Source organism: Ambystoma mexicanum, chromosome 6q (genome assembly GCF_040938575.1).
Source record: "Ambystoma mexicanum isolate Mex_15411 chromosome 6q, UKY_AmexF1_1, whole genome shotgun sequence".
Lineage (NCBI taxonomy): Eukaryota > Metazoa > Chordata > Amphibia > Caudata > Ambystomatidae > Ambystoma > Ambystoma mexicanum.
In genome coordinates, this window is record NC_090937.1 from 1,395,268,035 (window position 1) to 1,395,412,213 (window position 144,179).

Below are 144,179 nucleotides of genomic sequence, written 5' to 3' on the forward strand. Positions count from 1 at the left end.
ATTGCATTCATCTCTGTCGAGATGAATGAGGGGGGAAGGAATGGAACCAACATGGAGCATGGAACCAAAATGGTTAAAGAGGGGGCCTATTTAATATGGGATAGATTTCAGCTTATATGGGGTTGTGATATGGACTCTACCCCTTAACAGCCCCCAAATAACACCAACAACAGGGCAACCACAAGTCGAACTCCCCCTATAATGCCTCAGAATGCAATGTTTATGGTTTAACTGATCATAACCCTTCTGTTATATCATGGTTATATGACACTACTGCTACATTGCACATACCAGAAGTTAACCCATCCGAAGATACTGGACCCCCTGCAAATAGGAAGGAAGAAAATGCATAGATCACAGAAAGGTTTTTGGCCCTATATGATGAATGGGAAAAGGGGGGCGCGGGAAAAGAGGGCGTGATACCACAAGCAGCGAGTGATGCAAAACGCTATCTTAAAAGCAGCAGAAGAAGGAGGGAGGTGAGGAGGAAGAAATATGATGAGCATTCTGGCCTGGTCCTAGACACAATAAAAGACCCTAGGCATCCACATCAGTCAAATAAATGGTATGCAGATATGAGCTCCACTGCGAAACAGACAACTAATGAGAGTTGTTATGTCTGTTCCGGGATTCCTCACGCCTCAGGCACGCCTAAGGTCTTGCTGCCTAAAGAACTACCTCTTACAGATGCCCAGTGTCTCCTTCATCTCACCCTATGCAGAATTAAGAACACATTCCAGGCACACGCAGTATCTTTTGAAATGCTGCAAAATGAGAAAACCTGCTATTTGAGAAACAAAGGAGTGATATGTTTAAAAGAACCTTTCTTCGTGATTAAAGGGACATTGTTTTTGGACAATAAGTGGAAAGATGAAGTAATAACATGCAAAGCTGAAGCGCTACAAGGGCAGTCAGAAGAAAAACTGCAGTGGATCGAGAAAATCTGCACACCAGTTTGGATGGAACACATCACAAAGCTAACATGGGTAACAGCCATAGAAAAACCATTCAAGCTGCAAAAGGAAATTCCATACGAATTGTGCTTTGATGGTGAAGGAAAAAACAATATGTGTGTGAACAAGAACTGTAATCGAACGATCGCAATCCCAGATATGAAGAAAGGGACAGCAGCACTCATGGACGCTTACTGGGTCTGCGGCAAACAGGCATACTTGCGCCTCCCACAATCCTGGAGGTGCACATGTTCCCTGGCAACGCTGCACTCAGCCCTGATGGTGATCCCAGAGAGCCATATCGGCGGAGGGAAAGGAGTGCTGGTCGCCCAACGTCCAGAAAATTCACAACCAACGGAAGAGGCGTCTCTGTATGCACTGTCCTCAGGCAACGCGCAAGATGGGATATCAAAGAAGCAGAGATCGTCGAACTACATATCCAAAGTCTCCTCAGACCTGCTAGCACAGATTCCTGACAAGTACCCGCTGTTTAATTCCACTGAAACATTCTTTGCCTCCCTAGTCCGGAGTATCCAAGCTCGAGCCAATGCAAAATGGCTCCAGATCACGCGCTGGGAGTTTATCCAACTGGCCAACGACACTGAAGAAGGGTTCAACGTGATCAAGGTGGAGTTAAGGGCCCTAAGGCTAATGACCATGCAGAACAGGTACGTCCTAGACCTGTTAACAGCGATGGATGGAGGTGTTTGCTAAAAAATCGGGAGCGCCTGCTGCACATTCGTGCCTTCTGAAGATGCGGACAATGGGACAATATCACATGTCATTGCGGGGGTGCACAATCTGGGGGAACGAATGAAGAACGAAGGTGGAGCGGATGCAAGCACTTGGTTTGACAAAATCTTTTCCTGGGTACCATCCTGGCTGGGGCTGACAATCAAAATGGTGATGCCCATCGTGGTATTTTTACTCCTGGTTTTTTGTGTGTGCCAAATGCAGTACCTAATGGTGTAATGATGATGGTGACAATGGGCAACGCTAGAGGAGCAGCACAGATCATGCAAGAGGCACAAGTACAAACAGGTGAGGAACCTGAACCCAAGTATAGGATGGTGCCATTATACTATGACGGGGACATAGTGGACATATTATATCACACTACAATAAAGGAGCCCCGAGAACTAGAGTGGTACACAGAGGTATGGGTAGCTCTTGAAGGAGATGGGGGATGTATATATATGACTTCCACACCAGACGAATATGCTAGGAATGGGGAAAGTCTCTGAGGGGTGTGTAGAGCTTGGATGCCAATAAAAGGAACACCGGCTTGGGATGAAGCGGTTGCCAATGAGAAAGAACGCCAGAGGTTGGGCGAGTTACATGAACCCCTGCCCAGATCCCCCAGATGAAGTCCTAACTACACATACCAAACCCCTACAGTCTACGGGGTCATTTGCAATGCTAAAATGTGAGTTGAAAGGGGTAAAAACGTATAAGGTTATTGAATCAAGAATGGCCCCGCCCGACGCGAGACACCATGTGCGCTGAAGTTTTAATGTAAGCTCTCGAAAAGTATACCTCGTGCCAACTAATGTTTGTTGCTAATGTACAAAGGACAAAGCGAAAAGCAATAGATAGAACACTTGTGTATGATGTAGTGAAACACGTTTTTAGTAGTATGTAAGTTCCTTAGGGTGTTAAACTAGTTTTTGCTATAAACAAAAATGTTAATTGAACATATTGCTTCTATGCTCCTGAGTACACAACCCAACCTGATACTACATCACGTTTGTTATTCATTTGCCTGTCTTAAAAATTACAAGTAAGTGTTCGGCTAACGTTACGTATCACATGTGCTACTGCCAACCTTCAGTGTTATGAATGTAGAAATATATGTATTTGTAAACAACAGGAATATGTAATCATCTCAATGCTACTAACTTTAGCATCTGTCCCCTCTTATGGTATATTGTGTGGTTTATAGTGATAAAATCGAAAACAAAAAAGTCGAATGTCAAAATATCGAGAAAAAAAAGTTGAAAAAAAAGCCCACTTTTTAATTACTTTTCTTATTTGAAATGGGGGGGTTCCCCCCCAACCCACCTTTTTTTTTTTACCCATTTATTTTTATTCCCGGACCCCAAAATAAATATATAATTAAAAAAAAGGAATTTGACTTTTTGTTCAACTTTTTGTTTTTCGATATTATGACTTTTGACTTTTTTGTTTTCGATTTTTTGACTGCACAACATATTGTGCAGCCCAGTGCATAGAGAATCGCTCGGAGTTACAAGGCCATCGCCCCCTCCTCCCGCCAAGGCCCGCCAGGGCTTGCTGGTGTTCGAACAGCACAGCCTCGCCTCCCCACATTTCTGCTGGACCCGCTTCAAGTATTTACCTCCCCATGTCAGAGGCCGCCATGGCTTGGCCAAGTGAATTATGCGCTACCTGGTCCTAAATCCCACCACCGTTGAGGGGCCAGATATGTGCACTTACTGATCAAAATAGTACTCCAGTTCACCCCAAGTTAACGGGACATAGAGACAGTTATTCACCCCTGCACTAACATATCATAAAACAATCCCTCACCACATCTAACAGACTAGAATGACAAGGCAGTTTACCCCGTGCCCTCTGACAAGACACCTGGACTTAGGAGACCGTGTCATCAGGTTAAGAGTAATTGTACACTGATGTATTGATGAAGCTCCACATTGCAAGCTGTCTTTGCTGTCTCCCACTTGACCTTGGATTAACGTATTGTAGGATTTGCAGGACAACTGGAATTGTATAATGTGATGAGTGTGTGTGTGTGGCCACAAGGGCAAAGTGTTAGTGCAGCCACCAATCATCGATGCAGACTGTGTCCGGCCTGGCACCTCCACCCCGACGAGCCCAGCTGACCCGTCCACCTCACGTTGCACCAGGCAGATGTCCACCAATCGTGGAGCAGCTCTTCGACACATCGTCTATAGTTTAGTCAACGCCACCCAAACCATGAGACTATGTGCCCCCTAAAGCTGACAGGATGCATGACATATTTTTGTAATAAATATGACTGTCTTTGCTATTGTCAGACAGAGTGCTCTCGGAACTTGCAGAGTCCTTTGCATGCCCTATACTGGTTTAAATAAAAACCCTTTTACTTCACCCGCAATTGGTCCTGGTCTCATTCCCTCCTGGGGTGTGTCCTTTATTGCCTCTCACTGAGGGTGGTATCGCCTTATGGGGGACGTTTACTTTCAGTGTGCCACAAGGAAGCATGGGCTGGAGAGAAACAGGCTGGAGAGAAGGGAGCTACAGACCCAGGTGCCGTGAGCCCTGTCAAGCAGAAGAGAGACATGCCAAGAATGAGGGCAGCCACAAGAGGGTCTGAGGTCCTGCTACAATTCTTATAGGGTCTGTGCAGCAGGACAGCGACACTCTCATGAACCCCAGCCACTGCCGGAAACTAGAAGAGCGAGCAGTGCTATCTGTGGCTCCTACGAGGGAAAAGCAAAGCTTGGGGAAGCCGGAAAGCAGAACAAGAAGCGCTGAGAGGCCCATCACAAAGGACAAAAAGCACAAGAGAGCTGTCATTTGTGACCGGTGAGTGGAAACCAGGGAAACACTCAAACCAGGGCACAGTCTTTTGGAATACCGAATGAGCAGAAAGTTATTTCAAATACCTTTGAATGCTGAAACAAATACTTTTGAATATCGAACAAACTCAAAGCTATTGTAGGCACTTTTTGAATGCCACACAGAGTAAAAAGCACTCTTGAGCACTCGTGATTGCAGTGAAAGCAAATTGGTACATGAAGCAGATACCACAGACTATATTGCATGAAATACAAGTATTGGCAAAGTCAAGAATACCAAGAAGGGTATGAAATGAGGAACCAAGTATTGGCCCAAAGCTAAAAGGAGTCCAGGAATTGCAGGTTAAAAGGAAACATGTTTTTGCAAGAGCCTGAGGAATACAAAAAAGTGTAACAAAGTACATGATGGTCAACCACACCACGGTACAGTGTCAGAAGAGATTGACACTGGGGAATCAACTATAAATGACTGTCAAATGGAAGGAGTGGCTAATTGTTTATGGAAGCAGTCAAGTATGGGCATTTGTTGCGTGACCTGTAATAGGTGGACCATGTGGTCCAAGAACTGTGCCTAGACTGAGTGCCCCCTGTATGAAAAGCCAATGAAAGTATACATAAAGCAGCTTGTGTTCTGCAACAACCTTGCATGTGATTTGTAAGTCAAGAAACAGAACTGCCTATGTGAACTGGTGAAATATACTGATCTTAGAGGAACTGCAAAGTGTCTCAAGGAATTGGGTTGTTTTTGAAAGCTAGAAGATTTGAACTCTTGGGGAAGGGACCCCCAATGTATTGTGAAGTGTTTTGAACTTAGGGAAGGGGAAGATGATCATAAACCAAGAGCTGGAAGAAGCTATTCATTTTGTTTCTGACATTCCTCCACATTGTACACAGTTAGCTATGAGGGCAGGTATAGGTTTTGGACACAGACAGACATTTGAATTGGAGGTCCTGACACATACTATCTTTAGTTTTCATTAGGTAGGGAAATCCCACATTAGCATAGGGCAAGTTAGGCCTTACTCCATCCTACCTGTTAAATTAATAACATGTTTGAGAGTCAATTTTTAATCTGTTGTCTGTGTCTACTCCATGATGCCTTCTCAACAAACACACACACACAAATATATATATATATATATATACATATATATATTATTTAACTGAAAGATCTTTAATTAAAAGAGAATTAATATGATACAACTTATTGTGACAAAACCTATAAAATTCTGCGGTTGTGGCCCTTCACCCCAGTCAATAACCTGATCCAGGAATGATCATTACAGCAAAACAAAGCATCACCATGGTGCTCACGGGTATGTTAAAGTGGGAAATGACATGCAGAAACTGTTGTGGGCTCACACTAGAAACACAACAGGCATCCAAGTGCGAAACAAGAAATCACATCAAGCTGCTCTACAGCATCCCCATCAAATGGTCTGACACTTGACAAACTAATGTCCTATTAGAATAAACAAAAAGGACAAATACTTAAAAAGGAACAAACCTGCAAAATATCATTCATCAAATCCATTAACTTTAATCATCCTGGGACAACATGCCATACAAGCTCATGTAATGTCTGTTATCAAATCAAAGTCTTATAAATAAACATAGGCTTCAGCATACAAGATAAACATCCACCTCCAAGCTTCGGTCTCTCACGTGGAGGCTTAATCTGGTTTAGCGAGAAATGAGGTTCCGCCTAGAAACCCCTCCACGTCCCGGCTCCAAGAGCCGGGGCGTAGTGGAGCCTCCAGGGAAAACCCCCGAAGGAGAAAACCCCTGTGGTGAGCTGCTAGAGTGTGTGGACTCCTGAGGGCAGCTAGGATGGTGTTTGTTCTGCTGGTGGTGTCACTATGAAGACGTCTATCGAGGTGAATTCCTAGCTGCCAGAATGATTCTCCTGAATCTTGATGACGAAGAAAGAGGAGGAGCAATACCAGCCTAAACACAAGCGGCGCCTGAGATACCAGACCGAAGGACTCGAGTGAATTATTCCCTTCCGTACTTCCGGAAAAGGATTCCTCATTCTAACTGCCCAATATCTAATGCCCGGTTTCCTAATGATTCTCCCAAAGATGCTAGTAGAGAAGAAGGGTTCCGTGGGAGATGGTAAACGAAGGGCTGAATCACCCAGAACTGGCGATATGCGAAGCGTGACACAACTCTGAAGTAGCGAAGCAACACGGAGTGCACCCGGGCGAAGTGTCCGGATATGCGGTTTGGAAGTCTGGGGGCGTGGCCCATTCCGAACCGGCAGTAAAGCTAGACCGCTACAGTGTGTTCCGGGTTCCGACGTGTTGTAGGAATCCTGGGCAGGCCGAAGGACGTGGGGAGAAGGGTAAGCCGAAAGAAGTATTACAGTATGCCCCCTCTTAAGTCTAACATCTCCTGGTCTTCCAGGGTGTCTTTGATGAAAAAGCTTTACCAATCGTGGTGCATGGATCGCAGATTCAGATTCCCAAGTTCGATCTGATGAAGTTTACCCTTTCCAATCAACTAGGTACTATAGCCTCCCACGATGTATGCGTGAATCACAAATGCGTGAGACTTCGTATTCAGGACCTGTGGGTGTCGTGATGGGTGCAGGCAGTGAGGAGATATAAGGATAGAAAGCACTCCGTCTGTCTGATTTTAGCTGGTAGACATGAAAAACTGGATGTATGCAAGCCCATGTTTTAGGAAGTCTGAGTTTAAACGCAGCTGTTCCCATAGCTGCTATCACCTGGAAAGGATCCATGTATTTAGGGGACAGCTTGGAGGGTTTGAGATGCCTAGGGAGATATCGGGAAGATAACCAAACTTAATTCCCTGGTTTAATTTCCAATTCGAGCAGCTATACACGGAATTGCCTAGGGAAAATGATTGCTACATAACATGCCATCGTAAAAGTAAGTTTTCTCTCCTGGCAGGACCAGCTCATCATATCACATCATTAAAGGCAAACTTCCTTGCTCCTAATGGAAGGTTACAGGTGAAGCAAGGAGCGAATGTGGACTAACATAAACGTGAACGTTCAAGGAAAGGTCAGCGTATTGGCAGCACCTTTACCAACTTGCCTTCATCTATATGGAATCACACATGTGTGTGTTAAATTAGGTCCCCGTGGCCTGCCGCATTTTTAAACCCTTGCATAAGCGTATTCCCAACCTGCATATGGTTCGCCTCCAGTGTTAATAGGAGTACACCAGCAAAATAATAGTGCAAAAAATAATCATGTTCTATTTGACTTTATATGCAAATAAATGGGCTTTGGACCCTGTTCAGAACATTCAAATTAAGATTAAGTAAAACATCTCGCTCCATTCATTCGGGATGCTTTCCTTGTCACATTGTCATAAGCCTGCAATTATAATGTGAGTGGCTTTTCATCACCCCAGCACATGCTTCATTCTTCATTTGTGCCCAGACACTAATTGGTTTATTATCCTAAAGGAACGGCACCATGAATGGGTATACAAATACCCCATTACACTGGTCATCTCGCTGTAATGAACTGCATATTGGCAGGCCCAGCTATGCTCTTATAATGAACACAGGCACTTAGGAGGTTTAGAATACCAAGATCTGCTGATTTCTCCTGAGATGTGGCTGTGGGTGTGATAATCAACTGCTGCAATGCCACTGCACAAACGTGATTATTTCGGAAAATAGTGTTTACATATGTTTATGCGAAAATGATCATTCTTCTTAATGATTATCGATGAAATGTCAGTTTGGGACTGTTTTGTTTCGGTTTTCAGTTTATTGTGCGAAGCTAAAGTATTCGCCGTTTCTAGCTGACAAATTATGTTAAAATGCATTTATTATGTGGCTGGTTACAGCCACGCTTTTGGCAAGCATTTCATCGATTGCATGTTAAATGTAGTCCAAAAAGTAACTTTGTGTCATCCTTTCAACCATGCCATAGGTATTCAAATGGCCTTCCATATTGATCAGTCCACTTAAGGTCACTCTGTATGTAATACATTGGGCCTCATTACGAGCATGGAGGTAATGAAAAAAGGAAGGCGGAATGGTATTACCGGCATCGATTACCAGTCCGGGCCATTACGAGCCGACAACGATGCCGCTATCAGAGGTTTGGGGGGCCTTTAGTGGCATGGTGGTGCAGCCATTACCGGCATGGGGGTTCGCGCGTGGTCGCACACTCGTAATCAGCCGCTATTAGCGGCGTCAAGGGTGCACGGACGTGCTAATACTACCATGCCGGTAATGACTGCGTTTTAGCGCGATTCTCATAATGAGGCCCATTGTGTAGATTGCTGTAGAGAGCCCTAATGACGTCTCGGGAGGATAGCTCAGCGGCAACGTGCTTGCCATGGAAGCAAGACGACATGGAACAACACAGGTTTGATTCCCGGGGCCACGCTCAGAAACGTGTGGGTATTAAGCGCGTTATGAATAACATGACATGCCACATCAATTCTGGCAGGAAATCGTCCCCTATTCGTATTAATCAATATCTACTCAGGTGGGCGGTTTTACATGACAGTGACTGTGCTTTGGCCTAAGTTAGAGTCCCAAACAAAGAAAGGGTGGTAACTCCCCAACCAAGGTACATACAGATATTAGCTCCCTGGCCATGCAAGTCAGGGTGCCAAGGACCTTTCTTTTAAGGGCAATTGGTTTTCGCATGTCTACCTAGGTTAAAAACCTACTACAAAAAAGATGCCATATGCACATAAAAAAGGTGTCCCTTTTCTATGTTCAAGGTGGTGGCAGATATGGCAGGCTGAAATGGAAACTGTAGAGGAAGTAGGTTGGGTGGGAGTGTTAGGTAGATGTGGACATGTGTGATGGCAGGTTGGCATCGGGGCCAGTGCAGGTGACAATGTACATGAAAGAAATGGTGGCTGGAGGAGTAGTGCCAGTGGCCTGTGTGTAACGCAGACTTTACTGTTTAGTAAAGACTGATTATCGTGGACCTCTCTGTAAAGTGCTAAAGCAAAAAAAATAAAGACTAACAGAAACAGGACGACTTTGTGGGCAGAAGTGGTTGCAGTGAGAGACATCAAAACTTCGAAACGCGTAGTGTACACAAACAAGGAGCAGAACTGAATTATACAGATCCATCTCAGTATTTTAGTCCCCTTGAAGGAGAAAGTAGTGTCATACAGATGTATCTTTTAATGTATCCCCAAAGGGCTTATTTGATCTGTAAACTTTCCTTGGATTGGTTTGTAAAAATCTTTTCTCACTTATGTAAATTCGTTTAAATTGAATGTACTAAATGTATTGTCTGTGTATCAAGTCATCATTGATTTTTTTGTTAATGATCATGCTCTATTAAAACCACTTACATGGATAAAAGTTACCATTTGTTCTAAACATATACGCATTGTTAACCCATACGGTGCCCTGTTGTTGGTCCCTATCTAAGGTGGACTGTCTGTTCTTTTCATTTACTATTGATCTTGTAGCCAAGACTTGCTCAGGTGCACCTGAAAAATACTTTAATTCAACCAATTCTTGTTATCTTGATTTAACCTTTGGCTACCCTCTACTCCCAATTTTGCGGAACACAAGAGTAAACCAAAAGACTCCATGAAGAGTAACTCAAGAGTCTCCCTCTGGTAATAGAGAACACAACACACACGTTAATAAGAGGTAAGATCTCAATAAATAGGAGGTAATTCCATTTTATACATGGTCTCATCACACGTGACCCATAAATGGGTGTCTAGTCAAAGGATCGAATATAAAGGGTCGACAGGTCAAAGGATCGACACCAAAGGGTCGACAGGTCAAAGGATCTAATTTTTTTTTTTTTTTTTCAATTTATTTTTTTTTTAGGAAAAAAAATGTTTTTTAGCAAACAACCTGGGTTGGGGGGACCACATAAATTGGAGAACACTCACTATTTATTAGAAGCCAACATAGATAATATACCTGCAGTACTCCCTACACATGTGCTTAGACACAAGACGCCACACAATGCCAAGTACATAGGGATTTCCCGGCCTCATGGTCTAAGAATGAGGGATGGTAAATTTTAATTGGAGGAAGAATGGTCCATGGGCCTCTCTCACCCTACTATATGTCTGACTCATATCCTGACAACCGGACAAGTGTCCAAGGTTGGTAAGCAATGTGCCAACTTATCAAAATCCTGAGAGACATACTGTCCATCAAGTAGTATGCCAACCAACCCCTTGTCCTGAAGATGATGTAGTTTAACCTTTATCAACATGGGGCGGTTCCAGGAGTAGCCATCAGATATGTGTAACCCAAGGAAAATGTTTAATCCCTATAGAAGTTATATGTGGCCAAAGCACTAACCTAGCCCCATTCCCCAAAGGTTTTGTGAACTAAGATTATGTTATCACATCACTGATAACACATCTGTACTATTTAAGCTGTTGTTTTATTTGGTATCTCGAGAGTCACAAGATGTCAATGCTTTTATGCTGTCCCTGCTTTATTTGGTTGATAATGAAGCTGTGGTTTGCTGTGCATATTGTTTACTTCATTATTTGAGTCTGGTTTGGATGGACTACAGTTCCTCTGGGTCTATTAGGGCCTTTTGGTACAATCATAACTAGAGGAAACTAGACTTAGAGGAATCAATGGCACTAAGAACCTCCTGAATTGAGAAGATAAACTCAGTTGGTGCAGCATGATTTACAAGGAGGCTGAGTAAACGTACTATCAGAATCAAATAGAATAGTTCTGTACAACACCCATTCAGAGGGCAATATTGGCCAAGCAGAGTCCTGTGATTCGCCAAACAAAACGCTGGCCACTAGATTCCAAAATCATTTGACATTTTTATCCCTAATTGAGTCTTCCAGATGCTCCCAATGAGTCTGGATAAAGGCATTTTCTTTGCCTTAAGGAGTTTTTTATAGTCATGCTTAAGAATATACAAAACCCCTGCCGGAATAGATGTATTCTTAGTTGCAGACCACAGATAACATTTTGCTCTGCCGGATTCACTTTCGAACCACAAAGCGTTATTCCGCACACCTGGGCGATGGCCAGGAAAGTGAGTGCCAGAGCACAAGCACAATTCCACAGCGGAGGTATTTAGTCCCTCGCATGCCGTTATAATAACATTCGGGTCCTCTGAGACGGCCTGGCCAAAAATGTTCACCCTTCGGTCTCCAAAGCCTCTACCACACTTAATAGTTTGTCCTTAGACAGTTTCATTACAGACAGTACTGCAACTACTTCTTCAGAATTCTCAAAAGAGATTGGATAGGAGTTTCTCTGGTCCATATTCCAGAGAAGAATTAAAGGGTTGTCGTCACTTTCAGGACGTTCGTGTACCTTGAAGTCTGCCACCCTCTGAAAGGAGTAACAATCCACCAGACAGTAGTGAATCAGAGATTGTCTCCAGTGCACCTCCCATTCACCTCGGCAAAAGAGGTACAATGCAAAATAGAATCGAGTAGGGAGCAACATATGTCTCCCCCTGGAAAAAGCTGATTTCTCTTTTGGATGTCGCAAGCCTCTTCCAAGAAACGCCTATTTGGATCATGTTCTGTGGAATTCCGTAATTTAGCATTGAAATCACCCATGATGATTACACTGGAGTAGCTTGCGGCTGTAAGCAGGTCCGCTAGCCACCCATTGGATGTTAAGATATCCTTTAAATCCTCCTTAGAATGCAAGTAAATATTACCGATCAGGAGCCTGTAGGCAGCCTTACTACAGGGGAAAGTGGATATCATTAAAACTTGATCAGAGGAGCTGGTGATGTATACTGGATTCCAATTAAGAGACCTCCGGACTAATGTCACCAGGGCTTTGCGAGACCTACCAAACCCATCCTGAGTAGCTGCACAAATGGTTACCCAGTATTAGAGGATTATTTTAACAAGTTGAGAGTCGTCTGTTAGCCAAGTCTCTTGCATGCATAATATGTGATAATGTTTTAACCAGTTTAGCCAGTCTGGATCGCATAGTTTAGTACGGACCCCAGCCAAATTCCAATTTAGCATTTTCATTGCGGTAATGGGGGAAACAGGCATGACATAGTCCTCAGATCTGTATTGTGCCATGGATATCTAAATTGGTACATATAGAGTTATATTCAGTTAAAGCTAAAGCAACTTTATTGGGGCCCCTTGCTAGACAAAAACATAGACCTTCTCTTGCGCTTATTTTGATATGTTAAAATGTAACAGGGTAAGTGGGCCAGTCTCTGTTCTAACTCTTCTCTAGTCAGATAGATAATTAAGCCATTAGGGTCTACTATTGTTTCTGTAGGCAATTTTGGATTTTCCAAACTGTATGCAGCCTCTACCCAATCACAAGGGATGAGTCATGTATCGTGAAGATGACATAGATGGCACCTTACGTCCTCCTGGAGCTCAATCCCACTGTTTGACAGAGCCTCACAACAGTTTAAGATACAAGAGCGAAAGAATGAGTTAGTTAGAAAAACAAAAATGAACATTACAACCATTGAGAAACATACAGTCAGATAAACAATGGAAACAATTTAAAAGAGATGTCATTAACGTAGCGATCACTTGGAAAGTTTGTTCAATGTACTGACCTTGAATATGATCGCCCATGGTAGTATATTCGGATCCATTCATGGTGGTTGACTCTATGCTGTCATCTTGACGAGCTAGGGTATGAGGAAGGAGGCAGCTGAGGGTTGAGAGTAGTTACTACAAGTACTCACTAATCGTGATTATGTCCAAAAACTGGGAGGCAAGATGATTCAGTGCACCATTCATTACGATAAAAGGAACCCCTGTTACTAAGCAACACAGGGAAATCAGCTGTTATGGTGGTGGCTAATATAGTTCTTATGGGATGCAACCCATGCATCGTGTCTGCCATGGCTGTGCATCAAGGTTTATTCAGCATAGAAGGGGACACTGTGTTGCCATATTGAAGCATGCGGGCAAAGGTTAAGCGACAGGAAGGGAATTGCAGGTATTTGCCTACTATTGCTTTGTCTTGAAATAGGGTGGCTTTAGGAGACTGTTTCTGTGAGGTGTGTTGGAAGAAGTTATTTTTATGTGCTCTCTGGAAGACGTTGATAGATGAGCCAAATTAAATCTCGGGGGGATATACTTGCACATTTTTGGGTCACTATATGAAAATAATTAAGGGTAACTTTGTGTTCTCTTGTATTTTGTATTTTATATTGTTGTTTAGGGTGAGGCAACACATTGGAGATGATATGTTATGTCATTTATAACACGCCTGTCCACAAGTGTTTCCAGGCGTAACAAGACAATGGAGGGAAAACATAGGGAAGACAAGACAAACTATCTTACTAGGCCTTGTATCATTCAGATTGTGCAAGTGCGACAATGCAAAGTGCAGGGGGAAGGGATGAGGGAAATTGCCAGGGTCAGAGAGGGGCAATCAGGGCAGCATTGCTCTGTGTAAGTGCAGCCGGGGTGGCACAGCTCTGGGTAAGTTCAAGGAGGCAGGGGACTGTAGAGGTTACAGTTACGGCCCCTAAGTGCGCAGTAGGCCCAGAGGCATTCAGGGGAGACTGATCATGGAGGAGCCTGATAACCAGTGAGACACTGAGGGTACCAAGCAATCAGTCATCTCAGCAAACAGGTAGGTCAGCAGAGGAGAGAAAGAGAGAAAGCAGATGAGAAAAGGAAGGTCTTGAGCTGCTTCTGGAACTTCAGGTGGTACAGCTCAAGTTTGAGAGGGGCAGGGAGGCCCTTCCAGAGGGAGGCACCTGCAGAGGACAGAGATCTACCCCCCACTCTCTGCCTGGGGAAGCGTCTAACCCTCAGAGAATTAGAGGTAGCTGAGTGAAGGGCTCGGGAAGGAAGGTATTTTGGAAGGCCGAGCTGGATGTAGTGAGTACCCCGGTCCCAGAAAGCCTTGTGGATGATGCAGAGAGTCTTGAATTTGGTCCTTTCAGCCATCGGGAGCCAGTGGAGAGATTTCAGGGCTGGAGCAATACAGTCCCTGGGCTTGAGGGCAAGGATAAATCTTGAAGTTCTGTTCTGGATTAGTTGCAGACGGCAGAGAGTAGAGGAAGGCAGATTGAGAAAGAGGATATTGCAGTAGTCCAGCCGAGAAAAAACCAGGGCTCCGGAGACAGTGAGCTTCTGGGGGAAAGTGAGAAAAGGAAGAATACCTTTGAGGAGGTGCAGCTGGTAGAGGGCTTTCCTGGCAAGGTCTGTGATGTGAGCAGAGAAGGAGAGAGTGGAGTCGAAGATGAAACCAAGGTTTTTTTTTGCCTCACAGGAAGGAGAAGGAAGAGGACTCGAATAGGGCGGCCAGAGTGAGAGAGGGAATGCTGGAGCAGGGGTCCCAATGAGAAGGATCTCCATCTTACTGGCATAAAGGCAGAGATTGTTGGAGGTGGACCAATTCTGAATCATGGATAGACAGTCAGAAATTAGTGAGAGAGGAGAGGAGGCTGAGGTTAGCCTGAAAGAGAGCTGAGTGTAATCCGCATAACACTGAAAGTTAGAGGTGAAGGGAGAGATCTGGTGGGCCAAAGAGGCTAAGTAGACTTTGAAGAGCCAGGGTGAGAGGATAGAGCTGTGGGGAACACCATAAGTGGAGAGAGAGGTGGTGGAGAGAAAGGCCCCAAGTTGGACCTGGGAGGGTCGGTCCAGGAAGAAGGAGGTCAGCCACTCCAGGGCTTGATCCATGATGCACAGGTTCTTACAGAGTCGATTGATCAGAATGGCGTGATTGACCATGTCAAAAGCAGAGGAAAGGTCATGGAGGTTGACTGAGGGACAGCTGGAGTCAAGATGAGAGACACAGAGGATGTCGAGAGTGGTAATACCATCAGACCGGTTAGCGATAGCGATCTTTGCCCGGATGGTATCCCGGTGGTAATACTGCCATGATACCACCCAACTTGTGATGAAGCCCTTTTAGTCCAATATTTTACTGCAGAAGGCTATGGTGCACCGAAGGCCTTGGAAAGTACTGAGATGCTTTGAAATATGTACTGGATATAGCTTTAGGTAAAAGTATGAATTGGGTAATGCATGTTAAGGAAACATTGTATTGCATGAATGAAAATTCACTCTGGGAAGACCCCCTTTCGATTGCAGTGGGCATCAAAGGTAGAATAAAGGACAATTCAATCACCCGAGCCAGGATAAACTTAGTGGAAGCTGCTAAATGTCAGAAAAGTAGGTCCTGATTGTCTGGTGTGTAAGGCAGATTTTGTCCAAGAAGGCTATTCAGATTACTTGAGCCCCCCTGATGTGCAAGCCCTTTTTGTCAGTTTTGGGCTACGGACTTTACAGATTGCTACCTTCACAAGATCTTGGAAAGTTTTAGGGGATGGTATCTGCCCTTTTGTAATCAAGGAGAGGAAACCATCGCCCATTTTCTATTTTGTATTTGTATGTGAAAGGCTGAAATCTGAGAGATCAAGATACTAGGAACCGTTGTTAAAGAGAGAAGGTATTCGATCAATGGCGAATGCTTTGGAATTTTGCAATTTCACTCTTAGCCCTTGTTCTGTGTTGTGCATAGCTTGTTACATCCATCAAGTTTGGTCACAAAGGTGAAAAATTGTGCTTAGGTACCCTGGCACTTTAGACGATGTTAAACCACCTGTGAAGAATTATCACAATGTTATGAACCATGTTTTACTGATAGGGCTGTGAGTATACTCTCCTTACTTTCTAGCCCTTTCTAGCTTTTTATCTGTTAGTAACTGAATTAGGTTGAATAATTTGATAATGCACAAATGAAAGTAACAATGATAATCAGTTTTAATGAATTATGAATTTAAATTGCTTGGCATTTTATTTAATGCATTTTAATATTCTTTTGTCATAACATGATGTTTTTTCAAATAGTCTATGAAGAAATATATTGTACATTTGTATGCCTTTATTAATTTAAAGTGCATTTAATTGCCAAGCAAACTTTTCACACTGTTACAATTTTACACTTATTAAAAGAAAATGATAACACTTAAAATTATAGCAACCATATGTGATAAAAGCACAATACCATCTGATAAACAGTAAAACCATTATAAACAACAAGCATTCACTTGTTTGACCTTGCTGTCAAATAGCAACAGTAAATTCAAATTCTACCTCTATATTTCCATTGTTACCCCTTTACTCTGAGGTTATGGCAGTACATTTTCCCTGGGCTATTTCCCAGACATGCATAGCATCAGCAGATGTCACCAGTGATTCGGCCCCAAATGCAATGCTACAAAACTGATCAGATGCATAATTTTTACATTTTTTCGTATGGATCATATGCGATTTCCATAGCTTGACACTGAGTTAAAATGTGCCGGGCAGATTCAATATCTTTCCTGCACAACCGACAGAGTCTGCTCTTATAAGGTATTCCCCTTCAGGCTCCTGTGTTTTCCAAGACTGATGCTTTTATGGCAATAACCGAAATAAAGCTAAGTTTGACTATGACTATCCTTTTTAGAGGGCACGTGTCCATGGCAGAAACAGGCTTGCGTGTACATTTATTTATTTATTTTTATTTATTTGCATTTGTATAGCGCACTTGCAGCCCAGGGGCATTGGGGCACTGTTACATGAATATTTAGCAGAGCTTTAGTTTAAGTTGATTTACATGCGAACGTGAGGTCTCTTGGTAACAGGTACATAAATATACATACAAAAGGTACAGCGGACAGCATTTGAATAGTAATTATATAAAGAGTTTGGTTTTGATAGCTTTGCAGAAAGCTAGGTGAGTGTCAATCATTCTTAGGTGGGGGGAAGGGCATTCCAGTGAGAGGTGGCCATCGTGGGAAAGCTAGACCCCCCTGCACGGATTCTTTTGGTTTTAGGAATGAGAATCATGTTGGAGTACCCCTCCGTGAGAGGTCTTGTGGCGGTATGCTTCACAATTCTTTGGACAAGGTATGGGGGAGCAAGATCATGGAGGCATTTGAATGTGAGGGAGAGGGTTTTTTAGATGATTCTCTCTTTGACAGGGAGCCAGTGAGCCTGCCTTCTAATTTCAGAGATGTGCTCTTTCCTTGAAATTCCAGTAGCTGCCCTAAGGGTGTTGTTTTGGGCCAATTGAAGATTGGCCAGGTTTTTGCAAGAGGTCCCTGTTAGGAGGGCATTGCAATAGTCAAGTCTGGAACCTATTATAGCCCTAGCAATTGTAAGGCAGTTCTGGCGTGAGAGGAAGGGTCTGGCTGCGTTGATGATTTTAGAGTAGTATGCAGATGAGATGGCAATGGCATTCACTTGTCTGTCCATGGTGAGATCTGAGTCCAGGTAGACACCAAGTGTTTTGATGTTGTTGGGTACCTTGATGGGTGTGTTATCAATAGTGAAGGAGGTGTAATCCTGACCAAGGTTACCCAGGGTGGTGGGTGAGCAGATCAGCAGGAGTTCAGTTTTTTCGCTATTGAGGCATAGCCAGTTGTCCGCCATCCAGGATTGGATAGTCGAATAAATGGAGGTGAGATTGGACATATCTGCCTTGTAATCACCCGTGAGTGGAATTAGCACCTGTGTGTCATCCGCATAATTGGTATATGAGATGCCCAGGGAGTCAATGATGCTGAACAGAGGCCTCGTGAAGAGGTTATATAGCGTGGGGGCTATACATGATCCTTGTGGAACTCCACATTTGATGTGGGTAGGGGTGGCACAGGCTGAGTCGGAGAAGACTTTCATGACCCTTTCTTGGAGAAAGGAGGTAATCCAGTTGCAGGCTTTAGGGGAGAAGTTGGCCGCAGTTGCGAGATGGTGGCAGAGGGTGTTGTGATCGACCAAGTCGAAACAGCAGATAAATCAAGGAGCAGAAGCAGTGCAGGTTTGCCTGCGTCTCTAAGATCGTCCATTTGATTTTTTAGGTCTAGAAGAGCCGTTTCTGTGCCATGTCGTGGGCGGAAGCCAGATTGCTGCAGGCCTAGGAGATGGTTTTCTTCCAAGTATTTTTGGACTTGCAGGTAAGCTGCTTTGTCCAAACTTTTTAGAAGGAAGGGGACAGTAGTGATGGGTCTATAGTTCCTGGGGATAGTAGGGTCAAGGGAATTATTTTTTTAGAAGCGGGCCTACCCATGCTTCCTTGAGTCCAGTAGGGACATGACCTGACCGGAAGGACGAGTTAATGAATGCGGTAAGGAAGGGTGCAAGGGTGGGTGCCGAGTCTTTGATGAGTTGGGCTGGGCAGGCATCTCCCTTGCAGTTAGAAGGTTTGATGGACTTGAGCAAGGTGATGACCTCTGATTCAGTAATATCTTTACATTCAAACGAAGGAGAGGGCTTAGGTTTAGAGTTTATAGGCATTTTGCTGTGCTGCTTGGCTATTAGTAGTTTAAGAGCTTTTTGATGACCAATGATTTTGGTTTGCAAGGTGTTAAGTTTGTCTAGCATGGCTGACTGGATGCTATTACACCAGCTTTCATCCTTGAGGAGCGTGGGTGGAGGGGTGGATGGTTTTTCCAGCTCTGTAAATATGGAGAAGATTTCTTTGGAGCCTGATTTGACATCATTTATTGTAGAGTTCAATGACACAGCTTTAGCCTTGATGACATTGTTTTTGTATGACTTGGAAATGGCCTTGAAGACCTCCCTCGTCATTTCGGAGGGATTGGCTTTCCAGGCAGAGAGGGCAGACCTTTTCTCAGAGCATTGTTTAAGCTGCTCCTTGGAGAACCAAGCGTTAGAGTGTTTGACCTTTTTAGCTTTCTTTAAGGTCAGTGGGGCGATGGCGTCAACAGCTTGGGTGACAATGTGTTTAAAGGTGATGGCTAGAGATTCAGGTTTTTTCGAAGATGGGGCCTGTTTCGTGGGCACCATTAGAAATGGTGCCAGATTTTTGGCGGTCAATATTCGAGAGCTTCTAGCGAGGGCTGCTTGGCAAGGGGTGGAGGGCATCGGGTGCCCTTTTTTCGTGGTGAGTTTGAATTGGATATAATGGTGGTCAGACCACGGGATAGGAGAGTTGGCGGTGATTAGAATGCAGCAGTTATGATGAATGATCCAGTGCAATGTTGGTCCTTTGATGTGGGTGGGTTCAGAGATAGTTTGTGCGAATCCTAGGGTAGATAGAGCTTTGTTGAGGGATTTGGCATGGCAATCCTTCGGGTCGTTCAGACCTAGGTTTAGGTCACCCAGGAGAATGACCCGGGAAGTCTTTTGAATATTGTCGGACAGGGAGAGGATGCGGGAGTCCTGGAAGTCAGCACTAGGACCTGGGGGTCAATACACAATGTGCATTGTAATGGTGCAGTTGTGGGATAGGTTGATTTTGAGTGGGAGGTAGTCACAGTTATGCACAAGCTGTCCTTGGGTTTCCCTGATACTGAGGGTTTCCCTTGCTATAAGGGCCACACCCCCACCTCTCTGTTTGGTACGGTCTTTCCTGAAGATTTTGTATTCTGCAGGGATGGCGCGCGATAGAGCAGGGCCTGAACTTTCGTTAAGCCAGGTTTCAGTAACTATTAGGATGTCGAGGTTGTCCTTGATGGTGCACAGTGGGGTCTAATCGAGGTGTGTTGGCGGATAGTGGTTTGGGAAATGTCGGAGGAGGCACAAGGTTATTGTGTAAAGCAATCATGGCAGGCAATGCAGTAGTACAGGCAACAGGTGTGGGCATACACTTATCAAGTGGAGCAATCATGGCAGGCAATGCAGTAGTACAGGCAACAGGTGTGGGCATACACTTATTAAGTGGAGCAATCATGGCAGGCAATGCAGAAGTACAGGCAACAGGTGTGGGCATACATTTATCCAGTGGAGCAATCATGGCAGGCAATGCAGAAGTACAGGCAACAGGTGTGGGCATACACTTGCAATGTACAGCTGGAATCTGGGCATCATGGTCGCGAGTAGTAAGTCCTGCTCCTTTAATGTGGGTGTCATGCCGGTAGGAGCAGTTCTTATGGGCTTTTTGCATTGTTGACAGTGACATAGATGCTACGGTTTTTGTGGGGCCCCAAAAGCATGATCGCATTGAAGGGTTAGAGGACGCTGTGACACGTGTAAGTCTGCGCTTGGGGTGAGTGCCTTTAGCAGTCGGTCGTTCGCGTCATACGCGTTGTGCTTTGCAGGGGCAGACCGCGTTGGGGGGTCACCTGACTCCGACCCTATGGTTACGAGCACTGTTGCACGCAACATAGGTGAGCAATGGGGAGAGGAGGATACGCGCTCGTAGTCGAGCGTTCCTGGCGAGAGGAGTGGGAGGCGTGCCTGGCTCTTTGGGAACCTGAGACGCGTGCATTGGGACTGACACAGGGGCATGGTGCCTTACCTTGTGGCACGCATCCAGCAGCCTTGTGCACCGTCGAGCAGCGGAGAGCTGCAGAGAGGGACTTTGGCCTTGCCTCCAGGCACTCCCTGCGCGGCTTAGCCTGCCAGCCCGTCTCCCCTCCATTTGGTAATGTGACGCAGATGTATTAACTGGCAGACAGATAAGATGCATGAAAGCATGGTGAATGCTTCTAGTAAACAGGCCTTTAAGTTTGTGGTCTTTCTTTGAACCCGTCCAAGTACACATGCAAAAAGCGAAAGGGAAATATACATCCTGTAACAATTCAATTCTCCCCTTCAGATTTGTGATGTAAAGCATTGTTGTCTACCGCAATGTATGGCATCTTGGTGCCCTCCTTTCGCTTGCATTTGAAGCATCACTTAAGATAAAAGACTAATTGTATTTGCATAAACGTTCTGTGCTACAGAGCATGACTGCAAACGGAGCGCTCACAGTTGGGTCAGTTCACAAGAATATGTAAATTACCTAACCATGCTTTTAATGGTAGAAAACTGCGCAGGCAAGTATCACAAACAAAAGTGTGACGGCAAGTAAAAAGATAGAAAGCATAGTTGTGAAATTCCCCTGCATCCAGGGGGCTCTTTGAGATTGGGGTACCTGCTGCAGAAGAACCTTTAGCTATGTGATTAAACTAGCCCTGCGTGAGAGTGGAATGCACGAGCAGAAGAGAGTAGAGTATTGAATCAAGTCATTTACTGGAGAGACTAGGCGATTAATGGATTTGTAAACATTATACAGAAACTTAAAACCTTTTCCAAAGGGAGCAACATGGCTTGGCGAGAGTTGCCATGGTGGGGGAAGATCAGGGTATAATTTAATGGATGCATGTGGCAAAGTTTACTTTTTTTATTGCGAGGACTGATAAAGTAGAGAGGAGTGCATGATACTAGGCTACAGCAGTAGTCTAGTTTATTGAAAAGGATGGTGGAAGTGAGAATTTTCGCAGGGTAGTGAATGGGGTGCAGAGTGGAGTTCCATCTCAGTTCCAATGGACGTGGCCATGATGAAGGGACATAGTTTGAGTTTGCTTTCAAAGAACACCCCACGTTGGAGAGGATTGGATTATGTTTGCACCTAGAAAAACATGTGTATAGGCGTGTTATAAATGACATACCATATCATATCATGGCATAAGGAGCTTTAAAGGAAAGGAGATAAAGAGTGGAAGTTATCTTCCCTGAGTGGATTCCTGCCACTGTTACTCCTACGCAGACCTACTCCTCTTTCGAATGCCTTGTCTGCCGCCTCTCTCTCTCTCCTAGCCATTCCCTTACCGTGGCCACTATCTATCGACCACCTGGTCAAATCTCCTCCTTCCTCTCTGAGTGGGCTGACCTCTCCTCCTCACTCCTGTCCTCAACCACTCAACTCCTCCTTCTTGGTGACTTCAACATCCACTTGGATGCCTCCTGTCCCCCCACGGGACTCTTTCGTGACCTCTGCGACTCTCTCTCACTCTCTATTCTCCCGTCTGGACCAACGCATTCTGCAGGGCACACTCTTGATGCTCTGATCTCTTCCGACCTTCCCCTCTCCGTCCCTCTCTCCACTCCTCTCTCCTGGAGTGATCACTTTCTGCTATCCTCCCACCTCACCCTCCCTACCCCACAGGCAATGCCACCCTCATCACTGCCACCCACCTTCTCGGTCATCCGACCCATGAAGCGCATGTCAGTTGAGGCTTTCGCTCCCACCTTCTCGCCCCCTCCTCCCACTTCGGCTGACTCCCACCCTGACACAGCCCTCTCCATGCTCCACTCTGCTATATCTGATACTCTTGATATCCTTGCCCCTGTCATGAGAGTCCGCCTGAAGGCCAAAGCCAAATGTAACTCCTGGTATGACTCGGATCTCGTCACCCTTAAACGCAAGTGCAGGGTGGCAGAGAGGAAATGGCGTGCCTCATGTTCATCCTCTGACAAACTGGCCTGCCGCTTGCTCCAAAGGCAATACCGTCTCTCCGTTCTCACCAAGAAGAGAGCCCTTATCCAAGCCCGCATCTCTGCGGCATCTAAAAACTCGGCCGAACTCTTTAAAATATGCAAGGAGCTTGCCAACCCTGCTGCTGTCTCTACCTCTCCTGTCCCCTCCCAGGCCCTCTGCACTGCACTGGACTCTCACTTTATCTCTAAAACTCAGGACATCCTGTCCTCACTCTCCTCCTATCACCTCCCTCCCTCCCTTCCCGCCTCTTCCTCTGGCCCTTCTGCAGCCACCCCTCCTCCCTCCTTCTCTGCCTTTCCCCTTTTTTCTGCTGACGAGGTTTCCAGACAAGTCCGATCTATGAAAGTCTCGTCTAAACAGGTTCACCCCTGTTCCTCCAAAACTATCAAGGACCACATCGACTCCCTGGCTCCGGCCCTGGCTGACTTTTGCAACCACTCCTTCGCCTCTGGAGTCTTCCCATCCCCCCTTAAGCACTCCCTTGTGCACCCTCTTCTTAAGAAACCCTCTTCTGACCCCTCCTGCCCGGCTAACTATCGCCCAATCTCCATCACTCCCTTCCTGGGCAAGCTCCTGGAGAAACTGGGCATCTCCCAGCTTAACCTCCATGCTGAATCTGTTGGAAGTCTTCATGACCATCAATCTGGCTTCAGAGCTGCCAGAAGCACGGAAACTGCTCTCTTGAACATCCGTGAGGACCTGCTCTTGAATCTCGACACCAACAATCCGTGTGTTCTCATCCTGCTCGATCTCTCCTCTGCCTTTGACACTATCAACCATGCCATCCTGCTCAACCGTCTCTGTGATAATCTGGGTATCACTGGTCAGGCTCTGGCGTGGCTGACCTCTTTCCTCTCCAATCGACCCTACCAGGTCCAACTGGGGTCCTTCCTCTCTGACATCTTTTTCTCAACCTGTGGTGTCCCCCAGGGATCTAATCTTTCCCCCTGGCTGTTCAACCAGTATCTGGCACTCCTTGCCCACCGCATCGCTGTTCTCTGCCCCAACTTTCAGTGCAATGCGGACGATACCCAGCTCATTTTCAAGCTACCCTCGGCCTCCTCCTCTCCTTCCCTCATCTCTGACTGTCTGTTTGCTATCCAGGGATGGTGTGCCGCCAATGACCTCTGCCTTAATGCCAGTAAGACTGAGATTCTACTCATCGGCACACCCACCCCCTCCTTCCCTGCAGCTCTCTGGCCGGCCTCTCTTGGCCCTCTTCCTGTTCCTACCTGCAAGGCAAAAAACCTCAGGGTTATCATCGACTCCACACTCTCCTTCTCTCCGCATATATCCGACGTCTCTAAGAAGTCACACTACCAGCTGCACCTCCTCAGAGGTATTCTTCCCTTCCTCTCCTTCCCCCAGAAGCTCACTGTCTCCCGAGCCCTGGTTCTCGCGAAGCTGGACTACTGTAACAGCCTCTATCTTAATCTGCCTGCCTCCACTATCCGCCCTCTGCAACTCATCCAGAACAGAACTGCGAGACTTGTCCTTGGCCTCAAGCCCAGGGACCGTGTCTCTCCAGGACTGAAATCTCTACACTGGCTCCCAGTGGCTGTGAGGATAAAGTTCAAAACCCTCTGCATTGTCCACAAGGCCTTCTGGGGCCTGGGGCCTAAATACCTTCAACTCTCTCTTCCTAAATATCTTCCTTCCCGATCCCTTCGCTCATCCGTCTCCAACTCCCACAGGGTCAGCCGCTTCTCGAAGCAACTTGTTGGGGGTAGATCTCTCTCCGCGGCAGGGGCCTCCCTCTGGAACAGCCTTCCTGCCTCCCTGGAACTTGAGGAGAACCATCTCCGGTTCAGGAAGCACCTCAAAACCTTCCTCTTTGCTTCTGCTTTCTCTCTCCCTCTCCCCTGCTAATTCTTCGCTGAAACTGCACTGAATCTGCAACTGGGCCACTCTCCCCGACCCTGGGCCCAGCCACTCTCCACTTGCACTGCCTCCCTGGCAACCCCTGCACTGCGGGACTGTCTCTATATCCCTCCAGCCCCCCCTTCCCAGCACTTACCTGCACTTACCTTGCACTTGCCACCAGCTGGCCCTCCTTATTTATTTATTTATTATTTATTTTATTCTACTTACCTTGTACTGCACTTCCCCCTCCCCCCCTTGCACTTCTTCCCTTCCCCCTACCCCTGCACTTGCGCGATCTGAATGACACCTGGCCTAGTAGGATCGTTGTCTGTCTTCCCCCTGTTCCCACCTCCCTGCCTCGTCGCGCCTTGAAACACTTGTGTATAGGCGCGTTACATATGCCATATCATATCATATCATATCAAGTTGGGGTTGGCCCTGGAGTCTAGGAGAAAGAGAACTTCTTTGAGAAGTTTAGCATCAGACAGCGCAGTACCATCCAATGACACATGGCATGTCAATAACTGGTGATGTGCTCTGAGATGTCAGGGGTGAAAGGGAGAAAGGGGAAGATTTAGGTATAACCAGCATAGAGGTGATTAGAGATGGGTTTGCACAGGAGTACAGAGTTCAGAGGAATGGAGCCAGAACCAGCCCTGGTGGACTGACAATTGGGGGCAGTATATGGAAGGAGTTTTAAAATTCTGGGAGATCGAAAAAGGTGAAGGCGTAGAAATATCAGGTCACCCATATGAGTGTGCTATCCTTGAAAAAATGGTGGATAGAGATGGAGGGATGTTGCATGTTAGAGAGAAGAGAGAATGGGTATAATGGGGGAAGGAGAGATGTGCGATTGTGAGCAGTAATGAGAAACCTTGAAAAATAAATGAGCATTGTCTCAGCTGAGTGTTTTCTGCACAACCCAGTTGTAAGGTGTTGCACATAGCATTTAACATAAAGTAGTTGACTGTGTGTTGAAGACAACACATTCAAGATTTTGTTTTGGGGTGTAGCAGAAGTAAGACATATCTATAGAAAGAGGGACTCTTAGGGTGGCAGTGGCCACCTTCTAACCGACATGGAAGATGGAAGCAGTTCGAGAGAGGTTAAAGATGGAGGAGTGGTGGGAGCATGTAATTGCTGCAAGTTCGATTGTCGTGAATAAGGCTCAATGGAGGAGGGGTTGAATTGGCGCAGCTGCAATCTTAGCTCATTTGGGCAGGTAGGTAAGAAGTGGGGTAGTGGGGAGAAACAGCGGTGGAGGGAAGTGGAGAGTTCTTTCTCCACTCTCATCTTTTTAAGCAGCACAAAGCTTGTCGTTCTCTACTAAGATGTCTGTTTCTTCCACCAGATATTTGTGAATATTAGATATAGGTCCCTGTAGGATCATCAGGCAATTTCAAGCATGTTTAGAGCTACACTTAGGAGTCATAGTAGGCACATACAGTGTACAGTGATATGATCAAATTGCCTTGTCCCTGATAATAGTGGCTGATTCAGTTTCGCCAATTTTAGCAGGACAAGTGCATTTAGAAAGACATGTCAGGAGCGCATTCCCATAATCTAGTCTTAAAAAGGATCGCTACTGTTATCACCACTTTCATAGATGAACTTTTTCACGCATCTATGGAAGCTTATCTGAAATGGGCTCCGAGTATCACATTATTTATGTGGCGATCAAGGTGCCGCTTTCTGCCCTGTATTAAGGCCAGTCATTTGAAAGTGTAAACTAGTGCTGATACAATTTCCCGGAACATTAAACTCTGGATTTCCTTAAGGTAGTTTGCAAAGTTAACTGCAATGTATTTGCTATTGTGATCTTGAGGTCTAGCTGGTCTGGTACATGAATTGGTGCACGGGTAGGCCCATGATCACTGTTAGTTCCCCAGTGACTAATATTCTATGTTCACAAGCTGTTCTCAGCCTTACAAGAAGGAAGGTACATAGTAAAGGAGTGTCCTATTTTCCCATCAATTTTTTCATGGTGTAAGGGGACAATTTTGGCTGCTGGGCCGTCCTGTTCAAAGCCTTAGAGAGGTTGATGAGCTGATTGGGAATGATTCCTGTCTGTCGACTATGTGCAATGCATCATCAATCATGTAATGTTCCTATTTCAGTATTGCAACCATACCTAGTGCTTGAATGACAGCTAGTAGGATGTTGTCTGCAAGATGATTGTTTAGCTTTGTGTGCATGCAATGGTCAGTAGCTCTTCTGAAGGAAAGGCTAGGGATTGGACAAAAAGTATTTAAATTCTCAAGGTCTACTGAGGGTACCTTTAACAGAGTAGTCACCTGACCTATCTTAATTAAGGCTGTCTGGCAAAACGCCTTGGTTCAGTGAAGTAGAGACGATCTTAAGTGAGGGACTAGGTCTAGGAGCAATGAGGACTGCAGTAGGGAAGGAATTAGTGCCATTCCCAGTGCATATGGGGAGTTTCCTTATATGTTTAACAAATCAAATAATTAAACAGTGACTGATTCAGAGAGCATACCCAAGGCATTCCAACCTGATTTCCCCCAATCTAAATATAACACCTATAGTAAACCTACAGAAAAGAAATGGTATATTAAAACTTAGCAGCAGTAGAGGTGCAGCTGGTAGAGTGACTTCTTAGAGATGTCAGAGATCTGAGGAGAGAAGGAGTGTGTGGAGTCGAAGATGACCCCGAGGATTTTAGCCTTGCAGGTGGGAGCAGGAAGAGGGCCAAGAGAGGCCGGCCAGAGAGCTACAGGGAAGGAGGGAGCGGGTGTGCTGATGAGGAAAATCTCAGTCTTACTGACATTAAGACAGAAGTCATTGGCGGCACACCACTCCTGGATAGCAAACAGACAGTCAGAGTTGAGCGAAGGAGAGGAGGAGGCCCAGGGTAGCCTGAAAATGAGCTTGGTGTCATCTGCATAGCACTGAAAGTTGGGGCATAGAGCAGTGATGCAGTGGGCAAGGAGTGCCAGGTATTGGTTGAACAGCCAGGGAGAGAGATTAGACCCCTGGGGGACACCACAGATAGAGAGAAATATAGCGGAGAGGAAGGACCCAAGTCGGACCTGGGAGGGTCGGTCGGAGAGGAAAGAAGTCAGCCACGCCAGATCCTGACCAGTGATACCCAGGTTATCACGGAGACGGTTGAGCAGGATTGCATGGTTGACAGTGTCAAAAGCAGAAGAGAGATCAAGCATCAATAGATCTCTTCTAAGAGATCAGAGTTAGATGATTTTAAGCACAATGTTGAACACTTTTAAACAATTGTGCAACAAATATAACACCGATAGCAAGGGATGAACACCCAAACAGGCCATCAGGGGTTATGAGTGCAGGCACAAAAGCAGCTGAGCAAGTCCTGGGGGAGAGAGGGAAGTGATAATGGGTGATTTAACAAGATTCAGCAGAGCCGTTCCAGGCCAGAGACAAGCAGGAAAAATATGGCTGTGTCAAGAAGATTCACAGGCGGTGCCTGAGAGAGAACATGTCCATAGGAGATTTTGGCAGATGGAACAGATTTATAGATGATGCCAGGAGTGAGAGTGATTTTATAGGAAGCAGATTGTCACAAAGCTGATTAGTATGAACAGCAGTCAGACACATAGATATATGTTCAAAGTAGAGTGGGTTAGCAGTATTTGCAAGTGTGGTCCATATAAGTCATGAAAATCAACTTAAAAAATGTTCCACAACAGCAAAACAATGATTTCTCCTTAAGTCCACCAGTTGTTGATCTAGTCCCAATATAGGCTCTCTTCCCGGAGAGGACAATGGATTGACAGTCCCACAGCACTTCTTTCTTGTCTTCTGGTTCCTCAAGCTCTGTTCATGTGCTTCTCGTCCTTGATCATGCAAGCACTCCCTCACAATGGTTTCCTGGTCAATGTGCCCTTGCACATTAGGCCTCACAACGGGCTGACACGGTGGTTGGGTAAATACTGGCAAACCCAAAGAGATTTCACAAAGGAATCACTATCCCGACTCACCTAGCTGGATCTCTTTCAGCACCGCCATGTCTGTGATCCTCAATGTTCCCCCAAAATCCTGATCACCTCTTCCTCTCGATGATTTGCAGGGGTCTCATTCTTAAGGGGGGTCTCTATTGTCCTACCACCTCTGTGCAACTCCTATGCTTCTCCTCCCCTACATCTTTGGTTCTAGGTTCAGCCTCTTGAATAACAGTCCTGCTGAACTCCCTATTGCCCCTCTCTTTAGCTTCACAATTATAGTTTCCTACCACTACCTCTGCTGTACTACGCTCCTCTTTCCTCCTGACATTCCATCCAGAACCCTACTTTCGGTCTCTCTGCCTCCCACATTCTGATTCCTTCCAACTTCTTCTTCTGGGCTACTGCCAACTTCATGGCCAGTGTTCTTTCCATCACCCACCTCACAACTCCTTTTCAACTCCTTTATAATGCACCTACCACTTTCTCCTCAAAAATCCCTGTCACTTCCTCCTTCCTACCTTGCCAGTCTCCTACGTTTTGTACCATCCAACCTTCCGACTGGTGTTCTCTTTGCCTCCTTCTCCCTTGACTCCAACCAGCCTTCTTCATCCAAATTCTCCTCTATCCATCAGTTAAAAGGCCTTCTCATCAGATCCTCACAGCGCACTGAAGATGCAAGGCTTTAGGTTGTTATTTGGCCTTTACCCCTCCTCCTTTGTTATGCTCTCCATAAGCGAGTGAACCTGCTGGTGACAAAGTTTACGGGCTGACTTTAGTTTGTTAGAGAACATGGTTCTTGCGCATGTGGCATCAGTGCAGACACAAATGAACTCTCTTCTATCTCTCTACTTGTGGTGTTCCCCAGGGGTCTACCCTCTCTCCCTAGTTCTTTAACCATTACCTGGCACCTCTGTCCTACCACATCCCTACCATCTGCTCTAACTTTCAGAGTTATGCAGATGACACCCAGATCTCCTTCAGGCTCCCCTCAGCCTCTTCTGCTCCTTCTATGATACCAGACTGTTTGTCTGCTATTCAGGAATAGTGATACTCCAACCTAAATGCCAATAAGACGGAGATCCGTCTCATTGGGACACCAGCTCCCACCTTCCCTCTCTCACTCTGGCCGCCCACCTTAAGCCCTCTACCTGATCCTTCCTGTGAGGATAAAAACATTGGTGTCAACTTCGACTCCACCCTCTCCTTCTCTCCTCACACCTCTGACGTCTCTAAGAAGTCACACTATCAGCTGCACCTCCTCAGAGGTATTCTTCCTTTTCTCACTTTCACCCAGAAGTTCGTTGTCTCCAGAGCCCTGGTCCTCTCTAGGCTGGACTACTGTAACCGTCTCTTTCAAAATCTGCCTGCCTATACTCTTCACCTTTTACAACTAATCCAGACCAGGACTGCAAGACTTCTCCTTGGCCTCAAGCCCAGGGATCATATCTCTCCAGCCCTGAAATCTCTCCACTGGCTCCCTCTGGCTGTGGGGATCAAGTTCAAGACCCTCTGTTTCGTCCACAAGGCTTTCTGGGGCAGGGGACCACAATACACACAGCTTTCTCTTCTTAAGCATCTTCCTCTCAAGCCCTTCGCTCATCCACCTCCAACTCTCTGAGGGTCAGACGCTTCTCCAGGAAGAGAGTGGAGGGTAGATCTCTGTGCCCAGCTGGGGCCTCTCTCTGGATCAGCCTCCCTGCCTCTCTCAAACTTCAGCAGCACCATATATGGTTCCGGAGGTAACTCAAAACCTTCCTTTTTGCTTCCACTTTCTCTCTCCCCCTCCCTTGCTGATGTCCCTGACTGCTGCACATACTGGTTACCTGGCGGCCAACTGAATTTACGGGACTGGGCACCTGCATGATCAGTTTCTCTTGCACTGCCTCTGGGCCTACCTGACTCTCTGCACTTTTGAGCCACCTCCCGGCAGCACTTATGAGTTACTTTGCACTCCCCCCTGGCACTTCTTCCCTACCTCCCCCGCACTTGCGCAATCTGAATGACACAAGGCCTAGTAAGATCATTGTTTTGTCCTCCTTCTGTCCTACCTGCCTTGTCTTGTTGTGTCTAGGAACACTTGTGTACAGGCACGTTATAAATGACTTATCATACCATATCATATCACAGACAAATCCCTCAAAAGGGTCATTTGCCGTTTTGGATTAGTTATGAGCAGTGGGTATTCTGCCAGTGGAAGGCCCTTGCACAACACTCTCATGCTCTGTTGCTGCTGCATTTCTGCTCACCTGCAAGTCCAGAACCATGTACCAGAACTCTTTTGAAAACAGTAAGTCTCCAGCAGCTCCCCTCTCATATAGGATGCTCAAGGGATGTAACTACAATGCAACTTGGATCAGAGAGAGCAATCATTCTTCGGACATCCCTTAAATGTGCTGGCACAACATAGGCATAGACCCTCTTCCAAAGAACTGGGGCTGGTAGTCCATGGGAAGCCATGGGCATAGCGCAAGTGATCAGAGACACAGACGTAATAGAGGAACCACGGGCCACAGGGGAGAGTGCTGCAAGACTGCGCACACGTTAAGCTGGCGAAAACAGAATAATACTGTAAAACCATTGTTTAAGAAAAACAGAGAGAACCTGTAGGAACCTGTCGTTTTACAGCAACTTTCAAGTGGAGGGCAGGAATTTGCTGTGTATCTAGCTGCCTTCAAGTGTAGGGTGAGGACCTTCCCAACAGACACTACACAGTCGAGGTGTAGGTGCTAAATAGGAGTAAACTAAATAATTCTGAAGAAGTGGAGAGGCAATTGATCACAGTTCAAAAGTTGAAACTTGTCCTCAAGGTTGAAAGTGAAGTGGGACATGGAAGCCAGAATTTGAGCTACATGGATGATGACATACATACGTCGCAAAGATAGGACATAAAGAAAAGGCATTTCACAGGGAAAATGATGAACATATGTATTTACACTATGCCTTAAAGGAGTCGAAACATACAACAGTATACCCCTGAAGAAATTCCAGAATAGATGTTCTTAAACCGTGAGAGTGAAGGAGTGAAACCTGTTGGGTTATGAAAGTAGAAATGGAGTGACTGTGTGCAATCATAGTAGGATGTGAGTTAAAAGTTTTTATGATAAAATAGAATGATAGTAGAATTGTTAGCTATCATTTGTTAAACACTATTGTTGTTTTTTTCCACAACACAACAATGAGGGCGGGTGTGTTAAGAATGTAAAATGTTTTAAATAATTTAACAGTGATGAAAATAAAAATGTGTTTGTTGTAATAACAGTGTATGAAGATTTAATGAAAATATATACACTCAGTTAGATGCAGTAACAAGTCTGCAGTTGGTTTGATCTGCCTTTAGGGTCTACAATACACAACCTATGGAATACCAGTGTTTTTGCTAGTCCAGGAGGGGATTCCACATATTCTGTCTCAGGGTCCATCATCAGCATTGCAGCGAAAGGCCATTCAATCTGTTGCATCCAGAAGACATACAAGGGCTTCTCAGAGAGGTTTAGAGCTGGACTGGAAAGTGAGGGTATGGAACTAGGTGCTACATGGAGGGGCTGACTGCTTGGCTATGAGCGGCTGGTAGGAAATAATAAGATAAATGAAAACATTCAACCAATATCATAGCCATGTAGACCAATGGAGGGGTCATTATCACATGATAATGACCCACCACAAAGTTATAACATGAGGCAAAGCCAAAGGCTATATTTTGGGGAAGGGTCACTATCCCAAGTGATAATTAACCCTCCTGAGCTCTATATGTTTATGAGCACAAAGTGGTAGTAGCACAGTGGTAGTAGCAATACTTGTTTCGGTGGTGAAGTAAAAATGTTAACTTAATAGTGAGAAAAGTACATAGACAAACTGAGTTAGTAAATTAATGTGTTGTTATTTTGTAGTATTTAAATCACATGTTTGTCTTTATAGGCTCTGCACTCCTCCTTGTTACCCCCCTTTCAATCCCACCAGAGTTGGAGGATCTTCTTTCTCCTCCTAGCTCCCACCCTCTGGTACTCCCTTCCACTCTGCATCCTCTGTGAAGAGGACCACCTCTCCTTCAGGAAGGCCCTCAAAACCTGGCTGTTCCCTCCGGCAACCTGACAAACTATCCCCATTTCATGCTTACCTTAATGACACCTAGGCCATGACACTGTTTGTGCTTCTCCAGTATATTCTCCCGAGCAAGGTAAAGTATAAAATCAGAACAGACCGGACAAACTGATTCCACGGCCACATCAAAAGCAAAATTCCAACAGAGGCTCAAGGTGACACAGCTGCACACCCGCCCGCATTTGCCGGACTAAAACACAACAGAGAATATCTTTGACATGAGAATGCAGCTATGACCCACGACAGAAATGTGGTCTAGATGGACACATAACAAGTCTCTTGCACCCGCGAACTCTCCTGGTGACCTCTCAGAACCCATCCACATACCTGACCATCATCGGTAGCTTACTGTGGCTCGGCCATCACACCTAATTTCCTATTTGGCCAAATACACACACGTAGTCTAACCCTTCTTACAATTATCCCATACCTTGGACTTCGGTCTCCTGAGGGTGTTCCCCCCACAAGTGAGTTGAGGCCATACTAATGGGATAAAGGTGTTTTATAAATGACAAATTACTACTAAATTACTACTAGTACTACTACTACTACTTAAGTACTATAAGTACTATAAGTTAAGTTGTAATTTCAAACTTGGTTAAAATATGAGGATTATCCAGAGCATGCCATAGGTGTCAGTACATGGTTTCTCTGTAACAAAGTGAAAGCATTTTCCCATGTTGTATCTTTCATTTTGGTTGGTGCAATGCAATAAAAAAAGGTCATCCCAGAGATTAGATGCCTTGTTAAAATAAATCTTGGCTAAACATTGCAGCGTTGTTATCCTGCTTGCTTTTGAAGACCAAATGTTCACAATGCAGCCAATACCAGTAGTTATTGCCTTCACTCTGAACATTCTGATTGGCTGAGTGGAGGTCAATATCAATCTCCAAGCGCTAATACACTTTTTTGTTTGCTAATGAATTGACAATGAACATCAATTAAAGAATATGTGAAGGAAATCAGATCACTAATAATCACCTATTTAGATTTAGCCATTTATCTTCACAGATTCAGCCTCCTGGATGTGAAAGAGCATCTCTTGTCTTCATGAGGAAACATCCTGCAGTTCATACCTTTTTTAAGAAACGTTTCCACAATGAGCACTTAGGTCCATCAGAATTTAAAATCAGAAACAGTCTATGGGCCTCATTACGACTTTGGAGGCAGCCATGCCCTTAAGAAGGTCATGGCTGCCTCAAAAACCGTGTCCGGGTTTGGGTTCCCTGAATGGGGAAATACCGGGCCATTCCGAGTATGGAGGGCCCGGTTTTTCCTCCTTGAGGGAACCCAGGCCCAGTCCTTCCCCATTCACATTCGAGCCACCATAGGGCTCAATGGGAATGGGTGCGGGAGCTAACAACGGGCTGATTACGACCGACCCGTTGTTAGCTCCCTGGTCCCCTCGCGGGACACGCTCTGGACGTCTGGTAAAACCCAGCGAGGGAACCTCATAATATGGCAGAATGGGTTTAACGGCCCCGGCACCATTAGCGTTAATAGCACCATGGCTACCTCCAAACTCAGAATGAGGCCCATAGTGACAATACAGACAATACATTAATTACAAGGGGTGAGGGCTGGTGGGAAAATCAGACAGTTAAAGCCCACATGTTAAAGTATCTTGGAATAGCAGGGAAGTAGAGAGACAGGTTGAGATTGGGCAGAGTTGTTGGTATCTGCTGTCAGTTTCTTCAGAAAAGGGAGCACAGTGGCTACACTTTAGCAGACTGCGAAGATTCTGAAAGAGAGGGGAAGATTGGAGAGAAGGCAGAGATGAGAGGTGGTGAGGAGGGCAATCTCCTTAACAATTCGAGGAGTGAAGGGATCAATGAGGGTACACAAGGGTTTGGCTGATTGTTGGATAGGAGACAGTGTGACTGGGGTGGTAGGAGAGAACTAAGTGAAAACAGAAGAGGAGAGTTTAGATGGTGTTGAGGAGAACGAGGGGAGGCAGGAAAGAGAACAGGATGGTAAGGGTATCACAGATATCAGAAATTTCTGAGAAGAAGCAAGCAGAGTCATCAACCCAGATGAATGAAAGAATGGAGAGCATGGCCTGGAAGGTTTTGGCTAGTTTGTGGGGCGAGACCAGAGATAAGTCATAGAGATTATATGAGGGAGGTAGAGTAGGAGGTTCTGGGAGATCCCTGTGCATAGAAGAATAAGAGGCAGGCCTCCTCGAAATAAGTAAGAAAAAACAGTCCTTCGCCAGCATTTAAGGTGTAATAGTATGTTTATCCTTACTTCTGAATGGCAGGGGAGATCCAAGATTGACCATGAGAGCCTCAGGTGGAAAAGGAGTAAGCAGTAGAGAATTGGGAAAGCAAGAGCACTGAGGAAGTCATGATATGCTGTTTGATTGGAGGAGATATCCATAGGCGAGGGAGCATGGATGAAAGAGCTCAGCTGATTTAGAGATGGTAATAGGATTCAGGACGAAATGTTTGTTTGGTGCTCAAGGTGTGCAATGTTGTTAATGAACAGATACCATGAAGTCAAACAAGAAGTTGTCCAAAGGGGAGGTGTCAATGGATGTGGGTGAGGATAGGAGGAGGAGGGGTAAATTAAGTTTAAGTCCAGAGAGCGTCTGTGAACACAGGTAGATTGATTATGGAGGGAGACTAGAGAGTGATCAGTGAGGAAGGAGTCAAGTAGTAGGGGATGAGGCCTGATTAAGTTAGGGAGCTTGAATATGATTATAAATATGATTGAGAATTAGTAGAGTAGGGATTTCCTAAGAAGATTAAGGTGATGTAAAAAAAAGGTTTTGAGTGCCATGGGGTAATATATGAGGATACACAGGGGAGTAGGAGAGACGTCTTCACCTGTCTTGCTGCTTGGTCTCCTGGTGAGTTCATTGTGCATCGTGCAGTTTCACCATCCCTCTCTCTCTCCCCCCTTTCCATCTCTCTCCTCTCTCCCTCCATGGCACTTTCCATCCGCCTATCTACTCTAACAGCTACTATATCATCTATCCTATCTCTCTTGCTAATTCGGGAATAAAAAGTTCAAGAAAGATCTCCTTGTCTCCAATCCAGCCCTGCCCATCGCTGACACCTATTGAAGAAATAGTTTTAAAGGCTTTCTCATCAGCCTATCAATTTCAAAATGATTTCCTTTATTCAGTAGCCCTTCAGGATTTGTTCCATATATGTTACCCAATTGCAGGTACAGCTCCACAGGGAGAGGCTTCCAACCACACGACCCAATTTTTGTTTGGGCTATAAGTTGTCGCCTGCGACTCCTATAAGCTGAAACTATTCATTAGAGTACATATAGGGAGAAATGGCATGTGAGGAGGGACAAACAGCTTGTAGGTGTTGTTTGATTATGTGCCCACCCTTGGCGATGCTAATCTCTATGGCCATTAACACCCAGTACCTTCGCCTTGTAAAACTGTATTTTGCATAGAACTGCCTGATTATAAACATTGGCCTAAGCGCATTTGCATTTGTATTAAAAACCGCGGTTAAACAGATCTAAATAGAGTTGACTTTGCCGCCATCGTAGAACCATCCGTCATTTTTGTTCTAACTCCTGCTTTCTGTCTTAAAATGGTAAATTGTGTTTTCGGCTACAGCAGAGCTTAATGGACTTTGTGCTATGTCAACATTTAGGCTGCTGAGAGTGGAATGTTTGTTCTGTGCAAAGAGACCTTGTAGCCGAAATGAACTGCAATTCAAAGTGTTGTCTGCGCCTACAGCTTCATCCTTATTCAAACACTGGGACTGAAAGGTGGACAATCGATACTATGTGCCTTTGCAATAACCCATTGAATCCGTTTCTTGAAAGTGGACTTACTTTAAGCTGGAGAACCAACATCACCATTGAATCTTCATGGACAAGTAAACATGTAAAATGTGTTAAACAATATTGTCATATTTGTCATGTGAACTGGTCATGAACCCTTGTATGTAACTTATTAGTTTGGAGAGGGCGAATAGATGGGGAAAGGAATGCTGGTGAGAAACAGGTGATACTAATGTTGCCAGACAGAATAGTAACTAAATTAAAAACTCTAGTTCCCAAGAAAAGAATCATATGGGACAAGCTTACGGCTTGTGTACAATTGAAGTCAGAGGGTGCAACTGAATACTTTAACAGGTTTGAAGAAGTATTTTCAGACTTCAGTGGTCAAGATTTGAGTACAGAGTCAGGGAAAAGGATATTTGTAGACAAGTTTGTGCGCGGATTGTTCCCTAAAATCCAATCACAAATTATGACTTCTGAAAGCGATTGGCAAACGAAATCGCAGTCTGAAGTATTACATATGACTCAGTACTACGAGAATAGGGTTAATACCGAAAAGGAGAAGGTGGAAAAGAAGAAGGAGGACTTGAAAACGAAAGTATTATTGCAGCAAATAGTTAGAGGAGCCAGAGGTGGGAATACTCAGTTTAGAGGTCAATTTACACCACAAAGTAATACGCAACTGGGTTCTGTACACATGAACCAATGTGCCTATTGTAGACAGGAAGTTCATTGACGAGCACAATGCCCGATCATTCAGCAGAGATCGAATAACACATATGGTGTCATGGGTAGACGATCCAGAGGCCGTCCTGGGATAGGGGGCCCTGGTAGAAGTCAATTCACTCAGAATCAACAGTCACCTTCACAGGATAGTCAGCAACATGGTGTCAATAGTGGGAACATTTTTGATAATCCTTCGACTGTCTATTTTTCTGAGGATCTTGCATTTGATGATATACTGTTCCACTAGGACAGCCCGAAGCAGAATCTGGAACCAGTACCTTTACCCATCGATCAGAAAGGGCCCTACGTTGCGTTGCAGGTGGGGAATAGGAAGAATCTATTCTTGATAGATACAGGAGCACAGAAGTGTTCTACTGATCATTCACAGGTTCTGGATATTCCCCTATCAAGGCAGAACAACATTTCTGTAGGGTTCTCTGGTACGCCAGTGGTTAGTCCGCTCTCTCAGCCGGTACAGATTTCACTGGGGCCATTTACTGATTCATGTCCATTCCTTTTGACGACAATTTGTGGCAAAAATTTGTTGGGGTTAAATTTTTTGAAAGAATTGAATGCTGTAATTTACTGTTCTCCGGATAGAGTGTATTTAACAATTTCACCTCAACAAACTTCAGTTCCACAGTTTTTGTCTAGACCTTTACCACTTGAATTGAATAAAGTTCTGACATGTTTGTGGGCGGATAATGACAATGATGTTGGTATATTACAAATTGAACCTATTAAAATTGTGTTGAAACCAGGTGTTAAATTACTGTGTATTCCACAATATAAGATTTCGGTTGAAGGTGAACAGGCTTTGAAGAGTATTATTTCAGATTTTGTACACATTGGTGTGATTGAGGAAATTGCAGGGACTGTGTGTAATAGTCCGATTCTACCAGTCTATGATTACTTTTTATTTCATTATTCATTCGCACGCTATTTACAAAGTTGTTGCCCCACAGTTTCCGATTGTACCTGATGTTACTACGATATTAACAATGATTCCAGCTACAGCTACTCATTTTAGTGTTGTGGATTTAAAGAATGCTTTTTTCAGCATTCCTGTACATGTTGACAGTAGATATTTGTTCGCGTTCACCCAAGGAGGGCGCTTGTTTACATTTACTCGTGTGCCACAAGGGTACACTGAGAGTCCAAGCATTTATAGTAGAGCGTTGAAGGAACAGCTTGATACGCTTGAGTTGCCTTCCATCTGCACACTTTTGCAGGATGTCAATGATCTACTTCTAGCTACTGACTCTGAGGTTGCTTGCAAGGAGGGCACCGTGTTGCTGCTTATTCATTTAACAGAACATGGACATAAGGCTTCACTGAAAAAGTTTCAATATTGTTAACAGGAGGTCGCCTATTTAGGTGACCTCCTGTTGAAGGAGGGAAGAAGACTGACACCTGAACGGATACAATGCATCTCTAGCATGTCTGTCCCAAATACACGGAAAGAGGTCAGAGCCTTGATAGGTATGGCTTCATACTGTAGACAGTGGACCCCAAATGTTTCATTAATGATAAAACCTATGTTGGCATTGACAAAGAGGGCATTTCTTTGCCTTTACCGTGGAACATGGATTGCCAGAAAGCTTTTGATCTGCTCAAGGCTGCGTTGTGTTCAGCGCCAGTTTTGGGCACACAAGATTACAAAAAGGCCTTTGTGTTGTATGTTCATGAATGTGATAGATGTGCTTTGACTGTGTTGACACAGGAACATGGGGCCAAGAATAGACCGTGCGGTTATTTTTCCTCCACGTTAGACACTGTTATATGTGCTTTGCCGAGATGTTTGAGAGCTGTTGCTGCTGCTGCTGCACCTGTAAATCAAAGTGAGGGTATGGTTCTGGGTCACTCTTTAACCGTGATGGTACCTCACTCTGTAGACGTTCTATTAAACAGAACGCCAACGCAACATCTCACATCAGCACGCCTAACTAGGTACAAGCTGATTCTATTTGCACTGCATATCCAAATTAAGAGATGTTGCTCATTAAATCTGGGTGAACTATTGCCTCTTCCGCAAGAAATTGATTGCAGTGACAAAATGTCACATGACTGCCTCGATACCACAGAGCAAGAAACTAAGGGCAGAATTGATCTAAGTGACACACGCCTAAAGAATCCACAAGTGGAGCTGTTTTACGATGGCTCCTGTTTCAAACTTTCAGATGGTACATCCACTGCTGCTTATGCAATCACCACTTTAAGCACTATAGTGGAAACTAAAGGAATTCTGCATAATTCTGCACAGGCCACAGAGGTTATTGCATTGACCAGAGCTTGTGAACTTTTCGAAGGGCTTGGTGTGAATTTATATACTGATATCCAGTATGCCTTTGGGGGAGTTCGTAACTTTGGTCAACTATGGGCTCATAGAGGTTTCATGACCTCGCACGGAACTAAGATACAACATGGCACTCTGATAGTTCGGCTACTCTCAGCAATTGCGCTCCCTACACAGTTAGCAATAATGAAGTGCACTGCACACCAGAAAGTAACATACGATGTGGGAAAAGGAAACACTTTTGCTGACAGAATAGTCAAACAGACTGCCACTGATTTGCATTTCAAAATGTACATGACAAAAGGGGTCACTAACACTTGTGTGATAGATGTAGGAATTGGTTGCATAAAAGAAATTCAGGCTGACGCTACTCTAGATGAAATTAAACAGTGTGCTGAGGGTCCAGCAAGTTTAAATGATGAGGGTTGTTGGGTAGACACTGAAAGCCAAAGATGGATGCTGCCCAATGCTTATGTTACCACTATGGTGACAGTGCCTCATGGTCCAACTCATATATGTGCCAAAAAGATTTGCAAAATGTTAGAACTTGTTTGGGTTAATGTGAATATTCCAAAAACTGCTGAGCATCTTGTCCAAAGTTGCATGGTATGCCTACAGCACAATATTGGAAATGGTACACCAACACCAAAGGGTAGTTTTGGTCTCCCCTCTGTGCCTTTTGAGGTCATACACTTTGACTTCATTGAAACGGAGCGTTTGGTAGAATTACAAATATGTATTGTGAAGGCAAGCATCCCCAGATAGCACGATCCTCCCCGCAATGAGAGGCACTAATGGACTCTCCCAGGATGGGAATAAGGCCAGGACAAAGTGCGGGTGAGCTTAAATGGGAGTTTTATCAATCGAAAAAGGGCATGCAAAGAACTCTGCAAACTCCGAGAGCGCTCTGTCTGACAATAGCAAAGACAGGCGTATATATTTACAAAAAAATGTCATAAGACCCTACATGCTATAGGGGGCACAAGTTCGTGGGGATTGGGTGGCGACGACTAGCTATAGGTGCTGCTGCGATGTGGTTTGCCGTGGCTGGGGGACGTCACTGGTTACCCTCGTGGGTTGGGCTGGGCCTGGCAGGTCAGCTGGGCTCATCCGGGCGGTGTTGTTGTGCCAACCTTGATCAGTGTCAGAGATGGATGTCTTTCCTGAATTTTTTGCCTAGGGCCACGCACACCGCAGTCATTCAACATTGCAATATTATCTTCCCTGGTAAATCTTCCAATAGGTTATTCTACAGGTTAATACAACACATCGGAGGAATGCACCTAGAGTGAGGTCTGTTGGCGATTCATCAATACATGGTTACCACCATCCTGTTGACCGGGTATCAGAGGTCGTGGGGTTGGGTCTCGGAGCATGGGACAGGTGGTCGTGTCATCATGTCTTGTTAGAAGTCATTATGGATGTGTTCTTGCCATAATATTGGGTGTCCTAATTTTACAGGGGCCATTAACCTAAGGTGAGCCGGCGGGTCGTGGAGTCTAAGAAAGGGCGCCTTTGGATCTGTGTTTTAAGGCCGGGGTTTACTGCTGAGTTGTAAATAATTCAGGTGGCAGGCCGTGGCCTTGGGTGCTGCGGGGGAGCGCGAATGCTTGAAGCGGCTCCAGCTGAATTGGGGGAGGTGGAGCGGGGCAGCACAGGCCTCCGCTTTTTTGTCTGGCCAGCTTCACTGGGAGGAAGGGGGAATGGCCTTGCGTGTGCTCGCAAAGGTATTTTCCTCGTGTGTTGCAGACTTTAGGGGGAAGAGACATAAACATTCATATAATATACAACATTCATTGAGTCTTTCCAAAGCTCAGGTTTTTTTTGACATTGCTAGCGCCATCCATATGGCCAATTTGGGCACATGACTTGTACACTACATTTTTAACAACTACAACATTTTGTTATATGCTTATACATATGAGGTAGTAGTAAGGTTGGTGGAGCACGCAGGAACAACCAGCCACTGAGACTGGCGGCAGTGGCACATAGAGGGCTTGGACACACATGTGGTGCATTTTCGTGCATCCCTTACATGAGCCCTCAATATGGTTACATTTGTCTTCCTTTGCACTCTAGCAGCATTAGTTCAGTTTTGGCGCGGGACCGTGGGGTGCAGTCTTCTTGATAACGCACATAACATGAAAAGACCACTGGAACGCTATTACCATTTGCGCCTAGCTACAGAGATGTGGGTGCTTCATCCCTAATGTCATATGAGCACCCATTCTGCCATTTTCATATATTTTACAGGTTTTTTAGTCAGAGAGGTTGTGGAGAGAATGCTTTAATCACAGGTGGTTTGCTCATTAGTTAGTATTCGGGGATTTTGTTTTTGTCAGGGGACCATTGTACAGTTCTTTTCCACCCAGGCCCTGCTGGCCGGGTCATGCTGGAAACAGCGATACACTGCGGAAGGTGAAATGTCACAGTGTTGGTATCTAACACTAGCTCATGTCCGTCTGCTCGTGGGAACGGGCTCTTAGCGGGTCTGCCAGGGAGCTGCGGCCACAGGGATAAGTGACACTCTCCAAGGGTGGGGGCCATGCTGCGGTGCACAGGGCTCAAGCCATTTTTATTAGACTAGATGGTTTCCAGGGCCTAGCTAAATTGAGCAGGTTTGGTCAATGTCTTCAGCCAGTGCCCCACCCACCACCTGGGCCCTGGTGGCAGGAAGAACACCTGATGAGCCATGAACCTCACCGGGGGAGAAGAGGCATGGGAAGGGGGCCTCCTGGACCCTGCTGGATGTCACAGCAATGTCAACGGCGAAAGTCATGCTTAATGAATATTTTCCTAGGTTCGGCTTGCCTAGAATCATTTGGTCGAACAATGGACCTCATTTGATCGCTGCTGTTATTCTGCAAGTATGCGCAGGATTGCAGATCGATAAACGGTTCCATTCGGCCAGACATGCACAGAGTGCCGGACTTATAGAACGCTATAACCGCATATTAAAGAATAAGATTGCAAATGTTTGCGCTCAGAGCAACTTGAAATGGCCTGATGCCTTACCAATAGCTTTATCATCAATGAGGAAACCGCACAATCAAAGACAGGGCTCTCTCCTTATGAGATCATAATTAATGGGGAGACCAGCCAACATTTGGAATCTACCGAAACCCAAGCTGTTAAAAAATATGGATCATTTGCTCCTTTCTGACTATTGTGACCAGTTAACTCAAAACTTGTATTTGACTCATCAACAGGTGCGAGAATCCCTCCCAGGAAAATACAAAAGAGCCTCCTGTCTCACACCTCGCTGGAGAGGACCGCACCAAGTCCTCTTGGCCACACAGACCGCCATACGAGTGGCAGGGAAGAAACACTGGATACACGCAACGCACGTCAAGAAAATTCCTTTCCCTCCACCCCACGACAATGGAGAGGAGAAGGAGATTGTTCACTTTGATACTCATAACCAGCCTGTCTTGTCTACGGAAATCCTTCCTGAGCCTGCGGGGCCTGGGGTGACTGCTGCTTTGTCTTCAAGTTCTTCTTCGAATTTCTCTTCACCATCAAGCAATATTGCTTCTGCTCCCCCTTTGCCTTCATTGCCTTCAGGAAGCGACAACAATCTGTTTGCAGATCACACCGTACCTGGAGTCTTGAGGTACAATCTACGACCGAGAAATTAGACTTAGAGCATAGCATCGGCTGTGCCTACAAGAAACATCGTTGAGCCAGTCCCTTGTCACTCTGTTATAATCAAGACAAACTTGTTTTCGGTAATGATTCAGCCTTTATATATTGCAACAAAATGGAATGTAGAATCTCCTACCTGAACCTGGACGAATGGCTGAATCCTTTCTGATCTAGTATTGGAGGTTAAGGGTGAAGTGTGGAGTATAAATCGGTTTCCCTGCAGATTATAGGAATCCCCCTGGAACCCTCTCTGGAGCTCAGTTTAAACACTTTGCCGCCGCAGGGATAACAGGGAAACCCTCACGGGGGAAAAAACCCTGGGAAGAGCTGCTGGGGAGCGTTGTCTTAGCGAGACGGGCAGGAAGGGACTGGAGACCCGTCTCGAATTCCTGATGTTTCTTTACTTTCTGTTTTGATGCTGAAGAGATATAGGAATAGAGACACGGGAATCAGTTTCAGGATGAAAAGAGAAAAAGGACACAGCCAGGAGTAATAATGTAATGAGTGGATCGAAATTACCATAAGAACCTCTAGACAGAAACGTCTAGTATCAGGGAAAAGAAGAGTCTGTGTGTTCTCAATAGTGTAGAGGAAACACAAGATTTAGAAGGGATACAGGTTGAAGGAGGATAAACAGAAAAAGAAGATATGTCCCTTACGTGACAGCATTCAACTGTCTGAGGCAAAGAAACGGCAGGCGATCGGGAACTGCCTTTTCGAGCGTAAAGGACTGCACTGTAATAACAAGCACAATACATAAACCGTGCAAAAATACAACGGATGGTAGCAAAGAAAAGGACTAGATGGGAAGTCTACCTGCCAAGGGAGCGTGAGACGAAGCCGAGATAAGTGGCAAACCAAGGGGGCGTGGCTTGGAAGTTTCAGTTTCGAGAGCCTCGGTCTGATTGTTTGCTGAAGGCTGCGAGTAGACAGAAGAAAGAACAAAACGGAGGTAAGGATGGATAAGTGAATGTAAAGGAATGGGAACAAGGATAGATCGTAGAGCAGGATCGCTAAACTCACTAAGCATTTGGGTGCTCCTAAGAGAGTAGCAACGCGCTGGTCCTCAGTAACTCCTGGTTGTTATACCGAAGAGGAAGTGACTTCCGGATCCTGCGTTGCTCGAAGAGGAGGAACAATTAGAACGTTGCTGGGTCTTCTGTCACACCCCGGCACGGCCATCTTGGAGAAAGTAAAAACGAGACGATTTGTCTTCACGATCATCACACACTCTTCTGCTGAAAATAAATAAGAGGCAGAGACCGGCAAAGTTACCTTCAATCAAGATAAACCATGTGGGCGCCACTGATGGATGAACTAAAAGAGCCTAACAGAGAGGCTTCTAAATGGACTCTGAGAAACAATGCCCATTCCTAAACCCACTCATACTGAAAAAGATACTGGTTACTTATCTAATGATGAATCTGTCCACCAAAGGTCATGGTCCCTGAGGACCCACTGTTTTCCAGTGACAATAGTAATTTGTTTAATAATTGTATTTACACATGGTTTTTGGTACTTGGAAAAAGTATATACGTTTGAGATTCTGCTACCCACTGAAAAAATCCCTACTGTGTGTCCCTGTGAATCCCTTCGTGCAGCTGCACACTCTTCCTCCTCAAAACTTCAGCATAGAAATGGTTACCACAATAATAGTCTCTTACTGATTATGAATGCTACCCATTCAATTCTGAATAAAACAAATTGCTGGGTGTTTTCACATTTGCCGCAACATGGGGAAAGGGACTTGGCTGGTATATACATCCTCTTCCTTTAGCCACTGCCTGCTATGTCTCACTTAGAACACTATTCTTTGGTCGTTGGAATGATAGCATTACTGGGAATTGGGATGGGACTAATCTTAATGAATTTGAAAAGCAAGTTTTAAGACCTTTAAGATGTTCTCTCTTTGCGAATAGGAGAAAGCTCAATGCTGCTTCTATTAGGCCTTCCGATAGACTTTCTAGACCTTTTCAGTCATTGATTTCCTTCAAAATGGCTCCCGTAGGCACCCGGGATGCCATGCCTCCTTCCTATACTATCAATCATAGTCCCAATTCTGTTCCCTTCTGCATACAAAGAGAAGATTCTCAGCAAATGGGTACATTTGAAGGTTGTACTAGCATTGCAAATCTAACCAGTGAGGACAGACCTTTGTATGTAGGAGACCCTGTTTACTTTGTTTGCGGCAATGAGACATATCCATGGTTACCCAGAGATTGGGAAGGTATTTGTTACTTGGGTATATTGTTGCCACGAGTATATGTTGCTACCAGCTTTGAAATCTCTAAAGCGCATCCAAGGCGGGATGAGAATGGTGATACACCTTCACGAGTCTTGGGTGACATTGCACAATCCTTCGTACCATTCTGGGGTCAAATAATGAATTCCAAGGATATCAGAAAAGTAGCAAGGGTACTGGAAAAGACCATCAATAGAACCACTGATATTGTGTATAACATGACGCTAGAGCAAAAGGCAATTAGGTTAGTAGCCCTCCAAAATAGAATGGTGTTAGACATCATTCTAGCTGAGTGTGGTGGGGTATACAAAATGGTGGGATCTGCATGTTGTGTTTTTGTACCCGACTCCTCCCCTACTATATGCAAGGCAATTCAAAAACGACATACCTTGAGTACTGAAATACATGCCCCAGAGGGAAATTGGAATCTTAGTACTGGTTCTGAGACTTGTTGCGATTGTGGGGTCGGATGATCTTTGCAGTCTTGATGGTGATTCTAAGTGTTTTCCTGTTTTGTTGTTGTTGTGTACAATGTCTCCCTGTCATATGTTCCTTGACAGGAGGATGTCATGCACAAGCAGTAGGTGCACTAGGACCTAAGATACACAGGCCTGGAAAAGCAATCAATGCCTTAGTAATGAAGGAAATTGCTATCAAAGAGTTAATGGCGATTGATGTTCTTGAAACCAGCGACTCGGAATGTTCTGACTATGACACATGGCCATTGTACAGTGAAAATGTTTGAATTATGCTATTGGCTTAGGCCGATAGGAGGGTTTGTAAAACTTGTTTTTGTATAGAACCGCCTGGTTATGAACATTGGCCTAAGCGCATTTGCATTTGTATTAAAAACAGTGGTTAAACAGATCTAAATAGAGTTGACTTCGCCGCCATCTTAGAAACATCCGCCATTTTTATTCTAAATCCTGCTTTCTGTCTTAAATGGTAAATTGTGTTTTCGGCTGCAGCAGAGCTGAATAGACTTTGAGCTAGGTCAACATATAGGCTGCTGAGAGCAGAATGTTTGTTCTGTGCAAAGAGACCTTGTAGCCGAAATGAACTGCAATTCAAAGTGTTGTCTGCGCCTACAGCTTCATCCTTATTAAAACACTGGACTGAAAGTTGGACAATCGAAACTATGTGCCTTTGCAATAACCCATTGAATCCATTTCTTGAAACTGGACTTACTTTAAGCTGGAGAACAAACATCACCATTGAATCTTCATGGACAAGTAAACATGTAAAATGTGTTAAACAATATTGTCATATCTGTCATGTGAACTGGGCATGAACCCTTGTATGTACCTTATTAGTTTGGAGAGGGGTATGACAATGACCAGGATGGAGTATAAATAGGGCATGTTTTGGGATATCCAGCACTCTCTTCCCTCACGGTGTCTGCTGGTACACACTGCAAGGCGCTTGAGAGCCAGATTGCTATGTTCTAAACTTAGATTAAAACAGTATACTTAAGACTTTGAACTCGTGAGTGGCGTTTTTCATTTTGTTGATACTAAGCCTCGATATTTCCTTTTGGTCTCCCTGCCCAAAAGACCTCCGCATGGGAACTCTCTGAGCTTGCTTTAATCTAGTATTATCATCAAAAGCTGCACTTGAAGTGTATGCTAGTGTTTTTTTTTTGGATATGGGTAGATTGACCTAAATAACTTGACCTACTGCCCAGTTGACCTACTTTTTTGTCTAATTGTTTTTGACCTACTGCAGAGGGAGACACTGTCACGCTCACCTGATTCCCCTGGAGGCGCAGGTCTGGCTTCGAGTGCTGATGCTTCTTCTATGGTGAAGCGCAGGACTCTGAAGATGGACTCACTGGCTCGCAGGAATATTCCCCTGTGCGTGAAAAGGGAGTATTACCTACTGACGGAATAATGCTCAAGCCTCCCACTCCCTTCCAACCCTCCACGATACCCTTCCTCGATTCCCCGTGAAGTCTCACCTTAGGGTCTGGAAGGATGAGTTCTCCATCCTTCTTCTGATGCAGGGGCGCGTTGAAACCCAGTTACTTCACTGGATTGAGGTTTGATGGGAGTTCAAATAAGCTTGAATATTCAGGTAAGGCGCTGTAAGAGTTCTGTAGCAAGTTCAAAAGTTCAAGCTTAATAATAATGTTCATTGTCTTATTGCAGCAAGCGCTAACGCTTATGTCTTTTTCCCCTTAAGGGCCAGGGTTCGGAATGCCGGAGATATGGCGCCGACCCGAAGTGAAACGTGCAGTTCCAGTAAATGACAGGTAAGTTCTGGATGAGCGTTCGGGTAATGTCTTTGCATTCGCTCATTCAATGTCTTTGTCTTTTTTCCCCATAGGGGCCGGGGTCCGGAATGGCAGGAAGCGGCAGGACCAGAAATGAAATGGGCATGACCCAACAGGTAAGTCTTACAAGGAAACTGAGCTTTTCCTATTCCCTTCCTTCTCTCACCTTGTGTTCTTGTCTTTTTCTCTCTAGGCTCAGGGAAGTGGCTGCGGATCCGGATGATCGCTGCTGAAGATGGAGGTGCCCAGGAAAGGTGAGTGAAATGCAGCGCTGCAGCGATCGAAGCGAAATGCTTTTAAAATGATGTCTTCCCTTTCAGGATCGTCGGTGTGAAATCTCCGTGATGCAGCTTTAGCAGGTAAGGTCTTCTTTCTCTCCAATTCTCTCTTAGCAGGTGACCCAGGATGCTGACAGGCGTGGCTGAAGTCCAGATGCAGGAGCTGACATGGTGAGCGTCCAGCTGCGAGGAGCAGAACAACGCGAAGCGTGAGTTGCTGATCGGGCGTGCTTTAAATAGCTTTGGAAGAAGTTCCAGGTATGTATCCTTCCACCGATCAGGTATGTATCCTTCCCCGACCACACCCAGGGGAAAGTAGGTCCACAGGTAAAGTAGTTCCATTCAGGCCTCAAGAGGGCCTGGATGTAGCAGCATGGTCTGCATCAGGTAAGTGCACCTTAAAACACTTGAACACATGTCTAGCTTTATGAGCCTGGCGCCTAAGGCGCCAGGAAGGGGTCCAACATGAGCCTGGCGCCTAAGGCGCCAGGACTGTGTCCAAAGGGCCCCAGCTTGGGCCCGCTGGCACTTCCCTGGGGGAAATGATGCCTGCCTCTGGGGTTGCTGGGTCGGACCTGGCTCCTTGGAGGTAGGCATCATGACAGTACCCCCCCTCAAGGCCCCTCCCAAGGTTGTTCCCTCCGGGGGTTTTGGCTTGTTCGGAAATCTCCGGTGGCACCTTTGTATTAATCGAGGTGCGTGAACATGGTTACTAGGCTCCCACGATCTCTCCTGAGGTCCATATCCCTTCCAGTCAACAAGATAGAAGAGTTTGGACTTTAACACATTGGAGTCTAAAATGTCTTTAACTTCGAATTCTAATTCCCCTTCAATTTGAACTGGGTCTGGAGGCTTGGACAGTCGGGTCCCTGGTTGTACTGGCTTCAAAAGTGATGCATGAAAAACTGGATGAATACGCATGTTAGATGGTAAATCCAGTTTAAAGGCCACGGGATTGATTATAGCCTTGATGGGATAAGGTCCTATGAATCTGGGATTGAAGGTTCGCGGGCCCTTGAGGGGTAAATGTTTCTTTGCTAGCCATACCTGATCTCCTACTTGGTAAGGAGGAGTTTTACTTCGGTGCAAATCAGCGTTTTCTTTATACTTTTTCTTGGCTTGCTGTAAATGAGTTACAGCTTCTTTGAAGGCTTGGTTTATTGTGGAATGCAGATGATTTACTGCGGGCATTTCCAGGGTCAGAGGTGGATCTAGATCAGAGGTCCGAGGATGGTGACCATACAAAGTATATAAAGGAGTTTGTCCGGTTCCAGAATGCACTGAATTGTTGTATGCATATTCTGCGATCCAAAGGATGTCTTTCCAATTTAACTCGGATTGATGTAACATGCACCGAAGATATTGCTCGAGAGTCTGATTGGTTCTCTCGGTTTGTCCGTCGGTCTGGGGATGGTGGCTGGTGGATAGCCGCACATCTATTTGTGCTACTTGGCAACAATTCTTCCAAAAATGGGAGATAAATTGACTTCCACGATCCGAGACTAATATGGAAGGGAAACCATGTATGCGAACTATATTCTCCAGAAATTCCTTGGCCCAGGTGGAAGCTGAAGGCAAACCTTTTAAAGGGATAAAGTGGGCCATTTTGGAGAATAGATCCACAATTACAAGGATAGTGTTGTAACCAGCACAAGGAGGCAGGTCAGTTATAAAGTCCATTGACAAGGTGTGCCATGGTGCCGGTGGAATATCCAAGGGTTGAAGTAGGCCGGCTGGCCTTTTCTTTTGACCCTTGTTTTGGGCGCAAATTCCGCAAGACAATACAAAAGACTTTATGTCTTTTCTCCAAGAAGGCCACCAGAAGTGGCGTTTGATTTTTTCCTCCGTTTTAGCGATACCAGGGTGTCCTTCCATTAATGATTCATGATGATGGGTAATAACAAGTTCTTGCAATTCTTTACTAAGCAGAAACAACCGCTCCTGGAAGTAGGGTAAGTCATCCTTAATGGTGTAATGAGGACCCTTTTGACTCCATTCCAGTAAGGCTGAAGAGTCTAGAAGTTGTTTTACTTGCGTTTGGATGTCCTCAATAGTTTGCAATGAATTTAGGCCTAAGATTCTTTGTTCTGGTATGATTGGCACAGGTTCTAAACTCGAATTGGGTTCTTCCATGCCAATCCGGGATAAGGCGTCCGCTTTACCATTCTTGCAGCCAGGCCGATAGGTAATTACAAAATCAAATTCCGCAAAGAATAGAGCCCATCGGAGTTGTCGTGAAGATTGAGCCTTGGCCGTCTTTAAATACTGTAAATTTCTGTGGTCCGTAATTACGGTGATGGTGTGTCTTGCCCTGAGAAGGTAGTGACGCCAAGCCTTGAAAGCAGATTTAATAGCCAGTAACTCTTTGTCGGTAATCGCATAGTTGATTTCAGGAGGAGAACATTTCCTGGACCAAAAGGCCACAGGGTGTAGTTGGTTAGTTTCTGGGTCTCTTTGCGACAGGACAGCTCCCATGGCCGAACTGGATGCGTCGGTTCCCACAATGTAAGGGAGATCTGGGTGCGGGTCCTTCAATATAGGTGCAGTGGTGAATTTGGTTTTCAGGTCCTGAAAGGCTTGTTCGGCCTCAAGAGTCCATTCAAAGCGATTGTTTTTCTTTAGGAGAGCTGTGATGAGTTGGACTGTTCGGGAAAATTCCGGGATGAATCTTCGATAGAAATTGGCGAAGCCGAGCATGCTCTGAACTTCCTTCACCGAGCTAGGAGATGGCCATTTGAGGATGGCGTCCACCTTTCGCGAGTCCATTCGGACTCCTTGAGGTGTCAGGATGAATCCGAGAAACTCCACTTCTGTGGTATGAAAAACGCATTTTTCGAGCTTTGCAAATAGTCTGTGCTGGCACAATTTCTCAAGAACTGCCCTAACATGTTTTCTGTGATCGGATTCTGAAGAGGAGTACACCAGGATGTCGTCAATATAAACAATGACACAGACGTCGATAAGTTCCCGAAGAACATCATTCATAAAGTACTGAAAGGCGGCAGGTGCATTGCACAAACCGAAGGGCATCACCTGATATTCGAAGAGCCCAAATTTGGTGCGGAATGCAGTCTTCCATTCGTCGCCTTCTTTTATACGCACCAGGTGATAAGCTCCATGGAGATCGAACTTGGTGTACACACAAGCGTCTTTCACCTGGTCGATAAGCTCAGGGATCAGGGGCAGAGGATAACGATTCTTAATCGTTATTTGATTTAGGCCGCGATAGTCTATACATGTTCTAAGGTTGCCCTCTTTTTTCAGCACAAAGAACAGAGCTGAGGAGACAGGAGACTTGGACGGGCGAATAAAACCATTGGCTAGGTACTGATCTAAATACTGACGCAAATGTAGGTTATCAGGTTCCGTAAGAGCATAAATCCTACTACAAGGTAGTTGAGCATTGGGTACCAGATCGATTTGGCAATCATAAGACCGATGGGGAGGTAACGTGTTAGCCTGTTCCTTCTGAAAAACGTCTTGGAATTCTTTGTATTCTGACGGTAGCTGTACAGGGGTGGAAGTTGCTGAGGCTAGACCCATAACTGGATTTCTTGGGTAAGAAGTTGGTTCACAATCAGGAAAACTTATCTTCTTTGCTCGCCAGTCAATTCTGGGACTATGTTTTTCTAACCAAGGAATTCCAAGAATTACTTGAAATTGTGGGGCCTTGATCACATCAAACACGATTGCTTCCCGATGTCCATCCTGACCCACCAGTGTCATTTCAACAGTGGAATGCGTTACAGGCCCTTAGGCTATTTCGGTTCCATCTACTGTAGTAATGACATCTTGGGTTACTTTCGGGCGGAGAGGGAGCTTAATCCTGGAAGCCAATTCACGGTCTACGTAATTTCCAATAGCTCCACTGTCGACGTATGCTTTTATAGCATGCAACAGCTGAGGCTGTTTTGGGTCCACGAGCACCATTGGCATGACAAAATGCGAGGTCAAAGAGTTTGTTTTCAAGCTCGGCAAGCGGACCCCTACGCTTGTCGGGCTAGGTCGTTTCCCGAATCAGGTGTCAATAAATCGTTATCAGTGGCTCCAACCACCTTCTTAGGTGGTTTAACCGGACAATTTCGAAGAAAGTGACCAGAAGTCCCGCAATACAGGCAAAGTTGCATTTGCCGCCTTCTCTCTCGTTCCTTCTGTGTTAATGGTCCTTTAACACCGCCGATTTGCATAGGTTCGGATACGTCGGTACTCTTGGAGTTAGCGTGGGTTTTGATCGGTACTCGGGTTTCGTACTTGAACCGATCTGATTTTCTATTTTGAAGTCTGTGATCAAATTGAACCACCAAGTCTATGTAGTCTGCGCAGACCTGGGGTGGATCTACTAACTGAGCTAGAACATCCTTAAGCTCTCCGCGCAGGCCTCGATGAAACAATGTGATCCTTTTGTTTTCTGGCCATCCAGTTTCCACAACCAGTCTATTAAAGGTGGCAACGTAGGACAGAAGATCCTGATTACCTTGTCGTAAGGATAGCAGTTCGTTATCAAGGGCCTGTCCTTGAGAGTGTCGAGCAAACAACCTTTCCATGCTGGCCTGGAAACCCTGAAAATTCTGGAGAATGGGATCATCCTGATTTACCAATGGAATAGACCAATCGGCAGCACTGCCACTGAGGTAAGATAGTATAAGGGCTACCTTGGTCTGGTCGTTAGGGAAAGCCCCGGGTCTGCATAGAAAGTGTAAACGACATTGGTTCATAAAGACGGCATATTTCTTGGGATCCCCTGCAAAAAGTTCAGGCGGGGCCAAAGGCATGTGTCCAGGTAGATTGATTTGTACCGGGTTATTCAAACCCATTGATGTGGAAGTATCTCCGGAATTAGGTAAAGGAGTGTGCCCTGCCTGGGCCTGCAATAACCTTTTGGCCAGGTCATCTGTTCTTTCCTTGGATAGGATCAGTTCTCTTTTGAGAGCGTTAGTCTCCTGGCGGGCTGAGTTCACTTCTGCCCGTAATTCCCCCAAAAGCTGGGCCAGCTGATCTGTCTCGGAAGTCTCCATAGCGCCCGGGTGGGAAATTGTGGGTAGGCTTCGCGTTCTGTCACGCTCACCTGATTCCCACGGAGGCGCTGGTCTGGCTTCGAGTGCTGATGCTTCTTGTATGGTAAAGCGCAGGACTCTAAAGATGGACTCACTGCTCGCAGGAATATTCCCCTGTGCGTGAAAAGGGAGTATTACCTACTGACGGAATAATGCTCAAGCCTCCCACTCCCTTCCAACCCTCCACGATACCCTTCCTCGATTCCCCGTGAAGTCTCACCTTATGGTCTGGAAGGATGAGTTCTCCATCCTTCTTCTGATGCAGGGGCGCGTTGAAACCCAGTTACTTCACTGGATTGAGGTTTGATGGGAGTTCAAATAAGCTTGACTATTCAGGTAAGGCGCTGTAAGAGTTCTGTAGCAAGTTCAAAAGTTCAAGCTTAATAATAATGTTCATTGTCTTATTGCAGCAAGCGCTAACGCTTATGTCTTTTTCCCCTTAGGGGCCGGGGTTCGGAATGCCGGAGATATGGCGCCGACCCGAAGTGAAACGTGCAGTTCCAGTAAATGACAGGTAAGTTCTGGATGAGCGTTCGGGTAATGTCTTTGCATTCGCTCATTCAATGTCTTTGTCTTTTTTCCCCATAGTTGCCAGGGTCTGGAATGCCAGGAAGCGGCAGGACCCGAAATGAAATGGGCATGACCCAACAGGTAAGTCTTAGAAGGAAACTGAGCTTTTCCTGTTCCCTTCCTTCTCTCACCTTGTGTTCTTGTCTTTTTCTCTCTAGGCTCAGGGAAGTGGCTGCGGATCCGGATGATCGCTGCTGAAGATGGAGGTGCCCAGGAAAGGTGAGTGAAATGCAGCGCTGCAGCGATCGAAGCGAAATGCTTTTAAAATGATGTCTTCCCTTTCAGGATCGTCGGTGTGAAGTCTCTGTGATGCAGCTTTAGCAGGTAAGGTCTTCTTTCTCTCCAATTCTCTCTTAGCAGGTGACCCAGGATGCTGACAGGCATGGCTGAAGTCCAGATGCAGGAGCTGACACGGTGAGCGTCCAACTGCGAGGAGCAGAACAACGCGAAGCGTGAGTTGCTGATCGGGCGTGCTTTAAATAGCTTTGGAAGAAGTTCCAGGTATGTATCCTTCCACCGATCAGGTATGTATCCTTCCCCGACCACACCCAGGGGAAAGTAGGTCCACAGGTAAAGTAGTTCCATTCAGGCCTCAAGAGGGCCTGGATGTAGCAGCATGGTCTGCATCAGGTAAGTGCACCTTAAAACACTTGAACACATGTCTAGCTTTATGAGCCTGGTGCCTAAGGCGCCACGACAGGGGTCCAACAAGGCGCCAGGACTGTGTCCAAAGGGCCCCAGCTTGGACCCGCTGGCACTTCCCTGGGGGAAATGATGCCTGCCTCTGGGGTTGCTGGGTCGGACCTGGCTCCTTGGAGGTAGGCATCATGACAGACACCAAGCAATACCCCTTAATGTGGGGCGAGGCACCCTGCAACCCACTGACTTCCCCCCACCTCAACCTATTCCCTTACCCCACCCCACAACTATTTTTTAATTAAAGTGTGCAGTTTGACCTACCGAATTAGGTCAAAAAGATCCGGTCAAATGGGAGTAGGTCAAGTTGGCATTAGATCAACTATGCCAATACCTTTTTTTTTAAAGGGAGTCTTCTGAGAGTTAATGAATGAGCAGGAGTTGTAAACCCGCTACTGGTATAATAACAATATCAACCAGGTCTGCCTTCATTCTCTCGATTTATAAGCACTCTGGGTGTCCTTCACTGAAGTCCTGTTAGACACAATCACTGGCAAAGCCAAGAGTTGTGGCTTGTGTACAAGTATTAGGCATTTGCCAGGCACTGCTATTAGATGACCAGGTACTTGCACTATTGTGCACCTGCTACCATCATTGGGCAGTTAATGCCACTATTGCATTGCCTGGCAAGCCCAAGCTTTTGGCATTGCCAATGCTTGTTTAATATTATGTGTGAGTCTTAAAGTACATTTGAAGCATAAGGTGTGTCAAGCTTTCACTGAGGTCATCTCTTGAGCATCCTACAAGTGAAATAACATGGATGGTATTACCACTCTTATGGACACACAGGTGGACCAACAGAATGTGTTATGTAACTAAGGATTAAATGTGAGCGGTTTAATGAGATAAATAGCTTATCGCAGCCATTATATATATGAAGCGAGGAGGCAGCTCAGTTTAAATGCATACGTCAATGTGGCAGTTATGAAAAAAGTTAATTAGGGCCCAAATTAGCTTTGTTTTATGCATGTTTTAGGGACACTGTTAAGACACTGTTAAGACCATACCAGTATAAGGACCCTGTTGAAGACAGCTATAATTAATCCCAACCAAAATGTGCATGTAAACAAAAGGCAGCATGTTACTGGAATGGCACCTCTATGGCGCATCCCCCACATCACTAATGGAGAGGAGTAATCCCAAATAATGTCACTTGAAGCAAAGGCCTTTGTGTATTTCAACACAAAAGTGTCAATGTCCAAAAAGTGTAGAACAATAGCTTTGATACATAATGCATGCCATTTTCCTGACACCACGTATTTCTGCATCCTAAACCATGGGAAAAACAGACAAATTGCAGAGTGAGTGGGATAACAGTTGAGGTGGCAGCTGTCCCCTGGGCATCATTTTATGCAAACTCTGCCACAAGCACACCATCAGCCAGTGCCTTGATGGTAAAATAGACACTGTCATCCACAGATGACACCCCTGTACTCTTTCTATCCTTGCGGCCTCCAGCTAATGCTGCCAGCTGGAGCCGCAGTTCTCTTCAGGATGCTGTGCTGGGCCACCGCTCTCCTGCACTGCCCTTCCCAACTCTAGTGCCACCCTGCTGTTCTGCTCTGGGCGTGGGCAGCTGCCTGCCGGTATACCAGCTACATCTGCAGTAGTTCTGGTGTCCTCTTGTGGCCATGCCGTGTTCCCAGGTATGGAGGGCCTGAGAGAAGATCAATGACCAGGCACTCTGGCACCATGGAAGGGGGTAAGGTTTAGGTCCCCCCTCCCTCAGTAAGAATTGCCTTATAGTATCTGGGGATGTGGGACTGTTGGGGTGAGGCTGGGTGTAGAATGTAGCATAATGGCAGGTTTCTCGTAACAGTTTACAAGGACTACATGTCTACGTTCGCACTTTAATATTGTACTTTATTATTAAGAAGGTTTATGTTGCCCTGCTGTTGCGTGAGTCTACATACACTTCATCATTCTGTCCATATGAAAGGTCTCTGGATTGGCTGATATCACCATCTTCTTTCTCCTCAGATGGTGGTGGCATTGGGACTCTTTGTCGTACAAGAATGTTGTCCAGCATGCAGCACAGCAGCACAATCCCCCACCCCACCCATCTTCTCTTTGTGAACTAAAGCACACAACCTGCGTGCTCTCTTCACCAGTATAAAATTCTTGCTGCCAAAAACAAACACCATAAGAGGTTCTGGGGACTTGTGCTGTGCATCATTGTAGTGCTTTTGCTGGTTAACTGGCTGACTGGTACACATTAGATACCCGTTCAGTAGGAATTCCACAGCATAACGTGTAGAAAGGAAGTGATACTTGTCTGTCATCAAAAGTGCATGTGTATGATGTATGCCAAGTAAGGCAATGCTCAATGTATCAGTATTACATCATGTGAACAGAGGGCTCAACTTTGCCAATGTCGGGTGATTGTAGCAGGCTTCTTTATTTTTTACATCTTTTTTAATTAAAATGATATAGTTTCGTTGTTAACTTTTCATTTATACACTTTTCGGGTTTATACATTAATTCAAGTAGTTGTACAAACTACATACAAGGAAGAAAAGGAAAGAAAAAGAAAAAGAAAAAAGTAAGATCACATACATAGACCAATATCCTAGATAGTTAGTCAGTTCTACTGAGCAAAATGGCTCAGTTCTTTTGGTTTTCAAGTTGTTCTATTGTCCAGCTCTAGTATATTGTACAACTGTGAAGATGAGTTTGTTAGCTTGTCCGTTCATTAGCATTGACCATCTAGTTTCAGCATCCATGTATTGGGGCAAAATCTCGAAATATGTACCAAAGAGAAGTCTCTTTTGGGTAAGTGCAGGGCACACCATTAGTAGATGTTGAAGCGTTTCCGGTGTCACATGGTCGTTACAAAACCAACAATACTGTTCTGTGAGGGGTATCAACCTGGACATGGCCAGTTTGGATCGTGTCGGCAAGGTGTTAAGGCAAATTTTCATATAAGTTGCTTGGATGTTGTAGTCTGGAAATCTTGACAGATATTTGGGTAATTCATTGATAGCGCGTATGTCTGTGGAGCATTGAAGATTCAAACGATACATTTCTTTCTTCTTGCTGGTCTTTATCCAGTCGTTCTTCATTAGTTTTCTTTTGGCTTGTAACTGCGGTAGAATTAGCATTTCGCGAGAGATGTCTTAGTTTGCCAATTGTCGTAGTAATTCATCTTTCCAGGCTTGTAAGAGTTGTTCATGGCATATGGGTGAGATCTCAGAATATGCTTAGCTGGTGTTTTCTCGTCAGACAGCATTTTACGAAATACATCTAGTTGCTTCCAAAGGACGATTGAGGTTATTGATTGGGTCGCTATTTCATGCCTTATTCTGACCATAGGATAGGTTGGTGGAAGTCTTAAGAATCTTGCGCCAAAAAATCACTTCAGGTTTCGTCCAATTGGTGTTTCGTGCAGTGAGCATAGTTTCACTTCCGTAAGTTATTGGTGGAATAACTTTCTGTCTGTAATAAGAGATTACTGGTTAGAATGAGAACTTGCTGTATTTGTGATGTAGGCCGCAACCTTGCCTTGCTAGAGATAGCATTTTTTCTTCGAGGTTGGTTTTCCATTGTTTTTCCACCTTGGATTGATTGATGGCAGTGATGTCAGTCCGACAGTCTCTTCAGGAACCATGAGCCTGCAGGAACTGCCAGGAATGTCCGCCTCAGCTACAGCTTCTTCTCCATTTAAAGGTACTGTGCAAATCCGGTTGAGATTCATCCAGGAGTGGATTAAATCCTCCTGTCCCTTAGTCTGGGGCTGGGGGCACGAGAGTTAGGGAGATTACCTACTGAGTCCATCAGCAGCTTTGCTGGATTTCTCTGATTAATTTTTTTCACCTGGTAAGAGTGTGAGCCTTTTTTCCCACTCTTATATGTGTTTTGCTGTGTGTGTTTAACATTTTCTTGTGTTCATAGACTGCGGAGCCTCACCTACTCCATAAGCATCATCGTTTACTGTGTGTTACACAGCACCTTCAGTGCAGTGACACAGGGTTGTCTTTTAGACTTCCCAACTCAGACTCCATTTTCTGGGACTGAATTCTGTCTCCAAGAACATGTAAAGTTGCCATTGACTTTATTAGTCTTTTTAAATCCACAGACCCAGTACAAACTATCTTACATAGAGTACTGGAAAGGGTTAATATCCCTTTTTGTCTGTTTCTCTTGGAGCATTGTTCCATTCCCTTTTCATCAAGACTTGGCTGGTGGCAGTGGTAACTACCCTATTTTCCTACTGCGTTTATCTTAAATAACCTTGGTAGTGTTTTAGGCTACCTTGGTAGCCTCGAACTTAAACCCGCTAGACCATATATGTTTTTATAGGTTCCGGCTGGGTTTATTCGCCATTTCTTTTTGAAAATGTCTTTCTCATGTTTTACTCCGCACGCCAAACCAGGTTTGGTTCCTTTGTTCACCGTCTTTTCACGGGCTTCTACACAGAAGCCCTCCTTTGGCACCTGAAAGTCTGGGTAGGCAGGATGTGAGGGTGGGGTTTCAGGACCCCTGCCATGGGTTCCCTTGGTAACCCAAATCGCACTCCTGTTTGATTAGCTAGATTTACAGGCAGGCAGTGTGAATGGGGGAAAACTGCATAAAAAGCAGGTCTCTGGGTCTGGAAAGGCAGAGTCGCCACTGGAATGAAAGAACCGACGAGGAGCTCACAGAATAGGACCCCTACAACGACTGAACCACCTTGTGAAACCCTGCTGCAGGTCCGAATCTTAAGACTCCAACGACAGAGAAGATCTCTGCCCCAACTTTCAGTGCTATGCGGATGATACCCAGCTCATTTTCAGGCTCCCTTCGGCTTCCTCTTCTCCTTCCCTCATCTCTGACTGTCTTTCTGCTATCCAGGACTGGTGTGCCGCCAATGACCTCTGCCTTAATGCCAGTAAGACTGAGATTCTACTCATCGGCACACCCACTCCCTCCTTCCCTGCAGCTCTCTGGCCGGCCTCTCTTGGCCCTCTTCCGGCTCCTACCTGTAAGGCAAAAAACCTCGGGGTCATCTTCGACTTCCTTTCCTCTCCTTCCCCCAGAAGCACACTGTCTCTAGAGCCATGGTTCTCTCAAAGCTGGACTACTGTAACAGCCTCTATCTAAATCTGCCTGCCTCTACTCTCCGCCCTTTGCAACTCATCCAGAACAGGACGGCGAGATTTGTCCTTGGCCTCAAGCCCAGGGACCGTATCTCTCCAGGATTGAAATCACTACACTGGCTCCCAGTGACTGCGAGGATCAAGTTCAAAACCCTCTGCATTGTCCACAAGGCCTTCTGGGGCCTTGGGCCAAAATACCTTCAACTCTCTCTTCCTAAATATCTTCCTTCTCAAGCTCTTCGCTCATCCACCTCCAACTCCCTCAAGGTCAGCCGCTTCTCCAAACAACGAGTTGGTGGCAGATCTCTCTCCGCTGCAGGGGCCTCCCTCTGGAACAGCCTTCCTGTCTCCCTGAAACTTGAGGAGAACCATCTCCCGTTCCGGAAGCAACTCAAAACCTTCCTCTTCGCCCCCGCTTTCTCTCCCCCTCTCTCCTGCTAAAGTTACTGAAACTGCACTGAATCTGCAACTGGGCCACTCACCGTTCTCGGTCCTTGGCCCAGCCACTCTCCCCTGCACTGCCTCCCTGGCACCCCCTGCACTACAGGACTGTGTCTGTATCCCTACAGCCCCCCTTCCCAGCACTTGTCTGCACTTACTTCGCAATTGCCACTAGCTGGCCCTTGTTATTTTCCTGTATGCTATTAACTCTGTACTGCACTTTCCCCTCTCCCTTTCCCCATTGCACTTCTCCCTTTCCCCTCTACCCTTGCACTTGCACGATCTGAATGACATCTGGCCTAGTAGGATCGTTGTCTGTCTCCCCTTGTTCCCCCCCTGCCTCGTCGCGCCTTGAAACACTTGTGTATAGGCGCGTTACAAATGCCATATCATATCATATCATATCATATCTACCAGGAATCTTCTTCCCCTGTGCTGGTGGGACCAACCGGTTCGCCCAAGCTGCAAGCCAGGACTCTGTCCTCTGGTCGAATTTGCTGTACAGAGCTACAGTGAACTGGAAAGCCAGGGAGGTTGGACCCTACATGGGTTTTAAGGAGCGCACCTTTTATTTGTTGCTTTGCTCTGCTGCTGGTTTCTTCCCTGGGCATTGCAGGACCCTCCAGTCTTCCTACTTCATGTCAGTCCGACAGTCTCTTCAGGAACCGTGAGTCTGCAGGAACTGCCAGGACGTCCACCACAGCTACAGCTTCTCCATTTAAAGGTACTGTGCAAATCTGGTTGTTCGTTTCGTCCAGCCGCAGTGAAGGTGTGTGAAACCTTTCGCCAATCCGAGGGCTTGTCCTTCTCTACTCTTTAAACTAACTTTTCTGACAACCAACTTCGTTCGGAACTCTTGGCAAAGACTAAACCACGAACTACCTTGAACTGTGTGATCTTGAGCAAAAGACGTTTGTCCTATTGACTTTGGCCCTAAGCCTTTTTGATTTGATTCCATCATGAAGTTCCTCTTTCTAGATTGCACTGCTTACTTACCTGTTGGTTCTGCTCAATTTGTATCTAACTTTTTCTTTCCCTCCCTCTTAAATTGTTGGAGTGCCATTTTTTTCACACTTCATTTTTTAGCTTAACTTGTCCAGAATCTATTGGGAGTGGTGTGGTGTATTAAGAGTGTGATTTTTCAACTGCTTTACTTTAGTGAGATGTTATACAACTGTTGTGTAAATAAATGTATATTCTTTTACTCAGAAACCTTGAGTCAGTGTTTGTTTGAATCATAGTAATTGCTGTCCTTTGTGTACCAATTGATACTGCTCACTTGCTCTTGAGATAAGTCTGGCTGCTCAGCCATCGCTACCACTTTACTGTGTAGTACGGGCTTGTACCAAAGGTGAATTTGTACTGTCACTTGTAGTCTTAATTGTGTGTGGTGTTCCCAAAGGGTACTGCATATAATTCTGCCTAACAGTCCCTGCTTATAGTTTGGTACTATTGTGGCAGTTTGCCAAGAAGGAGGGATCTGATTTAGTTTTTTGATCAGGGAGAGAGGTTGTTCCATAAAGTTTGCCCAAATTTGGGGATCTTTCTTAATGATCGCATTAGAGAGCCCATCTGGTCCGGGGGTACGGGAAGCATTTAGGTTGTGGATCATCTCTGTGATGTCTTGTTTGTCCCATTGTATAAGCCACTTCTTTCTCTGATCAGAATCAAAGGATATAGGGTCCGTGGGGCGAGCCCTATATATGGCAGAAAAGTGCTGTATCCATTTTTGTTGTGTAACATTCGCAGTCAATTCATGTTGATTTCCCGAGTTGTTGTTCAAGAGGTTCCAAAGCTCTCTCGAGTTATGAGTTTTGTACGTTCTCAGAACAGCTTCTGCATCTTCTTGCAGTAGTGTCATGAGATTTCCTCCAATTTGAATACGATTGTTTGGCTGTTTTTATTTGGGATTTACTGTCTTCGCAGGCAATACTTCTTAATTTGCGGAGGGTCTTCCGCAATGCCTTTTTTTTGTTTGCTAGCTCTACGTTGTATGTGTGTTTGTGCATCTTTCCGTCATTCGCTGGTTTCCGTTTATAAAAGGGAGGCAGAAGCCATCGGTAGTTGAGTTTGTCAGCGTCTTCTATGTTTTCTCGCTGGAAACGATTCAGTAAATTAGAAGTTTGGTGTTGACTTATTCGTAGTCTTGAGGTTTTGCTGGTAAGTTCCAGTTGAGTGCTGGGTTGACTCTGGGTGTGTTGGGTCAGGCCTCAGCCTTGTATTGCGAGTTAGTAATGATCGTGGTTGGATAGGTATGTTCTTTCACTATCGATGCCTTCAATTCTGGAGAGAGGTAAATTAAATTGATTATTACCCAGGTGGGTATGATGGTATTTTAGTGATCGGTGGCATGGTCTGTTAGCATGAGATTACGCATAGTTGTTTCTTTGTGCCATCTCCTTGCACAAGTTGATAAATCTTTAGGATCCATGAGTTGGCCGTTGGATGTATGCAAGTAAATGTTTAGATCTCCGCAGATGATACATTTGGTGGTTTGATGTTTGTCAATTACGTCATCAATCGTTATGAATACTCCATCAAGGAAGATGTCATCATTGATTGCCGAAAGAATCCAATATAGGTTCATAATTGAAATGAGTCTTTCGTGTGTCTGCCGAGTGAAAGAAGGATGTTGCATTTCAACTCTGGTCTGGATTTTTATGATGGTATTTTGTGTCCATGAATTGATGTTTTCTGAACTCCTTATGCTCCATTAGGGGGTGATTTTGATCAGTGTGAGTAAACCTGCAGGAGGTCTACCTTGATTTCTTTGAAGAGCTGGATTTAAAAAGGTTATGAATCCGTCGCAGCATGGCGTTTCAGTGAGCCATGTTTCTTGAAGGCAAATTATGTTATATAGTTCGAGTTCAGGTGATGGTTAGTTAAACAGATGTGTGTTCCCTCTGGTGTTCCATGAGCATAAAGACCAGTTGTTTTCACTTTGGATTAGTGGTGTGGCGGTTTGGTCACGGGATGAATTCGATAAATATCTGTTGTATTCACGCCTGATCGAGTAGTTGTCGTTGTCGTGACGCACTCTGTTTGCCGAGTGTTCAAGAAAAGAAAAAGGGATTGGTGCTTGTGAGTAGCTACCTACAAGGCAGGGCCAGCTGCCCTGCCTTGTAGGTAATCGATTGTGTGTATTAGTTTACAGCTGCCCTGTCTTGTAGGAAATCGATTGTGTGTATTAGTTTCCCATATCTTTTCTCTATGCGAATGCTCCAAGCCTTGATTTTTCTGATGTTGCTCGGCTGCCTCAGTCCCCTCTGCAGTACGTGTGCATTTGAATTCAAGTTTGCGTAAGGTTCTTTCCATTGAAAGTATCTTTTCCATGACAGTCCTATCACAAAGTTCTATTTGTGTTTTATCTAGCAGGACGTGGTCTTCAAATGTCACCATCTTGATGTCTCCTATGGCATCGCCTGAAAGAGTAGAAGGATGTTGGTCCTATTTAATATCAAAGGAGCAGGTCTATGAATGATATTTTCCAGATACAGGCTGTAGTGTAGTACTTGGGCCATGGGGTTGATGAATTGAGGTAACAAAATCTTGTCTACTGGTTGATCTGGTTCATCTGTGTTGACATCTTGGATAGCTGTCTGTCCACAAGGCCTATGGTTCAGCTGTCGTTGGGTTTGCTGTTCTGGTGATGCATCGTTATCAGTGCTATTTCTTGTTGAGTCATTCAGGGATACATCTGAGATTTTGTTGTGTGTATCGTTGTCAATACTCTGATATTTCTTCGCAAGTGAGATCAATAGTCTGTGGTGATTTAGAAATGTATTCATCAGTGATGATCAGGAGAGATTTGTTTGATGAGTAAGATTTCTTGTTTGTTTCTGCATCCAGTGAGTCCATGTGGGTTGTTAGATTAAGTAGTTCTTCTAGATTAGAGTCAACGTCTTCAAATGTTGTTTTAGAGGGCATAAAGGCATTTGGCTGAGTCTTCTGAGATGTGGTCTTATTCAGGCTTACCTTCGGCTCTGGTTGTTTTTGCAATTCTTGATGTTTCTTTACTGGTTGTTCTAGAGGTTGCTTTATTGTTCGGAGAAATGCTTGTGACCTTGTCTGTTTGGTTGGTCTTTTTTTTTGCTTTCCAGCGAGTGCCGTGGCTGAACTCTTGTTTTGAGAAAAGATCTGGAAAGCGTCCCCGGGAGTCGTAGCTGGAATTCTTATGGTCGGATTAAGGACAGTTGGTTGTAGTATGGAAAAGTTTTCTATCCCACCTTTTAGGGGTTGAGTAGCTCCATGTCAGTCTGATTCTTTCCCTTCGTGTGCCAGACAGGCAATGGTGAGTTTTCTGTTCTCTGTTGTGCGCGTCATGTCCGGTTCTGTCCTCGTCTGTTTTTGCTGCGGTGCTTTCAGCCAAGTCATAACATTGGCAGTTAGTTGAATTTTTTCCTCCCGATCACCTCACGCGACCTCAAACAGCCTTTGCTGCCAGAGGCGAGATTGCTCAGCTTCAAGAGTCAACCATTTTTCTACGGTGTTTATAAAGTTCTCTGTGTATATCTGTTTGGAGTGGATCATGGCTAGTAATGTTGCTTGGTTGCGGATGTTGTCTTTAATGGTTTCGTGGAGTTTCAGAAAGGGTATCATAGATTGTGAAATGACTGCATTGAGCATATTTTGTAAGTCTATCATGGTAGTTGGTATCCTGTGGTTATTGAAGTCATCGTTATCTGGGATCATGGGTATGGAGCCTTTCTTGTCAATTTCTGAAACAGTGTTGGTGAGATCGACTTCTGTCTCTCATTTATTTGCGACAGAGTGTAGAAAGACTCCGTTTCGTAGATAAAATGGCTAGGAAGGATTTCCTTGGAGTACATCAGGTTCTGTGGCTCAGATTTTATATGAGGTTTGTGGTTCGTATGAGGTTGCAGGCTTTTCATGAAAGGAGTTGAGGTTGATTTTGGTTGTCTCGGTATTGAGATATCACCAAAGACTTCCTTTCTTCTTTCTTCACTGTTCATTATGGATTCAATTTCTGTGATGTCAAGGGATAGTCTCGCAGCTGTGGGGTTTGTTCTACAGGGTTAGCGTGGTATGTTTTCTTTGCCAAGGTTATTAACCGGATGGGTTTGGAGCCATTTTAATTTGGCAAGTTTGGCTTTTTCTTTCTTCGAGACATTGACGAGAGAATGTCACGTTGTCTGATTTTGATAAGTTGTTTTGGAGCGCTTTGTGCCAGTTTCTCCTAACAAGGCTAGGTTAGTTGAAATTGCTTGCTCTGTTTGTATGTTACGTTCCAAGGAAGAGTTATCAATCATTTGATGGTTGTTTGTAGGTAATTGGATAGTGTTCTTATTTTGGGGTAATTGTGAGGGGGAAGAGCTCTTACCTGTTACTGTAAGTTCGCTAGGACTCTCTTGATACAGTGGGGTAGCTCAATTAAGCGCCCGTCTAGCATCAGGTTCAATAGGACTCGCTGCGTCAGTGCCGTTCTGGACTTCCTGTAATATGTCGTCGTTAATCTCATCCAGTTTGGCAGCGTGTGGGACTACAACAAAACCTGATGCAGGATTTATACACAAGTTCGTGGGCTCATCTGCGTTTATTGGAGGTGGTGTTTAGCGTTACCTCGCTTTCTCCAGTGTTGCAGTCTTTCTCGGTAAAGGTAAGTTGGGCTTGAAAATTGGTTTTTGGTCGTTCGTCTCTTTGGACGTGGTGGTCTGCGGGCAATCAATCGCACAGTGTTTGTTGAAATAGGGGATTGTTGTTTCTGCAGCTCGCGTGACTCCGACGATGTTTGGAAAGCTGGTTCGGTATCTGTACAATCTGACACGAGCTGTCAAGGGCGCCTTTCTTTGCCTTCCATTTGTGGGTTGCTTGTTCGAGAGTTAGTTGTGTGGTATCAGATGGGAGGCGAGGGAGAGAGTTCACACCCATCTTTCCCCGCTGCCATGTTTTGGGACCAGGTGGGTTGATAGGTTTGGACTGGACGGTAGAAGGCATTATCAGGATTTCGCTAAAGGAAATATCAGCACTGTATGGCAAGCTAAAGTCGTCGTGCACTCTGTGATAGGGGTCGGGCAGGATCAAAGGGGCAAGCCCCTGCAGTCTCACGAATGCCGGCCCTTGCTGCTTCGCTGATCTGTTTGGAAATGATGACTATTGGAGGCGAGCCAGAGGATGACGGAGCGTATTCGAGAGAGGATAATTGTGCACTCTCACTGTCCAAAGGATGGTGGAAAAGCTGATAAGAAAAAAAAAAATGGCAGGAAAGAGGTTTCCTTCGTTGATGGCAGACGGGATCAAAGTGGAAACCCCCGCAGTCTGCGGCGTGCCCGTTCTTATCACTTCGCTGTGGTGATTAAAGAGGATGTTTTTTTCTGGGTCTGCCAGTGATTATATCAGCGTGTTTTATGTTGGAGATAGCGTGCTAACGGTCGTCGTGCTGAATTATAGGCCCTTATTGATATACGTGATATGAGGGGCCAACATGAGTCAGCGTGGAAAAGAGAGCAGCAGCGAATATGTGTATTCGCTTCAAACTCAAAAGGAAAGAAAAGCGCCTTCTAGCTAGGCAGGACGGCCACAGTTGGGAATTAGACAAAAAGTTAAGCTGAGCACGAACAAAATACTTTCCTTTGTAGATGGTGAGTTTTGAAGGTGGTGGATCCAGGAGGGCAGGTAATCAGAGGGGTACTTGTTACAAGACAGCCTCTCCTGTTGTCATAGCCCTCGTGGGAGGGAGCCGGGCCGCGGAGCCCGCAGTGCCCAAAGACCAAAAGACTCTGCAACCGACTCTGCTGCCCGCTCTGCGGGATATGCAAGTCTTTATTGGTGCAGATGATGGCAATAGAAAGGGGACAGGAACACTCCAGGGGAAATCCAATGGCAAACAACAGTAGTCTCTCTCAGTCTCTCTCATCATAGTCCAAAAGACTCTCCGACCGACTCCGCTTCTTTATTCAAATGCTGATGCTTGCACTGCAGATGTAGTGAGGTGAATGAGGGAGTACAAGGTCCAGAATAGGCTAGGTGCATTTGTTTTAACATGTGTGTCAAGAGTAGCTTCTTTTGCCAGGGAGCAAGAGGCTAGGGGTGAGGGGTTGTGCTATTAATAACCAGGACATCTCAGGGCCATGCAAATTGGCATCATGTGCTCCAATGAAATTTGGTATCTACTCACGAGAATGTGTGATGATCATGGCATGTTGGATTTTTTTGTTCCAGAAGACCTCTTCTCTTGATTTTGAAAATAATATAGGTAAATGAGTTCAGGCTCGGGCACACAATATTACATTTATGACTTGAGTCAAGACTTGAGAATACAATGTGCCATCACCATTGTGTGCTGGTATGTTCCAGCATCATAAACGTGCATCACATACACCATCTTCAAGACAAATAGGGGCTTGGTGGCCATAGTATTTACAATTTCCCCACATCTGGTATTCAGGAGGGGCATGATTCTGCATCTAACCAGTCAATGCAAGGTGAACATTTCGTTGCACCTGAGGGCCCATGGTGAAAGGCCCTTTACATTCAACTCTTTCTGCTTCTCCTCCTCGATGGCAGCATTTGTCCTAATTCCTCCTCCTCAGTCTCCTGATAACTGGTCTGCAATCATTCCAGGTTGGCTCCTCAACAGGTATCCAAATGGATCCCATTCATGTAGCCAGCATGATGACCTTGTTAATGGCTTGTATATTTGAGTGAGTCTTTAATGCAAATTACCCACATTTCTTCCCCAAAATAATGTTTTGTGGTTCGGTGTGGCTTTCCTGTGCTTCCACTCTGAATCCATTTAGCTGGGGAAGGATGTTTCTTTTATGGTGTGGTTCACATGTGTTTTCTTCATGAATCCTATTCCCATGAAGCGCCCTCCAAGCCTATACACTGGCAAAAAGAGAAATAGTATTCTTTTCATCGTTATCATCATGCGACAGAACATGCAGGAGAATCACAGGGGAAGGGGGTGGTCTATAGAGAAAGGTGTCATGGGTAAGAGGATGACAGACACCAAAGGCTTCTGAGTAAGAACTAAGATGTAACCCAAGGATGGTATGATATCAAATGGCATTTATAACGCGCCTATACACAAGCATATATCCAAAAGAAGCTATTTTTGGCCTAAAGAGATCATGTAACCTCTAAGTTACTGGTACTCACATTAACACAAAAATGTGTCATTGGTACGGCCCCCCAATATTTGAGAGATCGTTTACATAAAAAATCTCCTAATAGAATGTGACGATCAAATTACAGTGCCTTTCTTGATCAACCCTTCTTCAAATTGAATACATTCAGGACTACACGTTTTGATTTCTGGGCATCCAAAGCCTGGAAACGGTCTACCAGTTGCTCTGCGGGACCTGCCTTGCCCATTTAGATTCTAAAAAGATCTAAAACCCTTTCTATTTCCCCCTTCTTTCCCTCTACTTTTCTTTCTTTCTTTCTTTCTTTCTTTCTTTCTTTCTTTCTTTCTTTCTTTCTTTCTTTCTTTCTTTCTTTCTTTCTTTCTTTCTTTCTTTCTTTCCTTCTTATAGAGCTCTGAGGACCGTGAGTTACCAGTGTTTTACAAAAATGTACATAAATAACTAAATAACCCAATTGCTCAGCCATGTCTGGGCCTGAAGCAGTGATCAGTTCCAAAGAGAAGGACAAAGTAGCAGGAGTCCAGGATGAACAATGAGAGCAATACACATTCTCTGTTGAAGACTCACAGGCTCTGTTCCAAAGTGCAAAGGAATGAGGCCAGCCAACATGGATAAGTGGTGAAAAGGAGATGGGGGAGAGGACTCCATACAATGACAAGGATGAATATGGAGACAATCAGCATTGGAAACTATAGCACGGGAGTCAGAGAAGGTGGCAGCCTGTGCCCTGAAGCAAAAGAAGCAGCTCGTTGATGTGAGAACTGATTACAGGAGAGCAAAATCCAGTGGACATATATATTGCATTGTGAAATCTGAAGACTATTGTCCCAAAACCAATAGAAAAGAGACTAATTGGAGACTCCATCAACAATATCAATATTTTATTATGGGAATTGGAGTACATATTCCCAATACTTCTGAAGCAGTAGAGCATCAACCAAGCAGAACAATATCCCAGTGAGGGGGGCGAAATCCACATTATTTATTTATTAGAATTTGTTGTTTAGGGCTGACCCTACCCAGACATTCCCAGAGTGCCTTGCATGGTTTGGTTCAAAGTTTTAAATGGTCGGAGTTGAAAAAAGAGGTAACACAATGCTTTCAGGAAAGGATAGGAAGATCAGGATAGACAGGTGATAGGAGTGGAGGAGAGCAGGGTTGTGCATGGAGAAACTTTCACGGTTTCACACTGGGGACAGAAGTCGCTGGCCCCACAACATTCTGGGGAAGGGAGTGACCCATCGGGACTGCCCACTCGGAACGGAAGTATAGCTTAGTAGAACCTTCTGAGAAAGCATTCGAGCATGCCATGACACTGTTGGGAATTAAAATCCAAGTTACATGACCACGTCGATATATGTAATGGTGAATTGCATGATTAGCTCTTGGAATAAGAGTACAGGACGGTGGCAGCCAGTGAACTGAAATACAAGTTCCCAAACAAGAGACAAACAGAACTGCATCTACTGACCAGACAGCTTTACAAAAACTAACCTAATGTCTTCATTTTAAGAAGTTGCTACAAGTAATATGGGTTTTGTGTCCAGGAGTTGATATGTGTATGTGTGTCACCCCACCTCCAATGGCCTGTGCTTCACTGAGGCCACCTTGTAGGATGAAATCTTCTGAAAAGATTCTGTCTGGTTTTGGTGCTGTTTCACTGCTCATAGGTTGGCATATTTCATGGTGAGTGGATTTTTCATGATTGATAAATGTGTATGTGATATGTCATTGGTCCAAAGGGTTTCAGACGGATTCCCTGGAATGGTCCTTTTGGAATTTGACGTGCCTAAACCATTTCTATTTGGTCTTATTTTGCCAAGCCCTAAATGAGAGGATGGTATTTATTACAAAGCAGAGGTCTTGCAATCAGTTGCTGTTTGCAGGCTGCTTGCAGGCTGGTTGCAAATTAGCTTTGGCAGGAGCTTGGTCTGGCTGGTCTTTCCAGTCCAGCCCGTCAGCCTCAGAGTCTCACCCACCCCGCTCCTTCAATTCAGAAAATAATTCAAGACCCACCTCTTCAAGGAGTCTCTCCTCCTCAAAAGCTAGCACATTGTGTTGCCCCCCTGCACCACCTGACTCTCTAGACACCATCCACCCTTGTCCCCCCACCACCCTGTACAGCTGTAACCCTCCTCTGTGCCACTCTGTATCCTATCCCCACTGTATATATGTTCTGTTGTTACCTCTAAAAAGCGCTCCTTTAGGCATCCGTACTGTTGTTTACCTCTGTAAATCGCTCTGTTGTGTATCTGTATTGCTGAATACCTCTGCAGAGCGCTCTGTTATGTATTTGTATTGCTGTATACCTCTGTAAAGCGCTCTGTTGTGTATCTGTATTGCTGTTTACCTCTATAAAGCGCTCTGTTGTGTATCTGTATTGCTGTATAACTCTGTAAAGCGCTCTGCTGATTCTTGAAGCTAGGTCGCACTCAATAAATAAAATAAAAACCACACCATAATAATCCCTTGAAAGTCATGATATGCTATGGGGAGCCAGGGGCTTATTTGTAGTTGCACAGACCTTGACATTTCTTTGCACATGAGCAAGTGGTGAAGCCACAGTCACTTGACTGGGAAGTAGAAAGTGCTGCAAGATAATGGATCTGGGTTTGTTCTTTTGGAGAAAGTCCTGGGGATGATATCCACTAAAATGGCCGTGCCTCTGGGTGAGAACAACGAGGTGTTTTAGTGTGGTGCTCTTGAAATTAAACAGATTTTGAGCTTGAGCTTTTTTTATACATCATACATTTTTGTTGTTTGGCCCCGCAAGATACCAATATGGGCTGCTAGAATTGTTGGTGTATCTTTGGGAACGTTTGCTGTTTCAGGGAGTATTTCATGGCATAATAGTCTCACAGGCGTCAAGTGTGATTAGGTTTGTGTGCGATTCACGGTCGTTTTCAGGAGTTTGCAAATGGCTTCTCTTTTGTAAATGATGGTGTACGTGTATTATGAGTGATGTTACAGTGTATCATATGTCTTGCTACCAAGTTGTGTAGGTTGTGTAGATGTATGGGTGTCTTATATAAGTGTTGGGTTGTGATTGTTTGTTTGTTTATGTATGGGAGATTATTTGGGATGGCAGAGTAGGGCTTTATCGCTCTGGGGTTTTGAATGATGATTCAATGTGTCATGTGTATTTTCTTGTTGAATCAGCTGTGACTTACAGGCGATTTTGCACCTGGTTAAAGTTGAAATTAAGCACATGGGGCCTCATTACGACCCTGGCGCTCCCGTAATGAAGGGTGCCGGTACGGGACCGGCACGCTTCATTACGGGAGCACCTATTACAAGGTTCCCTTTGCTGGACTCGGAACAGACGTCTGGTAAAACCAGACGTCCTTTCTGGGTCCCGCAAGGGGAACAGGAAGCTAATAACGGGCCGTTATTTACGCAAGGAGGAATTACCAGGTCCTCCAATGTTGGAATGACCCGGTTATTCCTGATTGAAGGAACCCGGTTTTGGAGCCCGGTACGGAGGCAGTCATGGCGCTAATAGCACCATGGCTACCTCCATACTCGAAATGAAGCCCATGGTCTAGTTAGTTTTCAAGTAAGTGAAAGCATACTTAGCCAGTGGATCTGGACCTTTATTTCTACATATCTGTAAAATGAAAAAAGATGTATGTGCAATAATTGTCACTTTTTAAATTTGAACAATTCTTATTCTCAGGGAATGTATTGCGTGCAGACCTAGCTTGAGGAAGCAACAAGCACTTTACACGTCCTGTAAACAGGTGTATGGAAAAAATGGCATATGGACACCTTTTTAAGATCTGACCTTATCTCAAGGTCCTTGAAATGGTGGACAGTAGTACAGTGTGCAGGTGAGGGACACTACACCTTTCAACACTGTAGCATAAAATGGATACAGGTCTTGCGCAAGGTGACCAGGTCATGGACTGGCCCATCACTGCCCTATATTAAGGAGTGCCAAACTACCAGGCCCTTGAACGGAGCTGAGGGCTGAAGCTTTGCCTGAAGCCTGTGCTTAGCCCTTTACAGTCCTGGCACTTTAGAACGTGTTTCCTCAGAGCAGGGGAAGCAACTAGACATTCTTTTTGGCCTGGTTGAATCGTGCTTAAGGCACTTGACCAATGGAAGGCCTGGTCTTCAGGAGGGCAGCTCTGCCTCGCTTGGCCCACGAATAGAGGTGTGCCGGTGTGCTCTGGGCCCCACCTGCAGGGGGAAAAGGAAAAGAGAACCACAGCTCACCTGTCGCGGAAATAGATGGGACACATTCAGGATTCTGGCAAGGTTCCAGCAATGGGAAGAAAAGACAAGGAGGGTGTAGTTTCACAGAGTGTTCTTGAGTTCTGGGGGTGCCCTGCCAATGCACCCACAGGCTTGCAGGCCTTTCTCCTAACATGGGAGAAAAGTCTTAGTTACTTACCTGTAACTGTATTTCTCCAGCATTGGTATCTTTTATAGATTCATATGCTTGAATATTCCCCGTCGTCAGACTGGGAATCCTCGGTGCTAAAAATAATTATTAAACATTTTTTAATATACACACATTGCTACATTGCAATTCATGTACCTAGCCCATTATGGCCTATGAGCCATTCTATTGTGTAGTTCCTCCACCTCACTTTGGTCCTTCATGGCCCCAACCAATGAGGTGGCAGGGCTTAAGCTCTGCCCCCGGCAGCCATCTTCAGATTTTGAACCGTAGAGACTACAGTATGATGGATGCTGAGCGTAGGAGCAGCCTCTCAGGGGAGGCGGTTGGGCGCATGTGAATCTATGAACGATACCAATGCTGGAGAAATACAGTTACAGGTAAGTAACTAAGACTTCTCCAGCTTTGGATCTTTCATAGATTCAGATGCTTGAATAGAATACCAAGCAATAGAAACATGCCACCATCATAAACATATATGCATAAATACAGAAAAAACATATTTCTGATCAAACCTTTACCATGCAGCAACACAACAGTTACATCCTCTGGGAAAGGTGGGAAAAGGAGGCCGGTCCTACCTTATTCAAAGAGATGGCGGAGCACTGCCTGTCCAACTGCAGTTTCTTTGTTGGTATCTTCAGCCAAGCAGTAGTGTTTCGCGAGCGTGTGCGGAGTGCTCCACTTGGCGGCTCTGCATATGTCCTTCAAGGCAACCACTGCGTGGAATGCTGTTGATGCCGCCCTTCCTCTGGTGGAGTGCGCTGATGGCGGTCTAGATAGAGGGTCACCTTTCATCTGATGGCAGTGGGTGATGCAGGACGAAACCCAGCATGCCAGTACGGCAAGAGAAAGCAATGAACAGTCGGTTTGAGGTGCGGAACTCCTTGGTTCTCTGCAAGTAAAACTTCAACACTCTCGCAACGTCCAGAGAATGTAATGTTCTTTCTGCTTCAGAGGCGTGATTCTGGAAAAAAGTTGGCAAGACAATGCACTCAGTGAGTGTCATTTCCGACAGCACTTTAGGAAGGAACTTAGGATGTGGTCTTAAGATGACGCGGTCCTTCTGGAACAAAGTAAACGGAGGTTCAGACGACAAAGCTTGCAACTCACTGATCCATCTGGCTGATGTGATGGCTATCTAAAATGCCATTTTCCAAGACAAGAACTTCACGTCGCATCTGTGTATGGGTTCGAAGGGAGGTCCATGGGGGCTGTCAATACGGTGTTCAGGATCCAGTTCGGGACTGGCGTGGGTGTAGGAGGATAAGTACGCATCAGCCCTTTCAGAAAGGCTTTAATCGCTGGCACAGTGAGCAAGGATTACATCTCCGGAGTTGTTGTGTACGCCGCTATGGCTGACAGATGGACCTTGATGGAGGACAAAGAAAGCCCTGTTTTAGCAAGGCACAATAAGTAGGGTAGAACTTGATCAACCAAAATAGTGAGAGGATCGAAGGCAGATCTCTCGCACCACTTGGAAAATCGAGTCCACTTCCTGGTGTAGGTGACTCGTGTCAACGGGGCTCTCGCAGCCCTGAGGATATCCCAACATTCTGATGGTAGTTTAAGATTCATCAGTTTACGCTGCTCAGGAACCATGTGTTGAGAGAAAGACTCCTTGGGTCCTAGTGGAGGACCTTGTGGTTCTGTTGCGTCAAAGGATATTGATGCACCTTGAGGCAAATCGGGGGCCGTCGGGATAGATGATTCAGAGTCGAGTACCAGGTACCAGACTTGTCGCACCCAATCCGGCGCAATTAGGATCATTGAACAATTCTGTTCCTTCAGTCTGCGTAGTACCCTTGCAATGAAGGGAATGGGGGGAAAAGCATAGAGGAACTTTTTTCCGTCCAAGCCACTGAGAAAGCGTCTCCCATTGATTGATACTCCGGGTACCTCGAGGCAAACCTTCGGCACTTCTTGTTGTCCTTGGTGGCAAAAAAGGTCGATCTGTGGATGGCCCCATAAGGCAAAAATCCGTTGGGTTTCCTTTTCGTCCAGCTCCCACTCCTGAGACGACATGTATTCTCTGATTAGTTTGTCTGCTAGGTGCAAGGCCCATGCCCATAGCTGTTGGGCTTCTTGTGACAGGGTCTCTGACCTTGTGCCTCCTTGCTTGTTTGTGTAGTGCATGGAGGTTGTGTTGCCTGTCTGGACTTTAAGTACCTTTCCAGCTACTACAGGAAGGAAAGCCTTCAGCGCCCACCTTGTGGCTCTGAGCTCTAACACATTGATGTGGAGTTGGGACTCTTGTGCCAACCAAGTGCCCTTGGTTTGGAGGTCTGCAAGGTGAGCGCCCCAGCCTGATATTGACGCGTCTGTCCTCAGCAGAAGGGTCGATGTCGGCGCTTGAAACAGCATCCCTTGTAGAAGATTCCGTGGAACAATCCACCATCGAAGAGCCTTGTGTAACGTCGATGGAATCTGGACAACGTCCCCCCAACATCCGAGAGCTTGCTTCCATTGGTGGTCCAAAGCCTCCTGAACCAGTCTCATGCGAAGCCTACAATTTGGTGTGAGGAATATGCACAAGGACATCATACGCAGAAGGGATTTGTAGGAGCGCACAGATGTTGTCTCTATCTCCAGGAAGCAAGAGGTTGAGTGTAGAATCGCTGCTGCTCTTTCTGCCGATGGTCTCACCCTGGGAATGCTGGTATCAAACTCGGCGTCCAGGAAGAGAACTGTCTTGCTGGGAACAGGGAAGGACTTTGCGTTGTTCATGGAGAAACCTAACTCTTTTAGGAGGTTGATAGTCCTTAAAACTGCTGAGCGAGCACTTGCGGCAGAACATGCTTTTATCAACCAGTCGTCCAAGTATGGGAAGACTTCCCTTCCTGTCCTCCTGAAATTTGCAGCTACTGGTGCCAAGCATTTTGTGAAAACTATCAGTGCCAATTTCAGCCCCAACGGGAGCACTCGAAACTGAAAATAAAGCTCTCCCATCGTGAGCCTGAGGAACTGCCTGTGAGCTGGATGGATCGGTATATGGAATTATGCGTCCTCCAAGTCTAAAGTGGCCAAGAAGTCATGCTTGTTTAACCAAGGAAGCACTCCTTGCAATGCTACCATCTTGAACTTTATGCATTTGATATATTTTTTGAGTGGCTTCAGATCCAAGATGGGTCTCCATTGACCGTTTTTCTTTTTGAGGAGGAAGAAGTGGGAATAGAAACCCTTTCCCTTCTGGGGGTACGGCACCGGCTCTACCGCTGCTTTCTGGAGCAGTTTTTGAACTTCGGACATGACCTGCCTCAACATATGCACCTTGCGCGAAGTTGGAGGCAGGGAAGGAGGTGTGACCCTCTCGGATCACCTGCAACACCCATTTGCCTGATGTAACTGACTGCCAGTGCTGGAAGAACTGGCTTACCCTTCCCCCCACCGGGGTGTGACGTTGAGGGGAAAGAATCGGATAGTCAGTTTTGTTTGCTTTGCGACTTCCCCTTGGCGGAGCCACGCTTGCCTCTATGGGAGTATCTGTTGGAGGATTTGATACTTGTTCTTTTGGTACGTGCTACCTTGTGCCTTCTGAACATAAGAGGAGCGGCCGTACCCTCTGTACTTAGAAGATGTGCCTCTAAAGGGGCAAAAAGACTGACGGTCCTTATCCCTGTCCTTTAAAGAACTGATGGCTCTGGCTGTGTCCTTGTCGGATTTAATTCCCTTCAGGTGGTCGTTGAATTTCTTTCTGAAGAGCTCTTGTCCATCAAAGGACTTGTCCAATGTCTTCGCTTGGACTTCAGGCCATAATTGGTAGCCTTCATCCAGGCCTGTCTTCTGAGTACTGTGCCGTGGGCCATCTTCCTGAAACCTGATTCGGCCACATCAACCGCTGTATCGATCATATGATCCGAGGTTGCTTCACCTTCGGTGATTATCGATTTAGCCTCTTCCTGGACCTCTGGTGGTAACTGCTTAGCCAACTTGGACATACAGAGCCAAAGCTAACGGTCAGATCTCACAGTCATGGCCAGAGCATTGCACGCTCTGATGGTAAGCGACGCAGAAGCTGATACCTTCCTGCCCATGGCTTCTAGATTACGTCAGTCCATGTCCGGTGGTGCTGACAGCGGTGAATCGGGATTGGCAAGCTTCTTCCTAGCTGCAACTGTGATGACGGAGTCCGGTTTTGTATGACCTCTCAGACAAAGCGGTGCAGACTCGGGTGCTTTATATTTCTTCTCTGGTCTGGACACCAGAGCCAGAGTAGATAAGGGCGTAGACAAGATCTTCGATCCGGACTCCCAGATGGTGTCGAGGAGAGGGATGGTGGTCACCGTCCTCCTGCGTTTGTCCCTGTGCTCATAAAGCACTGATTTCTTTTCCTCTGATGTAACTTGAATCTTGAACAATTCTGCAGCCTTGCCTATTATGGTGTGGAAAGAAACCAGATCATCTGGAGGTGAAGCATCGCCTGGGGAATCTTTCTTCCTGGGCTTCTCGACGATGTATTCATCCCACTCACTGGCTGCGTCAGGCTCCTGTGTAATCTCGCCTTCTTCTGGATCAGAGAATTCTCTAAAAGGATCCTCCTGCCAATCCGAGACTGAAACGGATTGTTGGATCCATATCCGGAGATCGAGGTCTATGCGATGATGCTGGTGATGGGACCCTTGTCGGTGAAGCACTGTAAGTCCTGCTCCTTGATCTTCGAGCAGGCTCAGGTGATCGTGCTATCTTTTGAGGTCTACTCCCGTGAGGTGAACTTCTTGATGTATCTGGAATTGGAGATGTGTCTCTCCAACGAGTTTCCGGTTCTTCCAAAGCAGCCGGCCTGCTCTGCTCCCTTTGACGCCTGTACAACTCATCCATGATCCTCAGTATGGACACCATCAGTATCGGGTCATGAGGATAGGTGGCCTCTTCCGTAGAAGGCTGCCAAGGGGGACCGTGTTGCTTAGAAGAATGACAAGGTCGTTCTTCCACCACTTCCCGCATTGGAAAACTCCTCCTGGAGAATCACGTCAGGAAGCTCTGCCATGACCCCCAATAGAGATACTTGTTGCAGTTTCAAATCGCAGCTTCAATGACAGGTGTCACCCTGGCGTGAGCGGGAGACGTCTCAGGCTCCAATTCCTCCGTAGATACAGGAACTTGCGGTGTAGTCCACGGTGTTGTGGTCGACGGTACCTTTGTCGACGAGTGTCCCGCCAACGGTAGCTTCGTCGATGAATGTGTTTTGGATGGTCGCTCCCCCGTCGACAAGTGCTCTGTGGATGAGCGTTTTGTGGACGAGTCCCTCATGGACGAATGGTGTGTTTCCTGCATCGACGACTGTTTCGTGGACGATAAATCCGATGACGAGGACTTTGACGTAGACGGATGTCTTATGTGTAGTTGTCGTAGATGAGGGTTTCTTCGACGGTCTGGCCGATGACGGGCCTTTATCGTTCCCATCGCTCGTGGACGGTTTCACTGTCGACGAATGACCCCCCCAGTTTTTTGCAAACTCCTCCTTACCTTTGGAGGTAGATTTTGCTGCCAAATGTGACTTCTTCTGGCTCGTGGAGTCCAGTGGAGGTATTAACTCCAGCTTCCACTTACCTTTGGCAATGGGAGAGGAACTCCTTTCCACTGAAGAGGCCATTCTCTTCGAAGTGTGCCTCTCAGATGGAATGCTGGAGTGGACAGGAGCTGTTCTGACAGCCTCTTCATCCGTAAATTGATACCTGGCTTCCGGATGTAAACGAAGTCTTCTGTGCCTGTCGTGAAGGGTCTTGTTGGAAATGGACTTGCAAATACCACATTTCTAAATGTCATGCAGATACAAGCAGTAAATGCAATGTTCATGAGGGTCCTTCATGTAAACTAACTTCTTCTTTCACCTCGTGCAGTCCCTGAACAGGGAACGCTTCTTGACAGCCTGAGATGCAGCCATTCTGAAGAGAAGGTTTACACAATGATTTTGGGTCAAAAACAAAAGTTATGTGTCCCAAAATTTATTTGAGAACAAATCTCCTTACCAGGGAAAAATATATTCCCCACAAAAAAGTAGAAAAGAATTGAAGAGCTCAGAGAGCTTGAGGATTCCCTATGTCTGTTAGACTGCGGTGAAAAATCTGAAGAGGGCTGCTGGGGGCAGAGCTTAAGCCCTGCCACCTCATTGGTTGGGGCCATAAAGGACCAAAGTGAGGTGAAGGGACTACGCAATAAAATGGCTCATATACCCATAATGGGCTAGGTACATGCATTGCTATGTAGCAATGTGTGTATATTAAAAAATGTTTAATAATTATTTTTATCACTGAGGATTCCCAGTCTGAGGATGGGGAATATTCAAGTATCTTAATCTATGAAAGATCGAATGCTGGAGAAACAGAAAGTCACCGTTTGGCCCCGGTCTAGAAGTGCCACCTGCAGAGATATTGTCAGAAATGACCATCATTTTTGAGCTGTGTCCGGTTCTCCGGTTTGCAGATAATACATCCGGATTGTATCTCTCCTTAAAATGCTTGGAATTGCAGCCAGGGGGGGTGTAAAAGAAGTGCATCACATCTCTGCATATTGATGGAATTAGCCATTAATAAATGCCTGTGGGATCCTAAAGATATTTTAATGTGGTAGCTTTCCGTGGAGCTGTAATTTACAGACCTGTTATCAGATAGCTGTTGCTAAACAGGCAGTAATTAATGGGAAATGGGCCATGGGGGCAGGGCCATCTTCAGTGACCCTTTCATCTGCACAATTCAGTCTTCATGGAACATGCTGACATTGGTGCTGTTAGTTGTCAGTGTGCCATATGCATTTAAAGCCAAGCCCACACAACAGACAATTGGTTAATTTGTGAAATTATAGGTGAACTGTAACAGTTTTAGACATTGCTTGACAAGCAAAAGAAAATTACTTTTTTGTGAACCTGCACATTTTATTTACATAGCCACAACACCCCACACCGGCCTTCCATGGGCCCTGCATTTGATTTACCTGGTTTCCAATTCACTCTGGTTTAACCTGCGGCCCTCCACACATTTCCCTTTTCCCCTACCTTCCCCCAACAACCCCCCAGAAATAATACACTGACTCGGGTTGTGGATGTATAGGCCGCAGTTGCTTTATTTTCAGGAGGTATCTTACAGGCGTGCCGTTACTTGTTACTTGGTAATACAGCATCAGGTGATTCTGCTCTGAGCTGCACACCCTTAAACCCCCCACTCGGTGGCGTGCAACATCCGTTAATCTGAAGTGACGCTGTTACTTTTCCACTTTAATTTGTATAAACTCAAACTTGAATGGCGAGCAGCATCCGTTGAGCGGAACTGACGCTGTTACTTTTCCACTTTACTTAGCATGAATTCGAACTTGATGGCGGGCAGCCTCCGTTTGTGAGTAGCTGTCCCTGCCACTTTAACTTTTCCACTTTATTAACTTGTTAACTTGTACTTTGAGCACTTCCCCTTTCGGCACCAGCTTTATTTTCAGCCCGTTCCAGTTTTACTACTTTCCCAGGTGCAGGATGGTTAAACCTATCCCACCCTGTTGCCTGCCCCCCCCTGCTCCCTGTTGGCCCGGTATACGTGCTCCACACTTTCCCTTCGCCCAACCCCTTCCTAACCTCGGCCCCCAGCTTCCAGGTCCTTATCTTATTCCTCGAACCTGGGGACCTGCCGCTCTCTTGCCTCCTCACCCCTCCCTCCTTAGGTATCTGACCTGTGCCCATTCCACACGGTCTCCAGGCCTACTACTCTCTCCCCGTTGCTTGTGTGACTCCCCCATTGTTGTTCCCCCATTAGATAATTCTCCTTCATTCCCCATTGCACTTGCCCCCTTCCCTTACCCCTTTTGCCTGCCCCTCATTTCCCTGATTGTTCCCCCCACCTCTCCTCCCTCCCTCTTTGCTCCCCCCTGGTACCCAACCGCTATTCATCTACCAATTCCCCAAGTAGCTGTGCCGCTTTCTTTCTGTAAATTTGTCCCCTTCACCGTTTACCGACCAACTGGATTCCCCCTGCACCCTGTTACTTTGTGCCTGCCAGCCCCTACTGCCAGTTACCTAGACCACCACCAGCCTTGATCCTTGCACCTATCCACCTCACCTTCCTTCCCACCACCAGCACGTACCCTCTCCCGTACCCCGTGGCTTGCTGAGTTAAGTTCTCCGCTGCCGACAATTCGGACACTGCCAGTCCCTTGTGGATTCCAGCAGGCCGACCAGCCTGGAGCACAATGTGCCTCCACTGCGACAATCCTGCTGTAAAATACAAACACAAATTAATACATTCAACAATTTACATTTTTATTTTTGTTTTTTTGCTTTATACTTTGGGTGGGCGGGTGGGCGGTTCCTTCTTCTTTCTGGGTCGTAGGAGAATGAGGCTGTTTCCCCCACTACCCTTTGCTTTTAAGCCTGAGATAGGGGATGGTCTAGGCCGCTCCCCCTATGCCACTTTTGCATCTCGTTGCTCCCTCCCTTCTGTCTCCTGGTGCCAGACAGTGTGAGGAGGTCCCCCTCCCTTGATTCCACCCATCCTGTTGTTGGAGGGGGATGGGGTACATGGGCCCCAGGGTGTCCGGCTGCGGGTAGTGGCCATGGTGGTGTCGGCTATATTCCTCCCTGCACTCGGCGCATCAACATGCTTAGCCGCAAAACCCGACACCGGCCTTCCACGGGCCCTGCATTTGATTTACCTGGTTTCCAATTCACTTTGGTTTAACATGCGGCCTTCCACACATTTCCCTTTTCCCCTACCCTGCCCCAACATCCCCCAGAAATAATACATGGACTCGGGTTGTGGATGTACAGGCCGCAGTTGCTTTATTAGCAGGAGATATCTTACAGGTGCTCCATTACTTGTTACTTGGTAATACAGCATCAGGTTATTCTGCTCTGAGCTGCACACCCTTACACACCCCACTCGGTGGCGAGCAGCATCCGTTAATCGCAAGTGATGCTGTTACTTTTCCACTTTAATTTGTATAAACTCAAACTTAAATGGTGAGCAGCGTCCGTTGAGCAGACTGACACTGTTACTTTTCCACTTTACTTAGCATGAGCTCAAACTTGATGGCGAGCAGCATCCAGTAGTGGAACTGACACCGTTACTTTTCCACTTAGTATGAACTCGACCTTGATGGCGAGCAGCCTCCGTTTGTGCGGAGCTGACACCGCCACTTTAACTTTTCCACTTTATTAGTGTGTTAACTTGTACTTTGAACACTTCCCCTTTCGGCACCGGCTTTATTTTCAGCCGGTTCCACTTTTACTACTTTCCCAGGTGCAGGATCGTTAAACCTATACCCCCCTGTCGCCTGCCCCCCCTGCTCCCCGTTGGCCCGGTATACGTGCTCTACACTTTCCCTTCCCCCAACCCCTTCCCAATCCTGGCCCCCAGCTTCCAGGTCCCTATCTTATTCCTCAACCCCGGGGTCCTGCCGCTCTCTCGCCTCCTCACCCCTCCCTCCTTAGGTATCTGACCTGTGCCCATTCCACACAGTCTCCAGGACTAATACTCACTCCCCGCTGCTTGTGTGACTCCCCCATTGTTGTTCCCCCATTAGGTTTCAGTTTCCTTCATTCCCCGTTGCACTTGCCCCCTTCCCTTACCCCTGTTACCTGCCCCTCATTCCCCTGGGGGTTGTTCCCCCCACTCGCCTCCCTTCATCTTTGCTCCCCCCTGGTACCCGACTACTAGTCCTCTACCAATTCCCCAAGTAGCTACGCTGCTTTCTTTCCGTACATTTGTCCCCTTCAACCTTTACCGACCAACTGGATTCCCCCTGCGCCCTGATACCTTGTGCCTGCCAGCCCCTACTGCCAGTTACCTAGACCACTGCCATGACTCTTGGGCGGCTTACGGCGACTGAGAGTTCCCCCACCTGCCTCTTCGTAGGCCTCTTTACCTGGTCCGGTGCCCGTCCCTTCCCCACTCTGAGCTCCCGTTAGCTTAGATCAGTTAACCTCCCATAGGCACTGAGAGCCTACCTTAAACTTCCACTTCTATTAATTAGCTTTTTCTCAATTTTACTTTTCATCTTTCACTTTGCACCCATTTTTTGACATTTTGCTTTACTTTTCTTTTTACTTTCTATCCCTCCTCCCACCACCCTCCACACGCCCCGTGGCGCATCAGAGGTTATGCACCCATCGCCGTCCTATCCCGTGACCTTGCACACTTTTCCTTTTCATTCACTTATTAGCTTTTACTTTACTTTCCCTATTACTCCTATTTTCCTTTGTTTAGCATTTAACAGCCTATGTCCCCCCTCATCCCCCTTCCCCTATTACCCCTCTGCACCCCCTAGTCACGCTAGCCAGAGCACCCCCACACACTGCAAATCCTTGTTTTGGGGAGAAGGGGGTCCCAACTTGCGCGCCCTACTTTAGCTTTCTGGTTGCATAATATATATTTTTTTTCTTTTTTATCATTTCTATTCCCTTACTTTCTTAACCCTCTTCTTTAAGTGTTTACAATAAAATGCTCTTGCTTTCGCTTACTAATCCCTTACACATTGCTTTTAAATTTGGATCCCCCACCCCCCGTTGTGCCCACCCAAGCATATCTTCCTCCACAAATTCTTGCCTTAGGGAGAAGCGGTTCTAACTTGCGCGCCCTTCTTTCACTTTACATTAAAATTAGCTTTTTTCCACTTTATGTTTGCCTTTACTTTTTTCTAATTTTACTTACTCTTCATTTTTCTTTCCCTTTCGTTACTCATCCCTCTTCTACTTTACTAGTTCACTCCCCCTGGCAAGACCTTAATCTCGCTATGAAGCCAACCACTCCCTTCCTTCATTGTTTACATTGACCCCCTATACTCCCCTTTTGTTCACTATTCCTTTCAACCACTGTCCTTTCCAGCCCCCTAACACTCTAGGCTGTTCCTTGACCTTTTCATCAGACACCTCCCCTGCCACCCTTGTTATGCCAGCCAGAGCACCCCTTTCCCCCAAAAATTCTTGCCTTTGGGAGAGGGGGATCCAACTTGCCAACCCTAATCACCTCATTGTTCACCAACACTTTGTATTTTTTAGGCGTTTGCAACTGTGTGTTGGCTATTGCTACACTTTGCGTTTCACACTCTCTTGCTCTGTTATGCAATTCCTTTTCCTTGCTCTGTTTATCACAACTATAGATTTATGAGATGATCCTAGCCCTGGTCTGTTCTGCCCTTTAATGCCCAGCGTCCAGGAATCCTCCTTGGTGCACTTCGTCCCCTTTAATACTCCACCGGAGTACCCGCTTGTGCTTTCCGGAATGCTGACCATCATTCAAATTCGCATTCATATGGTTAGTCTAGTTATCTTGATCACTTTTACTTTTAGCTTCCCTTTCCTGTTGTGGTTTCTGACCCTAGTATAGTCCTATGATGCTCCGCCCCTCTCCCACTATACAGACTTCACGAATCTCGCTGTGTTGTCCCTTGTGGTCTTGTACTCAAACTGTACTGTGGAACTTAAACTCCTATTATGAAATTTAGGCCTCAAACCCATCAATCGGATTCGCCATCTAGTTTAGCTATCCCTTGTAATCATGTACTCCAACTGCCTGTGACTTCTTCTCCCTTGCTGAACGTCCTCCACCTGCACTGTGAACTTCTTCTCCCTTGTTAGACGTCCTCACATTTACCCCTCTTGGGATAGACCACCGAATACGCTACTCTCGGGAGGATATTGATTTCAAGTCACACATGCCCTTGCCTCCCGTGACACCAACCTTTTGCGCTGTATCTATTTTCCTGCTTTCCTTTACCGAGGATCTCTTCCTAATCCCTCAGCTAAATGTATTTATTTATTTATTTTTTAACCAAACTTGCAATTTCGTCAATACAACACATGCCGCCTGGCCATTTAGATCCCACACACGATGGATGTTATTATGGGCTTTTAAACTGTCTGTAATGTCCAGCCACAAAGAAAATTCTACTTGCTATTTTTTTTGCGCAACACAACCTGACTCATACTCACACGTCACATTTTTTTTTCTCGCGCGAACCCCTTCCCCCACAAATACCCTTGCCCCCACCCTTCCTTCTGGGCATTGCAGTTTCCCGTCCTCCTCCCATCCCCTCCATCTCCCACAGATCCCAGCCGCGTGCACATGTGGCTAAACCTATGGCTAAACAGGCATGCAGGGGAAGGTTATTCTGCCAGCAAGGAGGGGGGGGCAACCAGCTGTATATCCAAGGGAACAATGCCTGCCTGATCTCGATTGACTTGTAAAAGGCCTTTGACAGGGTGGAGTGGCCTTTTATGAAGATGGTGCTGGAGAGGATGGGCCTGGGTCAGAGTTTTTTGAGACGGGTAGATGCCCTGTATGTGCGGCCCACGGTGCAAGTATGGGTCAATAACACCCTCTCTGACTCCCTCCGTCTGATGCGTGGAAAAAGACAGGAGTGCCCACCATCAGCACTATTGTATGCTCTCATGATGGAGCCACTTGCTATCGCGATCAGGGCGAACCAGGAGATCAAGGGTATATGAAGCAGTGAGGTGGAGTTTAAACTGTCCCTTTTCGCAGATGACATTCTGTCACCAATGCCTGGCTAAATCCTACCCTCCTGAACCTCCTCCTCACCTTTGTCTTTGGATTTGATGGATTGATATTTTATTTCTATCGCGCTCGTACACAAGTGTTTCAGAGCGCGACAAGGCAAGGGAAGGGAACAGGGGAGAACAAAATAGCGATCTTACTAGGCCCAGTGACATTGAGAACGTGCAAGTGCATGGTAGAGGGGGGAGGGGAAAAGTGCATGGAAGGGGGAGAGGTGGAAAGTGCGAAGCAGAGGAGAAAAAGATAAATAACAATAAATAAATAATAAAGGCAACAAACAGTGGTAATGCAGCCAGCAATTTGCAAGTGCTAGGTTTAAGGCAGCAGATAGGGTAGGTCTGATAAGTGCAGGAAGAAAAAGGGGGGCTGTATGGGTACAGATACAGACCCCAGTGCAAGGGGTAGCCCGGAGGCAGTGCGGGAGGGTGGCAGGATGAGCAGATACCTGGGCCCAAAAGACAGAGGGTGGCCAGGTGCAAGGTGCCAAGAGAGAACAGATCAGCGGGGGAGCGAAGGTAGAAGAAAAGAGGAAGGTCCTGAGGTGCTTCCGGAACCGGAGATGGTTCTCCTCAAGTTTTAGAGTGGCAGGGAGGCTGTTCCAGAGGGAGGCCCCATCCGAAGACAGAGGTCTACCACCAGCTCATTTCTTAGAAAAACGACAGACCCTGAGTGAGTTGGAGGTAGAGGAGCGAAGAGCTCCAGAGGGGAGGTATTTGCAGAGGGATAGCTGAAGGTATTTTGGACCTAGGCCCCAGAAAGCCTTGTGGACAATGCAGAGGGTTTTGAATTTAATCCGTGCATCCACTGGGAGCCAGTGGAGAGATTTCAGAGCTGGAGAGATACTATCCCAGGGCTTGGGCCAAGGACAAGTCTCGCAGTCCTATTCTGGATTAGTTTCAGAGGGCGGAGAGTAGAGGCAGGTAGATTTAGATAGAGGCTGTTACAATAGTCCAAGCTAGAGAGAACCAGAGCTTGAGATACCATGAGCTTCTGGGGGAAGGAGAGGAAAGGCAGAGTACCTCTGAGGAGGTGCAGACAGAAATTTGACTTTTTAGAGACCTCAGAGATGTGGGCGGAGAAGGAAAGGGTGGAGTCAAAGATGACCCCGAGGTTCTTAGCCTCGCAGGTATGGGTAGGAGGAGGGCCAAGGGAGGCTGGCCAGAGAGTGAGGGGAAAGGATGGTGAAGGTGTGCCGATGAGGAGGATCTCCGTCTTGATGGCATTCAGACAAAGATCATTGGCGGCACACCAATCTTGAATGGCAGTTAGGCAATCAGAGATGAGAGAGGGAGAGAAGGTGGCAGAGGGCAGCCCGAAAATGAGTTGAGTGTCATCAGCGTAGAACTGGAAATTTGAGCAGAAAATGGCAATGCAGTGGGCGAGAGTTGCCAGGTATTGGTTGAAAAGCCAGGGCGAGAGGTTAGACCCCTGGGGAACACCACAGGTAGAGAGGAAGATAGATGAAAGGAAGGACCCAAGTTAAACCAGGGAGGGTCGATCGGAGAGGAAAGAGGTCAGCCAGACCAGAGCCTGATCAGGGATACCCAGATTTTCACGGAAACGGTTGAGCAGGATGGTATGGATGACCGTGTCGAAGGCAGAAAAGAGATCGAGGAGGATGAGGACAGAGGGAATGTTAGAGTCAAGGTTGGTGAGCAGATCTTCACGGATGTTTAAGAGTTCAGTTTCCGTGCTTCTTGCAGCTCTGAAGCCAGACTGGTGGTCATGGAGACAGCCAACAGAATTGGAATGAAGGTTAAGCTGAGAGATGGCCAACTTTTCCAGGAGTTTGCCAAGAAAGGGAGTAATGGAAATTGGGCGATAGTTATCTGGACAAGAAGGATCAGCTGTGGGTTTCTTGAGAAGAGGATGCACAAAGGAGTGGAAGAGCTGTCCTTACGTTCTGATAGCTTCTTTCTGCGTGACTTCTTTTGATCTACTTAATTCTTTTCCTTTGACCTTCTTTCTTTCTTTTCATGCAAATAGGGTCTGGCTCCCCCCAAGGCCACCGTGGCAGGATAGGAACCTCTCACTGGGGAACTGCGAGGAACCAAACCCCAGACCAGGGAAAAAGCTGAATGAACAAAAAACCCTGGTAGAGGAAATCCTTAAGGTGTCTCCCACAGCGGCTCACAGAAGGAAGTCCATTTTTTTGATGATAAGAGTGTGCTTGGTTACAATGGATGTTTGAAGAAGGATGGAAACTGGAGCCCAAGTTCCAAGACAGTTGTTCAACAAGGTGGATGAACAATAAGGGGAACACAGAGGAAATAAAAGTAAAGACTAGTGAAGGGAGCCTAAAAAGGGAAGAGAGGAAGTAGAGCTACCGTTAGCGGTAGAAGAGTTAAATAGCAATAGAACAGAAGTAGAATAGCAAACAGCAGAATGCGCGTAGTGCGAATCTGAAACCAGGGTACAGTGAGGTGCTAGAATGCAGACGAGAGAAAAAAACAGGAAAGTGGGTAAGTAAAGCAGAATGCGATGGTAACAAGCCTTGCGGAGCATGGAGAGACATACAAGACGGTAGGAAGAACGAACAGACAAGGAGATAAGGAAAGCAGAAAGCGCTGGTGATTAACCGCGCAAGACGAACGAGAAGGGTACAGAAAATTAGGAGACTATAAAGAATCTAGAGGGAAAAGGTACGAGGAAGGTCCAAGAGATACATGGGAATGGCCGGCTGGGAACCGGAGAAAGGCAAACTCTAGAGGGGAAAACTGCGAAAACACAGCAGCGCGGTCCAACAGAGAATGGACAGATACAACGCGCTGTGCAAGGGGCGTGGCTCAGAGATAAATAAACGGCGGCCATCTTGGTGGAAGACTAGACCGAGGAGCTGGTTCTCGTGGATGAGGCTAGTGTTTCCAAGACTGCCACAGCTTCCGTGGGCGAAGCCTGACACATTTTGGGATATCTTACAGAGGTGGGCTCCTCTCTCCCCAAGCTCTTGGAGCAAATCTAGAGCTATGGGCTTCTTTCAGATCTGAAAATAAATGTGGACAAATCCAGCATTATGCCAATGAGCCCACGAGTGAAATGAGCCACCCTCATGCTCCCGTGTGACCAGGTGGCTTTCCAGATCCGTACCTATATCACAAATCTGCCCAGTTAAGGATGTTGCTGGAGCACTCGAGAGAGGATCTGCAAACATATTTGACCTCCCTGGAAGACTTGGTAGTGCATCCACTGTAGGTGAAGGATGACCTTTGGAGAGACAGTGGAGCAAATAGAGTTTTTCATTTTGGCCCTCTCCCCTGGTGTTGGTCTGTGGTCCCCCTATGAATCTGGCGAGGCAAGGGATGAAGTTTGCACAACAATGGTCAGATGAGGGGCTCAAGAAGGTGAGGAAATTGTTTGAGCAGTGCTGCTTCAGGTGCTTTGGTGAGATGCATATACAAATTATTGGTCTCTACCCCAGAGGTTGGGGGATACACGTTCAAAAGGTTTTGGGTGGAGCTCATGGGGTGGGGGGCTGGGGGAGATTACAGGTGAGGTCTGGGCTACCTCTTCACATCTACCATCAAACAAAATTTTAAGATGTTACAAGGGTGGCATAGGAATCCATTCAAGATCTCATGTATGTTTCCGGGGGGCCTCTCCCATATGTCCCAGGGGCTTTGGCCGGGTGGGTTCCCTCTCCCACATTTTTTGGCACTGTCCTTAAATATGCATCTTCTGCCAGTAACTTCTTAGCTGGATTAAGTTATACTCGGAGGTGCAGCTGAGCATGGACCCTCTCCAGATGTTGTTGGACCAGGAAGAATATAGGCTGCCAAGGGTATGCAATGACATGCTGAAGGCTGGGAGACTTATTATAGTGCAAACGTGGAGGGCGGGGGGCCCACGAGACGGGAGTGTGGACAGAAACTGTGATATATCATGGTGATTGAGAAGTTGACTGCCATTGTTAATGACCACTTGGGGACCTACTTAGAGGAATGGGGCCTGCTTACAGCTAGGATGGAGGATGTCAGTGCCTAGCCATTGGGGAAAGGGAGGGACACAGTCTACCATGGTTCTCGGTTTGGTGGAGGGAGTCAATCCAATTCTAAATTCCAACTTCTAAATGAAGTCAGATGATTGCTGTTGTTTTAGATTGATTCATATGTCTCTGCCCCCGAGACTGTGAAATGTATGATTTGTAATGCTGCCCGTACACACCGATAATGGGAATGGGGGGGATCGAGGGCGAAGAAGAACACCCTTTTATGAGGTATTCAAAAAAGTCTTTATTGTTGACTATGTCTGTTTAAATGCCAATAAATAATAAAGTTAAAAAAGCATCATCAGCATAACTAGAACTGTATAATGTACCATATAGGGCTTAACGTAACTAATATTATTTTAAAATACAATGGGCCTCATTACACGGTAGGCGGTAAACCATGGCGCTATTAGCGCCATGGTTCATGCCGGTAAAATACCGGCACCGCCTTGGTGGGAAGGGGAATTACCACCCTATTCCAAGGTTGGCGGGGCGGTAATTCCCCTTCCACCATTGCCCTTCCCCATTCCCATTTTTGCCCCATAGGACCCTATGGGAATGGGGAAGGCGCTAATTAGGGTACCGCAAATTGCGGTACCGTAATTAGCTCCACTGGTCCCTTTGCGGGTTGGTTTTTAATGCCTGCAAAAAGCAAGCGTTAAATTCCCCAACCCGCAAAGGGACCTCGTAGTAGGGCGGTAAGGATTTACCGGTACCGGTAAAATACAGTGTATTGAGGCCCAATATGTTTTATGTACATAATCTAACATGTTAGCGTGACAACAGCTTAATCTCAGCACTTGGCGTTACACCTTACTGGTTTCAAATGCTTAGGTTGGAAAATTGGTTTAAGTTGATAGTGAGCTGCTAACTGTGATTCATGTGCCCTGAAGCTGGCCAGGGTTCAAAAACTGATAGACCAAAGAGAAAAGAATCAAGTCACGCTTTCACTGGTTGCAATTGTATTTGTTGGATAATAGCTATAAATAATGACAGTATTCACACTGTAGTTTCTTCAAGTTTTTTACTTTATTTTGATGCCTTTTAATTATGGTATGTATACACTTGTGCCTTTAGCAGTTCTTTGAAGCCTATACTATATTGAGTTAATTAGGTTAATAGATCTGATGTAGGAGGAACAATTGAATTGGTAATCATTCAGTTGCTGTCTTCCTTATTCATAAAGTTTGTGGATCCTTGGTTCAATCTTGAAGTTTATGGATGCAAGTTCATTAGGTTAATGGATCTGATGTAGGGAGGACAATTGAATTGGTAATCATTCAGTTGCTGTCTTCCTTATTCATTAAGTTTGTGGATCTGTGGTTCAATGTTTAATAGGATTTGTGTCATTCAATTGTTGCCTTTAGATCCTTGGTTCAGTGCATGATTTACTGCATGATTGAATTTAATGTCATTCAAGTGTTGCCTTTAGATCCTTATTTCATTGCATGACTGAATGGATTGCCATTCAGTTTTTGCCTTCAGTTTGTTTACTCTTGGGTTCTTGAAGTTTGTGGATCCTTAGTTGAGTAAACAATTGGATAGGATATCGATCAACTGCTGATTTCTGTATAGGTAGGTGATGATGACTTTGTGTTCTTACGCATTGCTTTTGAGACAGTTAGGATTATCCTGTCATTCTGGTGATTTGTTGATGGGTACAAAGGTTGCCCCTATTTATTTTGTGAGTTGCTCCTCAACACGTGTTTCCCTGCCTTATGATATGGCGGTTCATCAGGAGGGGCATAATTTTTGTTTGATGATATAATGATGCCCTTAAGGATGAATTAAGAGAAGAAGAATGAAACCGGGTTGCATGTGTCCCAAACGTGCGCTGCATAGGTTTAAGGCTATATTTGTTTGAAAAGAGAGAAATCTGTTGTGATACTTACAGTTCAAAGGTGCTATAAGACCCGTACAGGGGGGAGGGATTTCTACCCCAGGCTTATCGTCTTTTGTGGGATTCTTTGGGGCATTTAAGCACCGCTTAGCCAGTCTCCTTTGCTTAGGTGTGAGAACAATTGTTTGGTGGTATACTGAGACATTATCCTCTATTTGCTCTGTTATCCACAATCCACATGGAAGAAGCTTGTAAGCAAAGACAGGTGCATTTGAGTCAATATCCTGGCTAACAGGCTGTCAGCAATAATGACGGAAATAGTGAGTAGGGAAAAAGAAGGTTTCATTAAACAACAAGAGATAAGAACAACTCAACACTGGTTCTGGACCTCTATAATCTGTATAGATATGACAGTGTGTCAATTCTAATCATGTCACTTGATGCAGAAACACCTTGTGATGGTGTAGATTGATGTTGATGTTCAAAGTCTGGACAACTACATTTTAGGAGAGGTATTTATGAGGAATATGGTTATATTGTATGTAAACCTGGGGAAATTGTACTAGGTAATGGGTGGCTGTCCAAGGTGTGTCAAGTGTGAAAGGCTACATGACGTGGGTGGCATATTTCCCCTCCGGTATTCAATCTCGTAATACATACACTGATGAGAATGACATGCAAAGACAAGATCATTTTTATAGAGCATTATTACATACTATATAACAATCTTATTATTTGATTTAACTTCTCCAATTGTCAAATGCAGAAGCTCCTCTTAGAGTACTTAAGTATCTACTTTCCATTGGGTACTGGCACACCTTGCTGGGCTAGCCTTGACCCATTTTAGCACTAATTAATCCGTTTCTAGGTAGTGAGTTATACTAAATAAGGGACTCATCACAGGTCTGGCAGTATCCTGGTGGTAATACCACCAGGATACCGCCAATGTAAATAGATTTATCGCCACTCGGGCCAGCACGATTAGCGCCGGAACAGGAGTAGCAGCATAACAGTTTTCTCCCATTCCCCATTGGGTCCATTCGATCCAATGGGGGTTTTATGGCGCTTTTATGGAGCTATTAGCGCTGGTGGTAATAGCGACAAAAATTGCCAAAACTGGTAGAAAGCTGGATTTCCACCGAATATGGCCAGCCCTTAAATGCAGCAGGAATAGCATTGCCGCTGCATTTAAGGGCTACCACCTAACTCATGATGGGGCCCATATGCCTCTTTAGCAAAAGGTGTAAAGTCTCAAAATTAGCTACACCTGAGCAAAGGAGTTCCAATTCAATTGCCCGATGCCTTTTCTGGGGGAACTAAATGCATTGCTAGAAAATGTCCTCTTCTGGTAGTCAAACACCTTCTCAGCCCCAACACTGTAAAATCATCTCCGCCAAGCAAGGGAGGATTTAACTTGAGGTGCTTTGGGCTGTTTCAGTGCAGTTATCTGCTGTTGAAGCAATCAACAAATATCTTCCCTTGTTGTGGAATTGAAGAGGGATGTTATGTCACAACCTACATCTACGCCTATACTCTATATAAAGGAGCTTTGCATAAACGGATCCTACCTACAATTGCTGAGATGCAGAAGGAATGAGCAATGATCCAGAGAAAGCTTAAGGATCATCCCTGTCTGTGATTAAATGCCCCTATTGAACAACAATGGCATTAGACTGTCACAGAAGCTTCTACAATGATTGTGTGTGCATGGGGTGGGATATTTGATATGTAAGGGATTACTCCCACTTATTATTGTCAATGAACTGAATCTGCTACATATAGATCTTGGGGCAGCGGATTGCCAGGGAAGTGACATTTTATTGCAGTTTATTTTTAATTTACTGGCTTTCAATTTTTAGATATATATCCAACTTTGTTTCTCCGAGTCTGGCTGATACACACCACTGAGAGTAATTTTGAGCTGTTAGCAGTCATTCCACTCTGATAGAGAAAGTTTTTGATGACCAAACTTTTATTTATGATCGATATTTGCAAAACCTTTATTGTTAGGGTAACTTTTGTTTAAAAAAAAAAAGAAGAAAACATGGAAATACGTACCAAACCACGTATCAAACCCAGCGTGCTTCTGGTATTTAGTGATTCAGTCATTCAACTCTCACAGACATATATAACAGATATAATTATCTTTGGTCATTCTTATCTTCCCAAAATGCTCTTTGATATGCAAAACAACCAAAAACTCATTGGTTGTATTGATGCCACTTCACATTATTTTTGGAGTTCTTTCTAATCAATGCTCACATACACTGTGCTAAGCAGTCACTTTTATATTCAAATACATGACATGCTTTTTTTAAATTGTTGCAAAAATTAGAGTTTTCCCTTCAGAAAGGTAAAGGTCATTTTACAATATTAAACGCATGCCTATTATTAAGTCAAGCACATAGTTCCCACAGGTGGCACTAAAATGTTGTTCAGAAGCAAGGCCTCATTTCTCTGCCCAGCCCCACATTTCAGAGGTCTGTGTCCGCCCAAAAGTTGAAAGCATGAAACAGGTCATAAAGAAGTCAAAATGGAAAAGAGTCCATCTGAATGGGCGAGTGCATCAAGAAACCTGTGAATGGATACCCAAAGCCATTTGAAGGGTGAGAACAAAAACTGTGTGTCAAAGGTACAAACTTTTTCACAGCTGTAAAGGTGGCCCAGAAAGATATCCATTCAGCCATCTTTACAGAAGCACTCGGTGCTATCAGGCAAATGGCATCCCTGCTGGGTTTATCATGTGTCTTTGATGCCATTCTGCTGCACGCTCAGTACCACCAGGAGAACCAACCGCAAGGTATGTCACACAATACAAAACTGTGATGCTTCTAAGAAATCTTTAAATTAATTACATTTTACACGCAAAGTAGGATCTTTACTGTCAAACAGTACTTCAAACGACAGCAGAACATCTATATCTATATTCATACATCTTAAAATATTCCGATGTATTGTACAGGCCCCTTTTATAACAAATGAAGTGGTACATACTGTTTACACCTTTGCTGTTTGTGCAATTGGTCAAAATACCCAACTGCAATTGTGCCATTATGGCATTAACACTTAGCAAACTGCTAAGAAGTAAAGCTAACAGGCAAACATTTGAGGGTTCTGTGTTAAAGATAGCTAAAAGAGATCCCAGAAGGATGTGTTTTGGATGGGCAGGGGCAGGTACTGGGTGGAAATGCCCATAATAATTAGTATGGTCTCAGCCAGTCAATGGGCGGGTAAAAAGCCAAACAACATCCACTAGCTGTGTGTCCCTCCTCGCATGCCATCTCCCTCCTAGCTGTACTCCAATGCAATAGATTCAGCTTTAAAGTGGAACTTATGCACCACTTAACAGCCAAAAATAAATGATTTACCATTTGACACCCTGCTTATTGCACCAGAAGCGCTGATTTCACTTCTCGCTTCAGACAGATTTGGAATTCACAGTCGAGGTACAGAGGTACTTTCTGAAAGCAAGCATGCAGTTTGTTGTAAGAGCTGAAGAGTGAGTCAGAAAGACAAGGAGCAACACCTGTGGAGATTGTGACAAACTGCCAGAGCACACCATTATGTAGTCACCTGAGGGCCATAAACTGAAGCCTTCCAGTTTTGGGTGGAAAGTGGATGCCCTGCTTTGAGAAGGGTTGCAGAATCTACATGACGGTGATGCTAACTGAAGTTTTGGTTGTCCAACTGTTATATTATGTTGTGTTAGTGGGAGTTATAATGCAGACAGTTGCCATTTGCTTCGTCTCCGGGTGCTCTGGCAAATCTGAAAATAAGAGAGGGGTGGGTTTATTAGTGGGAGGAGGGTGTAGCACGAGTTCTTCTGTTGTGGTGTTCGCAGTTTCAATTGGAAAAAACAAATCACTGTCTGTGTCTCTTAAATCAGCTTGCAAGAGATGCAAGCTAATGCAGGTGGCAGACGTATGTTCGAGGGATTATGTTTCTTGGGGTCGGGGATGGAGAAGTTTTATACAATGGGAAGGCATTCTTTTTTGAAAGCGCATCAGTGGTGAACATGTAGGTTCAACACAATTTTCTGGAGAAAAGGGGGGATGCTGGGGACTAATGAAATTACGAATTATGTCGGAATGAGAATTTACACAGGCGAATAACAAGAGGTGCAGATAGCTTGCATTTAAGGATTTTGGAAACGCCCTGGAATGCCTGCACTGCAGTCATTTGTGCATACCGGAACACAATATATCACCCTAGAGTTGCACTGGGATGACTTGCCCTGGCCGCTTTGTTTACCTCAACTGATGTTCTGCACAATCAGTGGGAACAGGTATGGTTGCTTACTGGGAGACAGTCAGACTAACCCAGTCCGTATGGACAGTTGGCATCAGCTGGTTGCTGATCCATCAACCTGGTACCCAGGAAGTACAGTGCTCTCTGGTGGTACGGGTTTGCCCGAACAGAACTTCTCGCTTCTCTGTTGGACGGTGTTCTTACCCTAGGTTTAGGAGTCTATTTTTTGTTGTTGTTGTGATCATCTACTTAGAGTTATGGGGCTTGTATTGTGCTATTATGGACTAAAGGTAGACACATGGAGGATGAGAACCTGTGTCATATACATTCAAAATTGGATAGTTTATGTTGGTTTCAAATGTGTGAGTGAGATTTATGGGGCACATGGGAGGGCTAATATACCAAAGGTTATCGATGTGGCAATCTCAATTATAGTGGGGTCATGACACAAATTAAACGGTTGACTTAGATTTTTAGGGGCTTAGGATCCTATGTGCGTAGGAACAGGGTTAAATCCTATCTGCAGAGGAGGAAAATATCTATTGCATTACTCCAAGAGACTCATTTACTGGCTGATGACCAGGAGGCGGTCATGGGCAGATGGGGAGGAATAGGTTGCGGTGCCACATTCTCTAAGTTTGCTAGGGTGGTGCTCATATGGATCGCTTGCAACCTGCCATTCCAATAACTGGACTTAGATTATCTGAGACAGTGAAGGACGATTTTTTATTCTGAGGAGTTATCTTGGTCATAGGGAGATCTGTGTTGTAAATTCGTACTTCCTAAACCACATGAGACCTGCCCATGTCCGAGTAATGTGTAACCGTATCGCTTTGAAGAGGGATGTTTTCTTTATATGGGGTGGTGACTTTAACTGTGTTCGAAATATAGAGCTAGATAGATCCTTTCCCCCTCAAGCTGTCCTTCCCCACCACCAGGGCCCTGAATAGTGTGTTCATTGATGTAGACCTGGTGGACGTTTGGAGGGAGTTGCATCAAGGCACCTGGGGGTACTCATGTTACTCTTCCCCCCATAGATTGTACACCAGGATTGACTTTATATTCATGGGCACGGTACAACTAGCAGAATTTGTTGGTGTGGAATATATGTGCAGCATATTCTCATACCATTCTCCCCTGGTGCTCATGTGGGAGTACAGGTGTCCCAAAACCCCTATACCCTCATGGCAAATGCCTGCAGAGGCCCTGCAGGACCTCCTTTTCCAGGAAGAACTGTGTAAAACCCTGATTGCCTTCATTGACAACATTGGCAGCGTGGATAGCTGGGGTGTGGTTTGGGAAACCTGTCATGCGCAGCCGGGCGAATGGCGGATACTTCCGCATTGGAGGCTCCGGCGCAGACCGTAGTTCCAGCACGTTGCTTTCTTTACGTGCAGCCGCGGTCTAGTTCTCCGGCAACATGGCGGCCGCCGGGAAGTATTTCAGTATCTCACTCCCGGCAATCTCTGCGTTGCAACCCCCATAGTGTTTTGTTTTCCTGCTTTGGGTGAGAACGCTAGTATTTCCCTAACACGGCTTGGTCCGTGCCTTTACCTTCGCCTCTCCTAGTTTCGAGCGAGGCTTCTTCCTCTCTCTCTCTCTCTCTCTCTCTCCTCCCCTTTTTCTTTACCTTCTTCAGCTTTAGCGGCTCTATCTCGCAGCCGGCTACAGTCTCTCTCACTACTCCTTCTTGCAAGGCGTTTTCTGCCTTGTTTCTGCCATCATCGTTTGTCCTCCTCCTCCTCAAATCCGTAGTAGCCGGAAACCTACTCTTCTACTACTACAGACTACGCTTCATCTTTATCCTTGGAAGACTCCGGTTTGGCTTCATTCTTTGCAAGGGTTTTTTCTGCCATCCAGGCTTTTCCCCTTGTCGCCCACTACGGGAAAGGAGTCCCAGGACTGCTTGTTTCAAGCATTCACTGTGGCTTCCTCTCGTGGTGGGCAAGGTTCTTCAACCACGAAGAGAGATTTCTGCTCACGTCGGCATCTCAAGACGGAAGAATTGGAGGATTACCGATCAGGTGAGGAGAGTGGGGAGGAGAGGGAGACGAAATTGGACAAAACCATAAAGATGGTAATTTGGGGAGGAGTCATTGCTGACACGGGGCATACGCAGGAAACTGTGAGAGGAATTAAAGACACTAAGAAATTAAATAAGCACCCTGGAAAGCCGATACCCGGCCACCAGTTGGTGGAAAGAGACATAATCAGAGCCAGAGCATGTTTCCTACAAGCATGGGTGAGGTTGCCAAAGTTTGACTATGCTACGCGTACGGCCCGGTCACACACTGATGGGGATAAAGCAGGGCGACTGCTAGCCTGGTTGTGTAGACGAGAGCAACCCAGTGTTAGTTCTCCAAATCTACCTCGGGGGTGTGGATCACTATGCCCCTCCTGTTCTTGTATCTCAGGGCAATTGTGCACTGTGTTACACCTAACTTACTATGCTATGAACACATAAACATAAGCTATTACCATATCCATAAGAATAGATGCAAAACCAAATAAAATTCACAATGGACACAACATGAAAACACACAAGTCATTTTCAATTATAACAATAGAATACATTTATTCATGCACAGCAGGGCATGATGCAAACACTTCTATAATGCAAATCTCGAATTTGCACCTTTTATGCTCTGGGTGCAAATCTACAATGCAATGCAATAACTGTAAGCCTTACAGGCTTCTAATGCAAGCAATCCAATAGCAAATTGTCCAGTGTATTCAACAATATGGCAAGTGTTAGCATTCAGCATTCCTCTCCAATCCACACCACACTTCACACTCTCTTTCTAAGACAATCCTTGTCTGATTACCCCATCTATCATGTCAGCCAAAGCTCTGTCTGAGTGTCTGTCCTAATTCCCCATGCACATGTCTTATTCAGATCAATACTCCCCTCTTGCCATGTGCAAGCTTCCCACTCTGCAAACAGCCAGTCAGTCAGGGCCTCTCCTCTAAGTGGTCTGGTCTTCCTGACAACTCTCTCTGCTAGTCTACCTGCCTGATCGATCTGCATCAGCTCTCATCAGAATGATTCCCCTCTCAGAGTCATCCAAACGTCTCTCGATCTCTCAGAGAGCAGCTCCCTCAATCTCTCAGAGACAGCATACACCTACCTCTCAGTTATAGTGTCCAATGACGTACATACATTCTATGGTTAATTCACTCGTCTGTCTGTCAGCATTTCTCAATCCGAACAGTGCGTAAAGGTCTGTGATGCATGTCTTGTACATGCGTGTTATTGTCATTGTGACATTTGTACATCATATCTATACCATGGCTTTCTCCTGTCTGCGTTACAAAACACCATCCTACCATCTCCCCATATTTCTCTATTCACTCCACTGAAATCCTTCTCTTCTGTATGTCTCTCCGTGAGGCAAAGTGTTAGGGAGAATTCTCTGTTTAGGCTGAATTTCCTAACCTAGTGAGTCCCCCAGCAGCTTTGCTGGATTTCTGGAGTTTGTTTTTTCCATCCTGCCAAGAGTGTGACCCTTTTCCTCTCACTCTTGGACATGTATGTGTGTAATTCCTTTGAGATGTCAATGTGTTCGATGGGCTATGGGGTCTTTTACTCCATAGGGTCTCATAAGTTTTTCTATGTGTGTCACTCTGCACCCTACGTGTCGTGACACGGGGGCGCCCTAGCAGGTCCCCCCACCATAGACTCCATACCCGGGGACTGACTACTGTCTCCCCGGGCATGTAAAGTCACCATTGGCTTTACTAGACCTAAATTTGCTAACAGAACTAGTACCAACCATCTTATTGTGGACGTGCTAGTAGGGGTAATACGATTACTCCTGGATCTGTTACTCGAGGGGGCACTGTCCCGTCCCTCCTCGTCGAGTTTTGGCTGGTGGCAGTGGAAACTACTTGTTATGTTCGGCCCCGAGCATAACCCTATGGGATCCGTCCCATTGTTGAAGATTGATACTGTTTTTCGTTAATCTCCAACGTACCACCGATCTACTTATCTTAAATAGGTTTATCGAGTGGTATTTTCTGCCAGAACTCGGGTTGTAAAATGGCGTCTGTGTTTTTCTCTGTGACTCCTAAACCAAAGGTTGAGCCCTTTGTTCCACTTTTGGCAGGCCTCTGGACAGAGACCCTCAAAGGTGGCGCCATTCTGTCTGGGTTACCTCAGGGGTGTGGGAGGGGGTTTAGACACCCTGGACCGAGTTGCCTTGCCAACTCAGGTCGCACTCTGAAGTGATTGGCCCAGGTGGTGAGCCTTCCCGCTCACCACTTAGCATGTGTTGATTGACAAGCTAGGCTGAATAAATGGGGGATGTCTGCATAAAAGCAGGGCCTTTGGGACTGGATCTTCAGGAAGTCGCCACTGGACCTAAAGAATCCGACGAGGGTAACGCTGAGTCGACCTGCACGACGACACCTCTGGTGGAGCCCTGCGGAATCGTCTCACAATCTCCCGACGACAGAAGAGATCTCCCTGCCGGAGAGGCTCTTTCCCTGGCTGGTGGGAACAACCAGTCTTCTTCTTCTTTGTGCTTTTTGGTCGCCCAGGACGCAGTGGTCGAATTGCCCGTGCAGAGCACCCGGCAACCGGATAGCCACTACTCCTGCACCGTGATCGAAAGGTGGTGCCTTGTGACGGAGCACTCCGCGGCTGGTTTCTTCCCTGGTGGTGCACCGGACATCTTCTCTTCGACGACGAGAGCATCTCTTCTCTTGGCCAAGACCCGTCGTGCATCCACCACCAGGAACAACTGCCCCCGTCAGAGCTGTCTTCCACAACAAGGTACCGTAACCGCCTGGCTCCCCTTTTCAATCGGTTCGTGTGAGGTATCTGATTCCTCTCCGTTCCATTGGGTTGCCTCCAAGCTTTATTCACTCTTTGTTCTGAACTGGTTCAACCTGACGCTAACCAATTTGCTAAACAAGACTTGAATGCATCATCCGTAGAGACTTTCCAGGACATCGTGCCTTGCCTCTCACCGAGTGGGCCTGGCCGCCGAACTGTATGATCTAGTGTGATTAATGCCTTCTTGCCTTGCATTTTTACCCGCTTCAGTATGAACCGTGTTGACTTCATTACCTGCCTTTCTCTTCTCTCCCTTCCTCACTAAATATTCGAGTGTCATCTGGGTTGAGGTATACACCTCTGTCTGAAAATAAGTGGTGCCGTAGAACCTAGAGTTGTCGATATTGTGTTTCGGGGGATTGAGCTTTATTCCATTCTGCAGAGTAATTGTATTTTGAATTGTTTGCCGTGATTCGCTTTAGTATTTTTCGTAGACGTTCTGTTATCAATAAATAACTTACTATCTTTATACTAAAGCCTGGTTGCGTGTTTACTCGTTTTGCTGCGAAGAATTACCCTGTATTGTATACTCCCTATACTGACCAACTTTTCTTGAGAGAAGTCTGGCTGCTCAGCCACAGCTACCAATTGAATCTGTGTGGTACAGACTGCTACCAAGTGGGTTCATCGCAACACCTGTAGTCCTAAATCTTTTGCAGTGATCCCAGAGGGAACTGCACAGGTTTCCGCCTAACACTGGTGTACAGCGGTGGGATTAGTATCGAGTATACAGTTTAGAGTGTTTTTCGACGCTGTAGGACGACTAACCACAAAACGTTACAAAAGCAACTTTCAAAAAACATGTCTACAATGGAAATTTACTGCCAAGAGTCTTTGTCGGATAAAAATACTGAGAGTCTGCAAGCTCTCTGTAGACAAGAGAATCTTCCTGTAAAAGGCAAGAAGTTAGAACGGATAGAGAGATTGCTGGCGAACCAAAGTCTGGGTACTGGTTCAGAGGAACCAAACTCTCCAGCAACTGTAGATAACAGTAATGGTGTTGATCTGAATCGTAATTCTGATGATAGCGATGAAGAGGCTGACGAGGACGGCGAGGCTAGCGAAACTGTCTCCCCCGCTCCTCTACCTGCCTTACCAACTGTGCCTACGGGGGCCATACCAGGTCCCACAAGTAACCCTGCTTATTTTGAACTTGAAAAAATGAAGCTCGAATTAGAATATAAACGGTTCTTGGCTCAAGCTGAACGAAACCAAGAGCTCGAGTTCAGACGAATGAATGCCCAGGCTGAGCAGAAACAAGCTGAGTTAAGACTCAGGGAAATAGAGCTTAATCATGAGTTACAAATGAAAAAGTTGTCTATGGAAAATGCTTCTCTCTCCTCTGGTTCCTCTAGGAGCTCCAGTCCCAAAAGACCCCGGATGCCGAAGGAATTAGTGGGTATGTACGAACCGAGATTGGATGTGTTGGATTGGTTGAAACTGTTTGAATACAATCATGGGCTCCAGGACATCACCGGGAACGCGTTGCTTCCCTGGTTGTTCTCTAGGCTTCCTCCTGTTGCGACTGATGTGGTAATGGAATTGGGGGAGGTGGATAAGACGGATTACGAAAGTGTGAACTAGCTTTGATAGCTAGATTCGGGAAGACCCCTTCCCAGTATCTTAAGAGGTTTAGAACCCTCAAAAAGCATGATGGTACCCCTTGGGCTACCTGGGTGAGTGAAGGGTTGAAAAACTTAGAGGGATGGATTAAGGGTTACAAAGTTGACACTTACGAGGGTATGCAAAATCTTTTTATGTTGGAGTCAATTTATGATGCCTGTTCTCCTCAGCTCAGACAGCACTTGGCTGATTCGAAGGAATTAGATTCCAGGGCTCTAGCTAAGGCTGCTGACTTGTGGGTTGCCAACAGGGCTACTCACAAGGATTCTGGGGCAACTCAGAAAAAGGACGAGGGAAAACAGCCTAAAAAAGACTCAAAGGAGAATTCGAATAACTCACCTTCCAAAGAGGGCCCCAAACAAAACCAGAAGGGTAAGCCACCGGGAAAACCACAGCAGAATAGTGTGTCTTCTGGTGCCAAACCGGAAGGAGGTCAGAACAAGCCACCATTCCAGAAAGCATTCGGGAAATGCTTTGTTTGTGGCTCGACTGATCACGTGAAAGGAGATCCCAGATGTAAGGGTAAACCTTCAGGGGTCCAGCTTGTCTCCTTAGCCTTCGCTCCAGAGGAGGAAGTCCAAATGGCAAGTGGAAACTTTCTACTGCTAGCTGACGAACCCATTGGAGTCTCAGCCAGCGTTTCTTTAGTATCTCTGGGGTTGTGGGAACAACAGAATTTAGATGTCTATAATTCTATCCCCGATAATACTAAAGAGTATTATAAGGACAGTGTCCAGGTGAATGGTCAGGAGACGCCTGCCATTAGGGACACTGGGGCCAGCATAACTGTGGTGGATAAATCGTTTTTTCAGGCTGAGGATGTTGCTAAGGCACCCAAACGCCTCACCAAGTTAGCTGGAGGGCCTGTGCAGATGCTTCCCCAATTACCAGTTCTCATCCAGTGTAACGACATGACTGTAAAGATACCTGTCAGCATACAGAGTGAGGTACCAGGACGCGTACTGTTGGGTAACGATTTGAAAACTCTCTGAGTTGTATCGCATACTCCCAGACCTCCTAGTAAACGGTTACAGGAGCTAACCAGACCTGCAAGAGAGAGGACCCTGCGCGGTACTCTCGGGGAGATGATGAAGAAAGAAATCACTCCTGCTCCATTGGAAATGGCGGCCGCTGTCTCTAGGAACACAGAAGTAAAAGGGAAACCTAAAACTTCTAAACCGAAACCAACAGCCCACATTCCGATGCAGCCGACACGGACTTCCCCGCGGTTGTCCAACGTCACACCCGTAACTCCACCTCCAGCTGAGGCTGAGGGGGAAGTACAACCCTGTATGGTAGAATTAGACTCTGAAGAAGAGCTAATGGAAGGCCAGGAACTCATTGGAGATCTGGATCCTGTTGACCATCCTGAGCTGCAGTCGTTACTGGCAGAAGGTGGACCCAGCAGGGCAGACTTCAGTAAGGGACAGAGAGAATGTCCAACTCTGGAAGGTCTTCGCCGTCAGGCAGAAACTCAGGCTGAAGGGCAAGAGCCTGGGAAACATAGGTTGCTCTGGGAAGATGGCCTCTTCTATAGTGAACCGACCGAGTCTGCACCTGGAGACTACAAACGCCTTGTAGTACCCCAAGAGAACAGACCACAGTTCTTGCAGTTAGCCCACGAGATTCCTTTGGCTGGTCACTTGAGTTTCAAGAAGACTAAGGAAAGGCTCTCACTCTACTTCTATTGGCCAAAAATGGGGGCCGAAGTAGAAAAACACTGCAGAAGCTGCCATACCTGCCAGATCTCTGGTAAGGTTGGGTCCAAGAATGTGGCACCATTAGTGCCTCTTCCCGTTGTGGGAGTCCCATTTGAGAGAGTAGGGATTGATATCGTTGGTCCCCTTGATCCTCCAACCTCCTCAGGCAACAGGTTTATACTTGTTGTAGTAGACCATGCTACTAGGTATCCTGAGGCAATTCCTATGAGGACTGTTACAGCTCCGGCTGTGGCTAAGGCCCTCCTTGGTATTTTTACTAGGGTCGGATTTCCTAAGGAAGTTATCTCTGACAGGGGGTCAAATTTTATGTCCCACTACATGAAAGCCATGTGGAAAACCTGCGGGGTAACTTACAAGTTCTCAACGGCTTACCACCCACAAACCAATGGGTTGGTAGAACGGTTCAACCGAACCATGAAGAGCATGATAGGTGCTCTAGAAGAACCCCTTAAGCGTAAGTGGGACCTTCTATTGCCATGCCTTCTTTTTGCTTATAGAGAAGTCCCTCAGGAGGGAGTAGGCTACTCTCCCTTCGAACTGCTCTATGGTCATCCCGTCAGAGGTCCATTGGCCCTGATTAAGGAGGGGTTGGAGAGTGCTCCTTCCCCCAAGCCAGTCAGAGTGACTGACTACGTGATAGGTCTCCGGAGGAGAATGTCGCACCTGATGACAGAAGCAAGCGATAACTTGAAAGCTGGACAAGCATTGGTCAAGCACTGGCACGATCAAAAGGCTAACATGGTTGAGTTCGCTCAAAACCAGCTTGTTCTTGTTATGATCCCCACAAGGCAGAGGGCCTTGCAAGATAAATGGATGGGACCCTACCGAGTAGTGGGTAAGCTCGGTGAGGTTAACTATCTGGTGGACTTGGGCAACCCCAAGGAGGCTCCGACAGTCTTTCACACCAACCGACTTAAAGCGTATGTCTCACGACCTGATGTAGGAGCGTTGCTTCTAGCATCAGCCGAGGAAGAAGAAGAGAGTGAAGCTCTTCCGGATCTCCTCAGAGGCTTACCTTTAGATGAAAACATTGAAGGAGTAAATCTCTCCTCCAATCTGACACCCGAGCAACAAGAAGAGTGCAAGTCTATGTTGAATCAGTTTGCCTCTCTGTTCTCGCTCTCACCAGGCTTGACCCCGTGGGGCCAGCACGAGATACTCACTGGTGACTGTCTGCCTGTCAAAAGCAGAGGATATCGCATGTCAGAAAACGTAAGAACCCACATCAAAGGTGAGGTCAGCAAGATGCTTGATCTCGGGGTAATAGAGCCCTCTACTAGTCCATGGTCTAGCCCAGTTGTGTTAGTACCAAAGGCCGGATCTAAAGAACTTAGATTCTGCGTGGATTATAGAGCTCTTAACGCAGTCACCACGACTGATGCCCACCCTTTGCCAAGAACAGATGAGTTGGTGGATAAACTTGGCGCCGCCAAGTTCCTCAGCACATTTGACTTGACGTCAGGCTATTGGCAAATAGCCCTGACCAACCATGCCAAGGAGAAAACTGCATTTTCTACCCCCGTTGGTTTATACCAGTTTACGGTAATGCCTTTCGGACTAAAAAATGCACCTGCTACGTTTCAACGGATGGTAAACCAGGTTCTAACCGGGATGGAGGACTTCTGCATGGCATACTTGGATGACATAGCAGTGTTCAGCAATTCCTGGGACGAACATGTAACCCACCTGAGAGATGTTTTGCAGGCTCTTGGACGAGCCAATCTGACCATAAAGGCGAGTAAATGCCAAATTGGACAGAGTAAGGTAGTCTACCTTGGGCATGAGGTAGGCGGTGGAGAAATAAGGCCTTTGCTCAGTAAGATTGAAGCTGTGCAAAATTGGACAACACCGACTACTCAGACTCAGGTGAGAGCCTTCCTAGGCCTCACCGGGTATTACAGGAATTTCATAGAGAACTATGGGACCATAGCTTCTCCACTGAATGTCATCTCCTCGCCCAAATTCCCTAAAAAGGTTAAATGGAACGATGAGTGCAATCAGGCTTTTGAAAACCTGAAAAAGGCTCTTTGCCAAGCCCCAGTACTCAGAGCTCCTGATTACCGCCAACACTTCATTGTGCAGACAGACGCTTCCAATGTAGGGATAGGTGCCGTACTCAGTCAACTGGATGGGAAAGGTAGGGAGCACCCCGTTTGCTACATCAGCCGCAAGCTGAAGGATCCTGAAACAAGGTGGGCAACAATCGAAAGAGAATGCTTTGCTATCGTGTGGGCTCTGAAGAAGTTTAGACCGTACTTGTATGGTTCTACTTTTATTATTCAGACTGACCACCAACCCTTGAGATGGTTAATGCAAATGAAAGGGGAAAACCCAAAACTACTGAGATGGTCGATCTGCCTGCAAGGGTTCGATTTCACCATTGAGCACAGGTCAGGGTGTCACCACCAAAATGCTGATGGTCTCTCTAGGATGTATATCATCGACTAGAGGTATGAGATTCATCCAGGAGTGAATTAAATCCTCCTGTCCCTTAGTCTGGGGGGGGCGAGTGTTAGGGAGAATTCTCTGTTTAGGCTGAATTTCCTAACCTAGTGAGTCCCCCAGCAGCTTTGCTGGATTTCTGGAGTTTGTTTTTTCCATCCTGCCAAGAGTGTGACCCTTTTCCTCTCACTCTTGGACATGTATGTGTGTAATTCCTTTGAGATGTCAATGTGTTCGATGGGCTATGGGGTCTTTTACTCCATAGGGTCTCATAAGTTTTTCTATGTGTGTCACTCTGCACCCTACGTGTCGTGACACGGGGGCGCCCTAGCAGGTCCCCCCACCATAGACTCCATACCCGGGGACTGACTACTGTCTCCCCGGGCATGTAAAGTCACCATTGGCTTTACTAGACCTACATTTGCTAACAGAACTAGTACCAACCATCTTATTGTGGACGTGCTAGTAGGGGTAATACGATTACTCCTGGATCTGTTACTCGAGGGGGCACTGTCCCGTCCCTCCTCGTCGAGTTTTGGCTGGTGGCAGTGGAAACTACTTGTTATGTTCGGCCCCGAGCATAACCCTATGGGATCCGTCCCATTGTTGAAGATTGATACTGTTTTTCGTTAATCTCGAACGTACCACCGATCTACTTATCTTAAATAGGTTTATCGAGTGGTATTTTCTGCCAGAACTCGGGTTGTAAAATGGCGTCTGTGTTTTTCTCTGTGACTCCTAAACCAAAGGTTGAGCCCTTTGTTCCACTTTTGGCGGGCCTCTGGACAGAGACCCTCAAAGGTGGCGCCATTCTGTCTGGGTTACCTCAGGAGTGGGGGAGGGGGTTTAGACACCCTGGACCGAGTTGCCTTGCCAACTCAGGTCGCACTCTGAAGTGATTGGCCCAGGTGGTGAGCCTTCCCGCTCACCACTTAGCATGTGTTGATTGACAAGCTAGGCTGAATGAATGGGGGACGTCTGCATAAAAGCAGGGCCTTTGGGACTGGATCTTCAGGAAGTCGCCACTGGACCTAAAGAATCCGACGAGGGTAACGCTGAGTCGACCTGCACGACGACACCTCCGGTGGAGCCCTGCGGAATCGTCTCACAATCTCCCGACGACAGAAGAGATCTCCCTGCCGGAGAGGCTCTTTCCCTGGCTGGTGGGAACAACCAGTCTTCTTCTTCTTTGTGCTTTTTGGTCGCCCAGGACGCAGTGGTCGAATTGCCCGTGCAGAGCACCCGGCAACCGGATAGCCACTACTCCTGCACCGTGATCGAAAGGTGGTGCCTTGTGACGGAGCACTCCGCGGCTGGTTTCTTCCCTGGTGGTGCACCGGACATCTTCTCTTCGACGACGAGAGCATCTCTTCTCTTGGCCAAGACCCGTCGTGCATCCACCACCAGGAACAACTGCCCCCGTCGGAGCTGTCTTCCACAACAAGGTACCGTAACCGCCTGGCTCCCCTTTTCGATCGGTTCGTGTGAGGTATCTGATTCCTCTCCGTTCCGTTGGGTTGCCTCCAAGCTTTATTCACTCTTTGTTCTGAACTGGTTCAACCTGACGCTAACCAATTTGCTAAACAAGACTTGAATGCATCATCCGTAGAGACTTTCCAGGACATCGTGCCTTGCCTCTCACCGAGTGGGCCTGGCCGCCGAACTGTATGATCTAGTGTGATTAATGCCTTCTTGCCTTGCATTTTTACCCGCTTCAGTACGAACCGTGTTGACTTCATTACCTGCCTTTCTCTTCTCTCCCTTCCTCACTAAATATTCGAGTGTCATCTGGGTTGAGGTATACACCTCTGTCTGAAAATAAGTGGTGCCGTAGAACCTAGAGTTGTCGATATTGTGTTTCGGGGGATTGAGCTTTATTCCATTCTGCAGAGTAATTGTATTTTGAATTGTTTGCCGTGATTCGCTTTAGTATTTTTCGTAGACATTCTGTTATCAATAAATAACTTACTATCTTTATACTAAAGCCTGGTTGCGTGTTTACTCGTTTTGCTGCGAAGAATTACCCTGTATTGTATACTCCCTATACTGACCAACTTTTCTTGAGAGAAGTCTGACTGCTCAGCCACAGCTACCAATTGAATCTGTGTGGTACAGACTGCTACCAAGTGGGTTCATCGCAACACCTGTAGTCCTAAATCTTTTGCAGTGATCCCAGAGGGAACTGCACAGGTTTCCGCCTAACACTGGTGTACAGCGGTGGGATTAGTATCGAGTATACAGTTTAGAGTGTTTTTCGACGCTGTAGGACGACTAACCACAAAACGTTACAAAAGCAACTTTCAAAAAACATGTCTACAATGGAAATTTACAGCCAAGAGTCTTTGTCGGATAAAAATACTGAGAGTCTGCAAGCTCTCTGTAGACAAGAGAATCTTCCTGTAAAAGGCAAGAAGTTAGAACTGATAGAGAGATTGCTGGCGAACCAAAGTCTGGGTACTGGTTCAGAGGAACCAAACTCTCCAGCAACTGTAGATAACAGTAATGGTGTTGATCTGAATCGTAATTCTGATGATAGCGATGAAGAGGCTGACGAGGACGGCGAGGCTAGCGAAACTGTCTCCTCCGCTCCTCTACCTGCCTTACCAACTGTGCCTACGGGGCCCATACCAGGTCCCACAAGTAACCCTGCTTATTTTGAACTTGAAAAAATGAAGCTCGAATTAGAATATAAACGGTTCTTGGCTCAAGCTGAACGAAACCAAGAGCTCGAGTTCAGACGAATGAATGCCCAGGCTGAGCAGAAACAAGCTGAGTTAAGACTCAGGGAAATAGAGCTTAATCATGAGTTACAAATGAAAAAGTTGTCTATGGAAAATGCTTCTCTCTCCTCTGGTTCCTCTAGGAGCTCCAGTCCCAAAAGACCCCGGATGCCGAAGGAATTAGTGGGTATGTACGAACCGAGATTGGATGTGTTGGATTGGTTGAAACTGTTTGAATACAATCATGGGCTCCAGGACATCACCGGGAACGCGTTGCTTCCCTGGTTGTTCTCTAGGCTTCCTCCTGTTGCGACTGATGTGGTAATGGAATTGGGGGAGGTGGATAAGACGGATTACGAAAGTGTGAAACTAGCTTTGATAGCTAGATTCGGGAAGACCCCTTCCCAGTATCTTAAGAGGTTTAGAACCCTCAAAAAGCATGATGGTACCCCTTGGGCTACCTGGGTGAGTGAAGGGTTGAAAAACTTAGAGGGATGGATTAAGGGTTACAAAGTTGACACTTACGAGGGTATGCAAAATCTTTTTATGTTGGAGTCAATTTATGATGCCTGTTCTCCTGAGCTCAGACGGCACTTGGCTGATTCGAAGGAATTAGATTCCAGGGCTCTAGCTAAGGCTGCTGACTTGTGGGTTGCCAACAGGGCTACTCACAAGGATTCTGGGGCAACTCAGAAAAAGGACGAGGGAAAACAGCCTAAAAAAGACTCAAAGGAGACTGCTCAGCCACAGCTACCAATTGAATCTGTGTGGTACAGACTGCTACCAAGTGGGTTCATCGCAACACCTGTAGTCCTAAATCTTTTGCAGTGATCCCAGAGGGAACTGCACAGGTTTCCGCCTAACACAAAGCACTTCCTGCATGGCCCCCACCATCTCTGTCTGAGAACACCAGCCTGATAAGCCAGCCCTTCTCTGTGTCTCCACTCAGACAAGAGTCACATTATCTGTGTCTGAACAACCAAACTGTTTACGCATTCCAATCTTTCACAGTGTACCATAACAACTTCGCACAGAACCAAGTGCCACTTCTGATCTGTCTCAATGGAACGGCTTCAAAACCATAGGCCTCATGTTTTCTATTCCCAAATGTAGTGCCTAACGCATTCACTCGTTCCAAACACTATCTATAATGCAGACTCAATGCATACTCTAAGTGCACACTGATGCATGGTCTCTCTGCAATGCATACATAATACATATAACATATCTCTACATGTGTCTACATCTCTCTACAAATATAACATGTGTCTCTACATGGTACTTCAAATATAACAGGCCTCATTCTATCAAATGCAAATGGCTATAATATGTGCATAATGGATAACTAAATCAGGATGCGATGATGGATAACTAAATCCCTAAATGGGTAATGATTCTGTAACAATGGGTAATTATTCTTTAATGATATAAAACCAGGCTTCTCCATACTATCTGGTTTCACACCAGGACTTTGACTACGTTATTGTATGACGAGTGTGGGGCTCTTTGGCAGGTCCAGGAGGCAAATAATGACAGATTTGCTGCTTACTATGCCAAACTATATAGTCACAAAACTTGAGTACACTCTGAGGATATAACTGAGGTACTTATCAGACTCCCGAAGCTTACCGCTGAACAGAGGGACGTCCTGGATCAAACTATACCTGTGGAGGAACTTGGTGAAGCAGTGGCCTCCGCTGGTAAGACACCAGGGAGTGATTGCCTGTAAGCGATATTCAATCAACACTACAGCCAAGTCAATGCTCAGTCTGGGATGCTGATGAAAACCCTTATTGATGTATTTTTATGTCCAGTTCAGTACTCTGGATGACAACCCTTGTATAACACCCCCCTCTTAGAATCCCCCTGACCCCACTGAGCCAAGAAGTAGGTTTGTTTTGCAAATTAAAAGGTTTATTTCAAAATTTAAACAATATATATATATATATATATATATATATATCACACTTCTATAAATAAATTGATAATGGATATTACACTTGTGAATGTGAGCAGTAATCAGCAATTTATGAATGGGAACAGAAGAATAAGGTGGGAAAGAATGCTTTATATGGTTCAAGGAAACGCAATGATTAATGAAATGCAGTACAGAAAATAACTTGATATGGCTTCAACAAAAGACAATGGAATCACTTTTCCTTGACAATTCACTCCCCCCCCTATGCAATGTAAGAAATGGAAGGAGAGCACACAGTCTTCAAGAATCCCAACAAAATGCAATACGAAATGCAGTTCCCCCCCCAGCAAGCTTAGAGGAAAACAGGTAGAGGTTTGAAACACAGGCCCAAAAATGCTTTGAATGTGATGACAATGAAGTGAGAAATGTGCTATAAATGCTTTTAAGTCCCTCTAGATATTCAGGGTGAGTGAGAGATGCTTGTTGGTATTAGTTCAGGCTCACTTTAGCAATGCTCTATGAGTTATTACCAGGTTGCAAACGGATTTTAACAAAGGAAAGAATGGAGCTGCTATTTTGACAAGTGTAGAAATTGAGCCAAATCGCAAATCGTGGTAAATTTTGCGAGTGCGTGAATCGCGATTGCGGTAAAAGTATAAGGATTAGGAAGTCGGTTCTAGGTTCGTTGAAAAGGCTAGAATCACAGCTTTAAAATGAACGTTCAATTTCGTTCCTAGCCCAAACAGTTCAAGAGATACGGACGATTTAATAAAGGTAGATTTTCGGATTTAAAGTAAAACTCAAAATGACAGGTGACAGCTTGCAACTTCAGAATTGACAGGTGACAGTTGTGCAGCTTTACATATGACAGATGACACGATTTCTAGGAGGCTGTTCTAATTAGGTTAAAATAGTTTGGATTAGATTATTTTAACTAAGAAATTGGGTTCTGCACAGTTCTGGCGGATACTCACTCCTAATTTTGAAATGAATGGGCCTCGTCACGGATCTGGTCAACTGGACTGGGCGGTTCTGCTCACAGCGTCTGAGTCAGCTCTGCTCTGCTGGTCTAGCCTCTCTGGATACGGCGGGTCAATCAGGCACCGGTTCTGCTCACAGCGGTCTGGGTCTGGTCTGCGGTTCCGGCAACAGTTCTTGGCAAAGAATTCAAACAGCTCGCCCGGCTGTTGAATAGTTTGGTTAGGTTTGCTGGATTCTGAAGGCCTGCTGAGAATACTTTTGCTTGCAATGGGCCTTCTAGGTTCAAAGTTCTGTAGTCGATGTTTAGCTTGGAAGTCTAAGTGTTGGATCTCTGGATGTGAAGTGGTCGGTCAGCATGCTCCGCAGCAAAAGGAATTGAATGTCTCTACCTGTCCCAGCAGTCTCTTTTTATGTGTTTTGGAAGTGGGTGTGTGCATGGCATAACTGAGCCTGCCCCTCTCTACTTATCATTGGCCCAATTCTCCCCTCTCCCATGATTGGGGGAAGGAAATGGATTGTCATCATGATGAGGTCTGTTTATGGGTCAGAGGATCCTCCCCTGGTCAATTTGCCCACAAATCTATATTTGATTCAAATACATATTTCCCATGTACACAAGTGGTTGACATTACATACACACATCATATATTACTAAAGATAGTCCCTGTCCCGACTCTGGCGTTCCTAGGAGCTTGCATTCAAAAATGGCAACTTATTTTCGATTTTAGTGGGTTTTGCAACATTGGTTTTTCATCAAAAATTATACAAAGGTACATTTCCCTTCCACATATATCCCAGTAACTTTCCATGTCTATAGCTTAAACACATTGTCTACAATATTCATAATTAGCGGGGTTTTGCCCCAGAACATGGTACAAATTGGAGTTTGGACTCAAATCGTGAGGACATTTTTCAAACTAAGACTCTCAAAGTTGTACATTCCTGTCATTTGGTTACAATAAGTTATCACAATTTCTATAAAATATATATTTGTTGCAATTCAACTCCCCAAGTGTTTGGGTCCGCCTCCAGAAGTCTGGGTGTGTCAGTGATCACATGTCTCTCCTTGCTGGCAGAGGGCTGTTGACAGAAAACACTCAAAATTAACATACCCCATTCAACAGAAAGAGCCTTTTGTGTGGGCTCCAGCAGGCTGCCTGGAAGTCTCTCCTCAAGCCGGTCAAGTGGCACAGCGAGTAGAGCGCTCGCTTTGACATCGGTGCAGAGTCTGCTAACGCAGGTTCGAATCCCGGCGGGGCCAAACTCAGCCTTTCATCCTTCCGAGGTCGATAAATGAGCACCACACACCGTGGTTAATAATAAGCAGCGCTCAGATACCTGAGGGTTCGTAGCGCTATATAAATGCCAAATTAAATCAATCAACAGGGTCATGTGATATCCTGCCTCCTGGTGTGGGAATCTCTCAGGTGTTAAGAGTTCTCTGCCTCTTGGCCTCTGGGTAGAGTGGTCTTTTGCTTGATAGTATAGGACCCTTGCCTAACATTGTTTTGATGGCATCCTTACAGTAGAGTGGTGATGTGGAACCTCCCACAAGAAGGTTGTATCTTTGGAGTGGTCTCGTGCCAACTGCGCAGTTCTCCTATTCTTGCGTGAATGTGGGCGGCGATAGCTCATCCCCACATCCACCCAGTCTATTGATTTAGTTTGTTCTGGGATAGAATAATGGGCGGCGACAGCTCATCCCCACATCTACCCAGTCTATTGATTCAACATGGGTCAAAACCCTTGACAAATCCCCCCGCCCGACTACGCTTTGATTCAAGTCAAGGGGAAGTCGGGTGCAAAGGAGGTTTTGAGCCCTTGCGCTGGTATGTCCCCATTATCTTCTTCCAATTCTGTAGATGGCACAGTTCAGCATCTTTTCCTCCACCCAGTTGGATCGATCGGTTCTCCTCGCCGGTCCTGATGGGAATATTGGGCGGTACCCCGGGCCCCTTGGGTCTCTGCTCCCGGTCTCCGGATCGTCCTCTGCTCCCGGTCTCCGGATCGTCCTCCTTGGCCAGTCTTCAGGTTTTCTTTCTCCTAGGACGACAAAGGAAAGCGGCAATACCTATTCGTAGACATTTCTTCCCCACCATTGATATAGTGGGGTGGCATATACATTTTATAGTCAAAACATTTGCGTTCTTATTTTTATTTTAACAAAAAACAAGATACAATTATAAGACATTTTTTTTTTTCAAATCATAATATTTTAGAGACTATATGTGGGATATTTTAGGGGTGGAATTGAATTACTCTGGAGCGGCCCTCTCTGGGATTCCAGTGGATTCCTCCAGTTGTTGCAGAGTGTGCCTGGGATGGCAACACTTTAGCTGATTTATATGTACCCACTTGTCTTCCCCCTCTGCCGAACTGCCTTTGGGGATGCGGATCTTGTACGCTACAGGGGAGATATTGTCTATAATTTCAAACGGTCCCTTCCATGTAGGCAAACATTTTCGCTGTTTGGCCTGGTTCCTTTGGAAATTGTATAGATAGACCCGGTCCCCCACAGTATATTCCTTCCTTGTGGTCTTCAGGTCGTAGTGGGTTTTCATGCTATCAGCTCATCTTTCTAGATTCCGCTGAGCATAGGCAAAAGCATGATGAATGTGTTTCCTTAAATTCTCCACATACTCGTGAGTTGTGGAGGCATTTATCAGTGTCTGCTCTTGGGTCCTGTAGAGCAGATGCTGGGGAAGCACCATCTTGCGTCCGGTCATCAACTCAAATGGTGACATTTTAGTTGCAGATGAAGGGGTAGATCTGATGGCCATTAGGACCAGAGGTAATCGGATATCCCAACTTGGCCCAGAATCCGCCACAAACTTTTTTAATATGCTCACAATGGTTCGGTTGTATCTCTCCACTGCTCCAGAAGAAGCTGGCCTGTAAGCAATATGTAGCTTCCTTTTGACCCCCAGTATCTCCCACATCTTTGTCATTACTTCACTGGTGAAGTGGCTACCCCTGTCTGACTCAATCCTTTAAGGTAGACCAAAACGGGAAAAGATGTGGTTAATCATCAGGGCAGCTGCTGTTTCTGCCTTGCAATTTGGGGCTGGGAGACATTCCACCCACTTGGTAAACAAGCATGTAACGGTCAACATGTACTTGTTTCCTCCAGACGAGCGGATTACAGGGCCTACAAAGTCGATTTGCAAATCTGACCATGGCAGTGTCATCCCCCTCTTTTGGAGAGGCGCACGGTGTGTGAGGGATGATGGCTGAAATTGTGCACACACAAGACACCCCTTCAAGTATTGGTCGAGGTCCTGCCCCATGTGTGGCCAGTATGCAACCTCTCTTAAGATTTCCAGTGTTGTGTGAAACCCCCTATGACCGGCGGTGGCCCCATCATGGGCGTGATTTAACATCAGGCTTCGGAATGAGGTAGGGTCCACCCACTGATCATGGCCAGCTTGGGATTTCCTTACCAACAAACCGTCTTGGATTCGGAACATCTTTGGACATTTCATCAACACTCTTAGGTCCTCTTTCCCAATGTAATCGGTATCCGTCAGGGGAAAGTTCTCAGGGTCCTCAATGTGTTGGTAAAACTTACCAATTATTGGATCCCCCTTTTGAGCCGTAATCAAATCAGCATCAGGGGTCTCCTTACTCCATTGTGCAGTTGAAAGATCATTGTGAGCATTGGTCTGGGACTTAGTGATGGCAGTGACCTGGATTTGCCCCAACAGGGACTCTATTTCGATTAGATCCCCTTGGATGGCCCCGGTTTTGGCCAGCTGATCAGCTAAGTCATTTCCAGTTTTGTCTGGTCCCTCTACTTTGGAATGACCCTGGATCTTCTTCCAGTAGATGGGCATCCCATTCGATGTGACCAGATCATCTATATTTTGGATTAGCTTCCCATGTTTCAGGGGTTTGTTATTAGCACATAACATGCCTCTGGTTTTCCAATTAACCAGGTGCTCCACGAACCCGTTCCGTACATAATCTGAATCTGTGATTATGACCAGTTTGTGGAGTTGATGTTGGACAGCAGTGAGGATGGCCTGATGCACAGCCATCAATTCTGCCACCTGACTACTTCGGGGACCAATTTTGTATCCAGCAGAGGGTTCTTGGGACTCATTCACCCATGCATTCCCTACGCCGGCCACCAGTTCTTTCTCCCCGTTGTTGTCAACATGGTACGGCAAAAACAAAGAGGTGATAGCTGGAAGGTTTAGAATGAATCTTAACCTCTGGCATTGCTCTGGGCAACCCTCCAGACCATCGTTCTTCGCCTGCCAAGCCATTACAGAAGCGGAAAGACCATATGCAAATCAGGCTTAGCCCCACCCCAAAAGGGGCAGTCCAGCCCAAACTGCTAGGTTACATCCCTTCTGCACGAGACCACAAGCATCCCCAAACATGTTTCGGCCTTGTTGGGCCTCATCAGTGAAGAGTAGCTTGGGTCTCTAGGCCCAGCAGGCACGGGACCCACGTCTGGGCATACCCGTCCCACTCGGGGTGACATAGCAAAAACAAAGAGGTGATAGCTGGAAGGTTTAGAATGAATCTTAACCTCTGGCATTGCTCTGGGCAACCCTCCAGACCATCGTTCTTCGCCTGCCAAGCCATTACAGAAGCGGAAAGACCATATGCAAATCAGGCTTAGCCCCACCCCAAAAGGGGCAGTCCAGCCCAAACTGCTAGGTTACATCCCTTCTGCACGAGACCACAAGCATCCCCAAACATGTTTCGGCCTTGTTGGGCCTCATCAGTGAAGAGTAGCTTGGGTCTCTAGGCCCAGCAGGCACGGGACCCACGTCTGGGCATACCCGTCCCACTCGGGGTGACATAGCAAAAACAAAGAGGTGATAGCTGGAAGGTTTAGAATGAATCTTAACCTCTGGCATTGCTCTGGGCAACCCTCCAGACCATCGTTCTTCGCCTGCCAAGCCATTACAGAAGCGGAAAGACCATATGCAAATCAGGCTTAGCCCCACCCCAAAAGGGGCAGTCCAGCCCAAACTGCTAGGTTAGATCCCTTCTGCACGAGACCACAAGCATCCCCAAACATGTTTCGGCCTTGTTGGGCCTCATCAGTGAAGAGTAGCTTGGGTCTCTAGGCCCAGCAGGCACGGGACCCACGTCTGGGCATACCCGTCCCACTCGGGGTGACATAGCAAAAACAAAGAGGTGATAGCTGGAAGGTTTAGAATGAATCTTAACCTCTGGCATTGCTCTGGGCAACCCTCCAGACCATCGTTCTTCGCCTGCCAAGCCATTACAGAAGCGGAAAGACCATATGCAAATCAGGCTTAGCCCCACCCCAAAAGGGGCAGTCCAGCCCAAACTGCTAGGTTACATCCCTTCTGCACGAGACCACAAGCATCCCCAAACATGTTTCGGCCTTGTTGGGCCTCATCAGTGAAGAGTAGCTTGGGTCTCTAGGCCCAGCAGGCACGGGACCCACGTCTGGGCATACCCGTCCCACTCGGGGTGACATAGCAAAAACAAAGAGGTGATAGCTGGAAGGTTTAGAATGAATCTTAACCTCTGGCATTGCTCTGGGCAACCCTCCAGACCATCGTTCTTCGCCTGCCAAGCCATTACAGAAGCGGAAAGACCATATGCAAATCAGGCTTAGCCCCACCCCAAAAGGGGCAGTCCAGCCCAAACTGCTAGGTTACATCCCTTCTGCACGAGACTACAAGCATCCCCAAACATGTTTCGGCCTTGTTGGGCCTCATCAGTGAAGAGTAGCTTGGGTCTCTAGGCCCAGCAGGCACGGGACCCACGTCTGGGCATACCCGTCCCACTCGGGGTGACATAGCAAAAACAAAGAGGTGATAGCTGGAAGGTTTAGAATGAATCTTAACCTCTGGCATTGCTCTGGGCAACCCTCCAGACCATCGTTCTTCGCCTGCCAAGCCATTACAGAAGCGGAAAGACCATATGCAAATCAGGCTTAGCCCCACCCCAAAAGGGGCAGTCCAGCCCAAACTGCTAGGTTACATCCCTTCTGCACGAGACCACAAGCATCCCCAAACATGTTTCGGCCTTGTTGGGCCTCATCAGTGAAGAGTAGCTTGGGTCTCTAGGCCCAGCAGGCACAGGACCCACGTCTGGGCATACCCGTCCCACTCGGGGTGACATAGCAAAAACAAAGAGGTGATAGCTGGAAGGTTTAGAATGAATCTTAACCCCTGGCATTGCTCTGGGCAACCCTCCAGACCATCGTTCTTCGCCTGCCAAGCCATTACAGAAGCGGAAAGACCATATGCAAATCAGGCTTAGCCCCACCCCAAAAGGGGCAGTCCAGCCCAAACTGCTAGGTTACATCCCTTCTGTACGAGACCACAAGCATCCCCAAACATGTTTCGGCCTTGTTGGGCCTCATCAGTGAAGAGTAGCTTGGGTCTCTAGGCCCAGCAGGCACGGGACCCACGTCTGGGCATACCCGTCCCACTCGGGGTGACATAGCAAAAACAAAGAGGTGATAGCTGGAAGGTTTAGAATGAATCTTAACCTCTGGCATTGCTCTGGGCAACCCTCCAGACCATCGTTCTTCGCCTGCCAAGCCATTACAGAAGCGGAAAGACCATATGCAAATCAGGCTTAGCCCCACCCCAAAAGGGGCAGTCCAGCCCAAACTGCTAGGTTACATCCCTTCTGCACGAGACCACAAGCATCCCCAAACATGTTTCGGCCTTGTTGGGCCTCATCAGTGAAGAGTAGCTTGGGTCTCTAGGCCCAGCAGGCACGGGACCCACGTCTGGGCATACCCGTCCCACTCGGGGTGACATAGCAAAAACAAAGAGGTGATAGCTGGAAGGTTTAGAATGAATCTTAACCTCTGGCATTGCTCTGGGCAACCCTCCAGACCATCGTTCTTCGCCTGCCAAGCCATTACAGAAGCGGAAAGACCATATGCAAATCAGGCTTAGCCCCACCCCAAAAGGGGCAGTCCAGCCCAAACTGCTAGGTTACATCCCTTCTGCACGAGACCACAAGCATCCCCAAACAACCTCTCTTAAGATCTCAAGTGTTGTATGAAACCCCCTATGACCGGCAGTGGCCGCATCATGGGTGTGACTTAACATCAGGCTTCGGAATGAGGTAGGGACCACCCACTGATCATGGTCAGCTTGGGATTTCCTTACCAACAAACCGTCTTGGATTCAGAACATTTTTGGACATTTCATCAACACTCTAAGGTCTACTTTCCCAATGTAATCAATATCCGTCAGGGGAAAGTTCTCAGGGTCCTCAATGTGTTGGTAAAACTTACCAATTATTGGATCCCCCTTTTGAGCCATAATCAAATCAGCATCTGGGGTCTCCTTACTCCATTGTGCAGTTGAAAGATCATTGTGAGCATTTGTGTGGGACCTAGTGATAGCAGTGACCTGGATTTCCCCCAACAGGGACTCAATCTCTATTAGATTCCCTTGGATGGCCCCGGTTTTGGCCAGCTGATCAGCTAAGTCATTTCCAGTTTTGTCTGGTCCCTCTACTTTGGAATGACCCTTGATCTTTTTCCAGTAGATGGTCATCCCATTCGAGATGACCAGATCATCAATATTTTGGATTAACTTCCCATGTTCCAGGGGTTTGTTATTAGCACATAACATACCTCTGGTTTTCCAATTAACCAGGTGCTCCGCAAACCCGTTCCGTACATAATCTGAATCTGTGATTATGACCAGTTTGTGGAGTTGATGTTGGACAGCAGTGAGGATGGCCTGATGCACAGCCATCAATTCTGCCACCTGACTACTTCGGGGACCAATTTTGTACCCAGCGGAGGGTTCTGGGGATTCATTCACCCATGCATTCCCTACGCCGGCCACCAGTTCTTTCTCCCCATTGTTGTCAACATGGTACGAGCATCCATCCACATAGACAGTGGGCATTCCCTCACACTTGTCTTCTTCAAAGACTTTGTGTGGGGAATTAAGGTATGCCTCCATGTTGTCCTTGATTTTTAGACTTTCGTCCTCGAGACAGTTTTCTCTGGCACAATCATGCAAGTCAGCCAGACCTTGCGCGAGGGGACTCTTCTTGTTTTGGCCATATCTGACCTCCACAGGAAAGCCTTGCATTGACAGAATCCAGGAAGTAATTCGGGAATTACTCACATTTCCGGCCTGGATTCTGTCACTTTGGAGATATTGCAGAGGCTGGTGTGGAGTCTCCACTATGATGTGTTCCCCCTGGATAAACGGGCGGTAATTCTTCAATGCCCACACCGTTGCCAGGAGTGCCTTCTCACAATCGTTGAATTTTTCCTCCACAGAGGATAAAGTTTTGCTCGCACAGGAGATTACTTTATTGACCTTGTCATGCTTTTGGTATAATACTGCCGTCAAGCACGTATTAGAGAACCCTGTCTCCAGGAAGAACTCCTTGTTTCTGACAGGGTAAGCTAGGCAAGGCGCTTGTGAGAGGCTTCTTTTGAGTTGTCTTACTGCCTTGGATTGTTCTGGACCCCATTCCCACTCGACCCCCCCCTTCAAGAGATGAATCAGGGGTCTAGTGATCTCTGCGTAGCCTTCAATGAACTTTCTGCTGTAATTAGTCAGTCCAAGGAGGCTCCTTAGTTCCCGCAGAGTTGTGGGATCCTTCAGTTTCTGAAGTGCTTCCACTTTCTTTTCTTGGGGACAGAGACCCTGAGGAGTAATCTCATGCCCCAAGAAATTAACACTGGTTCTACACCACTGTGCTTTCTGAAAGGAAAGTTTTGCTCCGGCGGCCCTCAACTGCGTCAGAACATAACGGATCTCCGCTATGTGTTCCTCCACAGATGAACTTTTGATGAGGACATCATCTACATAAGCCAGGATACCCCTCGCACCTAGGTCGGGCATGGCCTTATGTAGGAAAATATTGAATTAATTGCCGGAGTTGAAGTATCCGAAGGGAGTCCGGGTCCATGTGTACTGCTGGCCCCCAAAGGTAAAAGCCAGTTTGTATTGGTCCTCCCTACTGACAGGCACGGTCCAGTATCCATTGGTCAGGTCTATTGCTGTGAATACCTGTGACCCCTGGATCTGGGCCAGCCCTTGGTCAATGTAGGGCAGAGGCCATCGGGAAGTATGGACCTGTTTGTTGAGCTCCCTAAGGTCGGCGCAGAGTCTCCACTGGCCGTTTGGCTTCAATATTCCCAGCACCGGATTATTGAAAGTGCTGTGTGCTGGACAGATTATTCCCCGGGACTCAAGGTTCTTAATTATTTCAGTAAGGGACTCCATGGATGTGAGAGGCAAACACGGGAGTCATTCCAGGGTCCGTGGGAATTGTTGTGGTGTGGATGTCGGTGCGACCACAGTCATAAGAATCTACCGCAAAGAGATCTTGAAAATCCAAGAAAACTTGTTTCAACTTTTGCTTCTGTTCCAGAGTCACACAGGCATCAGCTAGGTTGACTCTCACTTCCACCATCTGCCTGAATCCTGGAAAGACTTCTGGTTTTGCTATCTCAGCGGCCTCCTCCAGCTGTGTGGAGAACTCCCTGGTCAGAGTGCTGATTTGGACCGGAGGCTTCAGGTGGGCAAGGCAGCCCTCATGGACCTGGAAAATCACCTCATCCCCTCTGAAGTCACAAGTCACATCTTCCTTACCATAAGGGCAAGAAGCGTACACCAGGAACTTTCCCCCATGCCGGGTGAAAATCCTGTCTGGTGTTGTATTGTCCTCACTGTCACTGTCAAAACAGTCCTTGGGGATCGGTCCTAACAGTTCATTTCCTAAATCAATGGAGAAATGTCGGTCATCAACCGCCATTCCAATAATGGTGCCTGCGGCTAGAGTAATACTCTTTAAGTCGCTGTTATCCACCTCTATTGGAATGGTGTCATGTTCTATGCTGACTAATGGTGTTGGGTTTACCCCTAACCCTTGCTGTTGGAGAGAAGCATTTAGATGAATATAAGCATCAGGGTTTTTCAATTTTTGTCCTCTTTTAACTTTCACTTCCAGGGAGAACTGTCGGGTCCTTTCTGGGATGGTGCCTTCCTCTTTAATCTGAATTTCAACTGCATAAGGTAGCAATTGAGCTGACCTAAATGCTTTTTCTGGATCATCAAAGCCCATGGGATTATCCGCTAATCGGGACCAAGCTTTGAAGTTTATTAGGTCCAAACTAATGGCAAAGCGATTGAGAATGTCACTGCCTAAGTAAAAGGCGGCAGTGACGTCTCGCACGACCCAACAATTATGGACTATGCTCTTGTTGCCGATGGACATTTTGAGCATATACCTGCTTGGCAGGAGATGTTTGGAATTGGGTGCTTCCATGTCCATTTCCCATTCGTCTATCAGTTTGAATGTGGGAATGGCTGGATCTTTTGGGAGTTGGCGGAACATGGCTTCGCTGATGAAGCTCTTACCGTTGTTCACACACACTCGAGCGAGAACAGAGTCCTTCCCATCATTTAACTGAACCGGGATGAACAACTGATCTCCAATTTGCTGAAAATCAGCCAGGCTCTGAGCTGATTTCACATCTTTCTGGACTATAGGAGTGGGAGTTTCTGATTTTGGATTCGTAAAGAATTTCAGGGTGTTTCCTTCCAGTGTGGAATACCACCTTAAACTGGAAGGAAGGTTGATTTTCAGAAATAGAGAGGACCCCCCATCACCAGTCTGTTGTCCTACTGCTATTACTGTCACATCTGGAATTTTGTTGTTCTGGAAGTGAAATTCTACTTGGTCAGATTTGTGTTCAACCATGTGGCAGGTGCCGTTTAAACTAACATGGTTGACACTCTGTTTTAATCTTATTGGTCGGCTAGTCTGGGTCCAGAGGACTTGTTTACGCAATCTATTAGTGGTGACAACCTTCTCAGGAGGTCATTCCCTAGTAAACAAGGGGTGCCCTCTGGAGTCACTACTATGACCGGGTGTTTCAGCTTGTGTCGCCCAATTTTGATGTCCAAATCTGCAGTCCCCTCGACAGGAATTTCCTTCCCGTCAAAGTTCTGCAGTTGTCCAGGAAGAGAGGTGAGAGGAATACTGTAATTCTCTCCCCTTCCTGCATTCAGTTCATCAAAGGCCCTTCTGGACAGAAGGGTAGCTTGAGATCCAGTGTCCGCCAGTGCCGCAATTGTACCCTGCCCCTGTACTTGTACCGGGGCATAATATCTTCCCTCCTTCTCCTCAAGGGGGCACAAATAATGCACATTTTTGGACAACTGGTTCTGGGGAATCTGAAAGAAAAAGTTGGCAACTGGAAATGGTTTCGGGCTCTGGGCCACCCCCCCCCCCCTTTTGGAGGCAGTCCTCAGGATGGGTTTGACCCACGGGATTTTGGTATTGTTGGTTCTGGGATAGAATGAAGGGTGGCAACAGCTCAATCCCCACATCTACCTAGTCTGTTGATTCGGTTTTAGGTTCCCTTGGTTCCGGTTCTGGGCCGCCCTTGCCTTTTGGGAGGCAGTCACCAGGATGGGTTTGACCCATGGGATTTTGGTATTGTCGGTTCTGGGATGAGATGGTGGGCGGCGGTAGCTCAGTCTCCATATCTCCCCAGTCTGAATTGGCATCCCTTGGGACCCATTTTTCCTTGGGAGGAGTTCCCCCATCTCTGAAGGAGAAGATCCTTTTCCCAGGACCTTCTGAGGATCCCTCTCCCTCAAATTGGGTCTGATTGGGTCCTTTGTTTCTCCTACCCCCCCTCTGCTCCTTGGGAGGCAGGCTTTCAAGGGCAGGAGATTTTGTTTCTGGTTCCTGGTTTTCCAGGGGCTGTTTACAAGTTGGGAAGGAAGCTTCCTCCCAGGCTTAACACCCCCCTTCCCCTTGTGCCTCCTCCCTGGGAACCGGTGGGTTATCGGGGTGCTGCCCCTGTCATTGTTCTGGAGCACCAGGTCCAGAGTTTGGGGCATTCTGCGGTGGCATGCTCATCTGAGGGTTCTGTTGAGCCCTCTGTATGTGACCCAGATCCCGTGCCATATTTTGGACCTGGCGCTCAAGTTGTGAATCCCGCTCAGGCTGATACGGGGCTCTATTTTCTCCCCTGGGCTGATCCCGAGAAGGGTAGCTATCCCTTCTCTGGTAATACCCCGGATTGGGAAGATTTTGGTACCCCTCCACCCTTGGCCTCCCCTCTCCCGGATTAGGTTGTCTGGGCTCAGGGAATTGGGGAAAGAAGGATGGATGATTTTGGGGCTGGAAATTGGGTGGATACCTGGGGAAAAAGTTCTGCCCAGGATTTGGAGAATTTCTGCCCTCCTGTGGGAAGTTGGGAGGGAAGTTCCCTGGGTTAGGTGCTTGGCTGGATCCCCCCCCTTGGGCTGGAGGAGTCCACACATAACCCAGGATGGGTCGGTTTCCCTTGTAGCGGGGACTTACATAGTCAGGGGAGCGGGGGACCCCATTTGTGGGACTACCTACTCGACTCCCTGTCTGTGACTGGCCCGAAGGCCTTCTGGGCTGTGAATTATTTGGTGCAGGCAGGTTTTTAGGCCCCCCCATCTCCAAATCTAAAACGGGGGCAACCTTTACCTCTGCCACCTTGGCAGCAGCAGGGGTGCTGTTGGTTTTGGGGGTTTTTCGGCGCATTATTTTTATTTTCGATGGGCTTCTGCACCTCATAGATCCGGGTAGCCTGTTCAATGACCCAGTCTAAAGATCTTTTCTCATGAAAATCTCTCACGAGCTGGGTCATTATGTATTTGGGTAAGGCATGGAAAAACGTATTGATAAATTCTCTGCTATCCGTGTGCACCCTTCTGGTGGTCTGCGCAAAAGCACGCTTTAATTCTTGCACAAACTCTTGTGGGGCCTGATCCTCCCCACATTGCAAATTGTAGGCTGCCTTGCGAGCCTCTTGAGGATTTCTGTGCACAGAAAAATGTTTCAAGATGGCCGCCCTGTATGTGGACCACCTTGAATGGTTTTGATCCTCCAGCCCCGCAAAGAAACTGGAGTATTCTGGTGAGAAGGTCCACTTTACATATTGAATACAGCTTTGGCTGTCCTTTAAATGGAAAGTCTCCATCATTTGCTCATAGAGCTCCAAGTGTTCCCAAACAGAATACTTGGCGTTCTTATGATAAGGCGTGATGACACTCCTTATTGCCTTTATTTGTTTCAATGGGTCCTTAAGCAAGGCCCTTTTTACCTTATTGGCCTTTTTGCTTCGGGTAACCCTGGTCCATTCATCCTCCGACTCAGAAGCGCTGCTCCCAGAGGTGCCCATCTGATCTTCCAGGTTTTCCCGGATTCTGCGAGCCTGGGAATGGCTGGCAGAATGTGGGGACCTGGTCTCCTGTGTCCTGTGACGCTCAGAGGAGTCTTCAGATCCCTCCTTGCTACCAGGATTTGCTGGGTATCCCCCTCACTGACCTAACTGGGCAGAGGTTTTCAGGATGCCCTTAGTGGGCCTACTCTCCTGGGGTTCCCCACTAAATTGCACCATCCATTCTTGGGAGGTACTGGCCTATGAGCCCCATACTTCTAGCTGGATAGTAATCTGCCATCCCCGTGGCCCTGGACTCATGTGCGCGAGGGGACATGGGGGTGGCAGAGTCCAGGGACTGGGAGAGATGAAGGCCTCTGGTACTAGGGCTCCTGAGGTTATGCTCAGGAGTTTCTCTTTCCCAGCGAACCTCATCTCTATCCGCCCCTGCTTCCTGTTGCAAAGCAAGAGCCTGCGCTTTCAGTTCCTCAGTTAAGGCCCTACTAGACTCTATCAGTCTCTCCCGCATCGCTACCTGTTGCTGGAGCCTATCATCTCTCAGCCGTCATTCTCTCTCTGTGCCTCCTAATTGGTCCTGGAGTACTGGGCCAGTCTCTGCTGCAGGAGGGTTACCTCCTCAGTCCCATCCCTACTGGCCTGCTCCTTTCTTGCCAGAGCCTCCTCCACCCTCCTGGTGTGATCTAGCAAGCCCTGATGCTCTTTTTGGAGGTCACCCAGCCCCTGGAGGGCCAAGTGATTTTCTTCAATTTTTCTTTTTAAATGGCAGACTTCATGGCCTAAGGTATCCCTTTCCTGACCAAGAGCCTGCATTTGTGACGCCAGGTCGTCCCTCTGCCTTTGAAAGGCCCCAGCTTACTGGCGTTCTTCATCAAACTCTGCCTGGGTATCCAGGTCTTTCAAAATCAATTTATTGCTTTCCTCTTTCTCTCTGTCTAGTTGGATTTGCAGGGTGGCTACCTGTTCTGTGCATGCCCTGTTGAAATTGATCTGTTGCTCCAGCTTTTTCCGGCTCTGCAGTAAGGAGTCCAAACTGTCTTGGTGCTCCTTCTGCAAAGCCAGAATTCTGGTATCCTGGTCTGTCTTTTCCTGTTGCACTATATCCATGTCCTCTTTTATTTTAATGATATACTGCCTACTATCATTTTCTGACTCCTGGCTCCTCTGTAGCCTCTGCTCAGAAGAGACAGGTCAGATTGGGCCTTTTCTAACGCCATCTGTTGCCTATTTGCCAGATCTTGGCCTTCAGCACATTTGTCCTGCAAGGCTCCCATATATAGATACAAATATGCCGCTATCCTGGCAATATTATTGTGTTCATCTTTGGCCTTAGAAGCCATATATAATTCACTCAGGGCCACATGTAATGGACCCTGATCTCTCCATTGATCTGACCCTGTTTCAGTGACCTGTTGTGCGATTGCCTGCAACCAGACCGTTTGGTCCTGATGAGTCCACTCACCTCTCACAAATAGCTTATGTAAGAAGTGCTCTCTGGCTATTTTCATATCTATCAAGGTCGTCATTCTGGAATTTGAGTTCCTTCCTGACTTACAGAAGTTTGTATTTTATTTTGCAAAACAGACCGTTTCCTTAGAGCGTTCCTTTGAGGACTGCTTTCACAGTGTAAAACAGCGTGGTGATCTAACCGGATATGTGTATCTGGTCAGTTGGCACACTGTATTAATCTGCACAAGTGGTAAATCTAACCCAGAATATCCCGGCTCTGAGCCCCCACTTCTGTAAGCGATATTCAATCAACACTACAGCCAAGTCAATGCCTAGTCTGGGATGCTGAGGAAAACCCGTATTGATGTATTTTTGTGTCCGGTTCAGTACTCTGGATGACAACCCTTATATAACACCCCCCTCTTAGAATCCCCCTGACCCCACTGAGCCAAGAAGTAGGTTTGGTTTGCAAATTAAAAGGTTTATTTGAAAATGTAAACAATATATATATATTACACTTCTATAAATAAATTGATAATGGATATTACACTTGTGAATATGAGCAGTAATCAGCAAGAGGTAACTTATGAATAGGAACAGAAGAATGAGGTGGGAAAGAATGCTTTATATGGTTCAAGGAAACACAATGATGAATGAAATGCAGTACAGAAAATAACTTGATATGGCTTCAACAAAAGACAATGTAATCACTTTTCCTTGACAATTCACTCCCCCCTCTATGCAATGTAAGAAATGGAAGGAGAGCACACAGTCTTCAAGCATCCCAACAAAATGCAATATGAAATGCAGTTCCTCCTAGCAAGCTTAGAGGAAAACAGGTAGAGGTTTGAAACACAGGCCCAAAAATGCTTTGAATGTGATGACAATGAAGTGAGAAATGTGCTATAAATGCTTTTAAGTCCCTCTAGATATTCAGGGTGAGTGAGAGATGCTTGTTGGTATTAGTTCAGGCTCACTTTAGCAATGCTCTATGAGTTATTACCAGGTTGCAAACGGATTTTAACAAAGGAAAGAATGGAGCTGCTATTTTGACAAGTGTAGAAATTGAGCCAAATCGCAAATCGCGGTAAATTTTGTGAGTGCTTGAATCGCGATTGCGGTAAAAGTATAAGGAGTAGGAAGTCGGTTCTAGGTTTGTTGGAAAGGCTAGAATCACAGCTTTAAAATGTAAGTTCAATTTCGTTCCTAGCCCAAACGGTTCAAGAGATACGGACGATTTAATAAAGGTAGATTTTCGGATTTAAAGTAAAACTCAAAATGACAGGTGACAGCTTGCAGCTTCAGAATTGACAGGTGACAGTTGTGCAGCTTTACATATGACAGATGACACAATTTCTAGGAGGCTGTTCTAATTAGGTTAAAATAGTTTGGATTAGATTATTTTAACTAAGAAATTGGGTTCTGCACAGTTCTGGTGGATACTCCTAATTTTGAAATGAATGGGCCTCGTCATGGATCTGGTCAACTGGACTGGACTGGGCGGTTCTGCTCACAGCGTCTGAGTCAGCTCTGCTCTGCTGGTCTAGCCTCTCTGGATACGGCGGGTCAATCAGGCACCGGTTCTGCTCACAGCGGTCTGGGTCTGGTCTGCGGTTCCGGCAAAAGTTCTTGGCAAATAATTCAAACAGCTCGCCCGGCTGTTGAATAGTTTGGTTAGGTTTTCTGGATTCTGAAGGCCTGCTGAGAATACTTTTGCTTGGAGTGGGCCTTCTGGGTTCAAAGTTCTGTAGTCTATGTTTAGCTTGGAAGTCTAAGTGTTGGATCTCTGAATGTGAAGTCGTCGGTCAGCATGCTCCGCAGCAAATGGAATTGAATGTCTCTACCTGTCCCAGCAGTCTCTTTTTATGTGTTTTGGAAGTGGGTGTGTGCGTGGCATAACTGAACCTGCCCCTCTCTACTTGTCATTGGCCCAATTCTCCCGTCTCCCATGATTGGGGGAAGTGAATGGATTGTCATCATGATGAGGTCTGTTTATGGGTCAGAGGATCCTCCCCTGGTCAATTTGCCCACAAATCTATATTTGATTCAAATACATATTTCCCATGTACACAAGTGGTTGACATTACATACATACATCATATATTACTAAAGATAGTCCCTGTCCCGACTCTGGCGTTCCTAGGAGCTTGCATTCAAAAATGGCAACTTATTTTCGATTTTAGTGGGTTTTGCAACATTGGTTTTTCATCAAAAATTATACAAAGGTACATTTCCCTTCCACATATATCCCAGTAACTTTCCATGTCTCTAGCTTAAACACATTGGCCCTCATTACGACCCTGGCGGAATTCGGAAAACGATGGCGGAAATGCAATACCGCCATCGAATAGCGCTCGGTGCGACTATGACCCGTCACCGCAAAGTACGATGCCATTAGCGACACCGTAGTGAACGCCAACGCTAACTGCACCAAGCACGCGCGCGCGCGCCATGCCAAACAGTAAACACCACCATGGCGCAAGGGTACGCCAATTCCGACCCTAGCGGACATGTACCTAACGCCATCAAGCATGGCGGAATGTACCATTCCGCCATGGTGAGAAGTACGGCATCGCGAATCAACCGTAAACGGCCCCACTGAGTGCCTGTACACCGCTCCCTGCCCACAAAGTACAACTCCCCGTAGGTGCAATGAAGTCACAATGCAACCAGAGAAATGTACAAGTCACCCATGCATGCCAACGAACAAAAGAAACACAACAGGGGCCAATGGGAGCTGCAGGGCACAGATGGCACGAATACAGAAGCCATCCCAATGGACATGACCACAGTCCCCCACCAAGAAACGCACGCAAACACAGGCACCTGTGACCAGCAATATTCCGAAAATCACATCATTCCACCAGTCCACCTGGCTGACCGGCATCTGTTACACAAAACCCAATCCCCCGCCCCTGAGCATGACAACATCCAAACAGTCATATTGGCAGCCCCCATCCCTGACCTCACTGGGCTTCGTAGGCAAACGCGCCCAGTACAGTACCACGCAACTAAACTCCGAAGCTGGAACCCAATGCAGATCTCCTCACAATACATCGCCCCCCAAATAGGCATATGCCACATCACTTGCAAAGAAGAACGCTACACGGGCCAAATCAGAATAGAAATTTAATGCACATCAAAATCACCAAGCCCACACAGCCATCAGGCCATGAACTCCAAAACACATTTCACCATTGTGGGCTGCATCCGCAAGAAATGACCAGCCACTACTTGTGTGACGCCCTGTTCCCTCATGGTACACAGAGCCACATTCACGTACGAAAAGGCAACATGGAAGTGCACAGAACCGCAGGGCCGTCCCAATGGGGAGGCACTAGTCCAGCTGAAAGGCCGAAATGTTGCTCCGAGCCACCAGTACTGTGTAAGGGCATGTGGCCCATTGGCGATCGTCCCATAAGATCGTAATGCTGCTCCACTGATTAACACGAAGCAGCAGGTGTCGGGAGTAAAACCCATCTGCAGGAGTGGCATACAGATGGCAGTGGCAAAAGGGGAGGAGATACCTGTCAACCAAAAGAAAAGAAAAAGAACAGAATGGCCATCAGTACTACATTCCAACGACTCACTGCAATGATCACACTAAATCCACAGCCATATGCATGCTAGCCCACTCCAAAGGTCCATCACCACCCAAAAACCACTTGCAACTCATAACTATCTATATCGAGGTGTAAACACCATCACAAACGAGTGTACCTGTGCATGCGCCTGTGAAAACAGAATCCATCTGATGGGATTGGTAACGTGCATGGACACAAGTGTCTGAGGGCGCGTCGAGACAGGGAGGGCTCAACAAGGCCAGATAGACGATGGTCCCACTATGGCAGCCCTGCATCACATAGCGTAGGGGAGGCGGATAGATCCCAAGAAGCCCTGTACATGGCAAACTCTGTATCAAATCACCTGCCCATGCATCCATTCATCATTCCCTCATCCCGGGATTAAAACGCCTGAATATTTACTCACATAACATTAGAAATATCCATTGAGTCTGTGCGTTATGCAGCCTGCAAAATCCACAGTGCCCCAGCCCGTAATTCCAGTGTAGTGAAGTAACATGTATTTGGGAACGTCCGGCCTCATCGCCCACGTCGCTATTGCGCATCCCAAACCATTCATATCAATCATTGCATCCTCGCCATGGCCCCTGTCTCAAGGACATTGAACAATAGTACGTTATATTTGCAGTCAGACCTGTGGGCATTTCCTCGCCGCTAGCTGAAAACCGAAAGCGCCGCCCTTCGAATTCCTCATTTGCAACATCACGTCGGAGAGGCATCTGTGGCCGTTTGAAAACACTAATTAATCCATCGAGTGCGGCTGTGTGTGAAAATGGCAACTGCCTTCACCCACGAATGGGACGCCCCGCCCGTCGTTGCAACTCGGTACAGTGATGCATGAGGGCCCACCGTTACTCGAGTACTACGTTCCACTGACCCTTCACAAGTCTGTTCGCGACTGCACAGATAGTATGTGAAACAATGGGACCACAGCAGAATGAACATATCAACCAATGTTACACGGCCATCGGGTACAAATACATGATTGCAATAGCAAGATGCCATTCCACGAATTGCAGCGTTGTGCGCGGGACGTGCTCGGCCAAAGGGGAGAGCAGTTTGCACAGGTGGAATGAATCCCCACAGGTGGAGGCCATTCAGCCTGAAAACACATAAATTGCAGAGCCAGTCTCCTCCCACAACCACACCGAAATGCTACCGGCAGGACTCGCGATGTTGGCCCTGGGGGACCTGATAGCACTGCAAGTACTCCAACTCCAAGAAGAAGACGAACACCAACTACAACCGGCCGCACGGAGGAGACGCAGGAGGAGGAGGAGGCCAAGGCAGGGCCAGCAAGGGCCGCCAGCACAGCCACTACCACCACGCAGGCAGCCCGCAATCCCACGCCTCCGAGCACATCCGTTCAACCTCACTGATGAGCAGATCCACACCCTCTACCGTCTGGACCGGGACACCATAGCCGCCATTGTGGACATGACACAGGCTGACCTTGTCAGCATGATAGATAGCCCAACCGCCATCCCACCCCTACTGAAGGTGGTGTCTGTACTCCACTTACTGGCCACAGGCACCTACCAGCACACAGTCGGACAGTTGCATGGCATTTCTCAGCCACTGTTCTCACGGACACTATTGCAAGTGCTCGATGCCCTCCTGCAGCACGCAGACGACTACATCTCCCTACCACGCTCGGAGCAGGAAATTACCAACACAAAAGTGGGATTCCATGCACTTGCCGGCATACCGGGTTACATTGGTGCCATCGACTGCACCCATGTGGAATTGGTCGTCCCACATGCCATGGAGGCCCAGTACCGCAACCGAAAACAATTTCATTCTCTGAATGTACAAATGGTGTGTGACTCCAACAGGATCATTACACATTGTTGTGCCCGATTCCCTGGATCAACCCATGATTCTATGGTCTTGAGGAACTCTACAATACCACGCTACATGGAGCGACACGCAGGGAACAGATCCTGGCTACTCGGTGAGTCTCATTACATGCATGATAATGTGGGGTATGTGATTCGGCAATGACCTGGCAGGAAGGGGGGGGGGGTGCGTACGTAGCAATGGCATTCCACATCATACGTTTCTCGTCCACATACAGGTGATGCTGGATATCCACTGAAGAGATGGCTCCTCACACCAGTCCGGAACCCACGGGACCAGCATGAGGAGGACTACAACCATGCCCACTCACGTACCCGTGTAGTCATTGAACAGGCATTCGGCCTACTGAAGGGTCGTTTCCGCTGCCTCAGCAGGTCTGGCGGGGCACTCCTGTACCGCCATGTGAAGGTTGCAAAGATGGTGATGGCATGTGTCATGCTCCACAACATGTGCGTACGTAGAAATGTGCCCATGCCCCCTGACGCAGAACTGCAAGCACCTGATGATGGTCATGATGAGGGTGGGGATGTGGCAGCACTTCAAGGAGTCTGCGAGGCACCGGAGGGCCGTGACATTCGTCAGCATCTCATTGATGTATGCTTCTAGCACTCACGCCTGGTGGCTGATACATGGACACGGGACTCGTGGCACTGTGTGTGTCTGGGACATGCACAATATGGACTGTACGCCTATGATGGCCTAGGCCTGATCGTGCACTTTTTATGGCATATGTGATATCATGTTGTACACCCTATCGACCCCCCAACCAAGTGAGCCCAACACACCCCCTCCACCCTCCTACCTCCCCCCGAACACCAGTGTCCAAAGATGCTCATTGTCAGTGGGCAGTCGCTATTGCAAGCCCCCTCTGCGGGTATCAGGGGCACCCCTGCCTGTGGAGCGCAGGTTCCTCCCAGATCTACGTTGGGGGCTGCCCTGGACGGAACTTGCAACGGATGATGTCTCTGCCTGCTCACGTCCATGCATGTCCCTAAGGGTTTGCGAGAGCTCAGTGAGCACACGGCGCACTGCGGCAAGTTCGGCACATACGTCCTTGGACGTCGCATGCAGTTCCCCCCTCAGGCTCTCGGTGCTTCTCTCCATTTGGACTCCCAGGCTCTCGGTGCTACTCTCCATTTGTGCCCTTAGTGTCTCTGTACCTCTCTCCATTTCTGCCCTAAGTGTCTCAGTTGATGTTTCTATGTCTGCCTTAGTGCCCCCACATTCATCGGCATGGTCCTTGAGGAGCGTGGCCAGTTGCTGCTGTTGCACGATTAACTGGTCGAGGGACTGTTGCCTCTGCTGGGCCATGGCCATTTGCGGGGGTGTCACAGAGGGGCTGTTGTCCTCATGTTGCCTTGCCACAGGGCTTGTGGGGGATGGCCAGTCGTCGTCTTGTGGGTGCCCCTGCGTGGTATCCTCATGTTGTACGGGATGGGACAGACAGGGGGATTGGGACAGGTCATGGATGGATCTGACTTCGACATCCCCGTCTTCTGTGTCGGAGCATGCTGCCATCAATGGGGTGTCACCTATGGTGCTTCTGCCACCAGAGGCAGTGCCTTCTGTGGCATCCGTTGGGGGGACCTGTGGTGGTGGTGTTGTGGGCATGCTGGCTGCTGGGGTGCCTGTTGATGTTCCCTCCTCTGTGCTGCCACCTGATTTGTGCTGCTGCCGTGTCTTGATGCGTGCAGCTGAGGTGGAGGGTCTTTGGCCGTTGGTCTTGGCCCTCTTTGCAGGTGTGCTGGTAGGGGTGTCCTGAAGCTCGTCGTTTGGATCGGACCCTGTGGTGGAGTAAAGGAGGGCGAGGGTTATTGATGGGTCTGTGGGAATTGGAATGGCATTGTATCACATACATTGGGGTGGTACCTGAGGGTGATTTGGGTCGGGGCCTTGGAGGTGCTTTCATTTGTGTGTGGAGTGAGGGTGCAGTTGTTTGGCAGCCTGCAGTTAGGGTGTGCCTGCTGCACGTGTAGTGCGTGTTTTAGGGGTTTTTAATTATTTATGTATTTATTGTGGGTTTTAACGTGCGCTATCAGGCCGATGTGTGTGGACGTTCTCCTGGACATGTGTTTCTGTTGCACTATGTGGACGCATGGTACTTCACATGGATGGACTTTGTGGATTTGGCATTGTTTTATTTGGCCCACCTACCTGAATCTTCGGATGTCTGAACTCCTTTCTCCATACCTCCGACTCCCTCTATGCTCTCCATTCCGATGGTGGAGGCACAGATTTCTTCCCAGGGGGTCAACTTGATGGGTGATTCAGGACCTCCCCCGGTGGCTGTGGCGATGTTGCGGTTGGCAGAGAGTATGCTGCGGACGCGTATCCGCAGGTCGTCCCATCGCTTACGGCATTGCTGTGGGGTGCGGGGTGCGGTCCCCACCGCACTTACCCGCTGTGCCACCAGAGCCCATATGGCCTTCTTGTTTGCAAGTGCCGTCCTGGTCATTTGCGTGCAGAAGACGACGGCAGCATTCTCCTGGAGGGTCTCTGTTAGCACGGTGAGTTCCTCACGGGAGAAGTGGACCTGCCGCTTGCGGTCGCACGCTTTCTTCGCTACTTTTCCCATTTTTCTTGGTTTCGCTAGGGTGGATGACGGGTTGGGGTGTGTCTCAGGGTAGTGATTTTAGTGGTTGTGTGGTTTTAGTGGTTTTATAGGTGTACGGCGGGATGTTTCCCGTTCCGGGCCCATGTTTTAACTTCCGTTTCCGTATATTTCCGGTCACCGTACTTTCCGGTAGGCGCACACTGCGGTGTCCGCTGTGATGGGTGGCGGTATTGCACCTAGGGCGCCGTACGGCGGCGGTGTGGGCCGTTTTGGGGTCGTTTCCGCCATCGCGGACTTTGCACTTCCGCCATGCCGTGGTGCTCGTGCCCGATGGGTCGGAATGGGCCGCACTTTGCTCCTTCGTGCAATGGCGGAAACGCTATTTACGCTGTGGCGGTCCGGTCATTCACTTTCTGCCATGTTCGTAATGAGGGCCATTGTCTACAATATTCATAATTAGCGGGGTTTTGCCCCAGAACATGGTACAAATTGGAGTTTGGACTCAAATCGTGAGGGCATTTTTCAAACTAAGACTCTCAAAGTTGTACATTCCTGTCATTTGGTTACAATAAGTTATCAGTATTTCTATAAAATATATATTTGTTGCAATTCAACTCCCCAAGTGTTTGGGTCCGCCTCCAGAAGTCTGGGTGGGTCAGTGATCACATGTCTCTCCTTGCTGGCAGAGGGCTGTTGACAGGAAACACTCAAAATTAACATACCCCATTCAACAGAAAGAGCCTTTTGTGTGGGCTCCAGTAGGCTGCCTGGAAGTCTCTCCTCAATCAATCAACAGGGTCATGTGATATCCTGCCTCCTGGTGTGGAAATCTCTGAGGTGTTAAGAGTTCTCAGCCTCTTGGCCTCTGGGAACAGCAGGTGGCTAAGATTTTCAATTAACCAACAAGCTTTGAAGTCCCTGCCCCTCTTGCAACTCCTAAATACAGTTTCCCTGTCAGAGTTTAGACCGCTAGCGCCACCTTGGGGAATTTGTCGGTACTGCATCCACTTTTGAGTTGTCTTGATTTACTGCATTTCAATAGAGTGGTCTTTTGCTTGATAGTATAGGACCCTTGCTTAACATTGTTTTGATGGCATCCTTACAGTAGAGTGGTGATGTGGAACCCCCCACAAGAAGGTTGTATCTTTGGAGTGGTCTCGTGCCAACTGCGCAGTTCTCCTATTCTGGCGTGAATGTGGGCGGCGATAGCTCATCCCCACATCCACCTAGTCTATTGATTTAGTTTGTTCTGGGATAGAATAATGGGCGGCGACAGCTCATCCCCACATCTACCCAGTCTATTGATTCAACATGGGTCAAAACCCTTGACAGGCCTCCCGACGGAATATTACAAAAAGTACTGTTCCACCTTCGCCCGACATTATTGAATATCTTTGAGGAGGGATTCAACAAGGGCATAATCCCGTCTAGCATGCGGGAAACTCTGGTGATACCAATTCCTAAGCCAGGAAAACCTACAGAGAGGTGTGATTGTATCGTCCCTTGGCTATGCTGAATTATGATGAGAAAATACTTACACCTATACTGGCCATACGTCTCCACAAATGTATTCCACCCCTAATACATGCTGACCAAACAGGGTTTGTGCCGGGCCGTAGCACTGCCCTGAATCTCCGGCGATTGCAAGAATTAATGACCAAACCAACCCTTGCGTGGAACACTATGTGGTGGCATCACTTGATGCCATCAAGGCGTTCGACTCAGTATATTGGGAGTGGATGAGTGCTGCGCTACAGTGTTTCAGATTTGGAGAACATTTTATTTGTTGGTGACATTGCTGTACACTTTCCCAATGGCCAGAGTGAAATCCGGCAAGCAGATATCAGTGACATGGCACACACAAAGGGGTACAAGGTAGGGATGTCTGCTTTCTCCTATGCTCTAAATTTTGGTGTTGGAACCTCTGGCGACACATTTGAGATGTGAATACATTGAGGCAGGTATCAAGGTCAGGGGGCACGTGTTTCTTATTTCATTATATGCAGACGATGTATTACTCCATTTGTGTGAACCACACCATAATTTACCGATGATACTGGGGTGATGGAAGATTTTGCGAGATTGTCAGGGATTTCCTTCAGTAAGCAGAAATTCTGCCTTTTCCATTTGGCTGGACTGAGCGGAAGGAGTGAGGCACTGTTTCCTGACCTGGGACTGAGATGGGAGATACAATCCTTTAAGTACTTGGGAAGCCAAATTGCCGACTCGCCTAGAGACATGCATACGTATAATACCGTCATGGTGGTGAGTGGTGTTCAACAATTTATGGCCTTCTGGTCACAGTAGCCACTCTCTCTCATGGATAGAGTTGCTATTATTAAGATGATTTGGTTTCTCCACAGGTTTTTATATAGCTTTGCTAACGTATACTTTTACATTAAAACTGTGTTCTTTCGCTCCCTTGATATTTTATTGCACAAGTTGTTGTGTGGTCAGGGGTGATTTAGACTAGCACTCTTCTAGTTCTCTCCCTATCCTACAGGTATGGGGTGGGTACAACTGCAGAGACTAGAATTTTATTATCTGGCTGCTCATCTGATCTTTGTTGCAAAGTGGCTTTCAGACAAAGTTACGTCTGAATCTGAGTTACTCCAGGCGCTGTTAAGACCTGTTTGGCTTAAGGAGATTTTCTGGCTCCCGGCATGTGGTAATAGCCCTCAGATCCTACTTGTGAGACTGGGTAGGCAGTTTTGGTCTAGAGTGCTTAAGCTGCTTTGATTGTGACATCCCTATTTGCCTAATATACCAATTGCAGCAGTTGTAAGTGTAAATGAAAAGGAACTACAAGATGCGAGATGCTGGGAGGAACTGGGCATAACCACCTAGGGCGATATGTATGAAGAAGGAGTGTTCAGGGTATTAGACAGCCTGATTCAGTGAGAGGGACTTAATACGGGTCAATTCCGGGGGTACATGAAGGCAGCAATAGTGGCTAGGGGTAGATGGGCGGAAGGGCCTGCTGAACTGCATTGATGTACGCTTTAGAATATGGCTGGAGACCGGTGTCTAGGTTGTATAAACACGTATTTGAAAAGTTTAGTGTGAAAAACACTAAACTGAAAGCATCCCGGGAGGCAAATTTTCGGTTCAGTAATTATTGACAAACACTGGGAGATAGCATTAATTTCACTAAAAATGTGTCCTGAAATGCAAGATTTAGTGCTTTATCGCTCTTACATGACCCCTAGTAGAATGGCCACTTTTAATTCCAAAGTGCCCTCTATACAGATCTCATGCATATGTTGTGGAATTGTACTTGTGGAAGCAGTGCCACAAATTGCCAAGAGCTGTTGGAGAAACTTGTGTCGCCTCGTAGTGTCCCCAAGAGGCCTCAACTGCTTACAGCAACCATATCTCGTTATTGAAGGACTTAAGTATATAAACAGCAAATGGCAAGAAACCACGCTCAGCTGCCTCACAACAGGCCTTCTAGGGTACGGGGAACAAGTTCTGGCTTTAATGGAAAGAACCTTGTCTGTATGCTTGCTAAAAGATTCTTAGCCATGTCATGGAAACTTAAAAGTGGTCCTCAATATGAGAAATGGTGCAGGGAGTTAGGAATGGTGCGGGCTGAAACAAAGGCATGGCTTGGTGCAATACAGGTACACACTGCAGACTTACCTACCGCCTTTGAGGCATGGAGAGCAATCACTGAATCGCTGTTTTATCCATCGGATGACAAACCTCCCTGAATGCACTTCTTGTCTGTGCATGCTCTTATTGTTAAATGCACTGAACTACTTGGTCCGGGATTCCTTTTAAATGTGGCCACTGCAGCCCACACATTGGATCCCCTGATGAACAATTTGCTGATTTATTTTGTGATAACCAGTAACTTGCTTTCCAGGCAGATAAGCCATTGTTTTTAACTTTTCTTTCATGTTTTCTTTTGTTGTTTTTTTTTTCTCTTCTCTTTTTTCTCGTTGGTAATGACCAGGACCAGTTACTTAGTTCCTGAGGTTATAGTTAATGTACCATTGAATAATTGCTGCAGAATTGTAACATGATTTTCAAATGTGATATTTCTGCAAGGATACTGTAATAACCTCATAATAACAATAAACACATTTTAAAATAAAATATCCTGATGACACCGGGACATTACACGTCCTGGCGGCACAGGATAAAATCCCCATTCCCATGGAGTCCTATAGGAGGTTGCAAACGGTGCCAGTGATTCTGTGAAAACAATGCATGCAGGGGGACGGTGCCCCCGGCCAGACCTGCTCGGAGCAATGTCCCATGCAGTCATAGTTGTAGTCTGGTGACCCGAAAAGGGTGCTGGTACGTTTCTACCGGCACCCTTATTTCTAGACAGCCATACTTAGATTGAGGCCCATAGTCGCACATTGAGGTAGTACGTGTCTTCCAGCTTCTGTACGTTTTTACAGATGCAGCAAGTTCTCAGTTCCATTGGCATTTTTACATAGGCACCTTGAACTACAAGCAGAGGGATTTAGTACAATGTGTTGTGTTTCTCTGCTGAGGATTTCCTCACAGATATCTGGTGGACAGCGAACTGCTGGGGAGCCAGCGTTGTTGCTTTCATTCACACATTTGGTAAAGTCTTCTGTGGGGATCGCTGCAAACCGTTGTAGATGCTTCGTGGAATTTGTCAGTGATGATTTCATTGCTTAGGTCTTTTGATAGAGCTGGATCGCTATAGCCAAACATAATATGGATGTTTATGAGAGGTTATTATCAGTTGGGTGGTAAGTGGAAAAAGTGTCAGTAACAGAACTACTTCTAGTTTTACCACTCTTCCGAAGGATGGTTCACCACAAATGGGCACTAATTCCTCTGGCAGAATTAGCTTTGGTTGAGTTACCACTGACAAAAGTGCAGGTAATACCATCAGTACAAATTCTACCGGAAGAATTAATGATGCAAACAAAAACGGTAATTCCACTAAATTACAAGTTGAAATACTTCTGCAATAGTACCAAAAATGGGAGGTAATTCTTTCAAAAAACACAATGCAGTTAGCGTCACCCAAAAAGGGGGGAGGTAAATGCATGCTGCTGGTGGAAATTACTGCCTGATTCATGGAATTATTTGCGTGAAAAACGCAGATTTGCGTGCCTTTCTGCCCGAAAATCCCTGTTTGAAGTATGGGGATTTTCGAGCAGAAAGGCGCGCAAATCTGTGTTTTTCATGCAAATAATTCCATGAATCAGAACTTGAGTAACAGGTGCACCTAATTGTCCTGAAAGTGCCTTATTAGTGTGACCATAGCAGAGCTACTCACCGTGATACCAGATGATCTACAGATCAGGATCGCCGCTGCTGAAGCTTGTGTCAGTGTTGCACTTTATTTCGCCACAGGTACATTCCAACACACTGTGAGCATGCTGCATGGCATGACACAGCCCACATATTCTATTATTCTTGGGCTGATGCTGGATGCGTTCATGCATCCAGGTAAATGCTACAAGGACACCGTTCAATGCAGCTGCCTGCTTCCCTCATCACAGCTCTGGACTGCATGCATGTGCCATTTGTGCCCCCACGCATTGCAAGAGGTGGTCAGGAACAGCAACATTGTCTTAATGTACGGGTGACCTGTTATGCAGACCTCACAGTACCACGCTGCTGTGCATGTTTCCCAGGTCCACCCATGATGCCATGGTTCTGAGAAACAGTACACAGCCAGCATATATAGAGAGCTACAGAGGTCAACAGACCTGCATCCTGGGTTAGGACAATCACAATCAAAGAACAAGTACATGTTTTGCAAGTGAAAATGATACCAATGATCAGGGGCATGTGGCAAACACCTAATGGATGTCAATGTAATGCATACCCTTTCACAGCCATGTGCATGAGGAACTGCTTTCTGACACAACACATACGTAGAACCTCACCGGCCAAGGCCCTGCAGTACAACCTCAAAGCTTGAGAGAAATTCATGATCCCAAATATATTAAGAAATGTACTAAGAGTGAACTACAGATACCACAATGCATAGGGAAACCATATCTATGCAGGACAAAGCACAGTTTTACTGTGAACAATGACAGCAGAAAACTGACAGGCAGAGATGGCATGAATGCTGCAACCTATAAATGTCATTTCCAAGAGCAGGAGCGCTATCATAAAGTGCACAAAATTGTACCATTGACAGAGCACCGACATGAGTGCAGTACCGTCATTTTATGCACACAAACTTCAGAGGTGTAAAGTGACAAAACATAATCTCAGAAATGATTACCTAGAGCACAACATGTTCCTCAAATATTTAGTATACCAGGCCGAGTTGGAGTTCACAGTTCTATACCCAAAGCCTATTCAAATTGTGGTGACTGGCTATCCCCAGTTCCCATGGCTGATGACCCCCATCCGGAACCTATGCACTACCTAGGAAGAGACCTTCAATGAGGCACATATTAGGACCAGGCTCTTCATAGAGTTTACCATTGGACTGCTGAATGGACGGTTCCAGTGTATCCATCAGACAGGAAGGGCACTAATGAACAAGTCAGACAAGGTGGCCAAAGTCTTTGTTGTGCGTGCGATTCTGCACAACATGTGCATTACGGGAAATGCTCTGCTGCCCCTGGATGTCAACATGCCCCGATCACACCCTAAGGAGGATGATTGCACACATGCTGGTTACCACCACGCAGTGACTGTGATGAAGGCAGGGACGGACATCTTGTTAGGCAAGAACTGATTGATAACTTCTTTAGAGTACATTTAATATCACTTACCTTACACAATTGTATATAGTCGCATCCACTCAAAGGTGACTGTGAACACATCTGTTCACGTGTATATGGGATTTTCTTCCATTACATAAAACACCCTTGATCTCTCACCACCCTCGGCCGCGACACCCTGGACCTCTCACTTCCCCATCCCCAACACATTTGCACTCCCACCTCCCTTGTACCTAGCATGAGTGCCACGTGTAGTCCAGTGTCATTTGCATGACCTTTGTGCCATGGCAGCTTGCTCTGCTTGCGGTTCATGCCAAATTTCATTGCGACCAACGACAGGAGCTGGCACGCCATAAGCTTTCTCCGGGGGTGTTGGAAGTAGAAGACTGGTCATGGAACCTGCAGATGGCATCTGTAAGATCCATGGCCCTTTGGCCTATGACAGTGTTTGATGCCATTGCTGCTGAGACGCTGTGCCATTGAATGCCCATAGCTCTTGCCATATGGTGGGATAACCCCTGCTCTATATCTTTGATCCTTCGCCAGATCCCTTCTAGAGTGTGCTGTGGCATACTCTCAGGGTTGTGGAGAGGGATGGGCCTTCTACTCAGGGACCTGTACCCCTGAAAACCTTCATCCACTTCTCCAAAGCCATCATCATCAGACCCTACATATGGGTCCTGATGCTTGTGGCATTGAATCGAGGGAAACGGCGAGGGGTAGTCAGGTGCTGGAAGAATTGTTGTCATTGTCACCACAAGGTGGACGGGGTAGAATGGAAGTGTTCACCATTTTCCACAGAGGCCTACAGGCTAGTGATGTTGGCAGCAGGTGGGGCTGCAGCATCGGCAGCAGTGTCAATTGCAGTGTATGCTGGTGGTGGCAGAGCATTGGTGGCAGTGGGAGTGTTGGTGTAATCAGTGGCCACGCTTGATGCGATGGAGCCACTGTGGCTTGTTGGTGCAGCTGATATGCTCATGCTTTTTTAGCTAGTGTCTTCTTCCGGGTGCCATTGCTGTGAGGTGCAGTGGTGGAGGCAGTGATGTAGTGCTGATGTCGTTTTGCCCTCGGTGCTGCCAGTGCCATGTCCCGATATCCTGATGTATTGAGGCCAGCTCGCTCTCCCTGGGTGGGCAATGTAACTGTTAAAAAAAAGAAGAGCTTTTATATCGCACTTAATGCAGGAGACGAGCCTGGGCGCACAGGACCATCATGGCTTCACGATGCTCTGTGTGGTCTTGCTTCCAAGTCAAGTGGCTTGCTCCTGAGCTACCCTCCCGGTGCTGTTAGGTGGTGAATGGTATTCTGTCACTCATCATGCAGACTGATACATAGCATAACAAGAGACTTCTTCATTTTAGAGGATACTGACCAAGGCTAGGGTGGGTTCACATGCAGGATTATGTTAACCCTAAAATGATTACATATGGCCTCTGAGGAGCAAACATATTACAGGAAGTGATGGTTGACCTTTGTGTGACATGGTTTTCGGTGTGAAGTCAGCCTTGTGGATTGATCTCTGGAGTCGGTGTGGACATGAAAAAGGTAGTTTGCCAGGTACCACACGTAGCACCTTCGAGTTTGGACTGGGGCCCGGAGACATGGGGATTGACCTGCCATGTATGCAGACCCTCATTGGCAGATGCCTTGCTCACATGACATTTATAGTTATCAGGCCAGTTATTGGCAATGGTATTTCCTATGTGGGTCAATTGACATTTTGGGCCTCACCACGACTTTGGCGGTAACCCTTAAATCTGGCGGTTGCACTATTACCGCCGGGTTTAAGGGTCCGCCAAATCAGGACTTTGATGGATTTCGCCCAGCTCTTGGCTGGGTGGAAATCCGCCGAAAATTTGCACTATTACCGCTGGCGGGAAAAGTAAGAGTGCGGATTTTGCCCATTGAGTCCAATGGGGAATGGGGCATTCCCGAATGGGCTCAATGGGTAATGAGGAATTACATTACCACCAAGCTCGTGATCCGGCACTATTAGCGCCGGGGAGTTCGGCAGTAAGGCTAATACCGCCGGCGATAATACCACCGGCGTTACCACCAAAGTCGTGATCAGGCCATTTGTGTTTTAAGGAAGCATGTGAGCAGAAAGAGTTTCAGTTCATTGCATGACCATGGGCGGCTCTGATAGGTGAATTTGCAAATTACATGAAGTCAAGGTCCATATATCTAATGGGGCATTTATATTTTCAGTGTCATGTGGCTATAGTGTTCCAACCTGGATTGGACAGGCAGATTATTACCTTGCCATTGGTCTTATGGCGGTCCAACTACGCAGCCAGCCACATGCCTAGCCTAGGGAACCAAGGCATGCATTCTTATTAGAGAGGTTGACTGGCTGCCACAACTTCCACTGCTCTAATTCCCTCAATGCCTGCCACGTGGAAGACACTGCTAGCTTTCTGCTAGTAATGGTAATTCTGCTGAAAATTAGAGGAATTACTTATTTTAGTTGACTTTCAGTGGTAATTCCGCTAGATGAAATTACTGTTATCGCCAAAGGTTGGTGCATGAACCTGTCCCACCATAATGTTGTGGTAATTCCACTGTCACCACAGTGGTAAAGGTAGTTTTGGATGGCAGATTTACTGCCAAAAGCACGGCCAAACTCCTAATGAGGCCCCTTGTCAGAGTTTCCTTCAAACTTGTTCTAATAACCATTTTGTGTTCTTAAAAGGTCAGAGGTGGGAGGTAAACAATCTTGTGACCAATTACTTTAGGGGTGATGTGAAGAGTTTCCTCTGTGCTATGGACTTTAGGTTTCTGCAATCCATTTTTTGGAATGACTCCATGTTTTCCTCTGTATCTCGGATGAGTGTGTCCAGGAGAGAATTGTGTGGTTTTATTGTTTCCAATTTGCCGATGATTTCCTCTGTGTTGAGGAATTGTGAATTTCTTTTTAAAATTTGAGATAGATTTTTTGTGGGCATCGCAAATTTAAAATGTTGTCACAAGGTTGTCGATCTAGAGGATATGTATTATATATCTTTTTTAGTTAGACTTTGTTTTGCAGAAGATTATATCCAATGTATTACCTGCAGCATGGGTAGCCTCTTTCACCATTTGATGTAAGTGCATGCTGGATAATTCTGAGGTTAAGGATCTGGTGAGTTAGAATTCCTTCTCATGGAATCAGATAGTAATATCGTCTTGTGCTCGTCTACTACTGCGATTCAGGTTCTGCTGTCAACAGATTTCTCTGTGAAGATTGGGTTGTATATGAGCAGAAAGGATAGGTTGATTTGATGATACAGAGCTAAGTGGGGGAAGTGTGATTCACAGTTCTGGATGTTCAACGACAATGCTGCTGTAATTCTTGAGTGTTCTTCGTAAGCAATGGCAAGGCCTCCTGCCCTTTTTCCTTCTTGTCGGCTTGCCTTAGTTTGAATTTGCTGGGGAGGGATACATGTGCAACTACCCTAAATTCATAATTTTTTCAGGTTTCTGTGAGGAAAAGTGTGTCGGTTCCCTCTTTGAAATGAATATTTTGACATTAATTGAGCGTTGAAAAGATTGCAGTAAATTGTCTTGTTTTCTGGGTTTTGTTTATCCATTGGAGGTTGCGTCAACATGGTGATTGTCACTTATTCTTGTCTTTTAATCCATTGATTGACTTTGCTTTGAGGATTGAGTGGGGCGGTGGGGGCTTTGTTGTTTTAGATTCTTCATTAGGAGGTTCAGTAGGTTGCATGTAGGGTTGATGTCGCTTTCACTGGTGCATGGGAATGTTGTGTCTCCAGTACTTGGTTATGGAACGGGTGCTGAGGACAGAGGCTTCGCTTCTTGTCTTTTGGGCATTTCACATTCGTTTGGTGGAGACTGCTTCTTCTCTCCCTGTGTGGGTCTGGCTTCTTAAATTGGTTTGTAAGTGGATGGGTATTGAGAGGCATAGTTGATATATCGTAGTAGCACTCTGATCTTTGAGGGGGTTCTGTGTGAGGCTTCCCAGAGAAGTGGGTTTACATTTAGTAGTCAATTGTGTTCTTTGACATTCTTC